General features: G+C 43.5%; 3 protein-coding genes and 1 non-coding gene across 5 annotated transcripts; 2 read left to right on the top strand and 2 right to left on the bottom strand.

Annotated features, from left to right (window-relative positions):
• Positions 1 to 11909: 11909 nt before the first annotated feature.
• Positions 11910 to 17634, bottom strand: RPL21 (ribosomal protein L21). Its single transcript, XM_075851668.1, has 6 exons — positions 17610 to 17634; positions 15889 to 15967; positions 14352 to 14413; positions 12958 to 13070; positions 12222 to 12372; positions 11910 to 12038 (listed from the first exon to the last, which is right to left on the bottom strand). The coding sequence occupies exons 2-6, from the start codon at positions 15953 to 15955 to the stop codon at positions 11949 to 11951; spliced, it is 483 nt and encodes a 160-aa protein (XP_075707783.1). The 5' UTR covers positions 15956 to 15967; positions 17610 to 17634; the 3' UTR covers positions 11910 to 11948.
• Positions 12796 to 12930, bottom strand: LOC142747834 (small nucleolar RNA SNORA27). Its single transcript, XR_012882069.1, has one exon. It is a non-coding gene; the product is annotated as a small nucleolar RNA SNORA27 (small nucleolar RNA).
• A 24561-nt stretch (positions 17635 to 42195) lies between the features above and the next one.
• On the top strand, positions 42196 to 52310 carry MTIF3 (mitochondrial translational initiation factor 3). 2 transcript variants are annotated; one of them, XM_075850014.1, is made up of 5 exons: positions 42196 to 42310; positions 46124 to 46168; positions 47833 to 48324; positions 49222 to 49376; positions 51861 to 52310. In XM_075850014.1, exons 3-5 carry the CDS (start codon positions 47841 to 47843, stop codon positions 52062 to 52064), a joined length of 843 nt encoding a protein of 280 aa, XP_075706129.1. In that variant the 5' UTR covers positions 42196 to 42310; positions 46124 to 46168; positions 47833 to 47840; the 3' UTR covers positions 52065 to 52310. The 2 variants fall into 2 exon arrangements, with proteins under 2 accessions (XP_075706129.1, XP_075706130.1); XM_075850015.1 differs by lacking the exon at positions 42196 to 42310 and adding an exon at positions 42317 to 42456.
• A 13147-nt stretch (positions 52311 to 65457) lies between these two features.
• USP12 (ubiquitin specific peptidase 12) lies at positions 65458 to 132322 on the top strand. The gene is made up of 9 exons (XM_075851667.1): positions 65458 to 65561; positions 102624 to 102704; positions 114258 to 114471; positions 117368 to 117597; positions 121038 to 121114; positions 122274 to 122357; positions 127090 to 127287; positions 128783 to 128861; positions 131409 to 132322. Exons 1-9 carry the CDS (start codon positions 65514 to 65516, stop codon positions 131508 to 131510), a joined length of 1113 nt encoding a protein of 370 aa, XP_075707782.1. The 5' UTR covers positions 65458 to 65513; the 3' UTR covers positions 131511 to 132322.
• Positions 132323 to 144179: the final 11857 nt, after the last annotated feature.

Raw genomic sequence — 144179 nt, 5'->3', positions numbered from 1 at the left:
GTATTAAAAATGTATTTCTGCAGAAAAATATGAAATTTGTAAATTTCACCTCTACTTTGCTTTAATTCCTGTGAAATGTTTAAAGGGTTAAGACATTTTCTAAATGCTGTTTTGAATACTTTGAGGGGTGAAGTTTTTAAAATGGGGTGACTTTTTTGGGGTTTCTAATATATAAGGCCCTCAAAACCACTTCACAACTGAACTGGCCCCTGTAAAAATAGCCTTTTGAAATTTTCTTGAAAATGTGAGAAATTGCTGCTAAAGTTCTAAGCCTTGTGAGGTCATAGAAAAATAAAAGGATGTTCAAAAAACGATGCCAATCTAAAGTAGACATATGGGGGATGTTAATTAGCAACAATTTTGTGTATTATAACTGCCTGTCTTACAAGCAGATACATTTAAATTGAGAAAAATGCTAATTTTTGTAATTTTTCGCTAAATTTTGGTGTTTTTCACAATTAAATACTGAACATATCGAGCAAATTTTGCCAGTAACATAAAGTCCAATGTGTCACGAGAAAACAATCTCAGAATCGCTTGGATAGGTGAAAGCATTCCGGAGTTATTACCACATAAAGTGACACATGTCAGATTTGAAAAATGAGGCTCTGTCAGGAAGGTCAAAAGTGGCTAAAGAGGGAAGGGGTTAAACAGAATTGCAGCACGTCTTTCCGTAATGTGCCTTGAAGCTGTTTTATATAAATATGGCTCTTATCATAGAGTGAGACCTACCACCTGGTGGCAGCAGAGAGCACACAGGACAGGCTTTCAAGGGGAAAGTTATACTAAATGATCCAGGTGAATACATGAGAACTGGCATTGACGTAGAATAAGACCGGGGCCAGAAAAAAGAACAGGTCACGACCAGGTATTTGAAAAAATACAAACAGTCTTTATTAAAGTCAATTAGACACACAGAAAAAAACAACATATAACAGTTATACATAATAAAATACCATAGACCCTCAAACAGAAACGGAATCCGAACATGAAAGCAGAGTGGCCCCCCCAGATGTACAAATGGTCCAATACCTCCTATACATGGTTAAAGTGCATACATATATATTACTGAGCAGGTGCTAGGCATGGTACGCCCTGCACAGATGGACACAGAAGTACAGTATAAAAAGTATATGTAAAGTGCAGTCCTAAGTATACATAACATGCAAGGCAATATAATATACCTACACCTAAGTAGCAGGAGATGAAAATAGGAGACCAGGACCGGGAGAGGGGACCTCTGCTTAACCCTGACGAAGCACCAGCGAAACGCGCGTCGGGTTAAGCAGAGGTCCCCTCTCCCGGTCTCCTATTTTCATCTCCTGCTACGTAGGTGTAGGTATATTATATTACATAGTTCGTACGGTTGAAAAAAGACACGTCCATCAAGTTCAACCAAGGGACGGGAAAGGGGAAGTAAACATTTCTACACATAGGAGCTAAGATTTTTTTTGTTCTAGGAAATTATCTAACCCTTTTTTAAAGCCATCTACTGTCCCTGCTGTGGCGGCTCCTGCGGTGACTATTCCATAGATTCACAGTTCTCACAGTAAAGAAGGCTTGTCGACTCTGCAGCTTGAACCTTTCTTTCTCCAGACGGAGGGAGTGCCCCTTTTTTGTTGAGGGGGTTTTACATGGAACAGGATTTCACCATATTTTTTGTATGTGCCATTAATATATTTATATAAGTTAATCATGTCCCCCCTTAGTCGTCTTTTTTCAAGGCTAAATAGGTTTAATTCTTTCAATCTTTCCTCATAACTTAAATTCTCCATGCCCCTTATTAGCTTCGTTGCTCTTTGTATTTTTTCCAACTCCAGGGCCTTGCATGTTATGTATACTTAGGACTGCACTTTACATATACTTTTTATACTGTACTTCTGTGTCCATCTGTGCAGGGCGTACCATGCCTAGCACCTGCTCAGTAATATATATGTATGCACTTTAGCCATGTATAGGAGGTATTGGACCATTTGTACATTTGGGGGGCAACTCTGCTTACATGTTCGGATTCAGTTTCTGTTCGAGGGTCTATGGTATTTTATTATGTATAATGTTTTTTTCTGTGTGTCTAATTGACTTTACTAAAGACTGTTTGTATTTTTTCAAATACCTGGTCGTGACTTGTTCTTTTTTCTGGTTTTGTTAAAATTAGTCACTAGGACCACTTGTACCACTTGGGGTATTGTTCGGTTTGTGAGAATAAGACCGGGGCTAGACAGACTTCTCAAGTGAGAGATAAATTGCTGTCTGTAGAAATGCATTAACCTACAGCTACTTATCAGACTACAAAAAGTGGCTGAGACGTCACGATCCATTCAATCTCTTCAGTCAAGCGGTTTGTTTTTTTAAATAGCTACATGGAGATTTTAGAGTGATTTACACTACACAATGCATTTCTATGGACAGCGATTTTTTTTTTGTAGTGAAATAAATAGCCCTAGCCTAAAGCATTTCTATGGACTGCAATTTATCACTCACTACAAAAATCTAGGTCTAGACCCAGCCATCAAATTAAATGCATCTGTAAGGCCTTATTCAAACGAACGGTTGCAGTTGCGCACGTCATCAGTGTTGGCTGCGTGATTTTCACGCATATGCCATCCTTATGACACGCGGTTTTGATGATTAGAAAAAGAAATGACGTGCTTTTATTTTTTCCTTCATTTCTTTATCGACGGTGTGCTGCGCGTTATTTTCATGCACCCATTGAATTCAATGGGTGCGCGATGCGCGAAAAATACCCAAATATAGGACATGTCGTGAGTTTTACGCAGCGGATTCACGCTGTGTGAAAATCACGGACTGTCTGAACGGCCCCATTGACTAACATAGCTCCGTGCGACACACGTGATTTTCACGCGCGTATCACGGACGTTAAACACGTTCGTGTGGATAAGGCCTAAGGCTTTGTTCACATCTGCATTGAGTAGACTACACTATTGCTTCCAGCAAAACGACGGGTCCGGTGCACAACAGAGACGAACGGAAACCATGGGCACCGGGTCCGTCACCTTTGAAATCAATGATTATGGAAACGGAAACCTCTAGTTTCCATCGGTGTCAGTTCAGGGTCCCTTTGACTGAAAACTCCTACGCAACATCAGAACGGGTCCCCAACGCAGATGTGAATAAAGCCTAATAGACGTGCGTGCTCCACATGAGCCTATGTTAAGAGCCCACCACTGGTCGAGTCCCAGAGACTTCAGTATAACACTTCATTGCACCCAAGTTTGGTTTCATCCCAATGTGCCGCACAGACCTCCAGTAATCCGTCCTGCTGATCTCAGAAAAGATGGAAGCTGTTATTGAATTACACACCCATTTTGCATTATAAATTAACACTACTTTTATTTTTTTTTAACCTGGAGGTCTACATATAAACAAGGAAACCCTGTGTACAAAAAAAAAAATTCTGAAACCGACAAAAACTTTAGGGTTGTGGAATACTGTTCAGTGGTTCTGATGCAGCATACAATAACTCCCCAATGATACAGTATTTAGAAGTATGGAACCTCTCCCATTTCCATTGTTGCCAAGCTTCTTGCCCCTTAGGGCTTATTCACACAAACAAGTGCAAATTTGGATGCGAAAAACTGCAGTTTTTCGTGTCAGAGTTGCTCTTGTGCAGGTCCCGTTTTCACAGATCCCTCGTAGACTTGAGTATCGAGGGATCCGTGAAAATGGAATAGGACATGTTCTATTTTAATGGACTGTGTGAAGGGTCCGTTGGAAAACAACCGTGTGAGTGGCCCCATTGAAATACATATCAATATACGCACTCCAAAACGCATTGGTACTAAGGGCTAGGTCAAGATCAAGGGCCGACCTCCCATATATAATCAGATAGGCAACTCTATTTGAATATTGAAACCACAGAGAAAAAAGAGCTTATAGCCAAAAAATTATGTTTAAACATTGAAATTTTATTACTTAACATATACATAAATACATTTATATAAAATACAATATATAAAAAAGGACAAGACTCTAGAAAAAAGTTTCAGGGAGCAAACATCGAGGGTATCAATATGGAAAAATTGGTTTGGCTATATTATCCATTAACACAGAATCTTTCAAAAGTAGAAAAATACCTCTTGTGGGGCAAGATCACATTACAAATAGCCCATATAAACAGAGGTATTGTATAGAAATCTAGATACCGAGTATTGCATCAGGATCAACTACCAAAAATTTGTTACTGAAAGAGGTGTTGGATAAGGCTTACCCATATAAAGTAGCAGTAATGGTACGATGTGTGCTCCAGCACAAAAGCCCCAACGCGCGTTTCGCTATGGTATTGCTTCCCCAGGGGGAGATGTGTAACTGTGTCCTGGGGCCCTTTTATATTGTGTAGCGCAACAAGAAATCGCCGATGATTATCGGCGCATGTCCAGGACCACAGCTGGAAGCGAGGGCTGCCCCACTTCCGCCTCCACATGCTGGAGCGCACATTCGGATACCCGACACGTCGCGGGATTTCCGAGCATGCGCAGTGCATCTAGAGAGACGGAGCAGGGACAGCATCGCGAATCAGGCCGGATCCGGGCATGCGCACTCATCGAAATGACAGGATCAGTGTAAGTGGAGTGATGTAAAATGTATTGTATCATATGTGTTTGTCAATAGCCCTTCCCTATCCTTTATTACAGACAGTAAAGACATGTCGTCATGTGTTACATTATGAGTTAAAACTTCAACGAGGAAAATATAAAATGGTGATTAAGTGACAGTATGAAACACAGGGATAGTGTATTATTAGCAAGCATAGTGAGATGACAGGTATATGAATAACTATACTCAGAATACATATACAAAGTGAAAATGTGTATGGATAAATATTTATCACTGTGTGTAAAGTTAATATGGACAGGAAAAATATTGCTGTGCTCAATATTTATTTTACATATAAAGAATATTAAGTGCTGCATAAACGGGCTGATCACTAAAGTTAATGATAATTTATAACATATCGAAAACCGAAAGCAAATATAAAAACAAGTGCATGAAAAAATAAAAATAAAAATTAAGACAATAGGAAGTACTATTGATAAAAAAGTGATCGTATTATATAATGAATTAATATAGTCTATGGCAGAACAAAATAAGTCCAGCGTAAGTCAGTGCATCGGTCCAACAAGAAGTGTTAAGTATTGACAAGTATACATGTATTACACCGAATCCATAAAAAATATATATATAAAAAATATATAACAGATGATATATATGACAATGACAGTTCAAGTTAATGTCACACAGAGTTATAATTGACAGGAGACCATTATACAGGGTTTGAGATGTATACCAGCCACACAAAGTAATGAGAGTTAAAATAGTAGATATTAGGGGATCATCCAGATCCTCACATATTCAAGAATGTAAGGGGAGCATGTCTAAAGCGGTTATAGTCAACACAAAACCGATACATAGGATTCAGAACATATATCCACCACTTATAGTAATAAAAGTTGAATATGGAGAATATGGAGAATACCAGGACATCTTCAGGGCTATCACATAATCATACACCGTCTTCTTGTCATGGTTATACAGACAGGATCAGGCTAAACAATACTATGAGGAAAATCATCAAGATAAGGCGTCACTCCATTACACCATCATGTCATGTAATGCAATAGGTAGGCATTCTTGTTATTCAGGTCTTCTAGATAAAGAAGGGGGATTGAGGGCATCAATCACAGTCTTCGGGCAAAGAGACACAGGAGCAATTTTAGAAACCTAAATTAAAAGCAGAAAGTTAGAAGATAGTACAAAAACAAAATTAAAAAGATTTAAAACTAAATAGAGGCAGAGACTATAGAAATGGGGCGAAGCTCAGGTTTTCATTAAGGCCATGGGGTTTCATGGATCCGATCATTACGATCCATTTACATTCCCTTTGGGACAGAATTTTCATCACGTTGCCCCCTCTGATGCCACAGTGTATTTTGTCAATGCCGCGTATCAACAGAGTTTTGGGGTTGCAATCATGGTACTTTTTAAAGTGCCTAGGTAAAGTTTTTAGACTCAACAGATCATCGATTTCAGCTGCTTTCGCAAAATCCCGTACATGCTCTCTAGTCCGGGTTCTTAGTTCCCTGGATGTGAGTCCAATGTAGATTTTCTGACAGCCGCATGTGGCGTAATACACCACATGTGTACTGCTGAACGAGATATATTCCCTGATCTCAAATTCTTTGTGTCCATCAGCTGACACAAAATTAGTCGCTCGACAAATGTTACTGCAAGCCCTGCAGTCGCCACAGGGATAGCAACCCTTTTTAGGTCCACGGGAACCAAATGGGCAAATCTGACGCGGAATATAGTGACTTGTGACCAAGAAGTCCCTCAAATTCCTAGCCCTCTTTGCCGTCATCATTGGCCTTTCGGGTATGGTCCGGGCTAGTGCTGGCTCGGATCTTAAGATTGGCCAGTGTTTATCCAGTATTGCCCTCATCGGACTCCATTGTCTGTTGTATGTGGAGATAAATCTAATTTGGGGATCACTGGGTTGGTAACATTTGGATCTCAAGAGCTCATTTCGTGGTGTTTTCCTTGCTCTCCCGTATCCTGTTTTAATCACTATTGCTGTACCCTCTTTCCCTAAATCTAATTTTTAGATCATTAGATTGGTTTTCAAACAGGGTATTGGATGAGCAAATCCGCCTAATCCTAAGAAATTGTCCAACCGGGATGGCCCTAATGGTGGATGGAGTGTGGGCCGATGAAGCATGCAGCAAAGAATTAACTGCCGTAGGTTTACGGTATACATCAGTGTGCAGAAAACCCGAGTCATCGGTGAATATTTGCATGTCCAAGAATTCAATCCTCTGTTGATGGTATTTATAGGTTAACTTGATGTTATATGGATTTATGTTCAATTGCTGCATGAAATTCATCAGCCCAGACTCCGATCCTTGCCAGATAAAGAAAATATCATCTATGTAGCGTAACCATAGATGCACATGGTCCGCGGCACAGGCGCCATCCCCATGGAAAATCTGTCTCTCCCAAAAGCCAAGAAACAGATTCGCATAGGATGGCGCACATGCCGCGCCCATGGCCGTGCCTTGTTGTTGTAAGTAGTAACAGTCCCTGAACACAAAAAAGTTGTGTCCAAGGATGAATTTTAGCAATTCCAAAATCAGATCACATAAAAGACCATCCCGGTTGCCAGTCCCAAGGAAGAAGCGGACCGCTTCTATTCCATCATGGTGTCTGATATTTGTATAGAGTGACTCCACATCAGCTGAGACTAAATACATATCTGATTCCACCTGGATCCCATTGATCCTACACAGGACGTCCGTCGTGTCCTTAACAAAAGAAGGTAAATCATTTACCAAAGATTTAAGATAGTAATCAATAAATTTACAGACCGGATCACATAATCCGTCAATCCCAGACACGATCGGACGCCCCGGGGGGTCAATGGGATCTTTGTGTATTTTTGGCAAAAGATAGTGTAGGGACCTATGGATCCACGGTCATCAGACCATCATAGATCTTTTTTGGAATAACACCACGCTCTAGAGCCAAATCAAGGATTGTCTGTAGTTCACGTGAGAAGCGAAGTAAAGGGCTTGAAGATAATTTCAAATAGGTCTGTCTGTCACGCAATTGTCGAAATACCTCTTTTTGATATTTAACCGTTGGCCAGATTACTATATTTCCCCCTTTGTCAGCGGCTTTAAAGAAAACATCATCCCAAGTTTGTAGTTCTCTAAGGGCATTTCTTTCATCTCTCGATAAGTTGTCGTCTGTCCTAGTCGTGGACAGTTTCTTAAAATCGTCCACAACCATTTTAGTAAAGATCTATCTGTGGACAGAGTGACAAAGGGGGAAATCTAGTAGATCTAGGCACAACTAAAAATGGAAACGTACCTGATGATTCTGTAATTTGTTCACACAAGAGGTCTTCCAATGCTTTTAGAGCTTCTTTTTCTAGTTCACTGGTAAACTCAGCAGATGTAGTGCTATGGAGTTTTTTAAGAACCAGTTTTCTCGAAAAAAGGTGCAGATCTTTCAAGGCTGTAAAGAAGTTAAAGAGGCTCTGTCACCAGATTTTGCAGCCCCTATCTGCTATTGCAGCAGATCGGCGCTGCAATGTAGATTACAGTAACGTTTTTATTTTTAAAAAACGAGCATTTTTGGCCAAGTTATGACCATTTTCGTATTTATGCAAATGAGGCTTGCAAAAGTACAACTGGGCGTGTTGAAAAGTAAAAGTACAACTGGGCGTGTGTTATGTGCGTACATCAGGGCGTGTTTACTACTTTTACTAGCTGGGCGCTCTGACGAGAAGTATCATCCACTTCTCTTCACAACGCCCAGCTTCTGGCAGTGCAGATCTGTGACGTCACTCACAGGTCCTGCATCGTGTCGGCACCAGAGGCTACAGTTGATTCTGCAGCAGCATCAGCATTTGCAGGTAAGTAGCTACATGGACTTACCTGCAAACGTCGATGCTGCTGCAGAATCATCTGTAGCCTCTGGTGCCGGTGTGTCCCCGCTCGTCTGACACGATGCAGGACCTGTGAGTGACGTCACAGCGTGATCTCTGGAGAACACGGCTGTGTCTGCACTGCCAGAAAATGGGCGTTGTGAAGAGAAGTGGATGATACTTCTCATCAGAACGCCCAGCTAGTAAAAGTAGTAAACACGCCCCGATGTACGCACATAATACACGCCCACTTGTACTTTTGCAAGCCTCATTTGCATAAATACGAAAATGGTCATAACTTGGCCAAAAATGCTCGTTTTTTAAAAATAAAAACGTTACTGTAATCTACATTGCAGCGCCGATCTGCTGCAATAGCAGATAGGGGTTGCAAAATCTGGTGACAGAGCCTCTTTAAAAGCATTGGTTGGTGAGAATGTCAGACCTTTCCCCAGAACATTACGTTGGGCATCAGAGAGGACATGTGTAGAACGATTAATTACCTCCAGGTTACTCCTTGATTTTCGCGATGCTGTCCCCGCTCCGTCTCTCTAGATGCACTGCGCATGCTCGGAAATCCCGCGACGCGTCGGGTATCCGAATGTGCGCTCCAGCATGTGGAGGCGGAAGTGGGGCAGCCCTCGCTTCCGGCTGTGGTCCTGGACATGCGCCGATAATCATCGGCGATTTCTTGTTGCGCTACAAAATATAAAAGGGCCCCTTGACACAGGACAGTTACACATCTCCCCCTGAGGAAGCAATACCATAGCGAAACGCACGTTGGGGCTTTTGTGCTGGAGCACACATCGTACCATTACTGCTACTTTATATGGGTAAGCCTTATCCAACACCTCTTTCAGTAACAAATTTTTGGTAGTTGATCCTGATGCAATACTCGGTATCTAGATTTCTATACAATACCTCTGTTTATATGGGCTATTTGTAATGTGATCTTGCCCCACAAGAGGTATTTTTCTACTTTTGAAAGATTCTGTGTTAATGGATAATATAGCCAAACCAATTTTTTGCATATTGATACCCTCGATGTTTGCTCCCTGAAACTTTTTTCTAGAGTCTTGTCCTTTTTTATATATTGTATTTTATATAAATGTATATGTTAAATAATAAAATTTCAATGTTTAAACATAATTTTTTGGCTATAAGCTCTTTTTTCTCTGTGGTTTCACCATTGAAATACATGCATCTGTGCGACGGCCGTTGGTTTAACGGCTGTCACATGGACGCACACGTTCGTGTGAATAAGCCCTTACTAATAAAACTATAAATGCAGCATTTAAATCCGCTATATATATATATATATATATATATATATAAAAACCACATGCAGATTAGCACATGTCATGACCCCAGAAAAGGTAACCTGCTGCCATACCTGCATTGCCCCTGAATCCAGCACTATTTGATGTTGCTAGATGCTTTCTTGCAACCGTAATAAACAGTTGCGCAAAGTTTTTGTAAAATTGATTACTGGGTGGTTTCCATTGCCCAGCGTCAACAGGATGTGTACCTAAACTGCTGGGTCATCAAATAACCAGCGCAGGAATAAGGGGCAAGGCAGCAATACAGGTGTGGTGGCAGATGACCTTTTCTGGGGACACGGCAGGTCCTCTCTAATCAACATGCCAATAAAGACAAGTTCAGCAAGTCCCAGCTATGGCCCACGGCAGTACTACAGCTCCATGCACTAGCTGTGTATTTAAAGAGGCTCTGTCACCAGATTTTGCAACCCCTATCTGCTATTGCAGCAGATCGGTGCTGCAATGTAGATTACAGTAACGTTTTTATTTTTAAAAAACGAGCATTTTTGGCCAAGTTATGACCATTTTTGTAGTTATGCAAATGAGGCTTACAAAAGTCCAAGTGGGCGTGTATTATGTGCGTACATCGGGGCGTTTTTAATACTTTTACTAGCTGGGCGTTCTGATGAGAAGTATCATCCACTTCTCTTCAGAACGCCCAGCTTCTGCCAGATCACGCTGTGACGTCACTCACAGGTCCTGCATCGTGTCAGACGAGCGAGGACACATCGGCACCAGAGGCTTCAGTTGATTCTGCAGCAGCATCGGCGTTAGCAGGTAAGTCGATGTAGCTACTTACCTGCAAACGCCAATGCTGCTGCAGAATCAACTGTAGCCTCTGGTGCCGATGTGTCCTCGCTCGTCTGACACGATGCAGGACCTGTGAGTGACGTCACAGATCTGCACTGCCAGAAGCTGGGCGTTCTGAAGAGAAGTGGATGATACTTCTCATCAGAACGCCCAGCTAGTAAAAGTATTAAAAACGCCCCGATGTACGCACATAATACACACCCACTTGGACTTTTGCAAGCCTCATTTGCATAACTACAAAAATGGTCATAACTCGGCCAAAAATGCTTGTCTTTTAAAAATAAAAACGTTACTGTAATCTACATTGCAGCGCCTGTCTGCTGCAATAGCAGATAGGGGTTGCAAAATCTGGTGACAGAGCCTCTTTAAAGCCAAAAATGGGATTAGATCCGGTCAATAGCCCTAAATATGCTGCTCAAGACCAACGTGTACTTCTAATCTCTGACCTGTAGAGTCTTGAGTAACTAGAAGTGGTCTTTGGTTTAGAGTCCAGGCTTGAGACCTCTACTAGCTTTGTCCTAGCCAATGGTAGAGAGCACACAGTTTGCTATGTTTTACTTATCCAAACGGTCCTCCTTTCCTGCACTCCGCACATAATGCAGATCTCGCTTCTGCGTTTCACACAACTCCCCCGCTTCCTGGTATAAATGTAGGAGGAATCAAATAATGGAGCAGAGTTCTACATATTATATGCAGTGAATGCATGGAGGGGGCTGACAGTAGGTGGTCTGGTGTAGCGTCAGCCAAGTAAATTAAATGCGTTCTTAGAATAGGAACACACTAGGCGTAAATACTAGGGATTTCCAGCAACGGATTCAGAAAAACGCATATAAGTTGACCTGCGGCGCCGTTTTATCAGCTGGGGCATGTCAATTAATGCTGCTCATGTTGCGGGTTTTCCCATTTAATTTAATGGGGTGCTTAAATTTGCAACAAAGTGGTGTGCGTTGCGGCAGAATCACAGCAATTCCGCTGCAATAATTGCAAGGAAAAAAAATACAAGTTACTTACCTGGAGTGCACTGCTCCAATCACAGGCTACAGCGGTCACATGGCCTGTGATGTCATCCCAGGAGGCCGGAGTACACACGGCAGAGGGTAAGCATGAACGTTTATCCGCAGCTGGAATTCTGCCCCGACAGCTTTCCCTGTGGCGTTCAGGGCACATACAATGTGCAGCTTGATGCAGTGTATCCGCCCTGACCTGAACACGCTGTGTATGTTCCTACACTTAAGGTGAATGACGGTGTTGGCATTTACAGGAATTCAAGTTAGTCTCCTTCCTCTCCAACTATTTTACACCCCTTGAGGTCCAATTACACAACAAAGAATCAGACAAACTTTGGCTTCCAAAAAGAAGTAGGTTTTAATTGGGACACATTATGCCATAAACTCATAGGGAATTGGCTCAAGGAGCTCCGGTTCCTTTCCATAAGTGCGGACAAAGTGAGCTTCTCTTGGTTGGGCTGGCTGTAAAGACAAAACAAAACATTGTTACCTATTTGTACCGGTAGGAAGCCTCAAGTCACTAGTGATTGTAGATGCCCTCAGAACCGGTGAAATCATTTACTCATATTTACCATTAAAGTAAATAGTTCGGAGGAAAATCATCACTGAGCATCTAGAAGTCCAGACAAATGAGCAGAAACCTACCTGACGCTTCAGTTCCACCCAGACGCCCTTCTCCTTCGCTTCCTTTTTCCTCTTCTCGTTCTCCTTGACACGCTGAAGGAAACTGTCTCTGCTCTTGGAGTGGCGAATATGCTCCACACGGACGTTGATTCTTTTGGCAAGGATCTTACCCCTTTAAAAAAAAAAAAAAATTTTTTATTGCTTCCTGAACAAACATCTTAAGTTAGCTCAACCTAACTCATCCCATACAAACAACTAAGTCAGTAGATCTGGAATAATAAGTTGCAACTGTAAAGGGGTTTTCTGGGACTGCAGCGAATTGCTGGCCTCAGCGGTCATGTGATCCCGTTCGGCCCATTTTTAAGAGTCCCATGTAACTCGTTTAACAGGATGGGTCATTAATACCAATCGCCATAAATCTACTTTGGGATTGGTGCTATTCTCTTCATAACCCACCAGACCCGACTATTCACAGCCCAACAGTCAGGAGACTGAGGATTCTGTAATGTTCACACCACATCCTAAACATTTTATTGGTATTAGATTCCCAATAGAAAGTAAAGCTTGTGTCATAACTCCGCATGCAGTTTGCACATATTGTCTCCTCTGACAGGATACAAGCAAGATACAGGAGGATTTTGCTTGGGTTTTAAGAGGATGTCTCATGTGGCCCTGGCGAATGACCAATTCAGATATTCACAAATCTAACTGGTAAAGTGAAAGGGCTCTGAACACACATCTCATAATCACCACTTACTTGATCTGCTTGTTCACAATTATACCCACAGCATGCTGTGTAACATTGTAGATCCGGCCGGTCTTGCCATGGTAACATTTATGTGGCATGCCTTTTTGTACGGTGCCCATACCCTGCAAAGAACAAGTGTACCCAGAGGTGAAGTGAGAGGTTCGTTCCTTCCAGAAAACCTCTTCATTATAGCATTACTACTAATAGGTCTGCTGTAAAAGTCAAACTCATTGCTGAGCCCCAGTAACAATAGTAGGTTTGTAGAGTTAGAATTATTGTAGGCAAACAGTATACAAGTGGAGCAGCGGCTCAGAAACCAGCACTGGAAAGCAAAGTCTGCTGGAATCGGATGGCTTTTAGGGGTGACACCAACCCTGTGTGTCGCAAGGCTAAGACTTGTCCAGTGTAAACGCAAAAAGCCTATTCGTTGCATGAGAAGTAATCAAACGTCCCAATAGACTCAATACTTCACAGTTCAAGATCTTTGCTTGCTGTCATTCAATAGGAACTTTCATGAAGTACTGCAAGGGCATAAAAATCTGTCCTGACACAGGTGCACAGTGCTCCAATATCCATCCTGTAACCTGCACCTGCGTATCCATCCCACAGTCAGGACAGATCTATATCCACTGGCAGTAAACCATTAAGGTTCATTTTGAACAAGTAGAGAACTAGATAACCAGCAAGTATTCACGCCGAGTCTATTGAAAAGTGGTATAACGACACTATACAGAGACCATTTGAGGCTTTATGTAAATTTCTAACATACTTTGTTACACTGACATCATTTAAGATCTCTTCTTTCAGTGAATGTAAATTACATGTTCTATTCGGAGGGTGAAAACCATTCCAGAAAACAAGCACCTGTGAGCAGCACATTATCAGTACAGGCTTCGGTCCTGCAGATTTACATGAAAAGGTTTCCATTCACTGACAGTAAACCGATAAAGACCTTGCCATTGAAAGAAAGTGGTAGACCTCCACAACTTCTCATTACACAATTCAGGTTCTACGTAAATTAAGCCAGGATATAGAGGTGATATCAAGTAGTCACATCAGGTGAGTTTACGATGGCGAGAATACGAATTTAAATCTTCACAATGACGCAGTTTGTGCTCTCAGAACCGGTGAAATGATTGACTCACATTTACTTAGAAAGTAAATAGTTAGGAGAAAGGTCATCATAGAGCACGAGCATTGCTACAACAGCCTCGAAAGACCACCGGAATCTCATTTCTGACACTGGAGTAGAGAAGAGAAAACCACTCTGGCCCGCACCGCAGTCCAGACGACGTAACGGGAAAATCCAATCACCTGCACTCAGGCGACTAAAGCCAATCCCATGTCTACTCGTGTGGCAAGTCTACAGTTTGGTGGCTGATCAGCTTTATATTTGCCCTTACCTTGATGTCCACAATGTCGCCCTTCTTGTAGATGCGCATGTATGTTGACAACGGAACAACTCCTGGAAGGGAGAAGTAAAATATACAATTAAAAACTATACAAATATACGACAATTAGATCCAGAAGCTGAAAATCTTTACACACCAAATACTACAATTGTTTCCAGTCTAGTTAATTCTCTGATCTAAATACAACAGCAGCGCAAATCCGTCCCGTGCTGATACGGTTACAATGTGTTGTACTTCATGTAGGCGCCAGCTCTTTGTACGTTTAAATTTATATGTAAAAATGCAGAAGAAAGCAATTATGCGGCAGCTTTGATTTATGGCATACACCAATTATAACATTTTTGCTATAAATTTAGGCCCCGTTCACATCTGAGTCAGGGCATTCCGTTCTGCTCTGTCAGAGAAGCAGAAGGGAATGCTGCACAACACGACTAATGTGTTGTCGGCTTTCCGTCGGGGGGGGGGGGGGGTCTGGTTTTAGCGGAAACAATAGCGCACCATGCTGCCCTATTGTTTCCAGTAATCTCTGCTGGGTCTGCAGCGGAGCCTACAATACAGGTGTGAATATCTCCTGGTTGTACAGGTTATGATACCAAACATGTCAGATCGTTTAATGTTTTGGGACTTCAGTATTCGATAGTTTGTGTTTCTTTATCATCCCATATGAGGATTTTTTTTTTTAAATTGTAGCTAAACGTTTGACAAGCTTCGCTAGAACGAAGCAACTGAAGCGCTTTGTGTCGGTCCGGCTTTTTCCATAAATGTATCGGTGTACGGACTCAATAGAAAGTCTATGAGTCCGTACTCAGATACATCGGCTTTGCGGAAAAAGCTGAACAGACGCAAAGCGGCTGAGTGCTCACGCGAACACGTCAGCTGCTTCGTTCTAGCGATTGGTGGGGGTCTCAGTGCTCGGACCACCACCAATCCAAACTTCTGACATGTCACTATGACATCTCAGAAGTTTGTCAAACCTTCAGCTACACTTTAATTATAACGTACTGGCATGTATCTGTATGCCAGCACATTAATCTGGGTACTAATAGTGCACAGGAAGTTAGAGCATAACCAACACCCAAGAATGTGATCAGACCGCCCTGGGGTCCTCCAGAAGTGTTAAACAGCAGAAGTCAGAGGACCCTCTGATCAGCGCAGGCTGGAGCTGTGTTACAGCCGTTGCCCCACTCCTTATTGCATGGGTACGTTATGTATTAGGCACAGAACTTTATTCGGACTAAGCGTTACATAAGACGGACGCCACTTGTGCTCTCAGAACCGGTGAAATGATTGACTCACATTCACTTAGAAAGTAAATAGTTAGGAGAAAGGTCATCATAGAGCACAAGCATTGCTACAATAGTGAAGGAGGACGCGGACTATATAAAGGACGTGGGGAAATCAGAATCTTGTAAAGTAGAGCAAATTGTTCTGCCATGCTCCTACAATCCAAACACTGATGATCCCACGACAACTCTTATTATAGCCATAAAAACAACTCTGCATGGTGTGGTGTGAACAGGGGTCTTACCATGTTTCCTGAAGGGTCTGGAGAACATATAACGGGTTCCACGCCTTTTTCCTCGTGTGTTAGTCATTTTTGCACCTTACTGCAGAATAAAGACGAGGTTTGTTACAGCAGATCGAAACCAGAACGTACTGGACTTACCAATAGAGACAAAGCACCGACCACGGATTAAAAACACCCACGGCGCAGGCCTCTGGAACATTGTCACAACAGCAACCCCCTACCATATGCCTTATAGGACATATTAAAGGGGTTATGCAGGGACCAAGAATTATTAGCAGTGTAGTCCCTGATGTATGTGGGGACCCTCGCTAATATACATTCCGGTCCTGCGTCGCACTGATTCGGAGATTAATAGATTTTTAGAGCGCTGGCACAGTCTTCATGACAACACGACTCTTAATCATGTGACCGACCCCGCTGTACGCCATGTAATCGCCTTACTACTGCTCCAGCTTATACACACAGTACAGCGGGGCAGTCATGACGAAGAGTCGTGTCGTCATGAAGGAAGAATGTGCCACTAGACTACCCGTCCCCCGATAGATCTATGAAAATCTCCGGAATGTATATTAGCGAGTAGCCACATACTGCAACGAGTACACTGCGAATAGCTTTTGGCCTCCGCATAACATTACAGACAAGGGGTCTCTACTCAGTAGCCCCCCTATTCAGAGCCACTAACAAAGTCTGTCTCAAGCAGCCACTGCAAGGAAATCATTTTAGAAGATTACATAGCAAGAGCCTGAACAGCGTGTAAGGGCCCATTCACACAAACAACATCCGTGCGCTGCGCATGGTAATCACGAGCAGCATGAAGACCCATTGATTTCAATGGGGCCGTTCACACACGCAGGAGTTTTCACGCAGCGAGAATCTCACTCACTGCATGTCCTACATTCGTGCGCTCGTTGCAGTCAACGGGTGCGTGAAAACCACGCAACGCACACTGATGCATAGCCATGCGCGGAGAACGATTTGCAGATCAATTCAATTGAATTATTATTATTTTTTTTTAAAGTGCATGAAAAACGCATGCTACTCGCAAAGCACACCGATGCAGAACGCTACACACACGGACCAGAGTCACGCACGTGAATCTGACGCGCTCGTGTGAATGTAGCCTAAACACAGATGTGATGATGAACAAATTACAGGTAATCTGTGGAGACAGGAGGATTCATAGGACGGGATAAGTCATTGTATAAAGGCTAGTGAAGAACCTACATATGTAGCAGAGCCGAGCACGCATTCAGCTCGCCATTTTAAGGGGTAGTTGGTTTTTAGCTGAACCCGTACACAGCGCCCTGTTCACAGGATTTCAACACGCCATTTTCCATTAGGAAATACAGCAATAAGCGTTTTGCTTTGACATAACTAAATCCTAGCGAGACGATTCCATGTGCGCCAAAGGTCAGCCGTCCTTTTAATGTCAAGTTTACTCACAAACAAACCCAGCTCTGCTACATCAGTACGGGAGTCTCCAGTATTACATAGCACGACACCGGAACAAGCACCCCCAACCGGCCGCATCACACCAGGCCACAGCGTTCACCAGTTATCGGATCTTTCTCGCAAACTGCGCACCCCCTGTCCCCAGAGAATTCCACCTCCGGCTCCCCATGTGCTCCCCCGTCACACAGCAGCCAGTATTACACCCAAAACACCGCGGATTGTGGCGAATGCCCCTGTTAACCCGGGAGCCCGAGCTCTCATGCGGCTACCTGCAAGATGGCGGGTCCAGCGGAAAGAGCGAGCTCAAGGCCCCGCTTCTCCGTACGTCTCCCCACTAGGCCTGTCTAACTCAGTGCCTGACCGGAAATTGATGACCGTCCGGGACCCGATGAGCTCGCACGAAATGAACTCTAAACGTGTCGAGGATAGGTGAATATATAAATACACATGTACACGGCTGAACACAATTTATAGCAAATTATAGACAGGCAATAACTTGGTCAACTGTTTTAGGACTGATTTAAAGCGGATTATATCCCCGCCCCTGTGTCATGACGTCATTGGCCATACATTAATGTTGTTGGTGAATTGGTCCCTGATGCATTTGTCAACCAGACCTCCCAACTTTCAAGTATCACAGAGGGACAACCAGATTTTTTTTTCTTTTAAAGAGGCGTTGTCACCAGATTATAAATGCCCTCTCCCTTATGTAATGTGATCGGCGCTGTAATGTAGATAACAGCAGTGGTTTTTATTTAGAAAAACGATCATTTTTGACCTAGTTATGACCTATTTTAGATTTATGCTAATAACTTTCTTAAAGAGGCTCTGTCACCAGAGTCTCAAATCCCTATCTCCTATTGCATGTGATCGGGGCTGCAATGTAGAGAACAGTAACGTTTTTTTTTAAAAACGTTCATTTTTGGCCAAGTTATGAGCGATTTTATATATATATATATATATATGCAAATTAGCTTTGAAATGGACAACTGGGCGTGTTTTTTTTCGTATGTCCAACTGGGCATGTATTGTGTTTTTAACTGGGCTTGTTTACTTGTTTTACTAACTGGCCATTGTGAATAGAAGTGTATGATGCTGACGAATCAGTGACCAATTATCACGGACACTGGGTTTGTGGACCCACTAGGCCGCTCCGCCGTAGCGGGGAGGCAGCTGACCAGGTCACAGTCTATGTGAAAGTAAGATAGCAGACAGTAATGCTTAGGTACCTGAAATAGTCCGGACGGTGACTGTGGCTTCAGCATGGATGGAGGCAGGTGCGGAAAGTGGCGCCAGACGTGGCGGGCAGTATCCGATGAGCAGATGGCACTTGACGTGGCAGATGGCACTTGAACACGGGTAGGCACAGGAACAATGCGGAATACAGGAACGGTAACAGGGCACGGGTAACAGCTGGAACGGGAGACACTAAGGGACCATTTGCGAGACAGACAGGGAAAGACTAACAACGCTCAGGCAAGGATCAGAAGGGCTGGGGCATTCTTATAGGGCAGGAAATCATGTGGGTTAATGAACATTGATTTCATGTGCGCGCGCTGGCCCTTTAAGAGCGGAAGTCCCTACGTGACCCGGCCGGACGGAGCGGAAGTGAGCGCTGGCATCTCCTAGAAGGGAGACGGAGGCCAGCGCTCACAGATCCATGGCTGCGGGCGTCGGGAGGTGAGTGAACCCGACGGCCCGCGGCCATGGGCGCTACAGTATCCCCCCTCTTACGCCCCCTCTTCTTGGGACCAGAGTGAGAGAGGAACTTTTTAATAAGAGTAGGGGCGCTGAGGTTCTCTTCTGGCTCCCAGGACCTCTCCTCAGGACCAAACCCTCTCCAGTCCACCAGATAGAAAGTCCTTCCTCCAACCCTCTTGCGGTCCAGGATCTCCTTTACCTCGAATACATCAGAAGGACCGCTGGAAGCAACTGTGGAACTAGAGGTCTTGCTGTAGCGGTTCAGGACCACTGGTTTCAGGAGGGACACATGGAAGGAGTTAGGGATTCTGAGGGTAGGGGGCAGCCGCAGCTTATAGGAAACAGGGTTAATTTGTTGCAGGATCTCGAAGGGACCAAGGAACCTGGGAGCAAACTTGTATGAAGGCACCCTCAAGCGAATGTTTCGAGAGGACAGCCAGACTTTAGTCCCAGGAAGATACTGAGGCGGCTCTCTTCTTTTGGTATCTGCCTTACGCTTCATGCGATCTACCGCCTGCAAAATAGAGGACCGGGTCTGTTGCCAGATTTGCAGGAAGTCCCCATATGCAGAGTCAGCAGCGGGTACCTGAGATGAAGTCTGGAAGAGGAACTCTGGGATGTTGACTGTACACGATGTGAAACGGAGTGGAGGTGGTGGACTCACTTGTGTGGTTATTATAAGAAAACTCCGCCCATGGTAGAAGCTGTACCCAGTTATCGTGGTGTGAAGAGATGAAGTGGCGGAGATAATTTTCCATGATCTGGTTGATCCTCTCAACTTGCCCATTGGACTGGGGGTGATAGGCAGAGGAAAAGTCCAAACTCACATCCAGGAGTTTACAGAGGGCTCTCCAGAACTTGGAGGTAAACTGAACCCCCCGGTCGGACACAATGTGAAGAGGCAAGCCATGCAAGCGGAAGATGTGCTGAATGAAGAAGCTTGCCAGTCGAGGAGCAGAGGGTAGGCCGGTCAGCGGGATAAAATGTGCCATCTTAGAGAACCGGTCCACCACCACCCAGATGGTGTTGCATCCTGCTGAGAGAGGAAGGTCCGTGACGAAGTTCATAGCGATGTGCTGCCAGGGGGCACTGGGTACTGGCAGTGGTTGAAGCAGGCCGGCAGGCTTGCTGTGAGCCACCTTGTTAGAGGCACACACCGTGCAAGCAGAGACAAAGTCCAGAACATCCTTAGGTAGCGTGGGCCACCAGAAGTGACGAGCGATCAGGTCTTGGGTCTTACGGACACCGGCGTGCCCAGCTAGTTTAGAACTGTGTCCCCAGCGGAGAATTCTTTTTCTGTCTGCCAACCGAACAAAAGTTCTCCCTGGAGGGATATTTCTAAGCTGCAGAGGATTGGCGGTGACAACGCAGGATGGGTCTATGATCGTCTGAAGGGACTCCACCGTGTCTTTCGTTTCGAATGATCTGGACAGGGCATCGGCCCTCACGTTCTTGTCAGCGGGACGGTAGTGGAGCAGAAATTGGAAACGGGTGAAGAACAGTGACCACCTGGCTTGACGAGGATTCAGTCTTTGAGTGGACTGAAGGTAAGTGAGATTCTTGTGGTCGGTGAAGATCAGAATGGGGTGAGCAGCGCCCTCCAGAAGATGTCTCCACTCCTCCAGGGCCAATTTGATAGCCAGTAGCTCCCGATCTCCAATGGAATAATTGCGCTCAGCAGAGGAAAACAGTCTTGAGTAGTAGCCACACACTACTGCCTTTCCTTTGGAGCTCCTCTGGAACAGAAGTGCGCCTGCACCAACAGAGGAAGCGTCCACTTCCAGTGAGAACTGCCGAGATATGTCAGGGTGATGGAGGATCGAAGCAGAAGTGAAGGCTTTCTTGAGGCTAATGAATGCGGACTCTGCCTCCGGATTCCACACCTTGGCGTTCACACCCTTCTTGGTAAGGGTAGAGATGGGGCCGTCAGAGAAGAAAAGTTCGGAATAAACTGCCGGTAGAAATTGGCGAAACCAAGGAACCGCTGTATGGCCCTTAGGCCTTGAGGACGTGGCCATTCCAGGACAGACTTTAACTTCTCAGGGTCCATCTTAAGGCCTTGATCCGAGATGACATAGCCCAGGAAGGGCAGATACCTCTTTTCAAAGGTGCATTTCTCTAACTTGGCATACAAGCGATTCTCTCTTAGTCGCAGAAGAACTTGACGAACGTGCCTCCGATGGGTCATCAGATCTGGGGAGAAGATCAGAATATCATCGAGATAAACTACAACACCTGTATAGAGGAGATCTCAGAAGATGTCATTAACGAACTCCTGAAATACTGCGGGAGCGTTACACAGTCCGAAGGGCATCACTCGGTATTCGTAGTGTCCATCGCGGGTGTTAAATGCCGTCTTCCATTCGTCACCCCGGCGAATCCGGATTAGATTATAGGCCCCTCGCAGATCTAGCTTGGAAAAAATTTTGGCTCCTCGTATGCGATTAAACAGCTCGGAAATGAGTGGCAACGGGTACTTGTTATTGACCGTGATCTGATTGAGACCACGGTAATCAATGCAGGGTCGGAGAGATTCATCTTTCTTTTTAACGAAGAAGAATCCTGCCCCGGCCGGGGAGGAAGATTTTCGAATAAAACCACTCTCCAAGTTCTCCTTGATATAGGCTGACATCGATAAAGTCTCTGGCAAGGAGAGAGGATATACTCGTCCACGGGGAAGAGAAGCATTGGGAACCAGTTCAATGGGACAGTCATAATTCCGATGTGGAGGCAACGTCTCAGCCTCTCGTTTGCAGAAGACAATCCGCAAAACTGGCATACTGAGAAGGTAGATCGGAGAGTGACTGCGGCAGAGGGGGCACAACAGGACGGACTTGTGACAGGCAATGGCTATGGCATCTGGAACCCCATTGAAGAACTTCTCCAGAACTCCAGTCGAGTGTCGGGGCGTGTAGACGGAGCCATGGCAGACCCAGCAGGATAGGATTGATAGCCTTGGGTAGTACCAGGAAGGAGATCTGTTCTGAGTGAAGAGCTCCGACCCGTAATGTCACCGGCTCAGTGATGAGCATGATTGGATCAGGCAGCGGTAGACCATTCACAGAGGCAACTGCCAGGGGTCTCTCCAGACGGACTGTGGGTAGTTGAAACCGATCCACTAGATCTTGGTGGATAAAATTAGCAGCCGCTCCAGAGTCAAGATAGGCGGAGGAAGGATGTGATGCCTGTCCGGTGACGATGGCCACAGGTATCGATAATTTGGAAGAGGTTTTAACGTTTGGAGACGTTCCACCTAGAGTTGCCTCTCCAACCAACCCTAGGTACTGGAGTTTCCCGGTTTCTGTGGGCATTGACGCACAAAATGACCCTTGAGGCCGCAATACATGCAAAGTCCAGAGGAGCGTCTGCGCTGCTTCTCCTGTTCAGATAACCGGACTCTGTCTACCTGCATGGGTTCCTCAGGTAGCGCACTAGGAGTGGACAATTGTGGTCTCTGGGCAGGGGGTGCTGGTCTGTGGGCCCGGCTCTCCTGACGAACCTCTTGAGAGCGCTCCCGGATTCTCATATCAACCCGGGTGGCTAACAGGGTGAGGGCATCCAAGGTAGAAGGAAGGTCGCGGGCTGCCAGTTCGTCCTTGATGTGAGAGGACAGTCCCTGCCAGAAGGTCGCCACCAGTGCCTCATTGTTCCATGCCAGCTCGGCTGCTAGGGTACGGAAGGAGATCGAATACTCCCCTACTGTGGAGCCTTCTTGCTTGAGGGTCAACAGAGTGGCTGCGGTAGAGGATGTTCGACCCGGCTCCTCGAACACGGCACAAAAGGACTGCAGGAACAAGGCTAGGTCCGCGGATACAGGTCCTTGTTGCTCCAAGATGGGGTTTGCCCATGCGAGGGCCTTGCCAGCGAGGAGGGAGATAATGAACGCTACTTTAGCCTCCTCGGAGGGGAAGAGATGAGGTCGTAGCCTAAAATGCACCGTGCATTGATTGAGAAATCCTCTGCATGCTCTGGGGTCACCGTCATAGCGAGGAGGAAGAGGCAGGGGAACTGAGGATCCGGAACAAACAGGGGGAGCAACAGGCAGTGGCACGGCAACAGCTTCTGGAGGAAGAACCGGGAGTGGAACAGCGAGTAGATCCAGGCGGACCAGAATAGAATTCACCGCCTCAAGGAGTTGTTCCTGACGAGTGCGTAGGTCATGCATCTCTGTCTGAATCTTCTGTACTGGGGTCTTGGGCTGGCCAGCGGGTTCCAGGGCCTGAGCGTACTGTCACGGACACTGGGTTTGTGGACCCACTAGGCCGCTCCGCCGTAGCGGGGAGGCAGCTGACCAGGTCACAGTCTATGTGAAAGTAAGATAGCAGACAGTAATGCTTAGGTACCTGAAATAGTCCGGACAGTGACTGTGGCTTCAGCATGGATGGAGGCAGGTGCGGAAAGTGGCGCCAGACGTGGCGGGCAGTATCCGATGAGCAGATGGCACTTGACGTGGCAGATGGCACTTGACGTGGCAGATGGCACTTGACGTGGCAGATGGCACTTGAACACGGGTAGGCACAGGAACAATGCGGAATACAGGAACGGTAACAGGGCACGGGTAACAGCTGGAACGGGAGACACTAAGGGACCATTTGCGAGACAGACAGGGAAAGACTAACAACGCTCAGGCAAGGATCAGAAGAGCTGGGGCATTCTTATAGGGCAGGAAATCATGTGGGTTAATGAACATTGACTTCATGTGCGCGCGCTGGCCCTTTAGGAGCGGGCGCGAGCGTGCGCGCGCACCCTACGGGACCCGGACAGAGCGGAAGTGAGCGCTGGCATCTCCTAGGAGGGAGACGGAGGCCAGCGCTCACAGATCCATGGCTGCGGGCGTCGGGAGGTGAGTGAACCCGACGGCCCGCGGCCATGGGCGCTACACCAATCAGCATCATGCACTCCTCTCCATTCATTTACACAGCACATAGTGTTCTTACTAGAACGATGTGCAGCCACATACACAAGTGTCCTGATAATGAATACACATGACCTCCAGCCTGGACGTCGTGTGTATTCACAATCCTGACACTTCTGAATCTTTTCTGTGAGATTCCAGCAAGCCACGCGTAATCTCGCGAGATTACAAGGTAAACGAGATTTCCTTTGCTGGAAATCTCACAGAAAAGATTCAGAAGTGTCAGGATTCTGAGTACACATGACGTCCAGGCTGGAGGTCATGTGTATTCATTATCAGGACACTTGTGTATGTGGCTGCACAGCGTTCTAGTAATAACACTATGTGCTGTGTAAATGAATGGAGAGGAGTGTATGATGCTGACTGGTCACTGATTGGTCAGCGTCATACACGTAAACACGCCCAGTTAAAAAGACAATACACGTCCAGTTGGACATACGAAAAAAAACACGCCCAGTTGTCCATTTCAAAGCTCATTTGCATATATATAAAATAGCTCATAACTTGGCCAAAAATTAACGTTTTTTTAAAAAAAAAACACGTTACTGTTATCTACATTGCAGCGCCGATCACATGCAATAGGAGATAGGGATTTGAGAATCTGTTGACAGAGCCTCTTTAATGGACAACTGGGCATGTTTTACTTTTTGACCAAGTGGGCGTTGTGGAGAGAAGTGTATGACGCTGACCAATCAGTGACCAATCAGCGCTGATCACATTATGTAGGAGATAGGGCACTTATAATGTGCTAACAGAGCCTCTTTAAGCCACGCTTCTAATCCCACCCAATCCCCGCCCATACACACCCGATTCAGGCCACCAGTATAATACCAAATAGCTGCCCCTACACAGTATAATGCCCCCATAGTTGCCACCATACAGCATAATGCCCCATAGATGCATCCATACATTATAAAGCCAACACAGATGTCCCCATACAGTATAATGCCCACACATATTTTCCGATGCAGTATATTGCCCATACAGATGCCCCATGCAGTATAATGCCCAAACAAATTCCCCTATACAGCATAATGCCCCCATAGCTGCCCCATACAGTATAATGCCCCCTTAGCTGCCCCTAGTGCCAGTGCCCTTGTAGATAGTGACATAGTGCCCATGTACATAGCGCCACAGTGTCCACTGTAGATAGTGCCCCTATATAGTGCCACAGTGTCCATGTAGATAGTGCTACACCCCCATGAAGATAGCGCCGCCACTCCCCCCTGTAGATAACACCATTGGGACTCCCTCTAGGAGCGAAATCCCCAGCCAGAGCATGGGCCGGGGATTCCGCTCCTAGAGGGAAGCCCTGATGTCATTGTCTATATATGGAGAGTGACATCAGCAGCTACACCTTGAGCGGAATCCCCGTTGCCGACTCCGGCCGGGGATTCCGATCCTGGAGGAGCCACTGATGTCAATGTCCATATATGGACAGTGACCTCAGGGGTTTCCTCTAGGAGCGGAATCCCCGGCCAGATCATCGGCAACGGGGATTCCGCTCAAGTAGTAGCCACTAATTCTGAAGCAGGGAACCATCAGCTCCCTGCTTCAGAATTAGTTCAGAGCCCAGGGAGCTCCTCCGCTCGCCGAGGACTCCCCGGGCACAGCGCTACTTTAAGTGCTGTTTTCGGGGAAGCCCTTGACGGTACTGTCCATATAAGGACAGTGACGTCAGTGGCTATTCCTTGAGCAGAATCCCCGTTGCCGACTCTGGCCGGGGATTCTGCTCCAGGAGGAGCCACTGACGTCACTGTCCTTATATGGGAAGTAACGTCAAGGCGCTTTCCCAAGCACACGCTTAAAGTAGCGCTGTGCCCGGGGAGTACTTGGCGAGCGGAGGAGTTCCCTCTGCTCCTTCGCTATTAGCTAATTTTCAAGCAGGGAGCTGATGGTTCCCGGCTTCAGAATTAGTTTGACAGCGGGACATACCCCAGACCGCCTGGGGCAGCGGGACACCGCCTGGAATCCGGGACTGTCCCGCCGAATCCGGGACGGTTGGGAGGTATGGTCAAATATTATAATAGTTATTACAACTTTATATAACGCTGACATATTCTGCAGTGCTATACAGAAAGAAAGCACCTGGTCTCTGACATTAGTGGAACACATTACTTTAAAGGGTTGTCTCACGAAAACATTTATCACCTATCCACAGTCACTCTATGGGCCTGACAGATAGCGGAGAGCTGTACTCTGCTAATTTCATCAGTCCCATAGAGAATGAATGGAGGGTTAGGGACCGCCACTCCATTCAAATGGGGACGTGGGACCCTCGTGATTGGTGGGAATCTCAGTGGTCGGAAATTTAGCGATCATTTATTTTTCACCTATACTGTGGATAGGTGATGAATGTTTTTCGTGGGACAACCCCTTTAAAGGAGTATAAGGTTATGTTCACACGGGCAAATTATAGGCATGTAATACGCCTCAAAATACATTTGCAATACGTCTAAAATTAAGGCTGGATTCACACGAGTATGTTACGTCCGTAAAGGACGGACCATATTTCGGCCGCAAGTCCTGGACCGAACACACTGCAGGGAGCCGGGCTCCTAGCATCATAGTTATGTACGACGCTAGGAGTCCCTGCCTCGCTGCAGGACAACTGTCCCGTACTGTAATCATGTTTTCAGTACGGGACAGTAGTTCCACGGAGAGGCAGGGACTCCTAGCGTCGTACATAACTATGATGCTAGGAGCCCGGCTCCCTGCAGTGTGTTCGGTCCAGGACTTGCGACCGAAATATGTTCCGTCCTTTACGGACCGAACATGCTCGTGTGAACCCAGCCTTACCAGGCGTTTTTTTGTCAGATTTGACAAGCGTTTTTATAGTGTTGCTTCAAAGCGTTTTTGGCAAAATCCATTGAAATAGTTAAAAATATGCCTCAAAAAACCCCTCAAGAAGTGACATGCCACTTCTTTTTATAAGGCATATTTCTACACGGCGTTTTTTTATTCAGCAGGGTAAAAATATTCCTTGTTTAAACTACAAGGCGTATTTCCCATTGAATTCAACGGGAGCGGTTTCTAGGCATATTTCAAGTGTATTTTGAGGCATATTGCGAGGTGTATTACGCGCTAAAATATGTCTGCAATTTGACCGTGTCAACACTGCCTTACCGTTTTCGCAAAAAAACCTTATTCTTTGTACAATTAAATTTATGTATTAATTCCCCTCGGTTTTTAAGATCTTTGCTTGCAGTCATTCAATAGGAATCTTCATGGTTTGCTTCCAGGGGATAAAAAAATCTGTCCTGGTCATGTGATGGACACACAGGTGCTCGGCTCGTTAGGCATACCTCCCAACCGTCCCGGATTCAGCGGGACAGTCCCGGATCAGGGCTTCTTTCTAGGTGCTACCTCCAGGTGCGTTTTTTTTTTGCGGCAAATTTCTTGCAGTTTCCTGCAGTTTTGCTACGTATTTTCCGCAACAAAATACGCAACGTGTGCATGCAGCCTAACACCCATACGGCCCGCGATTCTACTGAATTCAATTTAGATTTCCATAAAAAACCCTATGGTGATCGGTTCAGTAGAAATGTGGTGTGGTCCAATCTTGCGTCCGTAATACGAATTCTAAAATAGGTTCATGAAAGGGTTATCTGAATGGAGCTTAGCAGCAATACTACACACAACCTGTGGGCAGGGGTGGCACCATTTTTGAAAGAAAGCAGCCATGTTTTTCTATTACTGAACAAACCCTGTAACATTGATGGCGTATCCCTAGGTAGATCAACACCGATCACAAAAACAATCATGAACTTTTTTTTTAGACACAATGACACTCTAGTCAGGAAAGGAACAATCTTTATTGTTGTCCAAGGCAGTGGTTTCAGAATGGTCTCCCCCACGGTCCCTAAAGTTCAGCAACGTAGTTGTTGGATCGAAAATCATTCCGTTACTTTGGACCCTGTTACCTAACCAATCCCTAGTTTTCTTTTTTTACAGGTAAACACTGATCAGTAAAAAGAAGATTATTTAACCCCTTAATGACCAGCCTATTTTGGACCTTAATGACCAAGCTATTTTTTACGTTTTTCAATCGTCGCATTCCAAGAGCTATAACGTTTTTATTTTTGCATCGACATAGATGTATAAGGTCTTGTTTTTTGTGGGACGAGTTGTATTTTTAAATAGCACCATTTTGGGGGACATATTATTTATTGATTAACTTTTATTAACTTTTTTTTGGGGGGGGAATAGAAAAAAATCTGAAATTTCGCCACTCTTTTTTGCGTCCTAAATCTACGCCGTTTACCGTGTGGTATAAATAACACAATAAGTTTATTCAGTGGGTTGTTACGATTGCAACGATACCAAATTTGTATAGTTTTTGTATGTTTTACTACTTTTACACAGTAAAAACGCTTTTTTTTCTAAATTATTTGTTTTTGTGTCTCCATATTTGAAGAGCCGTAACGTTTTTATTTTTTCGCCGATGCGGTTGTATGAGGGCTTTCTTTTTGCGGGACGACTTGTAGTTTTTATTGGTACCATTTTGGAGTAGATGCGACTTTTTGATCACTTTTTATCACATTTTTTTAAAGTCAGTATTCACAGAAAACAGCAATTTTTCCATAGTTTTTTATTAATTTTTTTACGGCGTTCACCGTGCGGGTTAAATAATGTAATAGATTTATAGTCGGGGTCGTTACGGACACGGCGATACCAAATATGTGTAACTTTTTAACTTTATTTTGTTTTTTTTAATAGTAAAGCAGTTTGTAAGGGGAAAAAGTGGGTTTTTCATTTTTTTTTCAATTTTTTTTTTAAATTAACTTTATTAAACTTTTTTTTCACTTTTTTACTAGTCCCACTAGGGGACTATAATATGCGATTCTCCGATCGCATTTATAATACACTGCAATACTTCTGTATTGCAGTGTATTACTGCCTGGCCGTTTAACACGGACAGGCATCTGCTAGGTCATGCCTGCGGCATGATCTAGCAGGCATTCACTCCAGGCAGACCTGGGGGCCTTTATTAGACCCCCGGCTGCCATTAGAGACACAGACACTCGGCGATCGTATCGCCGGGTGTCGGTGGGGGAGAGAGGGAGCTCCCTCCCTCTCTCCAAAACCACTCAGATGCGGTGCTCGCTATTGAGCACCGCATCTAATGGGTTAAACGTGTGAGATCGATACTAATATCGATCTCACACGGTAGAGCAGGGACGCTCCCAGCCCTCAGCTGCCTCTAGCAGCCGAGAGCAGGGAGATCTGACAGTTCCCTGCTCTGTTTACTTATTCCGATGCCGCGACGTAAAAAGTCTATGGCATCGGAATAAGGCCCGTTAGTGACCGACGTAGAAACACGATGGGCCGGTCACTAACGGGTTAAACATCCATAAATTGCGCCCTCCTGCTCCCACCCCTTGCTTTTGTCTATGTGCGGTGTCTGGTATTGCAGCTCAGCATGATTGTCTTGGCTAATGTCAGATACAGCTAATGAACAAGAGACTCCTTGTCTCAAAAACTATGTCGCAGTGGTGATCCACCCGCCGATCACACATTTTCTTCAGTCAGTGATACCATAGACCACTGTATATGAGAGCTAAGATCAGGGGCGTAACTAGGAAACACTGGGCCCCATAGCAAATATTTGACTGAGCCCCCCTTCCCTGGGTGCCACACAACCCCCCCCCTTGTACATAATGCCTCCCTGCAGATTGTGCCATACAGAACCGCCTGTACACAGGACCAAACAGCCCCCCCTGTGGATAGTACCATACAGCGCCCCCTGTAGACAGTGCCATACAGCCCCCCTGTAGATAGTGCCATACAGCCCCCCTGTAGATAGTGCCATACAGCCCCCTGTAGACAGTGCCATACAGCCCCCCTGCAGACAGTGCCATACAGTCCCCCCTGTAGACAGTGCCATACAGCCCCCCCTGTAGACAGTGCCATACAGCCCCCGCCCATAGACAGTGCTAGGTGATGGCACATACACCCCCTGTAGATTATGCCACACCCCCCCTGTGGTGTTATAGGTAAGAGAATCAAAAGTAGGTTACTAGGAGGTAATTTCATAACTCCCTCTGACACAGAAGATACATCTGATTTGCATAGGAAATGCAGATCTTTGGCCATCAAAGGATGTCCACTGTCTGACAAATGTTTAATTGGCTCTTTCCTCACCAAGGTGCGAGATGTGCTGATTAAGGATTTGTCACTAGGGCTGACCAAACATCTAAAGCTATGCAAATGGATGCCTGTGGTGTGTCTGTCTGTGGACCAGGAGAAACATGGGAGAATGGCATGGTGTTCAAAGAAAGTATGATACATCAAGGCAAACCCCGTCATAATTTATATTTGTAATGACCCACATAGCTAGTTATGATCAGGGAAAATAGCCCTCATATATATGTCAAATTCAGATCCCTACCCTCAGAGGAACTACCGGGGATTGGCTATTGGCTAAAAACATGGGCCTATTATAGTGGTGTTTGATATGCCCTGGTTGGTAAATGTCTGCACAGGTGAATGCAGGTAATATTATATTTCTAGGGGATTCCTGCAAGGACACATGATCACTTTTATGTTTCTCTATAGAAATACAACTGTGTAATGGGAGGAGTACCCTTCATTATCATATGAACAGCCTCCTCTCAGTGACATCACCAGCCAGTGAACTGGAGGGAAAAAACTGGGTTTAAAATGCCATGAGAAGTGAGGGTCAGTGTCAGTCGTTGGGGATCCATATCTCGGTTGGAGTGACTGCCCATATTTTCAGCTGTCCCCACAGCCAGGATATCGCCGCTGTACATCAGTAAGGTTTTGTTCTGTTTCTTTTATCCCTTTTATTTTCATAAACTGTTTGATTGCATTGTAACTGTATGTATATTTTTTATCTTTTATTCTGACAACTATTGTATGTATTGCACTGCACTATTGTGTATTAAATCTGAAATATTTATAAGTCTCTTCCTTGTAGTCTTACAGAACTTAATCTTCCGAAGGTGAGGAACGTTACCTGTATTTTATGTTCAATTTAGATAACCTGTGTTATAGGAACTGGTGTTAAGGGAACATAGAGACTTAGGCCCCTATTGCCTAGATAAGTATAGGTGGTGGTAGCATACTGTGGTCTAAATTATTGGGGTGTTGGAAACTACGGGAGTAATTTAGCATAATCCTGTCATCTAGAGTAGGTGGGCGTGGATTTATGAGGTAAATTAATAAACTCAGTAGTGTAGTTCACCCCTGTGACGTGACCAGAGATCGGTGATCGTCACAGATTGGTGGCAGCGGTGGGATAGTGTTATTGTCATTTACACTGTTAAAGACGTTAAGTGTTTTGTTTAAGAAATTAACCTTTACACTTAAGGGCTGGAGTATCCTTGAAAAGAATACAACAGTCCACAAGGAAGAACTCAGTGCATACTATTTGTCAGCTAACATACACACGTGCAAAACAGTTTCCCTTCCCCTTCTTGTTTTTTTTCTTTTCTTTCTTTTATTTTGAAAAACCGCTGATAAGATGGCAGAGGTGTATAGAAATAAGAGGAAAGATGAACTGCTAGTCCTCTGTGAGGAGAGAAGGCTGGACGGAACGAACAAAAGTAAAGTGGATCTGATCCTAGCGTTGGTGGCAGATGATACACAGCTCCACCATTCCGAGGGAACAGAGCAGGAAACTTCAGCCTCAGAGGAACGGACAGGAGACTCAAGTCAGGAACTGGCTGGGCATGGCAGTACCAGCAGTACCAGGTCTCAAAACGGTATGGAGTCTTCTCTTTCTCTAATCCTCCAGCAGATTGGCAACTGTGATCCGAATATGCGGATGCAACTGGTGATGCAAGAGCGCCAAGCAGAGCGAGAAGCTGCACAACGCCAAGCAGAGTTTGCACAACGCCAAGCAGAGTTTGCACAACGCCAAGCAGAGTTTGCAGAACGTCAAGCGGAGCGAGAAGAACGCCAGGCAGAGCGGGAGTACCAGCTCAAGTTGACCCAAATGCAGCTGCCAAGTGCTTCATCCTCACCTCAGAGTGAGTCCACAGGCACAATCAACCTTAAACCCCGTCTAGAGCGTTTCCCTGTCATGGAGAAAGACGGCGATCTGGATGTTTATTTGAAAGGTTTTGAAAAGGTCTGCAGACAATTCCAACTGCCACCTGCAGACTGGGCTAAGTATCTGACTCCAGGGCTGAAAGGCAAAGCTCTGGAGGTGTTTGCAGCCCTGCCCACAACTATCGATCAAGATTATGGGGCTATTAAAAAGGCCTTAATCCAACGATTTAACCTCACCCCAGAGGTATACAGGAAGCGATTTCGGGCTTTGCAGCGCGCGGGTACTTACAGTTACTCAGACCTGGCCGATGGACTAAAGAACCACTTCAGGCAGTGGACGCAGGGATTAGCTGTCAACACTTTTGAAGATTTGGAGGATCTGATGATCATGGACCAGTTTCTCCACACCTGTCCTATGGAAGTACGACAGTTTATTTTGGACCGTGAGCCCAAGACCCTGGATAAAGCTGCCCAGATAGCGGATGTATATGCCGCCAACAGAGCGCCAGAGGCGCGAAAGCCTGCTGTTCCAGGCTGGAAAGGGGGAAAGCCCCCTCTTAACACTTTTGCCCCTACTCGCAGATCACCAGGAGGTGTTGCCCCTGCCCCACTTCCCAGGCCTGCTGTTGATAATCGCAGGTGTTTTGGATGCAACCAAGTGGGGCATATCAGCACTGCTTGCCCAGAGAAGAGGAAAACTACCCCTTTGCCCAAACCATCTATTTTGTCCCCAGCAGTTTTGTTTGTGGGTGGGAGGGAGAGGGCATCTTGTGACAATTTACAAGCGGTCACTGTGGGCAAGACGGTTACCATGGGACTGAGGGACACTGGTGCCGAAATGACTCTTGTCCACCCAGAGCTTGTTTCTTCAGAAGACATTATCCCAGGAAAAACTCTAACTGTTTCTGGAGTTGGTGGTCTGATCCCGGCCTTACCCATGGCACGAGTTTACCTGGATTGGGGGGCGGGAAGAGGGATGATGGATGTGGGAGTGACGGATAAAATCCCCACTAATGTGTTACTAGGAACCGATCTGGGACGTTTAGTCTCCAGATATATTTCTTCAGACCATGAGGAGGACTCTAGCGTACTTGCTGCCCCATGTGTGTCACCGCAGGTAGTATATGATAATCATGAAACTGTCAATACTATGGAATGTGATGACCCTGTGTCCAGCAATGTTATAGAATTACATAATGTTACTGTACTTAGTGATAACCTAGACTCATCTAACAATGCATTGGATATAGACTGTATAACTAGCAATGATGTAGGATGTGGGGATTGTATAGCGTCAGATAATGATTTGTGTGTAGATTTAGTAGCGGGAAACGTCATAAACATGCATGAAATCCCTGTCACATGCACACACACACCAGTACACCAAGACGGGGAGAATGTTGTGTCCATTTCTCCTGTAACACGCAGTCAGGGTGCCTGTAACACAAACCTGTGTCTGGGTTCTGGGCCCCCTACTGTGTCTGCTGCAGAGGAAGTGGGGACAGCTGACAGCCCGCAGCCAGCGGCAGAAGTTAGTCAGAATGTGTTGCTATCAGCCAGTACAGACGCAGAATGTCAGTTGTTTCAGACGGCCCTACGCACTGACGATAGTCTGCAGAAGCTGCGACAGCTGGCTGATCGGACCCCAGAGGAGGGGGACACTGAAAAAATAACCTGGGACCAGGGGAGACTGTATAGACAAAGTATTTCCACTGACCCCCAGCAGGATGTATTAAAAGACAGGCAACTAGTGGTGCCACGTCAGTTCAGGGAACAACTCCTGCGGGTGGCTCATGAGATACCACTAGCTGGTCACCTAGGGATAAGTAAGACTAAGAGTCGTTTAAAACACAATTTTTACTGGCCTGGCCTGGGGAATGATGTGACAGATTACTGCCGTTCCTGTATTGTGTGCCAAAGGATGGGGAAGTCGGGACCTGTGCACCGGGCCCCCCTCATTCCTTTGCCCATAATTGATGAGCCTTTTCGACGGATTGCTGTGGATCTGGTAGGGCCCTTGGCCATACCCAGCAGTTCTGGAAAGCGCTTTATCCTGACGGTAGTGGATTATGCCACACGTTACCCAGAAGCCATAGCATTATCCTCCATCAGGGCTGATAAGGTAGCAGACGCCCTTCTGACCATATTTTCCCGTGTAGGATTTCCCAGGGAGATGCTCACAGATCAGGGAACCCAGTTTATGTCAAATTTGATGCAGTGCCTCTGTAAGAAAATACAGGTGCAACACCTGGTGGCCAGCCCTTACCATCCTCAGACTAATGGTCTGTGTGAAAGGTTTAACGGGACCCTCAAGCAGATGCTACGAATGCTTGTGGCGTCCCAAGGGCGAGACTGGGAGCGTTCTCTCCCGCACCTGCTATTTGCTTACAGAGAGGTACCGCAGGCATCAACCGGTTTCTCACCCTTTGAGCTCCTGTATGGAAGGAGGGTACGGGGACCCCTAGATCTCATGAAAGAAGCATGGGAGGGAGAATTGGTTACACCAGAGGTCTCTGTGATAGATTATGTCTTGAAATTCAGAGAGAGGATGCAGGAACTGACAGGCCTAGTACATGAGAACATGGTGCAGGCACAGGCAAGTCAGAAGAGGTGGTATGATAGGAATGCCCGAGAGAGAGTGTATGCGGTGGGTCAGAAGGTATGGGTACTGGTCCCTATGACCCAAAACAAACTCCAGGCGGCATGGGAAGGCCCATATCCAATTCATCAACGCCTCAACGATGTGGACTACGTAGTCACGATCGATCATGTTCGCAAGAAACACAAAGTTTTTCATGTGAATATGATCAAGGCGCATTATGACCGGGATATGTGCGCTCTGCCAGTCTGCAGTTTGCCAGAGGAGGGAGAAAGTGAAACACTGCTGGATTTAGTGGCTTCCGCAAAGGAGATAGGATCCATTGAGGATGCCGTAGTCAATTCACAGCTGTCTGAGGGTCAGAAGTTCCAGCTGCAGGAGGTACTTAACCCCTTCCTTGCCACTTTTACAGGGAGACCTGGGAGAACTCCGCTAGCAACTCACCATGTAGACACGGGGCATCACCAACCTGTTAGGCAAGCAGCTTATAGAGTTTCCCTAGAAGTGAGGGCTGACATGAAGAAAGAAATAGAGGAAATGTTAGGGCTGGGCGTGATCCAGGAGTCTCAAAGTGCCTGGGCATCACCTGTAGTGCTTGTCCCCAAAAAGGACAAGACAACACGATTTTGCGTGGACTACAGGAAGTTGAATACCATCACTGTGTTTGATGCGTATCCAATGCCCCGCATAGATGAGCTTTTGGATCAGCTAGCCGGTGCCCGGTACCTAACAATTATGGATTTAAGTCGGGGGTATTGGCAAATCCCTATGTCCGTGGAAGCGCAGGAGAGGTCCGCTTTCATCACCCCCTTTGGACTATATGAGTCCAAGGTAATGCCCTTTGGTATGAAAAATGCTCCTGCCACATTCCAGCGCTTGGTGAACAAGCTGTTAGAGAAGTTTGAAGGGTTTGCTGTCGCTTACCTGGATGACATTGCTGTATTCAGTCAGACCTGGGAGGATCACCTGACCCACCTGTCACAGGTGCTCAGGCGTATCCAGGATGCAGGACTGACCATCAAGCCTGGAAAGTGTCAAATCGGCATGACCGAAGTGCAGTACCTCGGGCACAAGGTGGGTGGAGGGACACTAAAGCCAGAGCCAGGAAAGGTTGATGCAATTTCTGCCTGGCCCACTCCTAAGACCAAAAAACAGGTTATGTCCTTTTTGGGGACCGCAGGATACTATAGAAAGTTTGTTCCTAACTATAGTTCCCTAGCAAAACCTTTGACAGACCTCACAAAGAAGAAACAGCCTCAAATAGTTAATTGGACTGCCGACTGCGAGAGTTCTCTGTCAGCTTTAAAAGCTGCCCTTGCTAGCTCCCCAGTCTTGCAAAGCCCGGATTTCACTCGTAAGTTTGTGGTGCAGACTGACGCCAGCGCCTATGGGCTAGGCGCAGTGCTCAGCCAGGTAAATCCAGAAGGGCATGAACATCCAATAATGTATTTGAGCAGAAAGCTTCTACCGAGGGAGGTTGCGTATGCCACTGTAGAGAAGGAATGTTTGGCCATTGTATGGGCCTTGCAGAAATTACAGGCATACCTCTATGGGCGCAGATTTACCGTAGTGACCGACCACAACCCACTTAGTTGGTTGCACAGGGTAGCAGGTGATAACGAGAAGCTGCTGAGATGGAGTTTAGCCTTGCAACAATATGATTTCACTATCCAGCACAAAAAGGGCAGTGAGCATGGCAACGCAGATGGGTTATCGCGCCAGGGGGAAGCTGCAGAGATCGGCTTGGGATATTGATGGCTATATCAATGATCCCATGCCATGTCTTAAGGGGGGAGGTGTGGTGTTATAGGTAAGAGAATCAAAAGTAGGTTACTAGGAGGTAATTTCATAACTCCCTCTGACACAGAAGATACATCTGATTTGCATAGGAAATGCAGATCTTTGGCCATCAAAGGATGTCCACTGTCTGACAAATGTTTAATTGGCTCTTTCCTCACCAAGGTGCGAGATGTGCTGATTAAGGATTTGTCACTAGGGCTGACCAAACATCTAAAGCTATGCAAATGGATGCCTGTGGTGTGTCTGTCTGTGGACCAGGAGAAACATGGGAGAATGGCATGGTGTTCAAAGAAAGTATGATACATCAAGGCAAACCCCGTCATAATTTATATTTGTAATGACCCACATAGCTAGTTATGATCAGGGAAAATAGCCCTCATATATATGTCAAATTCAGATCCCTACCCTCAGAGGAACTACCGGGGATTGGCTATTGGCTAAAAACATGGGCCTATTATAGTGGTGTTTGATATGCCCTGGTTGGTAAATGTCTGCACAGGTGAATGCAGGTAATATTATATTTCTAGGGGATTCCTGCAAGGACACATGACCACTTATATGTTTCTCTATAGAAATACAACTGTGTAATGGGAGGAGTACCCTTCATTATCATATGAACAGCCTCCTCTCAGTGACATCACCAGCCAGTGAACTGGAGGGAAAAAACTGGGTTTAAAATGCCATGAGAAGTGAGGGTCAGTGTCAGTCGTTGGGGATCCATATCTCGGTTGGAGTGACTGCCCATATTTTCAGCTGTCCCCACAGCCAGGATATCGCCGCTGTACATCAGTAAGGTTTTGTTCTGTTTCTTTTATCCCTTTTATTTTCATAAACTGTTTGATTGCATTGTAACTGTATGTATATTTTTTATCTTTTATTCTGACAACTATTGTATGTATTGCACTGCACTATTGTGTATTAAATCTGAAATATTTATAAGTCTCTTCCTTGTAGTCTTACAGAACTTAATCTTCCGAAGGTGAGGAACGTTACCTGTATTTTATGTTCAATTTAGATAACCTGTGTTATAGGAACTGGTGTTAAGGGAACATAGAGACTTAGGCCCCTATTGCCTAGATAAGTATAGGTGGTGGTAGCATACTGTGGTCTAAATTATTGGGGTGTTGGAAACTACGGGAGTAATTTAGCATAATCCTGTCATCTAGAGTAGGTGGGCGTGGATTTATGAGGTAAATTAATAAACTCAGTAGTGTAGTTCACCCCTGTGACGTGACCTGAGATCGGCGATCGTCACACCCCCTGTAGATGATGCCCCATACCCCCCCTGTACATGATGCCCCATACCCCCCCTGTACATGATGCCACATACAGCCCCCGTGTAGATAGTGCAACACACCTCCCTGTAGATAGTACCACATACTCCCCCTGTAGATAGTGCCACATACCCCTCCTCTATATATTGCCACATACTCCCCCTCTATATAGTGCCACATACTCCCCCTGTATATAGTGCCCCATACCCCTCCTCTATATATTGCCACATACTCCCCCTGTATATAGTGCCACATACTCCCCCTGTATATAGTGCCACATACTCCCCCTGTAGATAGTGCCACATACTCCCCCTGTAGATAGTGCCACATACTCTCCCTGTAGATAGTCATTGTGGCTCTCTCTATGAACGGAATCCCCGACCAGGCATCGGCAATGCTCCCTTATATGGATAGTGAAGTCATGGGCTACTCCTGGAGTGCCGGTGTAACGTCTATGGCCGGGGGTCGTCGTTCAGACTTACCCCTTGACGGCCCCGGCCATGGACATCTCTCTTCACGGCGTCAGCTCCCTCCAGGGAGACGCCAGCACTCACTTCCGGGTCCTCGGACTGATTCCCGCAGGGCGTGCGCGCCCGCGCGTGCACGGCCTTAAAGGGCCAGTACGCGTCCAGCTGTCACCCATCAATTATTAGCCCAAATGGCTGCTGAACTATAAAAAGGGGCTCTGCCCACTGGTTCCTTGCCTGAGCATTGTTGTATACCTAAGTTTGTCTTGCAAATGGTCTCCCAGTGTTTTCCAGTTCCCAGTGTTCCTGCTGCCTGTACCCTGTATCCCGTGCTATCGTATCTACAGTGAAAGTCAAGTCGTGTCTTCTGCTGCATCCACGGTGCCACCTGCTGTGAAAGTCAAGTTGTGCTTCCGCTACTGTCTACATTGCCTCAGGTACCCGTTCTGAACTATAGACATTGTTTTGTACCTTGTTGGCCAGCTGCTACCCCGCTACGCGGTACGGCCCGGTGGGTCCACACCCCGCATCGTGACAGCCGGAATCCCCGGCTAAAGATTTGCGGACGCCCTGGCTGGGAATTCTGCTCATAGAAAGAGCACTGACTTCACTGTCCATATAAGGGATATATGCAGACGCAGATACAATTGAATATAGCAGTTGCCGGGACAAGCCCCGAGACAGTCTCTGTAAATTCGGGACAGTTCCGGAAAATTCGGGACAGTTGGCAAGTATGCTATAGCAGAGTAGGGAGATAACTCTCTGCTCTGCCGTAGTGTATAAAAGTATTTGCGTCCTAAGGACGCAAATACTATTGAATTTGGCTCTGCTACCACTGCAGCTGCTATAGCGGCTGCTAGTGCCACTACCGGGCATGTGGGGGCCATGTTGACGGGCGGCACGAGCCCCCTCATGCTGCTACAGCGGTAGTTACGCCACTGGATAAGATGTAAAAATACACCACCATCATCACAAAATGTTTTGGGAACCCCAGAATTGCCTTTATGGAAAACCATATTGCAGTATGGCATGTTAGGCTATGGACACACTGCGGTTTAGCCTTAAATTTAGCGAATACATTGGGAAAGCTCCTGACGTATGCAATAAACGTGTCCATAGGGCTCCATCAGCCCGACAGGGGCCAGAAGAGTGTCCTTCTTGCCTCCGTTTGGCTGGTTTACGTTGGTATACCTTTTTTGGTGGATGGAAAAGTGTAGATTACGTTTTTCCATCCAGAGGTATCCTGCAAAAAACGTATACCACGCATTATACTTTTTTACTTTAACATGGGAGTCTATGGGTGACGGATGCCACTGTTAGGCATCTGTCACAGCCTACATTTAAAGAGGCTCTGTCACCAGATTATAAGTGCCCTGTCTCCTACATAATGTGATCAGCGCTGTAATGTAGATAATAGCAGTGGTTTTTATTTTGAAAAACGATCATTTTTGAGCAAGTTATGAGCTAGTTTAGATTTATGCTAATGAGTTTCTCAATGGACAACTGGGCGTGTTTTTACTTTTTACCAACTGGGTGTTGTACAGAGGAGTGTATGAGGCTGACCAATCAGTGACCAATCAGTCACCAATCAGTGTCCTGCACTTCTCATTGTTCCAGCCCAGCATGATCCACAGCACAGCGCAGAGGCGTAGCTAGGTTCTCCAGCACCCGGGGCAAATATTCAGTTTGGCGCCCCCCCCCCCCCCCAACCTCTTTCCCGACATCTCCTTCCCCCTCGCCGTGTTTGTTTTCTCTACCAATCGACGTGTCATTGCTTTTTATGTAACACATTTGTACATCTGACAAGCAATATGGTTCTATACACAACACCAGAACCAAGCTCAGTACATAAATACAACACCAGCACAAATACAGCTCAATTTAGTGCAACCCCTGCCGTATAGGTGTGTACAGCGTAAAACTACAGCTCCCAGCATGACCCGAACAATGGTAAAGATATGCTGGGAGATGCTGTTTCACAAAAAATAGATCATATCATAATCATATCACCCATCATCTCGCTGCAGATCATACAGTGACTACATTACTGATTAGAGGCAGGATGAACATTTACATTAAGTGACTCACCGGTGACGTCTCAGATTCTAGTTCTTTTTCTCCATCCGGTCCAGACCTCTATGATGACTTCTCCCGGGGACAGACCATTTCTGCAGTTTGCCGCTCAGATGTCTTCAGCTTCTCACTTTACCAACATTTCTGCACCTATAAATAAATATAAAGTTATCATTATACCACATACTATGCCCCTAAATATAATAGCGCCATACACTGCACCTCTAATTATAATAGCACCATACACTGTGTCCCACACACACACTGTGCCCCCTGTAGATAGTGCCCCCATATAGCCCACCCCTGTATATAGTGTCCCACAAATAACTCCCCCTATAGTGCTCTACAGATAGCCCACCCCTGTATATAGCCCCCTGTAGATATAGCCCAGCCCTGTATATAGTTCTCCACGTATAGCCCAACCCTGTATATAGCCCCCTGTAGATATAGCCTACCCCTGTATATAGTGCTCCACAGATAGCCCAACCATGTATGTAGCCCCCCCTGTAGATATAGCCCAACCCTGTATATAGTGCTCCACATATAGTCCACCCCTGTATATAGTGTTTCACAGATAGCCCACCCCTGTATATAGCCCCCTTGTACATATAGTCCACCCCTGTATATAGTGCTCCACTAGATAGTCCACTCCTGTATAGTATACTATACAGCTCCCCCTGTAGCTATAGCCCACCCCTGTATATGGTGCTCCATAGATAGCCCACCCCAGTATATAGCCCCCCTGTAGATAGACACCCCCACGTAGATAAAGTCCCCCCATAGACAAAGTCCCCCCCGTGTAGACAAAGTCCCCCCGTAGATAAAGTCCCCCCGTGTAGATAAAGTCCCCCGTAGATAAAGTACCCCCATAGATAAAGTCCCCCCGTAGATAAATGCCCCCCACCGTGTAGATAAAGTCCCTCCGTAGCTAAAGTCCCCCCGTAGATAAATGCCCCCCGTAGATAAAGTCCACACACTTCTATTACAATAAAAAAAAAAAAAAAACTATTCAAACTCACCTTATTCCCGCTCCCACGCCGTCCGGCAGCCATGGAGACCTGCTCTCTTCTGCGCAGGTCTCCAGGGGGTTGAACGCAGCGTCTATGAAAGGTGCTGATTGGCTGGGCAGGATGACTTTCCCTGCCAGTCAGTCAGCGCCTTTCATCGACGGAAGCGTCACTGGTACAAAAGGTACCAGTCGCTTCATTCGTGGAAAGGCGCTGAATGGCCGGGCACGGAACGTGCCCGGTCATTCATTGCTTCTAATTGTACCTGTGTCCTATAGACACAGGTACAATTATAGTGCAGGATGAGGTGGCGCTGGCGCCCCCCTCTAAGCTGCGCCCGGGGCACATGCCCCACCTGCCCCCCCTAGCTAAGCCCCTGGCACAGTGTGATCGTTTTTCAAAATAAAAAACACTGCTGTTATCTACATTACAGCGACAATCAGATTATGTAGGAGATAGGGCACTTATAATCTGGTGACAGAGCCTCTTTAACGTATACGTTCAGAGCTTTTCCCGGCTTATACGTCATACGTAGGCTAAAAATGTGACGTGTACAGACCCTAAAACACGTTATTTTAATGACACTGCGAAACAGGAGAGGGCATGCTAAAAAAAAACTGACTCACACGTTAAAATGCGTTTGTTGCCAATTTGCCACATTTTGAACCTCGCTGTTATGGGTAGGCATTGGCCACTGTTATTGGGGCACTTTGCCTAGTCCTTATGGGGTCACTTTGTATGGCATTTGGAGAGACATTGTGATAGAACTATAACTGGCACTTATGGGGGCACTGTGTGAAACTTTTCTGGAACTAGCAATTATAAGAAATCTTTGGCTGGGGTAATGGCACAATAGGGGCATTGCAGACATAATTGCTGGGTGCCGCTAGAGAAGCTATAGTTATATAAGGTATAAGATACCGGAGAGGCCGCACAATACTAGCAGTGTCTGTCCCTTTAAGAATGACGCTGCGCACTCTGAACCTGAATGGAGAAGGGGGTGTGTACAAGTCATGTGACCTTCATCGTCCCTGGTTAACCCCTAGCTGGCTGTGTGACAGCTCTGCCTGTGTTTTGCTGCTGATGCGCGGTCCCGGGAGCGGTGCGGGACAGGCCTGGTAGGTGTCGGGTCCGGGTCCGGGTCCGGGTCCGGGTCCATGCTGCGTGTTTACACCCTAGTGACAGCTCTGGAACAGGCTCCCCGCCCATACGTCTACTGGAGGCCGCGGATGAACTAAGGCCTACTCCTGCTTCCTATAGACGTGTATGTGTGTTATATATAACTGTGCTCTTCCACGGGAGGTGGTGGCTCTACAGCTGCAGTAGTGACTGATGTGTCCTGTGTAATGATACAATGTATCACATGTGCTATATGTTGTGTGTAGTGAATACTGTATATATATGTACACACTATGACGATCCTTCCAGCCTGGCCTTCTAATGTTACTGCAATATCAAAGGGGATTGCACCAGTGTATGTCGTCCTTTATATATCCTCGGTATAATATATGGGGGACAAGAACGGAGTCCCCTCAATACCTAAAATAAAGGGGCAGCAGTGCTCGTCTCCTCCATTGATTGCGATGCAGATACGTGTCATTCAGGGGCGGATTGTATGGGGTCACTGAGCAGAAACAGTATATGGGACCCTCGTCCTCCGAGACCACAGCATGGCGCACCCACGGCCTCATGCACACGACCGTAGCCATGTGCACAGGCGTGATTTTCGAGTCGGACAGCCGTGGAGTGTCACCCGCGGGCCGTGCACATGGCCGCGTGCATTATTTTCTCTGAGCATGGACCGTAAAACATGGCCGTAATAAGACATGTCCGTTCTTTTTGCGGTCCAGGCTTCTGGGCCATGCACGGACCGTGGAAACCACAGTCGTGTGCATGGGCCCATAGAAATGAATGGGGCCGCAATTCACCCGCAGACTTGCGGGTGAATTACTGTTGCAAAAACACGTTCGTGTGCATGAGGCCTTTATGTCTCTCTGAGGCCAATATCACTCGGCAGTATTTAGGATCAGCGTTTGTTAGCCAATACCAGTAGTGGATTTATTGCTGTATATTCACCCGATGTGGACAAATCCCTGTTTATTGCTGCGATTTCTGTGAAATTGTAGCAAACCTGCAGCATTTTGCTGTGATTTTGCAGTAATTGCGGCATGAAGGGTGCGTTTACATAAGTAGTTTTTGGCCATGCGGTAAAAAATGCATAAAAAGTCACAACAGAACTGCATGCGGTTTTCGCCAGTGTGATTTTTACAGGTGATAAAAAATGCACAGATGCAAACTGAGGTAAAACCACGTGAGTTTTTTTGCTGCAATCTTTGAAGTTTTTACCGCGCAGCCAAAAATGACTCATTGTTCACATTTGCGTCAGGGCTCCGTTTTGGCGTTCCGTCGGAGCTTCCCATCAGAACGCCGTCCTGACAGAAACAAACGGAAACCACTGATTTCAATGGTGACGGATCCGGTGCCAATGGCTTCCGTTTGTTTCAGTCCGAGCTCCGACGGACCCTGACGCAGATGTGAACGATGTCTTACTTGTTAGCCGACGTACAAGATAAACGTAGTGCCTTAACCGCACTGTGTGAATATACTCTACCACAAAAGAGGTGTAAATCTTTCCATTCTATTTTTCTCCCTGTGTTTGTGCCTCTCCTGGTTTTGGACTCCAAATACTGATGAAAAATACAGAAGTGTGGCTGGGTTCACATGTTGGATGCACTGTAACACGATTTGCCGTGGTTTTGCAATGCGGTTATTGGCCACTGGAACACACACAGCAGAATCAGGATGAATATACTGCGTAAAACTACACAGCGTATCCGCCCAGGTAGCCGCAGGGAATTCCGCCCGAAAAAATTCACCAAATTGTGGTGCAGGTTTTTTGGGCGGCATGTCTGTTGTGGAAATAATGCAGCAATAAAAATAAAATAAAAAAAAGTTTATACCTACCCAGCCATAGTCATGGCGACGCGTCTTTCTTCTGTGCATAGTCCGGCCTCCTGGGATGACGCTATAGTCCATGTGACACTTGCAGCATTTGATAGGCTGCAGCAGTCACATGGGATGAAGCATCATCCCAGGAGGCCGGGCTGTGCTCAGAAGAGAGAATTGCATCGCTAGGACTACGGCAGGGGGGTAAGTATAAACGTTTTTATTAATTTCAAATTAAAAATACTTTTTAATCACAGAAGAGCAGTGATTCCAGGATTAAAAAAACTCACGCGGGTCCATTTATGACGGATATTTTCCGCTGTGTGTGGTGGAGATTTGTTCAAATCTCATCCACAATTCTGCTACTGCATTATGCTGCAAATTTTCTGCAATGAATTCCATTCCAAATTCCGCTATTGTTTCCAGCAGAATGATAGATGCCATGACGAAAACACGACGGATCCCATTAAAGTCAGTGGGTTCCGTCAGGCGCTGCTGGTGTAAGTAATGCAACGGAACCGGCACTTCTGGTATTTTCGTTCTGCTCCTCTGACGAAGCAGAGAAACGGAAACTGAATGCAGATGTGAACAAGCCCTTATTCTAGTGATTGTGACATGTCCAAAGATATATTTTTTAAATAATATCTTGACATTTACTGCATATGAAAACATTAAAGTTATAGGGGGTCCGTGGGCTGGGGACCCCCAACGATACCTGAAATAAGGGGACCCCAGCTTTTTGGTAATGCCTCTAGACCTCTTCATGGATTATCAATGATTTCTATAACATGGGATCTCCAATTTAGTTGGAAAAGTAATTTATGAGGAAGGAGTGTTAAATGTAATAAAAATATTAGTATCGCATATTTTCTTTCATCTGTCACATCCACCTTTTCTGGAACATAATTCTCATAAATGACGCAGAATGTCTTCCACCCCAAGCCACAAACATTGTGCTGCGTTCACACTGGCGATTCTGTTGCCATCTGGGGTTCCAGTATTTTTTAAGCCAAGAATAGTGCAGTCTTGCCTTTAAAAATACTGGAAATCTGGTGGAGTCTGTCAGGATTCATCGGGATATAATCCGGCATAGTGTTTATGTCCCTGCTATAAATGGAAGCCATGACGCTAATGTGAACAGAGCCTTCATTTTTCTAGTCACACTTTTGACCACTGCCCTTCTATGAGCTCATTCACACTAAGAAAAGGATTGTGTGAAGGCCCTTTTACACCTCCTGCACACGACCAAGTTCGGGCCGTGAAAAACGGTCCGTGTGTCGGACGCATTTCCCGGCCCAACTGCGGTACAGGTGAACGGGACTCCTGGCATCATAGACATTTTATGATGATGTGTCATTTTGTTCAGTATGGAACAGCAGCTCCGCAGGGAGGCAGAGACTCCTAGCATCATAAAATGTCTATGATGCCAGGAGTCCCGTTCACCTGTACCGCAGTTGGGCCGGGAAATGCGTCCGGCACACGGACCGTTTTTCACGGCCCGAACTTGGTCGTGTGCAGGAGGTGTTACACTGGGCAATAATCGGGCAAACGAGTGTTCATAGAATGCTCCTTCCCGATAATTGCCCTGTGTAAACCGTTCATCGGCTGATCGCATCGTTTTAAATGCGTAAACTTTTATCGTTGTCGGCAGCACATCCCCCTGTGTAAACAGGGAATTTTGCTGCTCACACGATAGGATTGTATGGGACGAGCGATCGGAGTCACGAGCTGTCTCGTTGATCGGCGCTCGTTTACACTGTCCACGTCGGACCGTGTAAGATTACCTATACACCAGGTCAGTTTATTTACATATATGTTTACATTTCTCCTTATGCTATATGGTGCATAATATCATTATAATATCTCTACATCCGGCTGGGGATGGCCAGACTAAGAAATCTAAAAAAAAAAACTCGTTTAGAAGCAGCGTTGTTGTATGTTGAAATTGACCTAGATGTGAAATTATTTACGTGTTTTCCCAACAGGATTTGCGAAGAATAATGAGCTGACTGTGCACATCTAGCAATACGGTAAGTAATAGAATCCATTCTTTCTATATGTGCAGCGTGTTGATCTGGCCCAGGTAATAAACTTACGTTCACACCAGCGTCATGGCTTCTGATTATCATGACGGATTCATTTAGTCACGACACATTGACTTTAATAAAATCTGTCTGCATTACGTGGGGGTGGCCTACATTTTGACAGCTGCATGCTGCACTATTCTTGCCATTAAAAGTGACGGAAGCTCTGAATAGTAGTGTGAACAGGGCCTTAAACTGGCCGTACACATTAGATGTATGTCAGCCGAACCCGACGATTTCGCCAGGACAGGCCAACCATGTAATGTGTATGGCGTAGTCTCAACTCTACCCTGACGGCAGATGTCGGGGGAGAGATGTGGCGGGCATGTCTAATTTTAATATGCCCGATCCTTTTGTTTGTTTGGCGAAAAGCCGCCGCCAGAGTAGTCCGGTAGTGGCTTTTTGACTTCTCCCTGTTGAAAACACATGCCCGATCGAGCCGAGCTTGCATGTGTATCGGGGAGTCTGGAGGAATAGCTGTGGGCCAGGACGGTTGTTCGGCCGACAGCTATCTCAAGTGTGTGGTCAGTCTAAGAAATACATTGTATCACATGCGTCTTTTATAACCATTATACTAAATAAAGACACAACACTATGGCGGAGATTTATCAATAAAGGTGCAAAGAAAAATTGTAGCAGTTGCCCATAACTTAACCACGCCAACACAACCAACACGACTTTACCTTTGCCCTGATTTTGATAAACCTATTTGGAATAAAATGGCTGCAGTTTGTATTATGGGTTACACAATAACCAATTCACATTTGACTGAGCAGAAATAAACATCGTAGCAAAATTGACCATGTATAAACCTCTCCATCCAGCACAAGCTATCCCTCTAATAAAATCTCTGCAATGAATTTACGAGGGCAGGGGGCGCTGCTGAGCTCTTCTCCCTTCAAGAGGGCAAAAACCTTCTCTCCAGTCGTAATATATATAACCATATAACAGCTCCTCCAATCCGCTATGATCAGCCTCTTTTTAAGATAGATATGCCAAAAAATAAGATCATATATTCACCGTCCCGACCATACTAACATTACCACTGCGGCCATGGAGTGGTTGTCCCATCATGACAACCCCTGTCCAGATACTCTATTAAGACATATGGATGTCATAGAAGGGGATTCAGGCTATCCCTGTATTACATCTGAATGGCTGCCATGTAATATTGCATTTATCTGGCTGGCTGAAGCTTCTCCTGGCAAAATCATCTGTTTGGAGCTGGACCCCATGGCAGGTCCCATATTACTGGAGTTGTCTGTGATTAGACAAGCCCCTTAAACATTACCATGCAATAGTAATAAGATGTTGGGAGGCAGTGATGCCACGTAGGGGCATTTTGTTCACTTGGGTGTTGGAGATGCCTTTATTCATTGTTTCCACTAGTGACCTGCAGTATTATGAATGCAGCTCTTGAGTATAATACAGGCATCTAACACAGAACCAGTGTAGGCTAAATAGTGTAATGTACTGTATGTAATCAGCCTTTTATGCAGAATAGAATATAAACTGTAAAATGGTGATAAAAGGTGTTCCAAAAATTGTGATTGATTTTTGGGCAGTTTGGTGGGATAACTGGAACAATTGTTTTGATCTTTCTCCCTTAGTCTGCAGAATGTCTGGACTTCACTTAAAGAAACTGTTTTGCCAAGCTGCAAATAATGGCAGGTGTTATTTTGGAAGACACTTTGGCCTCTGTCATAGATCATTTAGGACGACAAGTTATCTGCCATGGAATACTATTGGCTGGATGAGAAAAGAACTGCTGGCAGTAGATGTAAAACCGTACAGTACAGCTGAAGAGGATGTCGCTAAAAAGCCAAATATTACAAAAAAAGTCAACATCAATGCCAGGAAGGTGATTGGGCATGTTGGCCGGATAATCCCCTATAAAATTATCCAGGTGTTAAGTAAAGATGGGGAGGACATGGGGAAGATGCTGAGGAGAGATGTGATCCGCATCATGGAGAAAGAGAACCTGAAATTGGTATCTGTCTCGCAAAACGCAGATCCTCCGGTGTACAAGCTGCTAACTGGTAAAGAGCTTCATGAAGAGCAACTGAAACTGCGAGAGCAGCACAAACAGAGCACCAGCCCCGGTACATGTTCTCTATCACCTATAAGGGTATATTCACACATGGCAGATTTGTTTACAGCAGCCTGTATTCTCTCAATGTAGGCTCAGGCGTGAAAAACACATGCCACTTGCAAAGCACACTGATGCATAACGCAACGCACACAGACAGATTTTACGCGCTTAAATCTGTCACGCTCATGAGAATGTAGCCTTAAAGGGGTTCTCCGGTTTAGACAAAACCCACTTGTTAAAAGGGTCCATTGACAATAAGCTGATCACCAGCGATCAGATGTAACCTGTGGGGAAAGCTGGCAGTAAGTGTTACATTTCTCTGCAGCGCCACCAGAGGGGAAATTAAGTATTACACAATGCCCATTCATATTAGTGGGAACTCTGTGTAATACAGGACAGGACAGGTCTTCTAGAGTAGGAGACGCTCTTTGTAACTGCTCCACTCTGGTCAAGAGGTAAGGATCCCCCTTTCTAAACTGGACAATCCCTTTAACAGCAGCTTGTCTTTCTGACTACTAAGAGGATACAGGCTGTTGTAAACATCGTCTATTCTGCGCATGTTTGGCTCCTGCTTGCAAAGTGATTATTTCTGATATGGCATATAGGAATTTCTGTTTTATACATCGTTTTATGATGTTCTATATCCCTAGAATGTCTGCATTAGCAACAGGCAATCTGATCTTCGTCAACCATTGTGTTTTCTTTGCACTTGTTTTTCTAAATGATCCCGATCCTGCGGTGTCATGGCCCATACAGGCCGATCCGATTCCTCCGTTCGCATTTTTTTTTACAGTTTTAAAGCAAAAGTCTTTATTACAATAAAACCTTTTCTACAGAATTACTCTAAACACATTTCTTTGTGCTACGTATAGTCGTGGTTATAATATAAGTGTATTTCATTGCGCAGGTCCCGTCCAGATCAAGGAGATGTCATTTCTTGCCAGCATTTCACAACATGATTTAGATGTGAAAAGAAAACAGCTGATTCACTGGATCGAGAAAAAGCATCATATAAGGATTACTGTTCTGAACAGTCGCATTGCAGCTGGACCAGACAAGCTGGTAAGTGGAGCCGCAGTCATTAAAGTCCCCACCTAATAAAAAATGTTTGTTAAAAAATAAATTATAATGAAGCCGGCCATTTAGCTTGCTGCGATTCCAAATTGAAACCCTAAAATGATGTCATTAGGGTACATTGCGGCTGCCCGTACGTTTCCCCTACAGAGATGAATGAATGGCCAACCTTGTAGTAAGTAGCTGGGACTTGTCCTCCAGAGTAGGAACTGTTAGGGTGAAATCACACGTGGCAGGTTTGTTGTAGAAATTTCCATCCATACATCTGAATGGGGCTGTTTCTGCAATATGTGAATTTTTTTTCCGCAGGCCCCATTCATATGTATGCATGGTATAGTCACAAAAATGTTAGCAAAAATCTGCCACGTGTGAATTCAGCCTTAGTGGTTCTCTGCTCTGGCTAATAGAGGGGGCACCTTTATGACTTCCATAAGCCCTCTTATTCAAACAACCCCTTTAACATGCTGGATCCGTTGTTCTCGTGAGTGATAAGCGGTGCCCAAGGTGTCTCACCGCCACGAATCCTCATCTCTCTATGTGATGAACATGCATGTCTCGCTTATATGAGTGTGTGTTTATGGAGGAGTCCGGGACGATGGCTGCCCGGTGTCTAAAGTGAATAGTCCGCTTTTGGCACTGCAGTCTGTTGGAACTATTACGGTGGATTTGGATGTGACAGATTTTGTTGCAGAAATTTCACTGATTGAAAATCAGTTCCATTCAATGGAATGAGGTTGTTTCTGCAGCAGGTCTATGGATTTCACATGAATGGTACTGATTTTTCAGTCGCAGAAATTTCTACAACAAAATCTGCCGCATGTGACTGTCGCCTTAGGGTACAATCCAAAACGGTGGCTACGCTGCGTAAAAGGGAGTTCCGGACAAAAAACGTCACAAAAATGTGGTGCAGTTTTTTGGGCAGAGTCTCCGCTGCGGAAAACAGTGAAAGGTAAAAAAAAAAGCCAATACTTACCCCCAGGTGTTGTCATGCCGTTGCGTCCCTCTGTTCCCCATGCAGCCCGGCCTCCTGAAATGACGCTGCAGTCCATGTGACCGCTGCAGCAGTCACGTGGGATGAGATGTCATTTCAGGAGGCCGGCATGCACGGTGAACAGAGGAACACGTCACTATGACAACACCTGGGGGTAAGTATTAACTATTTTATTAATTTGAAGAAAAAAAAAAGGATTTGCGGTTTTTGCAGTGCTTTTCCACTGCAAGAATCGCAACGTTTGCTATTTGTTGCGGGTTTTACCTCCCCATTGTAACCAATCCGCGGCATGTTAATTCATGCTGCGGATTGAAAAAAATGCACCGCAGGTCAATTTATGAACGGTTTCCGAGCAGATTTTTTATGCAGTGTGTGTGGATCAAATTTGTTCAAATCTCATCCACTCCGCTGCTGCTGTAATTCGCTGCAGATTTTCTGAAATAAAATCTGTTGCAGAAAATCCACAGCTACATAATCTGCCCTGTGTAGACATATCCTTAAAGTACATGGAAAACAGGTTTGTGAGGTGATATCTTTTATTGGGTAGTTATTATTTGACCACAGGAACGGGCTGCAGTGGAGCCAAATGTCAATATTGTCTGAAGAATATGGTTCCGACATAGATAAGATCCAGCGTCAGAATTTGACATTTTCCTAAAGCTGCCCATACACATTAGACCAAAGTTGGCCAAACCCCCTTATTTTGGCAGGATAGGCCAATGTGTTTGGGGGCTTCCTGGCTTTTGCCCGACGGCAGATGTTAAGGGTGGGTAGAAGGGCTGGGCACATTAAATGTGAACACGTGTTCGGCCAATGACTGTAATGTTCATGTTTAGCTTGAAGCTACATGCACACATTGCAGAATTGAATGCGAAAAATCTGCCTAAAAAAATGCAGATAAGCAGGTAAAATCCGCACTTTTATTATTTACTTTTTTTTATGTGTTTTTAGGTGCGGATTTTACATTTCGATCCGGAAATAGTTGCAGATTTTATGATTTTGGTGCATTTTTTTTCTATAAACTTGTCCGATACAATTCTGAGACGGAAACGCAAGATAAATTGATATGCTATTGAAATTAAAACCTGTGTCACAGGTCAATTTACGCGCGGAAAAATTCTACAACGTGTAGATGAGATTTGAAATCTCATTTACTTTACTGGTACTGTATTATGTTGCGGATTTGCCACAGAAAAATCTGTGTGGCAAATCGGACCGTTATACGCATGGTGTGCATGTGGCCTTAGAGTTCTATTAGTAGATTCTATTGTTTCCATTGGTAACTACCAAACATGCACCGTGTAATAATTCGATAACTGCCGGCTGGACAACATTTCACCGATTATCCTCTGTCTGTTGACGACTGAAGAAAGAGAAGACGGTGTGCTCTAGTTCGCTATAAAGGGAAAGCCTTCGCTATTTTGACAAACAGATAAACTTCTCCAGTGACTGGTGATTTTCTATTTTTAATTCTTCCTCAGGCAGTTCTGCAGCAAATGATAGAAAGTATGGTGGATTGTGCTACGTGCATGGTGCAACCGAAGGAAAGGAAAGATGGCCGAGCCATGATTTGTGTCCTGCGGCCATTGTCTGAGAAGGAACTGCAGAAATGCAAAATAGAACCAACAACGGAGAAGCAGAATGAAAAGACCGAAACAAGTGACAACCAGGGACCAATCCCGTAAAGGGCATAACTAACGGACTTGTTCTAGACTCACATGCAGCTATTAAAGAGAGAGATACTTTTCATTATAATGTTGTTTCATTGAAAAGTGGTTTAGTTAGGGTTTTACATTTTATAAGCCCCACACAGGGATTGTTTGTGCCCAGGGACCCGCTGATGAATGGGAAGGTGCTGGAGAATGTTCCTTGAACCGCTTCTATGGAAAATCCCCTTGAATAACCAATATAAACGCTGGTCGTGGCTTTTACGTGGTGGTTTTTTTAATAATTCTTCATTGAAAAGATAGCAGTGGTGATGGTGTTGGGTCCCGGCTCAGGTATCCCCTCCAGTGTTATCAAGTAAGATATAGCTGCATGACATGTCAGACGACGGATCTTCTATGGGAATAACATTTCAGTTGGCCATACACATGAGATGTCTGTTTTGGCTGACCGCTATCTCTCCTCGACCCCTACATAAACATTCGGGGTCAGATCTATGGGGGAACACGCCATAGAAGCAGGCCATGCTGTTTCTATTGGCGTCTTAGAGAGTGGGCTCAGTCCTGCTTGGTTCTATTCACTTTGCTTCTGTGGTAACAACCTGTGCGGGACTCCCCCCCTCTACAGTGGAACTGCATTGTTGGCAAACAAAGGGGGTAGAGAATGGGGTCAAAGGTCATGGAAAGGGTGTGGATGGGGAAAGAAAATAAATGAGCACCTTAAAGATGTTTTCCGGGACAAATTCACTATTCTGGAACTAATCCAACTAATTCTAGCAGTGCACTTTGTAATATAATTACACTTCATAAAGTGCCTGCAGCGCTCCATCACCCGGCTGTACACGTGATGCCTTCACTTTGAAAATTCAGACTACCGTCTTGCTCCCGTACATCTTCTTTCGGCGGTTCAATGTACGGCACGTCATAGCTGAGGTCACTGTACACAGGAGGAAGGAGCAGATCAGATCCTCAGAATTATCCCATGAGCATATTTGGTTCAGACGAATCAAGTGTTCACCACGCATGCTCAGGAACTTGCTATCGCTGCGTCATTTGTCCCTTACTCTGCTTTAGCTGAATGCCCAATTGTGAATCCCAACCAATCAGATAGTCTAAAAGTTATTAATTGTACGGGGAGGATTTTTAGCTGCCTGAGATGCCAGCGCTATGAAGCATGGAAATTGTAGGCTTGGGGGGGGGGGGGGGGGGGATATGAAATGGTTACAGCACACGGACGGTGAGGCAAAGAACCGAAAAATATATGTTTTACACTATTAGGACATAATACCCATCAGACACCACATTAAAAAAAAAAACTGTAAGCCCTTTTAACGGCCTGGCCAATTTTGATCTTGGGTAGTCCTCTGTTTTATGTTTGCTATTCAGATCAGATATTGGTTGAAATATTAAACAGGACAATAAATAGGAAATATTGTGCCAGTGCATTATCGTATATGTAAAAGCTGCGATTGTGGGGTTTACCACTAACTGAGGACATTTTTTTTTTCGTTGTTTTTAGTATCATATATTTTTTTAGCATCATATGCCTTGTGAAGATAGTTTGAATATGTTACATACGGATTTAACACTTTGAATTGTAATGGGCATGATGCAGATTTGAAAGTGTGGTGATTTTTTTTTTTTTTTATGCAACATGTGAATGGGGTTATATACAGTGAAGGAAATAAGTATTTGATCCCTTGCTGATTTTGAAAGTTTGCCCACTGTCAAAGACATGAACAGTCTAGAATTTTTAGGGTAGGTTAATTTTACCAGTGAGAGATAGATTATATTTAAAAAAAAAAAGAAAATCACATTGTCAAAATTATATATATTTATTTGCATTGTGCACAGAGAAATAAGTATTTGATCCCTTTGGCAAACAAGACTTAATACTTGGTGGCAAAACCCTTGTTGGCAAGCACAGCAGTCAGATGTTTTTTGTAGTTGATGATGAGGTTTGCACACATTTTAGATGGAATTTTGGCCCACTCCTCTTTGCAGATCATCTGTAAATCATTAAGATTTCGAGGCTGTCGCTTGGCAACTCGGATCTTCAGCTCCCTCCATAAGTTTTCGATGGGATTAAGGTCTGGAAACTGGTTAGGCCACTCCATGACCTTAATGTGCTTCTTTTTGAGCCACTCCTTTGTTGCCTTGGCTGTATGTTTTGGGTCATTGTCGTGCTGGAAGACCCAGCCACGAGCCATTTTTAATGTCCTGGTGGAGGGAAGGAGGTTGTCACTCAGGATTTGACGGTACATGGCTCCATCCATTCTCCCATTGATGCGGTGAAGTAGTCCTGTGCCCTTAGCAGAGAAACACCCCCAAAACATAATGTTTCCACCTCCATGCTTGACAGTGGGGACGGTGTTCTTTGGGTCATAGGCAGCATTTCTCTTCCTCCAAACACGGAGAGTTGAGTTAATGCCAAAGAGCTCAATTTTAGTCTCCTCTGACCACAGCACCTTCTCCCAATCACTCTCAGAATCATCCAGATGTTCATTTGCAAACTTCAGACGGGCCTGTACATGTGCCTTCTTGAGCAGGGGGACCTTGTGGGCACTGCAGGATTTTAATCCATTACGGCATAATGTGTTACCAATGGTTTTCTTGGTGACTGTGGTCCCAGCTGCCTTGAGATCATTAACAACTTCCCACCCCCCCCCCCCCCCGTGTAGTTTTCGGCTGAGCTCTCACCTTCCTCAGGATCAAGGATACCCTACGAGGTGAGATTTTGCATGGAGCCCCAGATCGATGTCGATTGACAGTCATTTTGTATGTCTTCCATTTTCTTACTATTGCACCAACAGTTGTCTCCTTCTAACCCAACATCTTACTTATGGTTTTGTAGCCCATTCCAGCCTTGTGCAGGTCTATGATCTTGTCCCTGACATCCTTAGGGTATGTTCACACGTAGTCAACCAAAACGTCTGAAAATCCAGAGCTGTTTTCAAGGGAAAACAGACCCTGCTTTTCAGACGTTTTTTACCAACTCGCATTTTTACCAACTCATTTTTTTACCAACTCGTTTTTGGAGCTGTTTTCATTGGAGTCTATGAGAAAACAGCTCCAAAAACGTCTGAAAGAAGTGTCCTGCACTTCTTTTGACGAGGCTGTATTTTTACGAGTCGTCGTTTGACAGCTGTCAAACGACGACGCGTAAATAACAGGTCGTCTGCACAGTACGTCGGCAAACCCATTCAAATGAATGGGCAGATGTTTGCCGACGTATTGTAGCCATATTTTCAGACATAAAACGAGGCATAATACGCCTCGTATACGTCTGAAATTTGGCCGTGTGAACATACCCTTAGAAAGCTCTTTGGTCTTGCCCATGTTGTAGAGGTTAGAGTCAGACTGATTAATTGAGTCTGTGGACAGGAGTCTTTTATACAGGTGACCATGTAAGACAGCTGTGTTTAATGCAGGCACCAAGTTGATTTGGAGCGTGTAACTGGTCTGGAGGAGGCTGAACTCTTAATGGTTGGCAGGGGATCAAATACTTATTTCTCTGTGCACAATGCAAATAAATATATATAATTTTGACAATGTGATTTTTTTTTTATTTTTTTTTGTTTTTTTTTTTTTTATATAATCTATCTCTCACTGGTAAAATTAACCTAGCCTAAAAATTCTAGACTGTTCATGACTTTGACAGTGGGCAAACTTACAAAATCAGCAAGGGATCAAATAATTATTTCCTTCACTGTAACTCCTGTGTACATGAATTGTACAATACTCTGTTGTGGTCCCCCCCCCCCCTTACATATTGTGTGAACATTGCCATTGACTATAATAGACAACAATGCAGCCAATCAGAGAGAGGTGTGACTAGCCGAAAGAAGATGAAGGATCGGTCATGAGGAAATCTAATATGCACGATCCTAGTTTCCAATTATATTGGGTCATAGATATGACTAATTCCTCTGACTAGTCCAGGCAATTTTGGTGGGATCCATAGGCAATATAATGTCTATGACCTACTGTTTTTTTTTTTTTGCATAGATGAGAAAACTGTCGACCGGTCTTTTGCCACCTTTTAGAACCAAATTTTCCTTATTGCAGTGTTTGTATAAATGGCTAGCGCCATTGTACTCCCCTCATTGCTACGTTTCGGCCACTGCCGAGAAAATGTAAGCAGTGCGGTTTCAAGGGAATTTTGCTGACAGGGTGAACATGAAAAAAGTATTCCCCTTCCATGAAATCTAGGGGACAAGCAGAAAAAAGCGCAACGCGCGCCACAACGATTTTTGCTTTGTTTAGACACGTCCTTAAATATGTAAGTAACACCGTCAACATAAAAAAGGAAAATTAAAGTGGTTTACAGAAAGGGTAAGTTCACACGCCCTATTTACGGACGTATTTCAGGCGTTTTACGCCTCGAATTACGCCCGAAAAAACGGCTCCAAACCGTCTGCAAACATCTGCCCATTGAATTCAATGGGTCTTACGATGTTCTGTGCAGACGGACTTTTTTTTACGCGCCGCTGTCATAAGACGGAGCGCAAAAAGACACCCGCCTCAAAGAAGTGTATGTCACTTCTTGGGACGTAATTGGAGCCGTTTTTCATTGACTCCAATAAAAACTAGCTCCAATTACGTCCGTAAAAGATGCCGGGGAAAACGTCTGAAATTCAGGAGCTGCTTTCGCCTGAAAACCGCTCCGTAATTTCAGACGTAATTGGCGTTGCCGTGTGAACATACCCAAACACCCAATCACCGAGTCATACATAACTATTATATCCAGTGACTCACAGGTGACATGTTTTCTTCTCTATCTCTCCTAGATCTCAGATCAGACCCCTAAATTAATTTAGATACCAAACCAGACCCCTAAACTAATTTAGACCCCAAACCCTAGACCCCTACATTTATTCAGACCCCAGACCAGACACCTACATTTTTTCAGACCCCAAAATCAATTCACATCCCAGACCCCTAAGGCCCTATTCCTACGACAGGGATTTTCGGCTGTGTGACGGCCATTTTTTTGAACGGGCGTCATACGGCCGTAGTAGGGACAGTAGACCACAAATGGGGGTATTTACACGTCCAATTTTTTTTGATGGCCTGCTAAACCGGGCTGCCAAAAAATGGAGCATGCCCTATTTTGGGCCATTCTCCCGGCTGTGCGGCTCCCATAGAAGTCTTTGGGGTCGTGTAAAGCATGGCTGTCACTTGGATGTGATCCGAGTGATGGCCATGCTTTTTGCCACTCGTTCTTCTCCTCCTCACAGTGCGAAGTGCATGTGAGATGGAGATTTTTTTGCTCCCTGTAGTAGCGGAATCCCTAATCCCCGGGCACAGCGTTGCCGAAGCTGTGGCCGAGGATTCAGCTCCAGGAGAAGTCCCTGACTTCACTGTCCATATATGGACACTGACGTAAGGGACTTCTCCTGGAGTGGTCCCCTACTCCTGAAGCGGAAACCCCAGCCGCAGTGGCCGACGCTGTGGCCAGTGATTCCGCTCCAGGAGAAGTCCCTGATGTCACTGTCCATATCAGGGACTTTTGAAGCGGTCCCCTACAGTAGCACTATCTACAGGAAAGGGGGGGTTTCATCTACAGGGATGCTATGTACAAGGGGTCTGTGTGGCACCACCTACAGCCGGTCTGTGTGGCACTATCTACAGGGGGACTGTGGCAGTATCTACAGGGGGCAGTGTGGCATTGTCTACAGAGGACAGTGTGGCAGTATCTACAGGGGGCAGTGTGACATTATCTACAGGGGGCTGTATGGCATCTGTATGTCTGTCTAAGTGTCATACTGTCAAAGTGTCCTGGCAGTTATACATGGCACAGATCTAACATCCATCTCTCTTCTCTTCATACAGGTATATAATCCATTTCATTCCTGCATGTACTTCATCTCTGCTGTAGCTGCATTTCAAAAAGCTGCAACTTTTATTTTATGGTACTCTGCTTTTCTGTCTTCCTATATAGTCTAATGTTATCTCTAACTTTTGTCAAAGTGTTTGATCGTCGTTAAGTTTTAGGGTATGTTCACACGCACTAATTACGGACGTAATTCGGGCGTTTTTGCCCCGAATTACGTCCGAAAAATGCGCCTCGATAGCGTTGACAAACATCTGCCCATTGAAAGCAATGGGCTGACGTTTGTCTGTTCACACGAGGTGTATATTTACGCGCCGCTGTCAAATGACGGCGCGTAAATAGACGCCCGCGTCAAAGAAGTGACCTGTCACTTCTTGGGGCGTAAATGGAGCCGTTATTCATTGACTCCAATGAATAGCAGCGGCAATTACGTCCGTAACTGACGCGGCGTTCAAGCGCCTGCACATGCCGTTACGGCTGAAATTACGGGGATGTTTCCTCCTGAAAACATCCCCGTAATTTCAGCCGTTACGGACGCTGCCGTGTGAACATACCCTTATGATCATCCAGACCTGCTAGTTTGTTTGTTTATCTCTGCAGAGCTTTTCACCTCATGTGTCTAGTTGATTTGATTAATAGCTGAACGAGCTTAATTAGGCCTAGATCTGAGCATCTACTCCACTATAAATTTAGATGTAGCATATGGGGAAGGCACTCGTGCAGGGGGGCACGACGTCAGAAGTCATCTCTGTGTAAGTGTCATACTGTCAAAGTGTCCTGGCAGTTATACATGGCAGTTGCATAGGGTCAGTGACAGGTACGCTGCATTACCAAACAATCTAGCACACATTCTAATTATTAGATTTCAAACTCTATCTGCTTACAAACAAACATGTTCGCTACCGCGCTCATCATTATAGCTGCTCTTGGTTTACAATCCTATCGCCCATTTAGCCCTTGCCAAAAAACAGTCCACATCAGTCCCTCTCTCCTTGCCTCGCCCATGTACAGCTCCCATTATTCACTTTGCTGAATCAACTTAACCCATCCCATCCCACTGCCCAACATAAAAAACGCTCTCATAAATCACAGAACCATCTGCTGTCTCTCTCCATTCTCCTGCTACTAGCTGCAGGGGACATCTCTCCCAACCCTGGGCCTCCCTTTTCTTCTGCCAAGCTCAACCACTTACCCGTCACCCATAGAAACCCTGCAAATCTTCTTACCATTCCTTGTACGTCTTCTCCTGTCTCTTTTAACTGTGCTCTCTGGAGCTCTCGGTCCGAGGGCAACAAACTCCCCTTTATTCATGACTTATTCCTTTCTAACTCTCTCAACCTCCTGGCTCTTACAGAAACATGGCTACACCTGTCTGACACTGCTTCCCCTGCTGCTCTATCTTATGGTGGTCTCCAGTTCTCTCATGCCCCCAGACCTGAGAACAGGCAGGGTGGAGGAGTAGGTATACTTCTTTCCCCACACTGCACTTTCCAGGTCATTCCCCCGGTCCCCTCACTCACATTTCCCTCTTTTGAAGTCCACACCCTCAGACTCTTTCACCCTTTCTCCCTCCGAGTGGCAGTTGTCTACCGCCCCCCGGGCTCACCCCGCCAATTCCTGGATCATTTTGCTGCCTGGCTTCCACAATTTCTATCCTCTGAAACACCCACTCTCATCATGGGTGACTTCAACATCCCCAATGATAACTCAATCTCCCCATCTGCCTCCCAGTTTCTATCTTTAACCTCCTCCCTAGGTCTGTCACAACTTACTAACTCTCCTACACATGAAGACGGGCATTCGCTTGACCTGGTCTTCTTCCGGCTCTGCTCAGTTTCTGACTTTATTAACTCTCCTCTCCCGCTTTCTGACCACAATCTTCTCTCCTTTACTATCAAATATTCTCTGCCTCCTCAGGTCATCCCTACGTATCAGACATACAGAAATCTACAGGCCATTAACACTCAGAAACTCATAGACCGTCTACAGTCCTCAGTGTCCCCTATCTCTTCCCTCTCCTGTCCCAATCTGGCTGCCAAACTTTACAATAACACTCTCAAGAATGCATTGGATGAAGCAGCCCCCCCTACACTCCAAACCACCCGACAAAGACGACGACAACCCTGGCACACGCCTCAATCCCGCTTTCTTCAGCGGTGCTTGAGATGTGCCGAACGACTGTGGAGAAAATCGCATTTGGCTGCAGACTTCCTCCATTACAAATTTATGCTCAAAATTTACAACTCTGCCCTTCACTGCGCCAAACAAGTCTATTTCACCTCTCTCATCTCCACACTATCTAATAATCCAAAACGCCTCTTTGATACTTTTCACTCCCTCCTTAGTCCTAAAGTGCAGAAGCCAATCACAGATCTCTGTGCTGAAGACCTGGCCAATTATTTAAAAGTTAAAATTGACAACATCCGGCATGATATTATCTCCCAGTCCCCTAGTAACATCGATCCCCTTCCCTCCCGCACTCCCTCTTCTTCACTCTCAGCATTTGACCCAATAACTGAAGAAGTCTCGAGGCTCCTCTCTTCTTCTCGTCCTACTACCTGCCCTAGTGATCCTGTCCCCTCACACCTCCTCCAGTCCCTCTCCCCAGCTGTCACTGGTCACCTGACTAAAATATTTAACCTCTCTCTTTCCTCTGGTATCTTTCCCTCCGCTTTTAAACATGCCATTATACACCCATTACTGAAAAAACCAACTCTTGACCCATCCAGCGCTGCTAACTACCGGCCAGTCTCTAATCTGCCCTTCATCTCCAAACTCCTGGAACGCTTGGTCTACTCTCGCCTTATCCGCTATCTCTCTGCTAACTCCATTCTTGACCCCTTACAATCTGGTTTCCGCACTCAACACTCCACAGAAACTGCCCTTACTAAAGTCTCAAATGATCTCTTGGCGGCTAAATCGGACGGTAAATCCTCTCTCCTGATTCTTCTGGATCTCTCTGCTGCCTTTGACACTGTAGACCACAAACTCCTGCTTAACATGCTCCACTCTATTGGCCTCAAGGACGCGGCTCTCTCTTGGTTTTCCTCCTATCTCTCTGACTGCTCATTCAGTGTGTCATTTGCTGGTTCCACCTCTTCTCATCTTCCCCTTGCTATCGGGGTTCCTCAGGGATCAGTCCTAGGTCCGCTTCTCTTTTCTCTCTACACAGCCCCTATTGGACAAACCATCAGCAGATTTGGCTTCCAGTACCATCTCTACGCTGATGACACCCAATTATATGTCTCTTCCCGTGACAACACCCCTGCTCTAATACAGAACACCAGTGATTGTCTGTCCGCTGTCTCTAACATCATGTCCTCTCTCTATCTGAAACTGAATCTTTCTAAAACTGAGCTCCTTGTGTTCCCACCATCTACTAACCTCCCTAAACCTGATGTCTCCATCTCTGTGTGTGGCACTATCATCACTCCTAAGCAGCATGCCCGCTGTCTCTGGGTTATTTTTGACTCCGATCTTTCCTTTACTCCTCACATACAATCACTTTCACGCTCCTGTCATTTTCACCTCAAAAACATCTCCAGAATCCGCTCTTTTCTTACGGAGGAAACCGCCAAAACTCTCATTGTTGCTCTGATTCACTCTCGTCTTGACTACTGTAACTCATTACTAGTCGGTCTTCCCCTCACCAATCTATCCTCAATGCAGCAGCCAGGCTCATCTTTATGACCAACCGCTACACCAACGCGTCTACCCTGTGCCAGTCACTGCACTGGTTGCCCATCCCCTTCCGAATAAAATTCAAACTTATTACTCTCACCCACAAAGCTCTCCACAGTGCTGCACCTCCTTACATCTCTTCCCTCATCTCTGTCTACCACCCTACTCGGGCTCTACGTTCTGCCAATGACCTTAGATTAAAATCCTCCATAATCCGAACCTCCCACTCCCGTCTCCAGGATTTCTCTCGTGCTGCACCCGTCCTCTGGAATGTGCTACCACAGACAATCAGATTAATTCCCAATATTCACAGTTTTAAACGTGCCCTGAAAACACATCTATTTAGACAGGCCTATAACATTCCCTAATCTGACTCCTTTCCATGGCCCTCCTTTTAGATTAGTCATCAGAATAAGATTCCCTCACACTCCTTCTCTTCATGTCCTTCATACACGGATACTGGCTGGTGACCGGATCATGCAGCTTTGTGTACCACCCCATGTGTATAAAAAATGGCCGGACCATTGTACAGAACAAACACTATTACACTTTGTGTCTCCCTTATTTCCTCATAGATTGTAAGCTCTTGCAAGCAGGGTCCTCACTCCCCAGGTTTGAATTGTAAATGAACTTTGTCACTATGTCATGTCTGATATTGTTTGTTTCATGGTCCCTCTAAATTGTAAAGTGCTGCGTAATATGTTGGCGCTATATAAATAAAGATTATTATTATTTATCTACAGAGGACAGTGTCTGGCATCTACAGAGGGGCTGTGGCAGTATCTACAGGGAGCTGTGTGACATTATCTACAGAGGACAGTGTGTGGCAAATAATTGACAACTGAAATTCATCCTCTTTTAAAACGGACAGGGAAAAAAAACGGATGCAAAACGGGTCAAAATCGGCAGTTAAAAACTGAAACACGGCTTGGAATGGAAACGAATGCGGAAAACGGACGTTTTTATCGGCCAACACTTGGACCCTGTCGTGTGAATAGACCCTAAATAAATTCAGGTCCCAGAATAGAAACCTAAATGAATTAAGACCCCATACCCCTAAATAAATTCAGACCCCAGATCTGACACTAAATAAAGACTCCTAAATTAATTCAGAACCCAGACAAGCCCCCTAAATCAGACCCTAAATTTATTCAGACCCCAGACCAGACACCTCTTAATTCAGACCACAGACCAGCTCCTAAATTAATCATACCCCAAATCAGACCCCTAAATTAATCCAGACACCAGACCGGTAAATTAATCAGACCCCAGACCTGACCCCTAAATTAATCAGACCGCAGACCTGACCCCTAAATTAATCAGACCGCAGACTAGAATCCTAAATGAACGACCCTTTTACACAGGCCAATTATCAGGTAAATGATCGTTCATGTGAACGCTCGTTCCTGATCATTGCCCTGTCTAAACAGGGCAACGATCAGCTGATTGTAACATTTATGCTGCAAGAAATATTATTGTTGTCGGCAGCGTATCTCCCTGGGTATTGGCTGCCGTCATGATAGAAATGTATGAGGACGATCAGTAACTATTGTTCGTCCCTGTACATAGCACCTTGTAAAAAGAGCAAACGAGCGCCGATCAATGAGATGTCTTGTTGATCGGCGCTCGTTTATGCGGCCCATGTCAGGTCGGGTACGAAGATCCTAATACAGACCTCACACCAGATCCCCACATTTATTTAAAATCCACATCAGATAAAAAGAAAAATACTCAGTCCTCAGACCAGACCATATACTTACCCTGCTTGCCGCCGCACACTACGTCCTAATGCTGGACTTGTCACTGCTTTTCAGTTGTCTTCCAGTCAAGAACCGGCAGCTGAACAGCAGTAGAAAAGTGCTGGGAGTGCTCTCGCTGCACCCCACGTAGTCGACTACGGTATTGATTCCGTCAAAACGACGGAACCCTTGCACAACTGAGACAAACGGAAACCATTCTAATATGGCCACACATAATTGGTTATCTTACCATTAGTGAATGGAACTAAGACGCAGCTGCCAGTCTTAATGCGCCAGTACACACAGCGCATCTCTCAGCTCCCATCACGTTTTTCAATGAAGACAGCGGTCCCTTAGAAATTCTATCATCCAATGTGATCATGATACGCATGCGTCAAAAACGACCTCTGATTGGCTAATGGCCATCTCATCGTACAGGCCGATCTCAGTGTCAGTCTAACACTGTGAAGGCTTGTCCCCTTCCACAATTTCCATTGGCCACTCACCGGGGATGACACACCGCGGTAGGTGTGTCCCCCAACTATATCAGGAAGAGGAATCTGCGCGCGCGAGTAATAGCCCTAAAATTATCCCCTGAGGACGCTGCTGCTGCTGCAGCGAAACATGTCGGGGGGGCTAGCGCTTTTTTAATCATTGCCGGTCTTATAAATGAACTTCTACTGTGTGACATTAGAGGCTGTTCGAGCAGTCTGCAGCTGCCGCCCATGCCTGCCACACTTCACTCCTGAGATCCAATACACACCAGATCTCAAATGTTAGATTAACCGACCTTGACAATTTTAATTCATCTACTATTGTACAATTATTACTCTATCTGCTATAACCTGTTTCTAAACAAAATAATAAAAGTTATATTTTAATTAATACAACATTTCTATAGCAGCTGGGAAATTGGGGACTTCTTTGTGCTCCGCACATTTATCTGTTTGTCTAAACGGAAACCATTGGCACCGGATCCGTCACCATTGAAATCAGTGGTTTCAGTCAGAGTCCCGTTCTGAGGGAAAGCTCCGTCAGAGCGGGACCCTGACTGAGATGTGAACGAAGCCTTATCACAGACATTGGTGGCTTATTGACAGGTATTTGACCACTGTGAGTGCTGCCAATTACTAGAACGAAGTGGCAGCGGCACTAGGAAAGCACATTGTCTCGTGGCTATAAATCTCTGATTTCTGGGACTGTCACCGATGCTTAGAATTCGGGAGATAAGGCCTTTTTATAAACCGTGCCACTCCTGACCTAGCACTGGGGTGACACAGACGACCCATTCCCGTGGAAACACAACTGAAAATCTGTTCCATATATCTAAATGTGGTGGTTTCTGCAGCATGTGCATGGCTTTTTGCAAACCCCATTCAGATGTATGGAACAGTTGCAGCAATTCTGTTGCGTGTGAATATACATATATACGAGCAATAGGCTCCTTATGGGGGCATCCCCGGCTTAGGTTAGGTTCACATCACATTTGGGCATTATGATACAGTGCACTTTTTTTTTTTTTTTAAAAGCATAACATTGTATGGTATTCGCTAATACGCTTTTTTAATACAGTTGAGGCAAATATATATGCCAAAGGGACACTTATTAGTCGTATAGGTCAGGGGTCATTTCCCGGCTATGTTCACATCTACGTGGCGGGGGTTACGTCGCGTAGCGTGTCAAATGTGATGAGAAAAAGGCACTATTTTTCCAGTCAAAACGATAGATACCTTGGCAGAACTTATTGTAAGTCAAAGGGTTTAGTTGGGCGCTGGGCGCTGGGCGGTATGCATCATACATACACGAAAGCCACGACGCAAATGTGAACAGGGTCTTAGCTAAATGTAGAGAGAACGTGGTAATGGTTGTGAATATTTCGGCACGGTGTATTCTGGTTTGTACCTATCTTGGATTTCCAGGTATTGGAGGGTATGGGCACCTGGGATAGATTATATGGACTGGTATATATAGATATATATATATATAGATATAGATATATATATATATAACAGGTAATAGTGATGATAAATGACTACATTCCCCACTCTCTATGACCATGCAGCGGGCCTGCCCCACATACACATGTACTACTACCCCCTCCCTCTCTTCCGAGTGTCGCGCCCGCGCCCTAATTCATCGTGCCCGCGGGTGTCGGGAGTGCGCGGCTCCGGCCTGTCTGCTGGCGGTGATAAGGGTGAAGATGGCGCCGGGCGGATGGAAATCCTAATGACAGTCTCCAGGATCGCTTCTATCTGTACCATGGTAGGTGACCGAGAACTGGCAGCTGCATCTGAGGGGAAAGGGCTGAGTGCAGAGGGGGAGCGCGCCATCTGGAGGAGAGGACGGGGTGCAGGCTGCGGGCCGGTGTGGATTCTCTGCGGTAAGGGGCAGTACGAGAGGCCGGGGATGCGGTGCGGCCTTTGGATGGCAGGGTCTGTGGAGGATAACTCCTGCTGAGCACACTGCCCTGTGACCCACCATGCCTGGCACAGCACACTTCAACTACAGGTAGTCCGCTGCAGGTGCCCACCTGTACACAGGAAGCGACAGTCGTATGCGTTTTATTACGGCACCTGTAATTGTCACCCAGGTCACAGGAGCAGCGGGGTAAAGTGCACGTCCCCCTAAAAACACATGATCTGCGACGTAAAAGTCCTTGACATGTCCTCTGTCATCTGCACCTGGGAAAGCTGGGTGACAAATAACAGGACTGCTCTTGCAGCTTCTAAAGTGGTAGCATCCAACTTTCCTAGAGCCCTGAAAGGCAAGCCTGCCTATGTATGTACTGCGAGCAGATGATGAGTAGGTAAGGTTACCACTCTGGACTCTGGTGAAGTTGGGTGACTACTGGATTTCATATATGTTGGTTGACACCCAGCTTTTCCAGACCCCGGCAGAGATTACAGTAGTACTTGATGTTGCCCTGGCGTAAGAATGGTGCAAACTTTACCGTGCGCCCTTATATAAAACAGCGCTAGCCTCTTTTTTGTCGTTAGGGGCGTGGTTTGTTAGTCATGTGATGTATTTCTCAAGCAGTGCGTCCGTATTATCCGCAAAAAAATGTTGCACGCCATTGACAGGTCACAGGTATAATATTTGCTTCACATATGACACTGTCGGTACAATATATATGTTCTCTATGATTGTGTCCTGGAGGATTTTTTTTTAGAAATATTCCTCCTCCGTCTCTTGTTATTTGCTACTTTTGCAGCGTCATTTGGCATTAACCCGTTGTGGTAATTGAGATACTAAGTTGCACTGAGTTTTTGTTGCAATACCTATAATATGGGAGAATGAATTCTATAGTGTCGATTACTGTGCGCGTCCGCTCGCTACGGAAAGCGATCCAGTAAGGGTAAGGTCACGCATAGCGGCCGTGAGGTTTTCTGGGTAAAACTGCTGTTTTACGTGTGATCAGCAGTAAATTTGTATGTCTGTGGGTGGATGTGTCTGGCTACGATGCACTGCTGCTTAGCTTTTGCACGCACCCATGACCTTTTTATATGGCCGAAAAACACGGAACCGCACACGGATGGCTTCTGTGTATCGTCCGTATTTTTAATAGACCAATGAATACCATAGCTGAGTCTGATCCACAAAAATGCACTGGAATAGGACCTGTTCTATAAATTGCGGAACTGACAAACCCATCCGCAAAAAAAACTGCTGTGTGCATGGCCCCATAGAAACGAATGGGTCAGTGTGCTATCCATGAAAAAAAACGGATAGCACACTGAAATATTTCACTGAAGTGTGCATGAGCCCTAAAGGGGTTTTTATCTTAAAGGGGTACTCTGGAATTAGACAGTTAGCCACATATCGAGACCAGGGTCCCCCTCTCCACTAATCTGTCCTGGGATCTGCAGCCAGCGGCCGCCGCACCATGCAACACAGGGGTCGGGTCAACACTCCGGCCTTTAACGTCTATCAGATATTTGTCATTTACTGTGGATATGCCATAAATGTCTAAATTGGGAATAATCATTTAATCAGAATATAATGAAACGTTCTGTAACTTTCTAATATACTTTGTTCCAATTCCTCGCCATCTTCCATAACTTTGCTTGCTGGCAGTAAATTGATCGTTCTTGTTTACATCCAGGGGCTGAGAACCGCGAGTACTTCGCACAGCTGAGAGGTAGATACAAGTGTTTCCAATGTAGGCGATCCTCAATTTGCTACCTGCATCAGGGAAAGATCTGTTTTAATCCAAGATATTCTTCCGTCTATGGCCAGTTTAAAGGAGTCGTCCCTGGAGGATGATTTGATTACAGGGTGTCCTAGTGCTGGGACCCCCCAGCGATCATCTGTGATCTGTGGTGGAACCTGGGAGCAAGTGTTCAATTCCCTGCAGCGCCGCCATCATACCACAAATGATGTCTTCCACTGTTCTCATTAATATCAATGGGCTGTCCATGTAATGCGGGTCCTCCAGAACGAGACCCGCTCTTATAACACTTCAAGAAGTGAATTGTCATTTTTTTTTAAGCATCTTTTTGTTTGTCACTTTAATTTAGCAGCGTTAAAATCCCTCGTATAAACTATACAGTGTATTTCTAATTGAAATCCATGGAAAGCTGTGTGCAGGGTGCAAGCGAATTTCATGTATATTTTGCTGCATAATACGAGCATTTTATGTGCTGGAGTAAGCCTGAAAATATCCTGTGTGAACATAGCCTTAGGCCCCATGCACATAGCCATAATCCCAGTCCGTGAATACGGCTACGGATGGCCGCGGACAGTCGTCCGTATTTTCTGGCCCTGCTGCCATTATAAAGTATGGGAGCAGGGACCATAAAAATAAATAAATAGGATGTACTAGTTTTTACGGAAGCTTTCTACAGCTCGGACACCTTCCCGTAAATATACAGGAAGGTGTCCATCGACCATGGAAAAGAATGGTTCCGTAATTACAGTCCATAGTTACGAATAAAATCTACGGTCAAGTGCATGAGGCCTTAGGCCTTTTTACATGGCAGTATTTTGCCTTTGGATAGTATGGGAGCACGGTCCGTAAAAAGCAGAAAATATGACACGTCCCATCTTTTGCGGAGCCTTTCTACGGCACGGACACATTCCTGTAAATATACGGGAAGGTGTCCAACGGCCATAGAAATGAATGAATCCGTAATTACGGATGAAATCTACGGTTGTGTGCATGGGGCCTCAGTATTTTTAGAGACTCTGTCACCACATTATAAGTGCCCTATCTCCTACATAAGGAGATCGGCGCTGTAATGTAGGTGACAGTAATGCTTTTTATTTAGAAAAACGATCTATTTTTACTACTTTATTAGCGATTTTTAGCTTTATTCTAATGAGTTTCTTAATGCCCAAGTGGGCGTGTTTTACTTTCGACCAAGTGGGCGTTGTACAGAGGAGTGTATGACGCTGACCAATCAGTGACCAATCAGCGTCATACACTTCTCTCCATTCATTTACACTGCACTAGCGATATAGTTATATCACTATCTGCAGCCTCATAACCACACTATAACGTTACTACAGTGTCCTGATAATGAATATACATCACTACCAGCCTGGACGTGATGTTTATTCAGAATCCTGACACGTCTGAATCTTTTCTGTGAGATTCCAGCAAGGCAAGCATAATCTCGTTTGAAATGACAAGTTACATCGTAATCTCACGAGATGATGTTTGCTTTGCTGGAATCTCACAGAAAAGATTCAGAAGGGTCAGGATTCTGAATAAACATCACGTCCAGGCTGGTAGTGATGTATATTCATTATCAGGACACTACAGTAATGTTAGTCTTTGTGTATGAGGCTGCACATAGTGATATAACTTTATCGCTAGTGCAGTGTAAATGAATGGAGAGAAGTGCATGACGCTGATTGGTCTAAAGTAAAACACGCCCACTTGGGCATTAAGAAACTCATTAGCATAAAGCTAAAAATCGCTCATAAAGTGGTTTAAAATAGATAGTTTTTCTAAATAAAAAGCATTACTGTCACCTACTTTACAGCGCCGATCTCCTTATATAGGAGATAGGGCACTTATAATGTGGTGACAGAGCCTCTTTAAGTCAAAACCAGGAGTGGAGCATAAACAGAATGGAAAGATTTGTACCACTTCTGTGCTTTGGCTTACAAATACTGCAGTGTGAATGAGGCCTTAGGCCCTGTTCACATCTGCATCCGGCCATTCTGTTCTTATTTGTCAGAGAAGCAGAATAAGGGAATTACGGAAGCAACAGTTCAGTTGCATCAGGGACACCACCGACGGAAGACATTGACTTTAATGGGTTTTGTCGTGGTGTCCGTGGTTTTACTGGAAACAATAACGCATCATACTACGCTAGCTATTGTTTCCAGTAATTTCGGAGGCCCCTAACGGAGTGCCCAACGCGAGATCACGCTGTAAATGACAGCTTACAGCATGATCTCGCGAGATCACGCTTGCGGTCATTAAGTCCCACACAAACCTTAACGAAGTGTTGGCATTGTGAATAGACATTGCGTCCTGGCTGGAAGCAATGTCTATTCACTCTCAAGACACTTCAGTAACGTTAATGTGTGAGTTAAGTGACAGCACATCGTGATCTTGCGTTGTTCACGATGTGCTGCGTACATGAATGGAGAGAAGTGTATGAAACGGATTGGTCAGCGTCATACACTTCTCTTTAAAATGCCCACTTGGTCAAAAGCTAAAAAACGCCCAGTTGGGCATTAAGAAAGTCATTAGCATAAATCTAAAATAGGTCATAACTTGGTCAAAATTGATCGTTTTTTTTCTAAATAAAAACCACTGTTGTTCTCTACATTACAGCGCTGATCACATTATGTAGGAGACAGGGCACTTATAATCTGGTGACAGTCTCTTTAAACAGGTGTAACATGTTTTTAATGTGTTTCACCTGTACACTACTAGAACGTGTAAACCCTACCTTAAAGGATATGCCATAAATGTCTGATAGAAACCTGGACCCCCATCTATCTCTAGAACAAGACCCTTTATCCTATTTTCTGACAACGTGGCCGGGTTTTCCGGAAACAGCCCAGCGCGTCTTTCTACGTTTTTTCCAGGATTCCCATATAAGAATGCGCTTTGCGGAAACAGCGAGTTGTCCCGGAATTTGGGTTCTCCGAAAACAGCATAGATAAACACGCTCTACTGTTTCCGGATAACCCGGCCACCTCGTCAGACAGTGGCGGTAGTCCAGCGCCAGTAGCTAGGGGTCAGATGGCCCTGTTTTTGAGATGGGACCGGCATCTGTCGGTCATTTCTGGCATGTACTGTGTATATGCCATAAGTGAGTTTTAGAAAGGAATTTCCTGTAAATATAGCGTAATTATTGTATTAAAAATGCTGTAATGTTCTAATATTTCTGCTGCATATTGGCATTAGGCACCAAAATACCATTGTGAATACTATAGAAAAATGGCAAGTTCTCTTTTTTTTAAGTTGGCCATAAACATAAGACCGATGTGTCAATGGGGCTGTGAGATCAGCAGGACTGAGTGGGTTAAATCCACCTATTAGTGCCTGTTCACATCAGTATCGGCCTTCCGTTCATGGGTTTCGTTAGACCTTTCCGTTAGAGGAACCCATGAATGCCCATAGATTCATGTTTACAAAAAAACAAAATAATGCCTGTGCGTGGAATAGCAGCAGTTTTTGGATTTTTTAAAAATATTTTAAATGCGGTTTTAACCTTTGGTGGCAAGTAACCTCATCTCCACGTCGACCTACAGTGCGGACTATAAAATCTGCAACATGTCAACATAACTTTCCGAAATCTGCACCTAAAAACGCAATATTAAGTGCTGATTTTACCTGTGGAATTCTGTGTTTTGATGCAACATATGCATATGTAGCCTTAGGCCTTATTCACACGAGCGTATTTCATGTCTGTGTTACGCGCGTTAAAACAACGGATGTCACACGACCTATGCAATTCAATGGGGCCATTCAGCATATGTCCACTGCGTGAAACTCTCTGCATGTCCTATTGTGCGTTTTTTGCGCATCCCTCACCCATTTAAGTCAATGGGTGCATGAAAAAAACGGACATCGAAACTGACGTCATCCGTGTGCTGTCTGTGTTTTACACACACCGGTTGCTAAAGAAGTGATAAAGAAAAAATAAAACACCTTGTTTTTTTTGTTGACGTAAAAAACGTGTGACAAACGGATGACATACGCAGGTAAAAAAACACACACCTTACGGATGCCACGCGGAAAAATGCTGCGTTTTTTACGCGTGCCAAATGGACATGTTCGTGTGAATAAGGCCTTAGGCCCTGTTCACACAGAGTTTTTTTGACGAGTTTTGGCGTGGAAACCGCTCCGCAAAACTCGTCAAAAACCGCCCGAAAATGCCTCCCACTGATTTCAATGGGAGGCGGACAAGTTTTTTTTACCGCGAGCAAAAAAACCGCGTCGCGGTAATAAGAAGCGACATGACCTATCTTGAGGTGGTTTCTGCCTCCAAAACCCCATTTCAATCAGTCAGAAACAGGAAAAAAACGCCTTGAGTGTTTTGACGAGTTTTTGTCAAACCACTGTGCAAAAAACGTCTGGAGCAGTTTTTGCAGGAGGAATTTTCCTCCTGCAAAAAACTCTGTGTGAACACAGCCCTAAATGTGTCCATTTACCCTTTGAGGTGCAGTTAGTCATAGTTTTTTCCCACCATTTGGTGAGTTTTTCAATGCGGTTGCGTTAATAAATGTAACCGCGACAGAAAACGCACCAAAATCCTTGTAAAGACGCATGCGTTTTTCGGATGCGTTCCTAACCGCACCTCAATGCGTGAATGGACTCCCTTGGACTGAGGCCGGAGCATGTGAGCAGGGAGGGGAAACGTCAGACACCGGACCTCCAGTATAGATGATGCAGTGGAAGTCGGTGTAATAGTCTATATATATATATATATATAATCTCACTATTCTATTCAGGATTTATTTCAGGTTGCATCTACATGTGTATTTGCATACGGGACATGATTTTCCATGTGATTTTATTACTGGAAGGGCTCTCGGGTGTTTTGTCCTCCTGAGATATGAGTAAGTACTGCCGCCAGCATCACCCATCCCCCGCAGGGCTGCCAGACGCCGCCTTCTTTTTTCTCGGCCAAAAATTAGACAGCCAAAATCTTATTGACAAATTGCAAAACCAAAAATAAATCCTAACCGTTCTAAGGCTATGTTCACACAGAGTATTTTTGACGCGGAAACGGTGCCTCAAAACTCGCCAAAAACAGCCCGAAAATGCCTCCCGTTTATTTCAATGGGAGGCGGGGGCGGTTTTCTCCCGCGAGCGGTAAAACCGCCACGCGGGAGAAAGTGCATGTCGCTTCTATCTTCGGACGTTTACGCCTCTGACCTCCCATTGATTTCGCCGTGCAGGGAGAGGAAAATATGCCTCAAACTTCCAAACGGAATTTTGAGGCAGAAATTCCACCTGCAAGAAACTCTGTGTGAACATAGCCTAAGGCTGGGTTCACATTGTCCGTTTTTGTTGCTTTTTCAAATACCGTCAAAAGAAACGGATCTGAAAACGTATCCCTTTTTTTAAATATTTCAACTGTAATCTGGTTTTGAATTGAAAGATTACAGGCCTAGGGTAAATTCACAAGTAGCGTAAATACTGCGGATTTCGTTCTGGAAAATCTGCAACATAATACAGTAGCAGCAGAGTGGGTAAGATTTAAACAAATCTCATGCACATGCTGTGTAAATGATGAGCAGAAAAAAAATGTGGTGCGTGTTTTTTTTTTTTTTTTTAACCCCTTAAGGACGCAGCCTAGTTTGGGCCTTAAGGCTCAGAGCCCATTTTTCAAATCTGACATATTTCACTTTATGTGGTAATAACGTCGGAATGCTTAAACCTATCCAAGCGATTCTGAGATTGTTTTCTCGTGACACTTTGGGCTTCATGTTCGTGGTAAAATTTGGTCGATATATTCAGTCTTTATTTGTGAAAAATTGCAAAATTTAGAGAAAATTTACAAAAAATAGCATTTTTCAGAATTTAAATGCATCTGCTTGAAAAACAGACGGTTATACCACCCAAAATAGTTACTAGTTCACATTTCCCATATGTCTACTTTAGATTGACATCGTTTTTTGAACATTATTTTATTTTTCTTGGACGTTACAAGGTTTAGAACATAAACAGCAATTTCTCATATTCTTAAGAAAATTTCAAAAGCCTTTTTTTGAAGGTGCCAGTTCAGTTCTGAAGTGGATTTGAGGGGCCTATGTATTAGAAACCCCCATAAAACACCCCATTTTAAAAACTAGACCCCTCAAAGTATTCAAAACAGCATATAGAAAGTTTTTTAACCCTTCAGGCATTTCACAGGAATTAAAGCAAATTGGAAATGAAATTTGCAAATTTCATTTTTTCTGCTGAATTTCAATTTTATTAAATTTTTTTTTAGTAACAGAGAAGGTTTTACCAGAGAAACACTACTAAATATGTATTGTCCAGATTCTGCAGTTTTTAGAAATGTCCCACATGTGGCCCTACTGCGCTCGTGGACTAAAACACAAGCCCTAGAAGCAAAGAAGCACCTAGTGCATTTTGAGGCCTCTTTTTTATTAGAATATATTTTAGGCAGCATGCCAGGTTTGAAGAGGCGTTGAGGTATCAAAACAATGGAAACCCACCAGAAGTGACCCCATTTTGGAAATTACACCCCTCAAGGAATTCATTTATGGTTTTTGTTATCATTTTGACCGCACAGTTTTTTCACAGCACCTATTTGAATTGGGCTGTGAAATGAAAAAAATGATATTTTTTCCAATAAAATGTCATTTTTGATCAAATTTTCTTATTTTCACAGGGAACAACATACCCCATTTTGTTGCCCAATTTGTCCTTAGTGCGGCAATACCCCATTTGTGGTGATAAACTGCCGTTTGGGCCCATGGGAGGGCTCAGAAGGAAAGGAGCGCTATGTGTTTGTTGGAGTCCAGATTTTGCTGGATTGGTTTTCGGGTGCCATGTCGCATTTGCAGAGCCCCAGAGGTATCAAAGCAATGGAAACCCACCAGAAGTGACCCCATTTTGGAAACTACACCCCTCAAGGAATTCATTTATGGTTTTTGTTATCATTTTGACCGCACAGGTTTTTCACAGCACCTATTTGAATTGGGCTGTGAAATGAAAAAAATTATATTTTTTCCAATAAGATGTCATTTTTGATCAAAATTTCTTATTTTCACAAGGAACAACATACCCCATTTTGTTGCCAAATTTGTCCTTAGTGCGGCAATACCCCATTTGTGGTGATAAACTGCCCTTTGGGCCCATGGGAGGGCTCAGAAGGAAAGGACCACCATTTGGCCTACTGGAGCTTTTCTGGTGCTAAGTCATGTGTGCAGAAGCCCCTGAGGTACCAGTACAGTTGAAACCCCCGAGAAGTGACCCCATTTTAAAAACTACACCCCTTAAGACATTCATCTAGAGGTGTAGTGAGCCTTTTGACCCCACAGGTACTGTGTAAAAGATAATGCGCAGCAGATGGTGCAGTGTGAGATTTGCAATTTTATATATGTATATGCCATTTCAGTGTCCAATATAGTGTGCCCAGCATGCGCCACGGGAGATATACACCCCTTAAATTGTAATGTGGGTTCTCCTGGGTACGACAATACCCTACATGTGGCTGTTATCAGCTGCCTGGGCATACGGCAGGGCTCAGAAGGGAAAGATGAGGGGGGTAAGCTGTGCGGAGTGCATCAGGGTAAATTAAAAATCAAGGGATGTATGATACATTTTAAAACAATCTTTTATACAGAGCCCTGGTTTTTCGGGACACGTGTCACATTGGTATATTGTGTTCTTCCTTATCCCCCTCTTATAGCAGACTCTGCACCTCTTTTGACTCTTTCCCTTTCCACCGGTTTGGGGACCTTCTCCTGGAAAGTGTTGCCCTGGTACGATGCGTGTGGCCTCGCTTCCAGAAGTACTGGGTGCCCCCCCTTCCTGGTCCCTAAAGATTAGATCTTGAAATTCCAGGAAAGTTCCCCTCTGGCCTGCACATCGACGTAGCACATACGCATTGTACAAAGCCATCTGTATGATGTGCCCGGCCAGCTTCTTATACCACACCGCATGGCGCTGTAGGGCTTCAGGACTTGATTTGACAAGTCCATCCCTCCCATGTACCTATTGTACTCCAGGATGCAGTCTGGTTTGGGGGTGGCCTTTCCTTCATATATCCTAAACCTGTAGGTATACCCTGATGCACTCTCGCACAGCTTATACATCTTCACGCCATACCTTGCCCTCTTACCTGGCAGGTACTGGCGGAATTGAACCCTCCCTTTAAAATGTACCAGGGACTCATCAATAGAAAAACACTTCTCGGGGGTGTATGCTTGGGAAAACCGGGCACTGGAACGGTCTAATAGGGGTCTCCGTTTATACAAACGGTCAAAACTGGGGTCATCTCGGGGTGGGCACGGCTCATTATCAGTATAATGTAAGAAGCGAAGTATTGCCTCATTTATTTATTTTTTAGGTTCCAGTTCATTTCTGAAGTTGCTTTGAGGGGCCCATATATTAGAAACCCCTATCAAACACCCCATTTTAGAAACTAGACCCCTCAAAGTATTCACAACAGCATTTAGAAAGTTTATGAACCCTTTAGGTGTTTCACAGAAATTTAGAGCAAAGTAGAGGTGAAATTTACTCTTTTTATACCATTTTTTTTATAACACAAAAGGATTTATCAGAGAAACACAAATTAATACGTATTGTCCAGATTCTGCAGTTTAGAGAAATATCCCACATGTGGCCCTCGGGCAGTAATGGACTGAAGCGCCGGCCTCCGAAGCAAAGGAGCACCTAGCGGATTTTGAGCCCTCTTTTTTATTAGGCACCATGTCCGGTTTGAAGAGGTCTTGTGGTGCCAAAACATTGGAAACCCCCCAAAAGTGACCCCAATTTGGAAACTAGACCCCTTGAGGAATCCATTGCAGTTTTCATGGGGTGCATGCGGCTTTTTGATCAGTTTTTATTCCATTTTTAGGTGGCGTGGTGACTAATAAACAGCAATTCTACTATTGTTTTTGTATACTTTTTTTTTTACAGCGTTCACCGTGCGCTATAAATGACATATTCACTTTATTCTGCGGGATGATACGATTACGGCGATACCAGATGTTTATAGTTTTTTTTGATGTCTTATGGCGTTTGCACAATAAAATACGTTTTGTAAACAATCATTCACTTTCTGTGTTACCTTATTCTAAGAGCCATAACGTTTTTATTTTTCAATCAATAAAGGCGTGCGAGGACTTTTTTTTTGCGTAACGAACTGTATTTTCGATCAGTACCATTTTTAGGTACATGCGACTTTTTGATCTCTTTTTATTCCATTTTTTGGGAGGTGAAGTGACCAAACAATTGTGATTGTGGTACGGTTTATTAATATTTTTTTTTACGGCGTTCACCGTGCGGGATAAATAACAAAATAATTTTGTAGTTCAGGCCGTTACGGACGCGGCGATACCAATTATGTATAGTTTATTTGTTTGTTTATATATTTTTATTAATAATAAAGGACTGATAAGGGAAAAAGTGGGACTTTTACTTTTATTACTTTTAGAACTTTTATTTTCTTATTTTTACACATCTTTTTTTAACTTTTTTTTAACTTTATTACTTTGTCCCACTAGGGGACTTGAGGGCAGGAGGCCCTGATCGCTATTCTAATACACTGCACTACATGCGTAGTGCAGTGTATTAGAACTGTCAGCTACTCACTGACAGCAAGCATAGTGGGTCCTGACGTTGTCAGGACCCACTAGGCTTCCGTCTATGGCATAGCCGGACGCCATTGTTTGGTGTCCGGTTGCCATAGTCACCATCGCCGGCCGCTATCGCGTAGCAGGCCGGCGATGGCAGCTTAACCCCTAAAAAGCCGCGATCTCTATAGAACGCGGCTTTTAAGGGGTTAATCAGCGGGGACACAGCGATCGGTCCCCGCTGTAGGAGCTGTGACAGCTGCTGTACGAGACAGCAGCTGTCACAGCTCCTGTATGTGTCGGGAGGACGGCCGAAACGGCCGTTACTCCCGAGACGTACTATTACGGCATGGAGCGCGAACGATACAGCTGCCATGACGTAATAGTACGTCAAGGAGCGGGAAGGGGTTAATCCTCAGCATTTCAATTGTATTTGCGCATTCTCTGCTTTTGTATTGCGGAGGGGGGTCTTACCCAAAATTCTGTGCTTCTTCGTCCAGGCCGGCCTCCCGGGATGACATTTCATCCCATGTTAACGATGCAGCCAATAACGTCATTCCAGGGCTGCAGGACGTTGGAGGGTCGTTTTTATGTTTTGCTACTTTTGCGCAATAAAAGCACCTTTTGTACTAAAATTTTGTTTTTACATCGATGCTATGTAAGAGCCATAACTTTTTTTTTTTTTTTTTTCCTTCAATGCCGCCATATTTTTATTGCAGGACGAGCTTCTGGCAGTGCACAGACACAGCGTGTTCTCGAGAGATCACGCTGTGACGTCACTCACTTACTGCCCCGGGTCCTGCATCGTGTCTGCCACATCGGCACCAGAGGCTACAGCAGCATCGGCGTTTGCAGGTAAGTCGATGTAGCTACTTACCTGCAAACGCTGATGCTGCTGCAGAATCAACTGTAGCCTCTGGTGCCGATGTGTCCTCGCTGGTCCGACACGATGCAGGAAGTGAGTGACGTCACAGCGTGATCTCTGGCGAACACGGCTGTGTCTGCACTGCCAGAAGCTGGGCGTTGTGAAGAGAAGTGGATGATACTTCTCGTCAGAACGCCCAGCTAGTAAAAGTAGTAAAAACGCCCCGATGTACGCACATAATACACGCCCACTTGGACTTTTACTGTAAACACGCCCACTTGGACTTTTGCAAGCCTCATTTGCATAAATACAAAAATGGTCATAACTTGGCCAAAAATGTTCGTTTTTTTAAAAATAAAAACGTTACTGTAATCTACATTGCAGCGCCGATCTGCTACAATAGCAGATAGGGGCTGCAAAATCTGGTGACAGAGCCTCTTTAAATAACATGTTAAAGAGACTCTGTCACCACATTATAAGTGCCCTATCTCCTATATAATGAGATCGGTGCTGTAATGTAGGTGGCAGTAATGCTTTTTATTTAGAAAAACGATCTATTTTTACCACTTTATGAGCGATTTTTTTTTTAGATTTATGCTAATGAGCTTTCTTAATGCCCAACTGGGCGTGTTTTTACTTTCGACCAAGTGGGTGTTGTACAGGGGAGTGTATGACGCTGACCAATCAGTGACCAATCAGCCTCATACACTTCTCATTATTCCAGCCCAGCTTCTTTCACTGCACAATCACACTGTGCTGTGGATCATGCTGGGCTGGAACAATGAGAAGTGTATGACACTGATTGGTCACTGATTGGTCAGCGTCATACACTCCTCTGTACAACGCCCACTTGGTCATTAAACTCATTAGCAGAAATCTAAATTTGTTCATAACTTGCTCAAAAATGATCGTTTTTCAAAATAAAAACCACTGTTATCTACATTAGGAGATAGGGCACTTATAATGTGGTGACCGAGCCTCTTTAACTTCATTGTTCGGGCCGTTATGATTGTGACGATACCGTATTTGTCTTTTTTTCTCAAAAAAATATTTTTAATGCACTTTACAAAATAAAATAGCTCTTTATGGGAATAAAATAAATTAATAAATAATATATATATATATTTTTTTTTTTACTGTTCGCTTTTATATATTTTTTTCAAATTCATTTTTTTTTTAGTTCCTCCAGGGGACTTCACAATGTGATCTTTTGATCGCTGGTATAATGCTTTGGTATATTTCGTATATTAAACCATTATTGCCTGTCATTGAAAGGCCTCATGAACACGAACAGGTTTTTGCGGCCGTATACTTTCCGCAATTGTGGAGTAGCCGTTGCGTATAGTCTAAAACACATGTAAACCTATGGGTCAATGCACACGACCGTGGTTTTCATGGTCCGTGTATTGCCCGGACCTAAAATAAAATAGGATATATCGTTATATGGTCCAAACTCATTGAAATCAATGTGTGCACGGTCCGTTAATTGCAGATGAAACTCCGCGGCCGTCCATGCCATAATCATGGACCGTGCACACTGCTGCGGCCTTGTGCATGAGGCCTAAAACTGACCTTTTTGTTAGGTCCCTGGCTGCCATGGCAACCCATCAGTGACCCGCAATTGTATTTGCCTGCCGTTGATGGGTGACAGAGGGAGCCCTCTCCCTCTTTAAACCATTTAGATGCCGGAGTTAATAGTGACTATGGTATCTAAGGGGTTAAACGGTCACGATCGAAGGGAAAAAAAAATCTTGGGAAAAAAAATAAATCATTTTTTCTTCCTAATCTCTGACAACTCCTTTAAAACACCGGTTATAATGGTGACTGGCATATGGTAAGACCATCACTATGCCTGGTTGACCATGTCAATACAGACATATGGGTGAATTCACACACCAGATTTTGTTGCAGAAATTTCTGCGACTGAAAATCTGTTCCATTTATCTGGAGCCTGCAGAGAATTCCGGTCGAAACACCACAGCAAATTGTGGTGCGTTTTTTTTGGCCCGAATGTCCGCTGCGGAAAACTGTACGTGAAAGAAGGTGTTACTTACCCATACTTATGGTGGCGTGTCCTCCAGCCAGGCTGTGATTGGCTGCAGCAGTCACATGGGGTGACATGTAATCCTTGGAGGCAATTCAATGGGGACATACAGTGTTTTTCACGCAGCGTGTGTCCACAGCATGAAACTCACGACATGTCCTATACTTGTGCGTTTTTTGCGCAACACGCACCCATTAAAGTCAATGGGTGCGTGAAAATCAGGGACGGCACACGGACGTACATCCGTGTGCCATGCGTTTGTCACGCAACAGTTGCCAAAGAAATGATGAGGAAAATAAAAACACCTTCAGTTTATTTTGTTGACGTAAAAAAACGCGTGAAATGCGGATGATATACGCGTGTGAAAAACGCTGATACACTGTACACGGAAGTCATACGGAAATGCAATGCAAGAAAAACACGTGTTTTTTATGCGCGCAAAACTGACACGTTCATGTGAATAAGGCCTAAGGCTACAACGACAGTTTGTATTCTGCAGGGCAAATAAATAACTGATACGTGTCTCCTCCGCGTCCATTCTGTATGTCCGTGGCTTTCACGTCACCATAAGCGAATGGGCGAGACAGAGTCTCAAACATAAAGACAGGAATGGGACCTGCTCTGAATGTTGTGACTCGGTCCCAAGGCCCCAGACAGATCCAGGAGAAACTGTATAGTTTGCATGGGGCCATAGGAATAAATGGGTCAGTGTTCTAGCCGTAAAAAATGGGTAGCACACTGACTAAAACAATGGCCGTGTTCACGTAGCCGAAGATATTTCTGGGAATCTTTAGTATGAATAAAATTGCGACCCATAAATTGACTAGAAAGTTTAGGTCCTCCTAACACCAGGACATGTATATAGTGCGTTTCACTGAACGCTGCCTCCACTTCCCATAGGTGTCGGGGACCTTTTATGATCAGTAGCCGTTTTGTTCAGCCTTTATTCACACCTCGTTCTTCTTAGGTCTGCAGTTTTTCTTGGCCATGCATCTGGCGTTTTACAATGGAAAGTGTCTGAATATTTATGAACTGGTTACACACAAAATTCAAGGTGGGGGGGGGGGGGCAGTTTTGAGTTTTGTCATACTTTTAAACTGGTCATAGAACTATAATCAATTTATGTCGGCAAAAAAATCTTCGGACTAGGGGTTCATTCAGATGTTGAGGTGCGATAAAAACTGCACCCGAAAACTGCATGCGGTTTTATCATGATCTGATGCGTTTTTCAATGCGGTTGAGTTTTTATTGCAAACGCATAGAAAAGCGTACCAAATCACGGTACAAACACATACAGATATTGGATGCAGTTTTAACAACACCTTTACTGCAGCCTCTGAATGGACCCCAAGTCTGGGTTCACACACACTTTTTTTGCAGGCAGAAAATCTGCCTCAAAATTCCGTTTGGAATTTTGAGGCAGATTTTGCTCTGCCTGCACGCCGATATTCGTGGCATTTTTCACCCGCGGCCATTGATTGCCGCTGTGAAAAAACGCTGCAAAATACGCTTTCTCTGCCTCCCATGGATATCAGCGCTGCTTTCCGTGAAGAAAATATAACCGCTTATCTCCCTGGTACTTGATGACACCGGAGCAGTCTCGTAATGCATTTCTACTTGTTTACTACTGCGATGTCCGTGCCCGTTTGAAACCCTGCCTTTTCCTCTACCCTGTCTTGCATTGTTTGGTTTTGTGCTCAGACATCGGCAGGTTGGAGCAGCTACAGCTTCACTGGATAATTATTCACCTTAGGGCCTGTTTACATCAGCGTTGCTCTTCCACAGTCGACTGCGCTATTGATTCCGTCAAAACAACGGTGACAAACAGAAAACTTTAGCAACGTTTCCGTCACCATTGAGATCAATGGTGAGGGAAACAGAAGCTAAGGTTTCAGGTTGCCTTTCCGTTGAGGGGTTAAACCGACGGAAACCTCTGACGGAACCCCTCAACTGAAGGGCAACGCTGATGTGAACAGGGCCTTACAAGCGCTTTACAGAGTTGTGCCTGGAGGTTGCACAACTTTTTTTGGTAAGCCTTGCGTTATCATTTTTATCTATTGGATCGCCTTTAATTTCCGACACTATTCTGCGCTTTTCAGGGTTTTTAAAAAAAAATCTATGCTAATATCAGCAGGAGACATAACAATAATGGCATGTTCACACACAGCAGACATTTCTGATATGTGACAGGTGTGACAAAATCTGCATGTGTACCATAGATTTTGGTACAGGTTTGCCTGTGGAGTTGCATACCGTTCCGCCTCACTGCAAGTGCAGTCAACCGATTATGACACAGTTTACAGCAGCTTGTATTCTGTGAATGGAGATAAGGTGCCTATTGACATGTTAGAACAGCTCCTCTCCGGCCTCTGTTCACAGGATATAAGCCGCACCATGTTCCTCCTGTTGTAAAGTCGCTCTCAAGCTCCATTATCTGCATTGCTCAAAGGGGTTGTCCGGGCACGGGGTGTTTATTTTTCACACTGATGACCAATCTACAGGATAGATTATTAGTACAAGAACGGTGGGGGTTCGACACTGATCAGCTGCTTTGGCTGCCTACGGGCATGGGAGTTTTGTGCCGAAAGCAGGTGGCTCTGGTCACAGTATAGCGGCCGTCCTGCGGTACTGCTTCAATTCAAGTGAATAGGAGCAGAGTTGCAGTTCTGCAGCACGGCCGCTATGCAGTAGTCGGAGCCTTCTGCTTCCGGCACTGAACACTGCATAACATCCGATCCCCGGACTCAGCCGGAACAGCTGAACCCCCACGATCATATACTGATGACCTATCCGGTTGATAAGTCATCAGCATGAAAAACCGCCTTGTGGCCAGACAACTGCTTTAAGGTGGCCATCAACGTTCGCTAAATGTCTGCTAAAATCGGGCAAACAAGCTTTCATATGTGCACTCGTTCCCGATCAGCAAAGGCTCGTTCTTTGGCTGATCGTATCGTTTATGCAGCACAAAATATTCTCATTGTCGGCACCACATCTCTCTGTGTAAACAAGGAGACGTGCTACCGACATGATAGAAATGTATGGGGACGTGCGATCGGAGTAACACGCAAAGCACTGATGTTAAAAAGCAACACCGACAGATTTCCGTGCATTTTTTTTACGCTCGTGTGAATGTACAGCCTGTAAAGGGAGTGATACCTATAATAACACCATTGAGGTTATTGCGGATAATGCAATTCCCTCATGTAATGTGTGAAGTGGTTCCAATATGGGGTTTCCGCAGTAGATCTTGTAGTTTTTTTGGTTGAAATATAAATAAGTCTGTACATCACATGTAACTCTAAGCCCTTACACTGCTGGAAACCTTGATCAGCCGCCATCCGGCCCGGCGAGCTCTGCTGTCACACATAATAGATAGCTGGAAACAGAACCAGCAGTGCCCGGCCTGACTGAAGTAGGGCACAGTTGATGGTCTTGAATTCTCTCACACTGACAAATTCAGATGGAATCAGTGAAGTCATGTGCAAGCAAAATAACGATTGTACATCTCGCCGCGTCTCAGCCAGCTCGCAATGTCCCAGCGGCTGGATTATGTACGTTTTTGCATTGTGATGTCACTTATTTTAGTGGTGGTGGTGGTAGTAGTGAGGTTATTAAGCTCTGCAGGTTACATACAGTCCCGGCATGTGCCATAGCAGGAGGATTTTGTTGCTAGATCAAATAATTGTATTGTATTTTAGGATTGTATACGTAACCAACACTACATTGCTATTTTAATTATGGCTTTTGCACACGGCCTTGTTATAGATCGACTATACAGCGCCCATAAGAATCTGTGTGTGTGTGTGTGTGTGTGTGTGTGTGTGTGTGTTTAACAGGTGAGAAATTATTTTACATATGCCATAGTAAAGAACAGTTTAGCTTTTAGTGGTTCTGTCTGATATCAATTCCATCTATCTAGTGTTTTCTTCCATTAAACCGATTTTTAAAATTGATGGCCATCAATATTAGATCGGTGGGGGTCCGACTGACAAAATCCCTGCCGATCAGCTGATTAGAGGAGCCGTGTGGCTTGTACGAGTGCCGCAGCCTCTTTATTGTTTACATAGTTTTGGTTTTAATTTGGACTTGCACACCAATAAATTTATAGTAACTGCAAGATATTGCACCACCGTCCCATACAAAGAAAACCATATAAACAGTGTAGAGGCTGCGGTGCTCATATGAGCCCCTTCAAATAGCTGGTCGGCTGAGAGTAGGACCTCCACTGTTCTAATATTTATGTACTCTACATTGTGCCGTTCCTCTGTTATTCCCCCTAGAAGTTTATAAACCAATTGACAAGTGGGTGTCGTTGTGGATCTAGTGTTTCTGGACTTTGCAAAAGCATTTGACACTGTCCCTCATAGACGTCTAATGGGTAAATTAAGGTCTATAGGTTTAAAAAGTATCGTTTGTTATCGTTTGGGTGTCCACTTGGCAAATTAGTTTATTTATTTTTTATTGTTGGTTTAAATAACAAAATATTCCAAATGTTAAGAGGTAACATTGTATTAACCAAAATATTATGTATTACGGTCACTATCCAAAAAGTTAATGCTGGAAAATCAAATCACCCCCTAAAACCCTGGAATCTATCGCGAGGGTAGAGAAAGAAAATGTTTATTAATTAATTATATTTGAAATAAATGCATAATAACATTTTAAACCAGCCCAAAGGTCTTTTTCTGTTTGGAGGATAGTTCCATTATCCATCTGTATCAGCTCTTATAAAAAAAAAAAAAAAAAAAAGTTCCCCTTCTTTACTTAAGCAGAACGGTGGCTCAGTGGTTAGCACTGTAGCCTTGCAGCGCTGTGGTCCTGGGTTCAAATCCAACCAAGGACAACATATGCATGGAGTTTGTATGTTCTCCCTGTGTTTGCGTGGGTTTCCTCCGGGTACTCCGGTTTCCTCCCATACCCCAAAAACATACCAATAGGAGTTAAGATTGTGAGCGCTGCGTAATATGTTGGCGCTATATAAGTAACTGAAATAAATAAATAATACTTAGCGTCAAGTAATATGATCTTTCTAAAAGCATCCCTCTATTCACCTTATGGTGCCATTCCAATTCCCGTGGGAAATCTTTTGAGATCCATTTATAAATGATAACCAATCTTGCCAGAAACAAAATCTTTCTAATTATTTTGCTAAAACAGTCTTTCAAAAGACCGGAGATGCCAAAAATAAATAGCATCAGCTCGATTTGAACCTCTTTTCGAATTAATTTAGAAATAGATTCTGCTACTCCACTCCAGTATCTATGTAGCTTGGGACAAGCCAAATCAAGTGGATGAGGTCGGCTAGATGTATACCACATTTCTGACAATTATAGTTATTCCTTAACTTCATAACCTTTTAAGAGCTTTGATGAAAGTCTGGTTGATCATAAAACAAATCAGTGATCGTGATTCAATGCTGTTTCTCCGATATGTTTATGTTTATAAACTAACCCCCAATCGATCATAAGCCCAAGATCCTTATCCCGTTTTCCTTGTGATTTAATATGATTTCTTTCATCCCCTAAAAGGATTTTTTTTATATAGTGAGGTCAAAAGTCCTTTCTTACTTTTTAAACATTCATGTCCATCTGTATTCACAGCGTGATCTTGCGGGATTACGCTGTGCTGTGTCAGGAAGTCCCACAGAAACTTTACCGAAGTGTCGGTAGTGTGAATGGACATCGCGTCCTGGCTGGAGGTGATGTCTATTCACTCTCAAGACACTTCGGTAAAGTTACTGTGGGAGTATGTGAGAGCACACTGTGCTGTGAATACAGATTGACATGAATGGAGTGAAGTGTATGACGCTGATTGGTCAGCGTCATACACTCCTCTTCACAACGCCCAGTTGTCTATTAAGAAACTCCTTAGCATAAATCTTACATTGTTCATAACTTGCTCAAAAATGATTTTTTCAAAATAAAAACCACTGCTGTTATCTACATTACAGCGACGATCACATTGTCGGATAGAGAGCATTTATAATGTGGTGACAGAGCCCCTTTAAGTTAAAGATAGTGTACCTCTTTAGTTTTGCAGCGTCCCCCCTAATGTTCTATGACATTGCAGCATATCCACATGTATTTATGGACAGTCACCAGATGTATTAGTGGTACGTCTTCCCGCAGGAGCAATCTTATTAGTCGTTTCTGCGTAGGTAAAATATAGGGCGCCATGAAGGGGCTCCAGACCAAAGTGATCAGAGTTAGAATTCCCTATTGTTACTCTCGCCAAATCATGGACCGCCCCTGCTTTAAGCTTCTGCTAGTGAGAATTTCTTAGAGCATTATTAATTAAATTCCCTAACATATAAGCTTTATATTATCCTTATTTCCTTCCAATCTACTAGGCCGTTACTTTGCTTTGATTTTAACTATGTGAAGATCTTGGGGGTCCTCCAGTCCTGCTTCTCCTCAGTCACAAGACCCCACCGCCTGAACTGACTGGTGAGGACAGGGAGGATCATCAGAATGAGAGGCGCATGAGCTTTTGGGATGCGGTGACCTGTCATCCTTTTGATTGTTAGTGATCTAACTTCACAGGCATTACAATAAAAAGTGAATAAGAACAAACCATTAATAAGTTCTGCGTACATCCCAAGATAGAATAGACAAAATAATGTAGGCTTGAAGAGCCAATCGGACCAGTCCAGGAGCCACTAACTTTTATTTAAGGGGCCAACAAAAAGCACATTTATTGACAGCCATAGAGAATACAAAAAGTTAGTGCCAGTAGAAAAATGTGGCCTCCTAGTACTTCCCCAGCCATTGATGGCCATATTTCCTGCTGAATGTCCATCATATTCAGCATTGCATGTCCAGGAATATCACATAGACATCCCAATCTTTATATTTTAAGTTGTGATCCTAATCTGTCCAGTTATGTTTTTGGTTTTTTTAACATTTGGATTGTCCATCCCAAATTTAAGGCGCATTTACATAAGGGCCTGCTCACATCAGTCGGGTTTCCGTTCATCCATTCAGTCCGAGGAAAAGATGAATGGAATCCATAGCTTCCATTTGCATTTCTGTTGATTTCAAAGGTAATGCTTCCTTGCAGTTGGTTTCCATTCCGTAAAGTTTTTGTTTCTTTAAAGGAAACCATATTGTAGGCGACTACGCTATCGTTTCTGTGAGAAAAATGGAAACTTTATGGAACGGAAACAAACGGCAACCAACTGCAACGGAAGCATTACCATTTAAATCAATGATCATGCAAACGGAAGCTATGGATTCCATTTGGCTTTCCATTCTTCTGTTCCTTTGACGGAGTGGATGAACGGAAACCCCAAGCGAAACCAGACGCTGATGTGAACATCCCCGAAGTCTTTTTGGGCGCGCAGCAATTTCACCACTCTTTTCGCTGGGTTGCAATATGGTTTTTAACAGATGAAACTTGTAAAATAAATGTTTCACCCCAAAGAAACGCATTGTAAAACGGCATACGTTTTTGCCATGATTTTTAACACGTGGCCAAAATAATTGAATATACCCAGGGTTCAAGTCTTGTCCAGAATAGCTGCAATAATGAATTCCTAGGCATATCTGCCATTATGGGAAAACTACTATTTACCGTCAGATGTTTCACGTTGTTATGGCGACGGGTTTTTTGTGTCGCACACATCTGCATGTTTTGCTCAAATCTCTTAATAGACATATCTGGGTCTCGGCAAGATTAAACCCCTGTCAAGATTAAAAAAAGGAAACGGACCCTTTTTTATGCTGGTTAATCCCATGAGCTTAAGTTGAATCATAACCATCAAAGCTGTCAGCATGTATATAACCCGGGCCCATCAACACTTCCGAATAATCAGTCTTTTACCCCACCTGTCCCTTGTGGGATCACCTGCTCCGTCTTCCTCCCAAGCGTTAGGATTTACAGGAATTCCTCTTGAATTGTTTATCCATTTTGTGTTTTCTTTTTCATTTATGGCTTTTTCCTTCTATCCTTATGTTTGTATGTGTTTTTTAGCCTCTGTTCTCTTTCCCTATGTGAACAAAACGCTGTAAGTTAAAATTAGACCAGATCGGAAACCAAAGCTAATTTTAGTATTTTTGGTTCCGCATCTACTTGACAGTGTAAGGCTGTGTTCACACAGAGTTTTTTGCAGGAGGAAAATCGACCTCAAAATTCCGTTTTTCGCCCGCGGCCATTGAGCGCCACAAAATACACTTTCTCTGCCTCCCATTGATATCAATGGGAGGTCAGAGGAGTAGACGCCCGAAGATGGGGCATGTCCCTTTTTCCCGCGAGCCGGTTTTTCTGCTCGTGGGAAAAAACGCCTCCGCCTCCCTTTGAAATCAATGGGAGGCATTTTCGTTTTTTGGAGCGATTTCTCCGTGTGAACTGGCCCTAAAAATTTTTAGTCTGAGTTATTTTATATTACTTTAAACTATTATATTCCTGTGTGTTTATTTGGAAGAATGTGTATCTGGTTCGGCAGCCGTGTTTGTTGGCATTATTCTGTGATGTACAGGCTCATCTTGGCGCAGTCGTTTTCTCTTTCACGAGACCGCATTACTCAGGGGGGTTGCCTTCGCTTTGCCCCAATCAGCCGCCTGGGACTTTCACCTAATTAGTTGAGAGCACATATGTCTTTGTAGCGCCACTCCCTGTTTCTTTGTAGTAATTGTCTCTTTCCTCCTGAGCATTGTTTAACTAGTTCCTTCTAGACAAGCCGTGCCTGGAAAGACCAGTCACTACAGGGCTGAATATGGGAGTCAGGACTAGGTAAAACCCAAGAGAAGGGGGCTAGGTCGCATTGGTCGCATCGTGACATTGCAAACAATGCTTGTGAATATGGTTGCATTACTACACGCGAAGGAATGCGGCACCACAAACCACACACCAATCTACATCTGCTGGATTGATGATCGCAAATGCATGCACCTTTTCCAGAATAGACTAAGTAACATGCAACTCTTGTAACATGTTAGTGATATTTTTTTTTTTTGCATTTTTGAATGTCGTAAATTCTATACGCTTGCGTCTCGCAATGAAATCGGACTCAAACTTTTATGTCATGCAACTTGTATGCGATTTGATCTCGAAAGTCGCTGTGTACCCCCAGCCTGATAAGGGTCGGTTAGAACATAGCCGTTTTAGATCCTCAGTAGGACCCTTTATTTTATTCCACATTTCCCATATGTATATGATAAAGGTTGTCGATAGAAACTGCTTTAGTTGGGCACCTGTCAAGAGAGCACCTGCCTTCTCCGAGGGGTCACATAAAGTAGATGTTTATGGCGTATCCACAGGTTATTCTATAAATGAATGATAAATGCGGGTCCCTGCTCTGGCACGTGCACCTATATAGAGAACGGGGGTTTGGCTGCAGATTTCAGGTGGGGACTAGTGGAGAGTGGGCTGCACATGGGTGTGGCTCTCTCTCCATTCTGTTCAATGGGAGTTACAGATGCATCCAAGCAAACACTGCAACCAGCTAATTATGATCGCATCTACGTTTATGAACTAAGGGCCTGTTCACATCACCGTTCATTTCCGTTCCGGGGGAGGGTTCCGTCGGGTGAACCCCGCAACGGAAAGTGAAACGGAAGCTGTGCTGTCAGTCACCATTGATCTCAATGGTGACGGAAACATTGCTAATGCTTTCCGTTCGTCACCATTCCGGCTGGTTTCCGGTTTTCCGACCGAATCAATAACGTAGTCGACTACGCTATTGATTCCGTTGGAAAACCGGAAACCAGCCGAAATGGTGACGAACGGAAAGCATTAGCGATGTTTCCGTCACCATTGAGATCAATGGTGACTGAAACGGAAGCTGTGCTGTCACTTTCACTTTCCGTTGCGGGGTTCACCCGACGGAACCCCGGAACGGAAATGAACGGTGATGTGAACAGATATGGACATTGCCACAGCAAGAGCGAGGAGAGAGAGTGTTCGATTGAAGTCTTTTCACTCGAACTGGCATGGGGGCGTGTCACTGCTACGGACAGTGTAAGAGCTGTGGAGAGGAAAGCGCGCGCTCTCATCTCTTCAGCTGTTGTGAGAGATCAGTCTTGTACTTTGTCTGCCGAACTGGCAAGGGGTCGTGTCACTGCTACGGACAGTGTAAGAGCTGGGGAGCGCTTACACTGTCCGTAGCAGAGACACGCCCCCTTGCCAGTTTGGCAGACAATACAAGACTGATCTCTCGCAAGAGCTAAAGAGATGAGAGCGCGCATGCGCGCTCTCCTCTCCGCAACACTTGCACTGTCCGTAGCAGTGACACGCCCCCATGCCAGTTCAGCAGAAGACTAATCTTGAAAGCTTGAGAGTGAAAGCGCGTGCGCGTGCGCACACTCTCTCTCCTCGCTCTTGCTGTAACACTGTCGATATCTGATTGGACAGTGTCACAGCCATAGTAATACGCCCCCTTGCCAGTACACACCCCGTTGACTGTTCAGGGGGGTTATTTACCGATATCGAAATAACGGAGGGAGGTAAAAAATTTTTTTTTTTTTTAATGTGCCCCAGGGTTTGTGCACCCCTTCCCATTACATGCTGCACATGTATGGGGAGCTGAAAGGTTCTCTTTAAGGCCAAAACTAGGCTGCGTCCTTAAGGGGTTAAGTTCAAGGGGGCGGTCAAAAGCTGCAACAAATCTTGCGGATTGTCCTGAGGATTAGTTGCCCATCTACTTAAAGTGTACACACACACACACACACACACACACACACACACACACACACACACACACACACACACACACTTACTTTATTTCATAGCTATCTAAAAACAGGGGTACAATCACCACTGTGAAAAGCCCAACCGTGTATTTAAAAACTTATTAAACAAATACTCCAAGTCCAAATTCATTTGTGAACCCTTTGTGACTAGGTATATAAACAGAGATATCAAATATGGAATCAGCGTTTAAACATTGGTGTAACAGTGGTTTAGACCCTAGTACACACCGGAGCCTGCGTTAACCGCACCTAAATCTCCTGATGTTAAGATATACAACAATGCCACTGCCCCTTACGCAAAATTCCCTCACTTCACCCGACCCTACGCGTTTCTATACTTATCATCAGGGGTCTGTAGCTTGGTCAGTCTGGCCAGGATACCAGCGATATTTCTTCAGCAGCAGATATTCTACTGCACAACACGGAAGCATGCACGCATAGATGTCAGCGGCATGCTTCACTCTGGGACTCTGAGTCACTATGAACTGAATACTCCTCCCCCTGGCTTTGGCGGCATACTTGAAACCAGCCAATCACACTAGCCCACCACATTCGTGACGCTCAACCATGTGACCCCCGGCCGTCAGCTGACATACCCGGAAGCAACACTGTAAACACCACAGAACGTGCAGACTAAATGGGAGGCTGTAGAAGTATCTACTTGCCGCACAGAGCCTCATGCTATTCAAGAATGGAGTATAACAATATTAGATAGGATACATGTTGCGGATCAGCTCAGGACCGCAATTGGACTACCACGATAGGAGCACCTACCCTGAAAATACATATTGTATGAATGAAAAACCGATATTAATGTCAACCACACTTAGGACATTTGAAACCACCTGGACTTATTTACCATGCCTGTTACTATTGGATGATATACTGCAAGTAACTGTGCTTGGACTAGGATTAAATTGCCATACCCCTACCTAGAGGACCGACAAGACCCTGTAACTTTATCTGAATTGTATATCAAATAAAACAGGTAGAATTTGTTTGCTCGTTTAAACCTTCAGGCTGCACGCAAGCCATTCTGTAAATCCATTGGGCCTCTTTACGCAGAATGAGGTTATCCCAATCCCCTCCCCGTTTAGGAGGACGTACCAATTCAATTGCCTGAAATTTCAAACATTCTGCCCTGCCTTGATGTTTTGATATGGACGTATCTCTTGAATTTGTAACATCTCCAACATGTTCCCTAATCCGGCGCCGAAACTGCCGCATCGTTTTGCCCACATAATTCAGTAGGCATGGACATGTAATTAAATAGACCACACCAGCCGTTTTGCAGTTCACTAAATCTCGGATGTCATACTCGACCTTGGTGGTGACACTTTTGAATTTTTTCCCACTTTGGATAAAGTCACAGGCTCTACAACTACCACATCTATGTGTGCCCGGTATCTGCCTATCCAACCAAGTACCTTTTTGTATTATAGGGTCAAAACAACTCTGGATCACCTTATCCCTAATATTTTTGCCTCTACGGAACGTGACTGAAGGCCATTGTGTTATCTGATCCGCCAAGTCCGCATCGGCTCCTAGGATACGCCAGTACCTCTTAAGTATTTCCATGATCTCAGATTGTTTGGAGTCAAAAGTACCTATGAGCCTCGTGACCTTTTCCTCTTTTCGTTGTCTAGGGACTAAAAGACTCTGCCTATCCGCATCCCTTGCTCCCTCATAGGCCCGTCTAATTACTCCCTTGGGGAAGCCTCTCTCCTTCAATCTGTTTGTGAGGTCATGTGCCTGTAACTCAAAATCGTCCATTGAACTACAATTCCAGCGTACGCTCATGAATTGGCCTCTGGGGATCCCTTGAGGGGATAAGGGGGACAACTGTTCCATTGAAGGAAACTATTGGTTGCTGTCTCCTTGCGGTGTACTTTAGTACGTATTGCGCCTTCCTTAGTTTTAATTATCTTAAGATCTAAAAAAGATAATTCCTGATCACTGATTTCACATGTGAACCTGAGCCCTAGATCATTTACATTAAGGACTGCTACAAAGTTATTGAATTCCTCCACTGTGGAATTCCAAAGCAACAACACGTCATCAATATATCTAATCCAGATACCTATTGATGAAGTCCACCTGACAAATTTATCCCCAAAGACCACTGTCTCCTCCCACCAGCCAAAAAACAAGTTTGCATAAGTGGGAGCAGTGGGACTCCTCATTGCTGTACCACGTTGCTGATGAAAGATGCGGTCTTCAAAGATAAAAACATTCCTTTCTAACACAAAGTGTAGTAATTGTAAAACAAGCTGGTTATGAGCCACATATTGAGTGCCCCTAGATTTTAAAAAATATTCCACTGCTTCACAGCCAAGTCTATGTGGAATGGAGGAATACAAAGCCTCCACATCCAAACTCGCCAGAAATGTATTTTGTTCCAATGTGATACCCTCAATTTTTTTTAAAAACATCCAGTATCACGTACATATGATGTGAGACCTAGCACAAACGGACGCAGCACCTGGTCTATATATGTACTCACATTCTGGGTTAGATTGTTAATACCTAATACAATGGGTCTACCACGTAGGGGAGGGTACCCTTTATGGATTTTTGGCAGGCTATAAAAGCATGCCATAATAGGAAATTGTGGAAATAAAAAGTTGAATTCATTAGCACTGATCAAAGACCTGCTCTTTGCATCCCGCAGGATACCTAAAAGCTCCTTCTTGAACACTGCTGTGGGGTTATCTTTTAGAATGGTGTAACAGTCAGGATTGAGCAAGATGTCCTCACACATTTTCTTATAGTCTTCTCGACTCATAACCACAATGTTCCCACCCTTATCGGATGCTTTTAGAATGATATTTAGTCTTTTTTCCAAAGTGGTAAGAGCTTCACGTTCAGACCAAGACAGATTGTTATCAACGCCCCTCATATCCTGACTCAAAGCTTTAATCTCTTCACCCACCAAGTCTACGAACAGATCTACGTTGGTAAAATCTCCCACTGGCGGCAACTTCCTACTTCTAGTTTTCAAATTCGTAAAAGGACCCAGTCCTGGAGCTCTACTCGATTCCTCAAGTAACCCTTCCAAGGCTTCTAGGCCTTCAAAATCAGATTCCTCTAGACCCATTTCCAGACATTTTTTCCTGTTGTGATGTTTAAAAAATTTAATCCATTTTAATTTACGAGCAAACAAATTCAAATCCTTGATCCAGGTAAATGAATCAAATTTTACTGTGGGGACAAATGAAAGTCCCTTCTCTAAAAGCATGATCTCAGATGAACTCAAATTGTATTCAGATAAATTAATTATTTGTAACTTATCCGTTCCTATTCCCTTTATAAATCCTTTTGTCCCCTCAGCATGTAGCGGGAAATGGGGGGATTGTTGGATAAAAAAAATTTACTGCCACTGTTGGAAGAAGCTCTAGCCCAGCCTCTATTCCTACCTCTGGCACCTCCCCTGTATTTCTGTCTACCACCACCAGTCCCAGAGAATGGGCCTACTCTTTCAGAGTCTGTTTCACTCTCAGATCTAGAAGGGTCAGATTCTCTTTGCCCCTTCTAGTTGCCCATCTACTTAAAGTGTACACACACACACACACACACGCACACGCACACGCACACGCACACGCACACACACACCAATAAAATGAAGGCTGTACGGCGCTCCTGTAGCCACACGTCTCTACTCCCCCTGACTGTGTTCTGTGCAGCCGACCACTCACGGGCTGCTGCATTCTCATTTGATGAGATGTCCTCACAGAAGGTCGGCTGCACAGAGACCAGCCGAGGGAGCAGGTACGTGTCGCTACAGGAGCGCCAGAGAAGTGGAGTATATTACTTCTTTTTTTTTTTCCTTAAATACTACGTCTGCCCTAAAAATTTGCTCTAAATTGTAGGATTTAGTGCAGACTTTTGAGAGGAGTACCTGGGTTGGATTTGATGCAGGACTTTTCACAGCAAATTTGATCCATATTCAAGGTTCCTTATAGTCTAATATTTTCATGACGTCTTGAAAAAGATGACAGCGAAACGCGCGTCGGGGTGTTTTAGTGTGGTTGGTTTGTGGTATAGGGGATCAGCATGCAAGACATGGGTTGGTATTGGAAATTTGGCCTTGGGTTAGGGTCTCTTATCTGTATCCTCCTGTTTGGGCTTATATATTCTATCATAAGTTGTTCTTGGAGTATCTATACAACTGTGTCATTGGCAATATATTTATGCTTTACTATGCTCTATTTGAACACTATGTACCTTTACTATATGTATTCTATATTCCCTTACCACCACATTATTATGTGTAATTTTAGGTCTTTTGACCTAATTTGTTTTTGATGTCGCTTTTTTTAGGCTTGGATTTATATAGGTATTGATAATGTCATGTGTCCCTTAGACAGCGGTCCCCATTATCTGGGGGAGTCTCTGCTTTCCACACAGGTTGTCATACTATAATCCACACTTCTCACAGTGGGTGACTTTATTCTCTGTGAGCGGTGAAGATCTGTATATAGGAACCGTTCCCATGTGGGAGCACTTACCTTACACTATATACAGATCCTTCCTGCGGAGATGTTCTGCGATAATGGAACTGGGATACGAATCCTACAAGAATATCCCACTTTAGCAATCTACATCCTATTACTTTAGTTCTGAGAATCTGGGGACAATTGAACATTAAGTTAATCGGGTAAAATTGATGTTTTCTATTGTCTAACGTTTTTATTCACAAGAAAAATGACATTAAAAGGAGTTTAACCCTATGTTTCTCCACACTTGTCTACTGTAAATATTCAAATCTAGCGCGGCTCTTTATTATAGTGCTTTACGCCTGTAAGTCAGTTTTTATAACGCACTGTAGTACATTTCCATTACTTGCCTTCTCTCTCCAATAGTCATTACATATTAGGGGAGAGAAGGCAAGCAATGGAACTGTACTGCAGTGCACCCATAAATACGAAAACTTCGTTCACATCTGCGTCGGGGGTTCAGTTTGTGGGTTCTGTCAGACGTTTCCGTCAGGGAAATCCACGAACAGAAACCATAGCTTTCAGTTTGCATTACCGTTGATTTCAATAGTAACGCTTCCGTTGCTATTGGTTTACGTTTGTCCTTAAATTTTTTGGGCAGAATCAATAGCGCAGTCAACTACGCTATTGATTCAGCCAAAAAAAACAAACCGGAAACCTTACGGAACTTAGACAAACTGAAACGTTACTATTGAAATCAATGGTAATTCAAACTGAAAGCTATGGTTTCCGTTTGTGTGTTCCTCTGACGGAAAAGTCTGACAGAACCCACGAAACAGAACCCCCGACGCAGATGTGAACAAAGCGCATGATCTTCTGGCACAGCCAAAGGGTTCTGTGTCAACAATATTGGTAATCGAACTCCACACACATGCTCCAAAATTGGTATTGGGGGAGCAGATATAACCAGGAAAGGGCTGGATGGACGGGCTGAGGGTGCACAGGGTTTTTGGTGATCCCCCTCTGTCATGTGATCGGACCAAGGTTACCGGTTCTGATGCAGACGGGGTTCATGTGACTATAAATCTGTCCATAACAAGACAGTGCACTCAGGACAAGCCCTGCCCTCATGCCGTAGTTTTGTGGTTCTGTCTGCAGTGATGGCGGTGGGTGGCTCTGACACCCGCCTCCCCCGTCGGGTCATCTCAGGACAGAAGGGGTGTCCGGATTGGAGACACAGCGCCGCACCTGTCCTCAGATTGTCTGGTATTGCAGTTCACCTCCATTGAAGTGAATAGGACAGAGCTGTAATACCACACTCCACCTGAGGACAGGTGCGGCGCCATGTTTTCCTGGACGACCCCTTCAAGACTTTTCCTGTGTGTGTGTGTGTGTAGCAGAGCGGCGTGTGCACGGGCGCCGCTGATACTTCATAGCCGCTTATCAGCTGTTTTGAAGTATCAGCGGCGAGCATCCCCCCAAACACGCAAAATCAAGTATAATCAAGCGGTTTTTTATGTGTTTTTTTGGGCACGTAAAATGTGCAAAAAAAACACGTGTCAAATACACGCTGTGTGAACCTGTCAACTGAAAAGTCATTCACTTCACTTTTATCATTCTAAGGGTATGTTCACACGCAATGTTTTCAGCTGAAAAATCGGAAGAAGAACGGCACGTAAAAAGACGCCCGCCAAAATGTAGTGCACATCACTTCTTGGGACGTTTTTGGAGCCGCTTTTCATTGACTATAGAAAAACAGCTTCAAAAACGGCCGTAAAAACCGCGAGTTTGATTAAAAAATGGCTGAAAATCGGGAGCTGGTTTCCCTTTGTTTAGTAAGCGTGTGAACATACCCTTAGGCCTCATGCACACGACCGTATTTTTTGCCACCCGTAAATACGGGTCCGGTGTCCCACGTATTCGACTCGTTTTGCACCAGCATTTACGGGCCCGTGCCTGTAAATACAGGTCCGGTGTCACCCGTATTCCACCCGTATTTACAGGCACGTTTTTGGCTGCAAAATTACACTGCACTAATCGGCAGTCCTTCTCTCTATCCGTGCAGGATAGAGAGAAGGGACAGCCCTTTCTGTAATAAAAGTTAAAGAAATTCATACTTACCGGCCGTTGTCTTGGTGACGCTTCCCTCTCTTCACATCCAGCCCGACATCCCTGGATGACGCGGCAGTCCATGTGACCGCTGCAGCCTGTGATTGTCCTGTGATTGGCTGCAGAGGTCACATGGGCTGAAAGGTCATCCAGGGAAGTCGGGCCAGATGTCGAGAGGGACGTGTCACCAAGGCAACGGCCGGGAGACTGGACTGGAGGAAGCAGGAAGTTCTCGGTAAGTATGAACGTCTTTTATTTTACAGGTTGCTGTATATTCTGATCGGAATTCACTGTCCAGGGTGCTGAAAGAGTTACTGCCGATCAGTTAACTCTTTCAGCACTCTGGACAGTGAGTATTTACCGACGTCGCCTAGCAACGCTGCCGTAACGACGGGTGCACACACGTAGCCACCCGTCATTACGGGAGCTCCATAGACTTCTATGGGCTGCCCGTGCCGTTATTACGGCCTGAAATAGGACATGTTCTATCTTTTTCAACGGCACGGGCACCTTCCCGTAAGAAAACGGGAAGGTACCCGTGGCCAATAGAAGTATATGAGCCCGTTATTACGGGTCGTAATTACGACCCGTAATAACGGGTGTTTTTACGGTCGTGTGCGTGAGGCCTTAGCCTTTTGGCGTGTCCTATAACTTCTGCCAGCTGCAGAATCACACCCAAAATGGCTGCCGGACACTGCTTAGCAATTTGAAGACACCTACCTGGCTTGTAGGAGGGGGGGGGGTGAGATTCCCTCCCACATTTACGGCAGCTGTGAGTCGGGTTTTCTTTGCCTTATTCACCTTGCTGTAATTCTGGGATGTGCTCCCCCTGGTGGCCAACATAGGAAACACGTCAAATAATTATTACATTTTTAATACTTTCCACCATATGGAAGAAAAAAAAGTACAGCAAAAAAACGTAAAAAATATAATAGAAATAAGTAACGACACTTAAAAAAAAAAAAAAAAAAAAGTTTCATTCACGACACATTCCCTTTAATAATCTAGTTGCTCTTCTATATCCTTTTTACAATGTGAAGCCCAAAGCTGAATCCCATATTCAAGATGTAGTTTCACGAGGGATTTATAGAGGGGGTAATAGTATACTGGGATCACAGGCTTTTATCATTTATTTTTTTTGTTCACTCTAAAACCTTATTCGCTTTTGCAGCTGCTGCTTGACATAAAGGGGCAAATTTACGAAGACTGGCGTTGCATACACCAGTCTTAGGCCTCATGCACATGGCCGTGCCTGTAATCACGGTCCGTGATTATGGGCACTGGCGGCTGCAGACAGCCAGTTGCATTTTCGGCTCTTGCTCCCATATAAAGTATGGGCGCACGGTCCGTTGAAAAGCAGAAAATAGGACATGTCCTATGTTTTGCGGAGGTTTTCTATGGCCCGGACACCTTCCGCAAATATATATGGCTAAGCGTCTGTGGTCAATAGAAATTAATGGGTCCGTAATTGCGGACCGTAATTACGGTCCACTATTACAAACTAAATTTACGGTCGTGTGCTTGGGTCCTTAGACTGAAGCCTGTAGGAGTAAGATGCAACAGCTTTATTAAGACCAATTTTTAGACCCCCTATAGGCTACATCCAGTAGTTCAAAAATATTGGCACGTCCTTCCGCCCACATTTTTGGACCGTACTCCCACGCAAAGTATGATAGCATGGCTCGTAAAATGCAAAAGAACGGATATGTTCCATAATTTTCGGAACATTTCTAGCGATACGGAAAGGTGTCCGTGGCCAATAGAACTAAATGGGTCTGTAATTGCGGACCATATTACCGTCTGCAATTACGGATAATTTTTACAGTGGTGTGCATTGGGCCTTACTGCTGGTGTATTGAAACTTAACTTTTATCGAATATATAGTTGTTCAAAATATCTTGGAGAACTAACCACAGATCTTCTGTGGATGTAGTCTTCCTCAAATCCTTCTGTCTCCTCTTGTAATCCCAGACCGATTTGATGTTGAGATCAGGGCTCTGTGGGGGCCATATCATCACTTCCAGGGCTCCTTGTTCTTCTTTAAGCTGAATAGTTCCTAATTATGACAATTATCTGTCAGAATTAATGGTGTCCTAAATGCTGAGAAATACAGGCCAAGTCCCCAACTCCATTTGCTGAATTGCAGCCCCAAACTTGCAAGGAATATCCACCATATTTCACTGCTGCCTGCAGACTCATTATTGTAGCGCTCTCCAGCCCTTCGGCGGGTCTTGCCATGGTGGTGGACCTGTGACATGAAATTGTCTTCCACAACCTCCCCTTTGTAGCAGAGTTTGGCTGTTCCTCAAACAATTTTAAGCCTCCTACACAGCTGTTACTGTTAATGACTGTGTTTCAACCTACATATGAAAATGATGATAGTTGTCACCTGTCTGGTATTAATCAAGATCACGATTAATTGAACATGTAACCTTAATTCAAATTATTTAGGCCACACCCCTTTTTGCATAACACGCTGTTTAATTAATAATTATCCCCTGGGTCTGCTGTATACTACAATATATATTATACCACCTGACACTACCCCCACACAGTATACTGCCCCTGAAGTTGCCTCCACACAGTATAAAGCCTCTATAGCTGCCCCCATAACTGCCCTCTACACAGTATAATGCCCCCATAACTGACTTCCATACCGTATAATGCCCCTATAGCTGCCCTCACACAGTATAAAGTCTGCCATAGCTGCCCACACGCTGTATAATGCCCCCAATAGTGTCTGAAAAAAATATATATACATACTCTCCTAACCTCGTTCCAAAGACGAGTGGAGGAGAACCCCCTGCTCCTCTTGTCTGTGCAGCTTGGCGCAGACAGGTGCGATGATGTCACTGCCTCGCGTCCAGCGATACATAGTGAATGGTAGAACAGGAACCTTATGGTCCCCCGCTCCTTACGGTCCCCTGCTTTACCATTGGGTACAACTGTATCTGCGTCCTGAAGATTCAGTTAGTTTAAACTGGGAGAAAATAATTGATAAAACCGAAATTTGTAAGATGATGTAGATTAATTGCTCTGTATCTCGATTAATTTTCGATTAATTGCCCAGCCTTACTATAATCCTACGCAATCCATGACTTTGCCTTCAGAACAGCATCAATTCTTCTAGGTACACTTGCAAAGGATGGTCACACTAAATATTGATTTGATTTTAGTTTCCTCCTCTGTTCATTCACTTTGCATTTTGTTAATTGATAAAAATATTAACACTTCTATTTTTGAAAGCATTTTTCCACAACTTACCAAAACTTTTGCAAAGTACTGAATACAAAATGGCTAATACAATTATACCGCGGTCTTTTAATCAAAATCGGCATTGAATAACTACAGTATATATGATAGGTGTATATATTTTAAGCAGTTAACGAAAAGTTATGTTTCACTACACCAGCAGATAATGGGGGATTCCATGTTTTTGGACTACTGACGTAGAGTTCAGGTTTAATTTCCGACCATTTCTGGTGTTAATTATAGTAAAGTTGTTGTGCCACCGATGGATCCACCCCTTCCTCTAACATGAAAATGTCCTAAATTATTTAGCAAATATGGCATTCGCCATAATTTTAATTTTTTGTTTTAACGCCAATTAACTGTCGTAAAGCCGTTCATAAATTCCTCCCATAGTATATGGGAAAGGTTTAAACTTTATTTACATATACCTGGACGGCTCCTTTCATTCTTTGCTTGGTTGTTGTTTTCTTGGTGACTTTGCAGCGTTATAGTCTGGTTTATGGCGTGGTAACTTGTAAACATACAGATAGTAATTAAGTCGTTTCCACTGGGATCTCATTACTTCAGTGTGTGAGGTTGTTCTCCTGATAACGTCTTGTTGATTTAATGAATCCTGTTCAATCCACTGTATTATGTCCCCATAGTATATAATGTGAATACGATTGGGGTGTTAGGTGTGTATTATGCAATAATTAAAGTGGCGTTCAGAGGGTGTAAACCCACCCTGACCTAGCCCTGTGTATATGGCCTCATGCACACAACCTTTGCCACTGATCAGGCCACAAACTAAGGATCTTTGTGTCCGTATTTTTGGTCCCTAATGCCTGAGTTGCTTCTGCAACCGTTTTCTCTGTCTGTATATTACGGCTGTGTGTCCGTGTGTCATCTGTATTTCACAGTCCGCACCCAAAGGAAGGTCATGTGATCATCGTAGGCTTCTGTGTGCTGTCTGTTATTTTTGTGGATCCGTAGACTCCATTCGTGGCATGGATCTGCGAGAAACTACAGGGATAGGACATGTTCTATAATTTACGGAACAGATATGAAAAAAACACTGGTGTGTGCATGGCCCCATAGTAATGAATGGGTTCGTGTACTATCTGCAGAAAGTGCGCATAGCACACTGAAGAGAAACACGGTTGTGTATGGCTCCAAGGTCCTTAAAAAGCATGTCTGGACAGTCTACTTTGAGCCAAAAACAGCAGCAGCTCTATCTGTCCCTTACCTACACTGATACATTGTAACAAACTCCCAGCTGCGAGCAAGAGAACCAGGTCAGAGCAAGTTTTCAAAATGTTTCCATTCACTGACCGCAAGCATAATCTTGGTGAAAATTGTAACATTTAAACACAAAATATATGAGAGCGTTGTATAATGTTTTTTTTATTATACAATGAATTAGACTATACAACTACTTTTTTCAGCTTTCACATTTGCAGTTTGATCTCTTCTCCTTGTAAAACCTGCTGAGTCCCTGACAATCCCTTCTAGTCCTTGATTTACAGCATGGTAGAACAGATTGTCTCCCATCATCCGCTGTGTTCTCCAGCGAGTCCAGTATTTGGAAAATTCTAGGGCGAGTAAGGTCTGTAAATTCTCTGACATAGAAACTTAATCCTCAGCTGCTTTTCCAAAAAAAACATGTTGCACTTCTCATTTACTGGCCACAGCATGAGCCGACTGGTACTAGGGAGCGGCTTGCTCGGCCATATTTGCGGTCTATGTCTAGACGGCTCAGCAGTTCACAACAGCAAGAGTTCAGAAGAATCGTCCGGAGCCGTTTTCATTGGTGACGGGTTTTTGTGCTGGAATCATTTTTATCTCATGCCAGAGAAGAGCTCTTAACATTTTTACAATGAGAGCGTTCCCAGCTCGCCAGCGTCGCCGCCTCGCAGCGGGGAAAGCATCAAATGATGTTTTAGCGCTGGCTTTGAAATTGTCTCCTTGCTGAGATCTGGGCGATTACGCTGATGATCTTTACCAAGACTCCCTGCGGAAACGAGAGTCCTGCTGCTTTATGGAAAGTGTTCATTAAATGTCTTTGATGTTGTACAACAAGTCCCAGCAGTCCTCCAATGTGAATAAAAAAAAAATGTTCGCTTTTTATACTCCTTGCCTTTTGTTGGTAGTTCTATCCTCTGCATTGCGTAAGTACAAGTGATATATCTATACGGATGTCTAACGGCGCGTCCTTTCTCTCCTCTTTAGGGCGCCAATGCCTCGGCTTTAGAGAAAGAGATTGGTCCGGAACAGTTTCCAGTAAATGAGCACTATTTTGGTTTGGTAAATGTAAGTAACCGCTATTTATGTATTGACCTCTAAATACCCATTCTACGCTTTAAAAATTGCGATGTCTCTTTGTTTAAGTTTTTCTCTAAAATAAAAAATTCAACGGGGTGGTGAAGATGGGGTACCGTGCAAGAGAATACGATTTTTAATAATCATAGTGGCCGATCTTTTCCAATTTACCCCCTACTAAAGTGGAATAATGTGACATAAAGGAGTATAAAAACTTCGACCACTTTAAACATGTTTTTTTTTTTTTCATATAATAACTAAAATGCGAAAAGTTTTCATTTTTGTAAATGTCTAGATTAGTAAATACTTCATAAAATAACAGTGCTGGAGCTTCTTTTCTGTCCGATATGGGCCCTGTAAACAAGCGCCAATCGACAAAACCGCTAGTTGATTGGCTCTTCTGTCACGAGGAGCAATGATTGGTTATGTATGGGGACGAGCGCTCGTTACTATGATGTCTTGTCCCTCATACATTTCCATCATGTCAGCCGCCCAGCTCCCGGTTTACACAGGGGGATGTGCTGCCGCAATGATAATTTAATGTTACATGTTTCCCCGTTCATCAGCTGATCGTTGTACTGCTTACACAGGGCAGTGATCGGGAATGAGCGTTCATATGAATGCTAGTTTGCCTGATAATTGGCCCGTTTAAAAGGGCCTTAAGCACTGATTGGACATTGTCTGATTGTAGGGACACGCCCTATTCACAAGGGAAATGGAAACTTCAAGTTGTCAATTTATACATACAGTGAAGGAAATAAGTATTTGATCCCTTGCTGATTTTGTAAGCTTGCCCACTGTCAAAGACATGAACAGTCTAGAATTTTTAGGCTAGGTTAATTTTACCAGTGAGAGATAGATTATATAAAAAAAAAAAGAAGAAAATCACATAGTCGAAATTATATATATTTATTTGCATTGTGCACAGAGAAATAAGTATTTGATCCCCTGCCAACCATTAAGAGTTCAGCCTCCTCCAGACCAGTTACACGCTCCAAATCAACTTGGTGCCTGCATTAAAGACAGCTGTCTTACATGGTCACCTGTATAAAAGACTCCTGTCCACAGACTCAATTAATCAGTCTGACTCTAACCTCTACAACATGGGCAAGACCAAAGAGCTTTCTAGGGATGTCAGGGACAAGATCATAGACCTGCACAAGGCTGGAATGGGCTACAAAACCATAAGTAAGACGCTGGGTGAGAAGGAGACAACTGTTGGTGCAATAGTAAGAAAATGGAAGACATACAAAATGACTGTCAATCGACATCGATCTGGGGCTCCATGCAAAATCTCACCTCGTGGGGTATCCTTGATCCTGAGGAAGGTGAGAGCTCAGCCGAAAACTACACGGGGGGAACTTGTTAATGATCTCAAGGCAGCTGGGACCAAAGTCACTAAGAAAACCATTGGTAACACATTACGCCGTAATGGATTAAAATCCTGCAGTGCCCGCAAGGTCCCCCTGCTCAAGAAGGCACATGTACAGGCCCGTCTGAAGTTTGCAAATGAACATCTGGATGATTCTGAGAGTGATTGGGAGAAGGTGCTGTGGTCAGATGAGACTAAAATTGAGCTCTTTGGCATTAACTCAACTCGCCGTGTTTGGAGGAAGAGAAATGCTGCCAATGACCCAAAGAACACCGTCCCCACTGTCAAGCATGGAGGTGGAAACATTATGTTTTGGAGGTGTTTCTCTGCTAAGGGCACAGGACTACTTCATCGCATCAATGGGAGAATGGATGGAGCCATGTACCGTCAAATCCTGAGTGACAACCTCCTTCCCTCCACCAGGACATTAAAAATGGCTCGTGGCTGGGTCTTCCAGCACGACAATGACCCCAAACATACAGCCAAGGCAACAAAGGAGTGGCTCAAAAAGAAGCACATTAAGGTCATGGAGTGGCCTAGCCAGTCTCCAGACCTTAATCCCATCGAAAACTTATGGAGGGAGCTGAAGATCCGAGTTGCCAAGCGACAGCCTCGAAATCTTAATGATTTACAGATGATCTGCAAAGAGGAGTGGGCCAAAATTCCATCTAACATGTGTGCAAACCTCATCATCAACTACAAAAAACGTCTGACTGCTGTGCTTGCCAACAAGGGTTTTGCCACCAAGTATTAAGTCTTGTTTGCCAAAGGGATCAAATACTTATTTCTCTGTGCACAATGCAAATAAATATATATAATTTTGACAATGTGATTTTCTGTTTTTTTTTAATATAATCTATCTCTCACTGGTAAAATTAACCTAGCCTAAAAATTCTAGACTGTTCATGTCTTTGACAGTGGGCAAACTTACAAAATCAGCAAGTACTTATTTCCTTCACTGTACATTTCCAGGAGGAATAACAAAGGGGAGGCCAAATGCACAGTTCTAAGAAAAGGTGCTCCAGATTTGATGCTCTCTAATATAAAAAAAAGAATATATTTAACTTTTTTTTTAAATATGGAAGAAAAAAATGTAAAAAAAACACATTCACATTTTTTTTTTTACGTCTGGTGCATGCCCCTGGGTAAACACACCTGAAGACATACTTGGTAACTTCTGCCGACTTCAGCGATACCAGATATGTGCATATTTCTTACACACTGGACGCAAGGTGGAGCTTACGATGAATGGTGCGCACACTAACTTTTATAGAGCAATTTTCCAAAGCTGGTTTGCTGACACCATACAACCATTACAGACGTTGTGAAGTGCCAAAACACTGTTAAAGGAGTTGTCCAGTCCCAAGAAATTGATGGCCTATCCTTAGGATAGGCCATCAATATCTGATCGGTCGGGGTCCGACTCCCAGCACCCCAACCAATCTGCCGTATTGAAGGGGCTGCAGCGCTTGTACGAGCGCTGCTTCCCCTTCATTTCCATTACTGTTCCCACTGTGAATCCCTGACACACTTGTAGCGGCAGTACACACTGAGTAGTCTCTGGATGAAGCTCCGTCTAGTCACAGCTGTATCACGGAGTTAAATGCCACCGGAGAGCGACAAACCTGCTAACTCTGCAGGACGTTCTGGAACGTCCTTGCAGAGTTAATTGCGGGCCGCCCAGATGTTTGTTTTATAGGCGGTCTGCAAATGGTTAACGCATATGGACTATAATACTAATATAGCTGCAATAATAATAAATCAGACCGACTAGGATACTAATATAATAATTTATTTGTATTAGTCAGTATGATTTATTTTTTCTGCTATATTAGTATTATAGTTGTTATGATTTATTATTATTTTTTGCTGCTATCTTAGTATTCTAGTCGGTATGATTTATTATTATTTTTGCTGCTATATTAGTATTATAGTCGGTATGATTTATTATTCTTTTTGCTGCTATATTAGTATTATAGTCGTTATGATTTGTTGTTGTTTTTGCTGCTATATTAGTATTCTAGTCGTTATGATTTGTTGTTGTTTTTGCTGCTATATTAGTATTCTAGTCGTTATGATTTATTATTCTTTTTGCTGCTATATTAGTATTATAGTCGTTATGATTTATTCTTTTTGCTGCTATATTAGTATTATAGTCGTTATGATTTGTTGTTGTTTTTGCTGCTATATTCGTATTATAGCCGGTATGATTTGTTATTATTTTGGCATTCTAATAGTCAGGATTATTTCCTTGGCTGTAGATGGTTTATGATCTACACTCTGGCTGTAAAGCTTGAATAGTCCGGAGACCCCTGCAGATATAAATACTCTCCAAAAATAGTAAACTTCCCAGAAATAGGAGCAAAATCTGTCTGCTGTCTTTCCGAATTTTCATCTGAAAATAAAAGCCTTCTATAATCACATTGCTGGAATATATAACACGAGTGATGGCAGAGTTCCCAGGTAATAAACGTTATTTCTCTAAATTCCACCGGAATGCAGCTGCTGCCGTGCTGGAAAGAAGTTTTGCTTTTTTTAGGTTTATAAAAGGAATGCTACTTGGAAAGCTTGACCGCTTGATGTCGGCTGATATTGGCACTGCTGTTCAAAGCGAAATCTCAGTCCCCTCAGGTCTATTTAATATAAAGAATATACAGTGAAATTCCTTTAATCCAGAATTTGATAATCCGCCACTTGTTCCCAGCACAAGGCCAATAGACCAGGAGAACCAATAGGCTATCTGCCCTTACAAGTAAGATGTATATACGTCTCTCTGAGCGGTTGATATGGAGTATTTAATAATTTTGCAGATATCAGATATTTTTGATGACAGATTAAAGGAATTTTACTGTATTAAGAAAAAATTTGTTCTTAAAATATCAGGTCTCTCTAACCCAGTGCTGATCTTCCGCTTAGCACTAAAGATTTAAGCGGGCAGACAGATTCCTTTAAATGATGTCTTGTTCCTCCTGCCTGTCCCCTATATCCCATATGAGGAAGTGGTTATTTTCATGGGCATGATTACTAGTATAATCATTGTTAGCTGTTGCCATGATATGTAAGGAAATATTTTTTTTAACGACTATGTACACCTTTTTAAAATCTTTTATTTTTTTTTATAAAAATGTGTACGTATGTATGTTTGGTGCAACTTTCAAAATACTTTTTATTAAAAAATTTGTTTTACTTTTGAGATACAGCTGCTTTGTATCCTGTATACAGAGCAGCTGTATCATGCGCGAAGACCTGAATCCGTCAGGTCAGTGGCACACATGGGTTCAGTGTCAGCGTGCCCTGGGTGTCTCTGACATACAGTATCCACCTCTTATCAATCACATGTAAGCTCAGAACTTAGATGTGATCGAAAGCAGCTCGAACCTGCGTGGACCTGATGACACTGAACCAGTCAGTCCCGCTGACCTGACGGATGGATTCAGGTCTTGGCGCATGATACAGATGCTCTGTATACAGGATATAAAGCAGCTGTATCTCAAAAAGTTACAATTCTTTTTAATGAAGTGTTTCAAAAGTTGCACCTTTTAACACACTGAGATAGATGGATAGATATAACCGTTGTGGACAAGATTGATTGTTGGTACCCTTCCGTTAAAGAAAGTAAAACCCACAATGGTCACTGAAATAGCTTGAAACGGACAAAAGTAATAATACATTTTAATTTACTGAAAATCAACTAATGTAAATCAGACATTGCTTTTGAATTGTGGTTCAACCCAAAATTTTAAAAAATGAATGAAACTGGCCTGGACAAAAATGATGGTCCCCTTAACTTTAATATTGTGCTGCACAACCTTTTGAGGCAATCACTGCTAACAAACGATTTCTGTAACTCTCAATGAGACTCCTGCATCTGTCCGCAGGTATTTCGGCCACTCCTCGTGAGGACACTGCTCCAGCGGTCTCAGGTGTGAAGGTGCCTTCTCCAGACTGCAGGTTTCAGCTCCTTCCACAGATGTTCAATAGGATTTAGAGCAGGGCTCATAGAGGCCACCTCAGAATAGTCCAATGTTTTGCTCATAGCCATTCTTGGATGTTTTTAGCTGTGTGTTTTGGGACATTATCCTGTTGGAGAACCCATGACCATCGACTGAGACCAAGCTTTCTGACACTGGGCGGCACATTTGACTGTTTAGTTTATGTAGAAGCTACTGTTATATCTTCCATTCTCATCACTTCAGTGGCAGAACAAACTGGCTTTATTTGTAATCATCTTTATCCTCAAATACATTCAATTGAAATCGCAATTGCTGCTCTTTTTTTCTTTTTAGGCTGTGTTTTTTTTTTTTTTTTTTTTTTAAGAAGGTCACCTCGCATACTAGTTTGACATTTGTGATAGGAGTATGATGGAATGATTGTTAGTCGGTGCTAAATATCCATTTGAGGCTGGCTTCACACTTGTCGTTTTCAATGCGATTTTTTTTTTTTTTTTTTAATTTTTCTTTTATTTATTTTTTTGCTAAAGCTAGGAGTGAATGCCAGAAGGAAGGTGTAAAGGAAAGGCTTGTAGTTCCCTTTCTTTGTTTCCACTCCTGGCTTTGGCTTAAATGCTTTGTACACCTTCTGTAAACTATACACACGCACACGTGTCTGTGTTATCTGCCCTCCCTGAACAGTGGGATGCTTTCCCTGTCTCCACACTCTGATCTACCGTGTACATCCTCTTCCCCCTCCCTGCTGATATCTGTCACTGAGAGCAGTGCGGATGAGTCCACTCTGACATTAGCAGTGTGCTGTCGGATCTATGTCAGAATCTGCTGCACCCTGAGCTATGTACAGGAGCTGCACAGACTACAGCAGAAAAATTTCAGTGCAAAGATGTCTATATCCTTTTAAAAAATAAAAGCTGCAAATATGTGAATCTCTCCTAACTTGTCTCATGCAGACTCTGACCCACGCAGTATTTTATACTTATGTTTAAGTCGCCTCCTTGATGAAGTTTGTAAACTAGCAAAACAGAAGAAAACATTAGTGTTTGAGTTTTTACCAAAACTTCTATTTATCTGTCCAAACATTGATTCCTGCCATAGCCAAATATTTTAAAGAGCACCTGCCACCGTTTAGAGGGGCTTGGTACTAATGGTGATCGATGGCATATCTCTAGCCTATAGGAAAGCGATTTGGGTTGCTTCTGTTTTCAGCTCACATGCGATGGCATGCAGCTTTGTGAAAGTCGGGCTTGGTCTGATGCGAACTAGATTGTTTCTGTTCACTCACTGCAAAATATATTAAGTGTCATTATAAAATGATTAAAGGGAAATGCAATTGACATTTTATAGTATTGTACAGCTTAAGGCCCCATGCACATGAATGTAAAAACGCCCGTAATTACGGCACGTTTTTACGGGCCCATAGACTTCTGTTGGCCACGGGTACCTCCCCCTATGCTTACGGGAAGGTGCCCGTGCCATTGAAAAATATAGAACATGTCCTATTTCAGGCCGTAATTACGGCACGGGCAGGCCCATAGAAGTCTATGGGGCTCCCGTAATTACGGGTGACTACGTGTGTTCACCCGTAATTACGGGAGCGTTGCTAGGAGACGTCAGTAAATGGCCACTGTCCAGAGTGCTGAAAGAGTTAAACGATCGTCAGTAACTGTTTCAGCATCCTGGACAGTGGCTACCGATCAGAATATAGAGCAACCTGTAAAAAAAAAAAAAAGACGTTCATACTTACCCAGTACTCCCTGCTTCTTCCTCCACTCCGGCCTCCTGGGATGACGTTTCATCCCATGTGACCGCTGCAGCCAATCAGGCCAATCACAGGCTGCAGCAGTCACATGGATTGCCGTATCATCCAGGGAGGTCGGACTGGATGTCAAGAGAGGGACGCGTCACCAAGACAACGGCCGGGTAAGTATGAATTTCTTTTACTTTTTCTGCGGAAAGGGCTGTCCCTTCTCTCTATTCTGCACTGATAGAAAGAAGGGGCTGCCGATTACTGCAGTGTAATTTTGCAGCGAAAACGTGCCCTTAAATACGGGTGGAATACGGGTGACCAAGGACCGGTATTTACGCCAGTATTTACGGGAGGACAAAAATAAGTTTGTATGCATGAGGCCTAAATCGGCATAAAAAGTTAGTGGGCCTTTCAACTCATTCATGCCGGACTATTTGAGGGCAGCATAATCTAGCTGCAGGTCCTCTGGGCAGGCGGTGTGTGTTAGCAGTAGTCGTCTTCAGCTGGCAGCTTGCTCTGCCCACCAGTTTCCGATGGCTTTCCTGTAACCCAATCTAATAGGGAAAATGCTGTCAATCAGAGGCTGGAGGATAGAGGAAGATCCCAGTTCAGGAATCTTGTAAAAGGCTGTGCGTATGCTGCCTATAAATTGCTGATTTCCTGATGAAACTTCAATGGATTTCAACCATTGTATTGTAACAGGTGATATCTGTGACATAATCTGCATGTAAATTCCTGGTAACTCAGAGATCTGTGCCCTTAAAGGGAATGTGTCGCTAGAATTTTTTTCCAGTTGAACAGTTAGTATATGAGTGATTACACATTGTTTTAATTTTTTATAAGTCAGGAAATATTATAAATTAGATTCTAATTTATAACATTTCCATGTGCTGGTCACTAGAGGGAGCAATTCCCAAAATTGCAGCATTGGCAATGTGGTAAAGCAACCTCATTGCTTTATGCTGCAAATTTGGGGTAGACACACACTCTAGTGTCCTCACACAATCCCCCCTCCCTTATTCTGGCTAGTGCCAGGAGAAGGAGGGGGTTGAATTTTCAAACCTCCTACACAGTGTGCCGCCATTTTCTGAGCGAATGTACAGTGTTGGAGGATTAGATACAGTGCTCAGCAGACAGTATCACACGAACATAATACACACATCACATACACAAACATAACTTGCCTGCTCCTGCCGCCTCCGCTCCTATACCTTGCGTCTTCGCTGCGGACCGGAAAATCGTCATCTTACTGTCCGGCCGCGGCCTCCGGTCCACATGAAAATGGCGCCGGATTTCGCTCTGCCGAAGACCTTCCTTTTGGTCTGTGTGGGAGCGGCGCATGCGCCGTTCCCACACAGACAGCGTACGCTATAGTGAATGGAACGGCTCCCATTAACATTTTCTATGGGGATGTATGTGTCGTTAATCGACACATACAGAGATGAAAAAAAAAATGGCAGCCCCATCGAGAAGTAAAAGTAAGGAAAAAGTACAACACAAGAACACAAATACAATTTATTTTAATAACTTACTAAAAACCATATTATATATATAAAAAAAAATTGGTACACCTTCCCTTTAAAGGGAAAGTGTCATGATTTTTATTTTTTATTATATTGCTTTTAATAAAATATAAACAAAAATTGTATTTATTAGTGTTGTCACGTTCTAATTTTTACTGTGTTCAAACTTTTACTTCTCTATAGGGGCTGCCATTTTTTTCCCATCTCTGTATGTGTCGATTAACGACACATACAGAGATGGAATACGGCACACACATCCCCATAGAGAATGCGAATGGGAGCCGTTCCATTCTCCGTAGAGTACGCTGTCTGTGTGGGAACGGCGCATGCGCAGCTCCCACACAGACCAAAATGAAGCTCGTTCGCAGAGCGAAATCCGGCGCCATTTTCATGTGGACCGGTAGCCGCTGACTGATAGTAAGATGACGTCTTCCGGCCGCGGCTTCCGGTCATTTGTTCAGGCGCAAGGAATAGGAGCGTAGACCAGCGGCGGCATGTTTTTTATGTTCGTGTATATGATGTGTGTATTATGTTCGTGTTATACTGTCTGCTGAGCCCTGTATCTAATCCTACACTGTGCAGTCGCCCAGAAAATGGCGGCACACCGTGTAGGAGGTTCGAAGATTCAAACCCTTCCTTCTCCTAGCACTAGCCAGAATAAGGGAGGGGGGATTGTGTGAGGACACTAGAGGAGAGTGTGTCTACCCCAAATTTGCAGCATAAATCAATGAGGTTGCTTTACCACAGTGACCATGCTGCAATTTTGGGAACAGCTCCCTCTAGTGGCCAGAACATGGAAATTTTATAAATTGGATTCTAATTAAAACAATGTGTAATCACTCAAATACGAATTGTTTAACTGAAAAAAAAAATATATATATTTCTAGCGACACATTCCCTTTAAGATGGCCATACAACCTTCAATAACTGTTCAATCGACAGCTATTTCTTTCAGACCTCCCCATACACATGCACGCTTGGTTTGGCCGAGCGTACATGTGTTCTCAATAGGGGGAGGGGAATAAGCCACAGCCAGACACCTCACAAGCGCATGGAGGAGGGCAAGTAATAAGTTGGGAGGGGATGTAGAGCAGGGGTCTCAAACTCGGCCGGGTAAGTGGGCCACATATAGAAAAAATGGGAAGTTGATGGGCCGCATTGCTTTCAAATTTGATACAATATAAAATGATTGTTAATCAATTAGTTATTTTAACTACTATAACGATATATTACTATAATAATACTACATTACTATAATTATACCGCTAGGTTTAAAATTTGAGCGCATTCTCCACGTGCTTATTTCAACAATCCAGTTTAAGTGTCGCTAATTGCAGTCCGGCGGCTCAGTTGGAAGCGTTTGGCAGACACACATATCAAGATTAGGCAGCCCCTTTTTAGATGCTGCCACAGTGCCATGTGTAGATGCTGCCACAGTGCCCTGTGTAGATGCTGCCACAGTGCCCTGTGTAGATGCTGCCACAGTGCCCTGTGTAGATGCTGCCGCAGTGCCCTGTGTAGATGCTGCCGCAGTGCCCTGTGTAGATGCTGCCGCAGTGCCCTGTGTAGATGCTGCCGCAGTGCCCTGTGTAGATGCTGCCACGTGTAAGCATGGTTCTACCACTTCAAGCTTATGTTGCTGCAGAGATGTACCGGGTGAGTACCATAGCATTAGGACGTTTCTAAATTAAGAGCTTTCGAGCACGCACGTGCAAGAATGTATGTTCTGATTCAAGTTTGGTAGTTTTGAAACTTGTAGAATCTAAGGATTTGCCATGGTTTGTGTATGGGGAAACTAAAAACAGTCAGGCTAAGGCCGAATTTAGACGACCGTGGTATGTCAGTGTGACGCTTGTTAAAATAACGGCCGTCATGCGGACGCATATTTTTCATTGGGGCCGTTCACACAGCCGTTGTTTTAACGGACCGTGTGAAGGGTCCATTGAAGAATAGAACATGTCCTATTTTCTTCAGTTTTCACGGATCCCTTGATTTAGACTCATGTCTGAGGGATCCGTGAAAACGGGACCCGCTCGGGTGCAACTCGGACGTGAAAAGCAGCAGTATTTCACGTCTGTGATGCTGGTCTTTCCCTGGCGGCGGTTATAACTGGTTGATGAGTTCAGACGTCTTTCTGGACTTACCATCAATTGGCATAAGTCGGCATTACTCCCGATTTGATCACTTAGCCGGGCCTCTGGTAAATGTGGGGACCTTGGTCCAATGTGTTGATCAGATGCGTTATTTGGGTATAGAGGTTACTAGGCAGTTGTCTGACTTTAAAGACCAAAACCTAACTCCTCTTATACAAAAGTGTAAACGAAAGATTGGTGCTGGGTGCGAACGGTCTCTTTCTGTCATAGGCCGCATCAACCTTCTTTTTTGTTTTTCATGCATTCACTTAGCGATTGTGTGTGGACTTATTTATTTGCACAAACTTTGAGTCCGTTGTAAAACCGCAAGAGAGGTTAGTGACCCTGGTCTTATGTATATGCCCCCCCTATGAGGTCAGCTGTTACTTCTCATGTCTAACAAAAAAATTGCATGTAAGCTGTTGTCTGATACTACAAATTTTGAGACCTACCAAGGAACTAAAAATCCAGGGATTACTTAAAATGTGTAGTTTTGATAAAAGCAGAATTGCACTTTTAAACTTTATTTACAGACGTCTGGACTACCCCTTTAGGTGTTGCAATACGGCGCTATCGGCACCTACGCCAGCGCTCACATGGTCTGTGAATTCAGCTGGCATCAATGTCTCGCCAGTTGCTCCTACTAACATGAAGCCTGAATGTTGGATCCTAGACGCAAAACATTCCCCAATGAGCTTTACACGTTAAATTGATTTCCTGATCCTTATCAATTGACTATCCTTTCCGCCGCTATGTGGAATTTGCATATTCGCGATCTACGTGTTGGTAACTTCTGTGTTTTTCTCTTTTACGTCCTTAGTTCGGGAATACCTGCTACTGCAACTCTGTCCTACAGGCACTTTATTTTTGCCGCCCTTTTCGAGAAAAAGTTCTTGCCTACAAAAGCCAACCCAGAAAGAAGGAGAATCTTCTTACTTGCTTAGCCGACCTCTTCCACAGTATAGCCACACAAAAGAAAAAAGTTGGGGTCATTCCTCCAAAGAAGTTCATTACCCGGTTACGGAAAGAAAATGGTAACTATTACTTCTCCTCCTCTTGTATATGCCATATAGAAACTAAAAGAAGATTGGAATAATTTTGTGTGATTTATATTACCACCTCCGCGACTGCTGTACGTGTATGGCTGCTGTATGCTATCATAATATAGCCTGGGCTCAAGATATGAGGCCGCACCATACGCGGCAGGTTTTGGTTGTTTCATACATTTGACTCCCGTCTGCAACGGCTGTGATCGGAGATAATTCTGATCCCGGCCGTTTAACCCCTCAGATGTCGCAGTCAATAAGGACTGCAGCATCTAAGTGTTTAGACGGAGGGAGTGTCCTCACCCGGTTCCCTTATTTGGCCTGCCTGTGACGATTGTCTGTTAAGTCTGAACTATAAAAATATCACGTTCTTTAACCCCCATGGGGATAGTTGTGGGGAAATAAGAAAAAAAATAATGCCAGAATTGTTTTTTGGTCACTTGCTTTCCCAAAAAATTTAATAAAAAGTGATCAAAAAGTCCTATATATCCCAAAATGGTACCAATAAAACATACAGTTCATCCCGCAAAAAACAAGTGCCCATACAGCGGCATAAATTTGGTATTGCTGGAATCGTACTGAAGCCCAGAATAAAGTTAACAAAGTTTACCGCAAAAGCAACACCGTAAAGACAAAACCAAAATAACTTGTGCAACTGCGTTCCTCACAAAAAATATTATTGAAAGTTTCTCTGTACATCATATGGTGTCATTAAAAAATACAATTCAATCGGTCAGGGCCACGTTTTTCCTGCTGACTGTCTGCTCACATGAGATTGCTGTCGGCCGATTGCATGTTTGGCCGTCAGCCGTTTCTTTCGATTCCACCATATCCATTCTCAGTCGAGTGTGCTTGTTTATTTCAATGAGCAGAGGGGAGTAAGGCTCTCCTAGGCGCTGCTTATCTCCTGCAGGAACAAAGGATTGGATATGTTGAAATCCAACATGCCCGATCCTTCTTTCCCTCAAAATCCCTGCGATCATTTGCGGACTTTTTTTTTTCTTCTAGGATTATCAGAATCTACTGAATGTAACATCTAATTGTCACACTGCCACCTTTCCTTAGTTACATCGAAAACAGAAATATCAAGAATGTTACAATAAGGTCATACAATTGGTAACACTCGCCCCTGTAAATGCTTATTATGCCGTTGTAAGCGGAATTTATTTCATGTTTTTTTGCTGAAGCTACAACTGGGTGATGATTATCTCTGTAATTTTAGCTTTCGGTGCTTTTGTGTTGTGCACATATGTTCACCTCCATAGAGGGTCAGCGAACATTGCAGTCCCCATTGTTAATCATATAAGATATTCTCTGCTGCATCCAGATCGCTATTGAGTTAGGATTAAAAATAACTATATTTAGAGTTAAAATGTCCAAATCTCCATCTCAATGCTGTGGTTGGTAAGAACTCAAGAACTCATGGGTGCCATGCTGCCACATATTACGTCAGAGCTGGACAACGTGCAGATTATGATCAATGTCTTCATCTCCAGGCTCTAATGTGCTTTTTATTAGTTCTTCTCAGATTTCTGTTGCTTTTTGGCAGAATAAATGCAGTAGTCAATGTAGTAAAAAAAACAAACCATAAATGTCAGATAGATGTGGGTCCCACGTCTGGGACCCGCATCTATCTCTAGAACGGGGTTCCCTAAACCCCGTTCTACCTTCCTCGGCTCTTGCTTCCTGCCGGCCACTTCCTGATTATGTGGTCGGGAGTTACGTAAACAGCGTAGCTGAGCTATGCTATTTCCCTAATGCCAATAGGCGTGAATGGCAGTTATGGAAGCCGCGTAGCATGCGAGCTACAGTGTTTCCGTAACGGTCATTCACTTCTATGGAAACACCTAGCTCAGGGAGCTACGCTGTTTTCGTAACTACCGACCATATAATCAGAAAGTGGCTGGGTTGAAGGGACCCCTTTAGAGATAGGTGCGTGTACCAGAGGTGGGGCCCGCATCTGACATTTCTGACATATCCTGTGGATATGTCAAATGTGTCTCATGGGAGGAAAACCCCTGTTTAAGGTCCTGGCAGTCAGTGGAGTTAGAAAAAAACAAAAAACAGATTAAGGATGAATTCTTCATAAATGATCCTGTAAAAACAGAAGCCGTGACGCCAGTTTAAACCGAGCTACATATTGTGATGAGAGAATTGTAGGATCCTCATTCCAAGGTAGTAGTCGAAAGGGATTGTCAGAGATTATATAATAGGAAAAAGTTTAAAAAAAAAATATTCCTCAGCACATCCACATGTTGAATGTAAACAGCTTTATGTGGTCATAAATGTAAAAGTCCCAAAAGGACACACAGGGTGTGTTACCGCTTACGCGTTTTGAACGAAGTGTTCTTACTCATGTAAGAGCACTTCATTCTAAACGCGTAAGCGGTAACACACCCTGTGTGTCCTTTTGAACTTCTACATTTATGACCAAATAAGTTATTTTTTACATTAAACATGTGGATATGCTGAGGAATATATTTTTTACTTTTTCCAAAAATACTGATTCTCTTGCCTGCCTGAAAGCCCCCCCCCCCTCTTCCGATTGCACTCCATTGAGGAACCACAGATCCCAGGATGAAATGTTGGGTGAGCACACCTGTGCCTTTTTCTGCTGTCTTTTTCTCATATAATAGGGTCTGCTTTTTTTTTTTTTTTTTACTTATTTATTTTTTATTTCATGGGCTTTGTCTGGTATTGCAACTAAGCCCCTTCAAGAAAATGAGCCTGAGCAGCAATACCAAGTACTACCCAAAGACAGGAGAAGTGCCTCTCCTAGAAATAAATCCGACTGCTTTTCCGCGTTTCAGACAACCCCTTTAATATTGCTCCTATTGTCGGCACTTTGAGAATTGCTGCAGCACCAGTCTGTTTTGTTTTCCAGAGCTTTTTGACAACTACATGCAACAAGATGCTCACGAATTTTTGAACTACCTGCTCAACACGATAGCCGATATATTGCAAGAAGAGAGAAAGCAGGAGAAGCAAAATGGTCGGATACCCAACGGAAACATCGATAATGAGAACAACAACAGCACACCAGACCCCACCTGGGTACACGAGATCTTTCAGGGAACGTTAACTAATGAAACCAGATGTCTTACGTGTGAGACGGTGAGATTTGTTTTATTAAATAGCAATGAATGAAAAACACGGAAAGCAAACTTTGTTAGTTTCAGGAACTTGCAGAAAGTTTTGCAGACTGACACAGTCTTACCGAAATCTGGCCCAGAAAATGGGTGACCTCCTGACAAGGGTGTAACTATCCGGCATAGCAATTGTTATGGAGCCCGGCTTCTTTACATGGCCAAAGGTGAAGTAACTGGCCTCCCTAGCTTGTATTGACCAAGGGCCGAGCAGCAGGTGATGTTGCCCAGCAGCGGAGGTATTGTGTCTCGTATAATACTGCTGCCGGATAAGAAGAGGAAGTGGAGAGGCTCCGGATACTGTGATCTCTATAATATAAATATCATTATTATTCCGTTTCAATTTCCTCACTTTCGACTGATGGTGGTCACGGCAGGGTGTAGCCCCCTTCCAACATTTTCTATAGGGCTCCATAGATAATTGTTATGCCCTTGTCTCCCAAGCCTCTCTATTTCATCTGTGGACCATCTGAGGGGCTAGGCTGACTAAAAAGGTCGCAGACTTGTCCTCACATATTGCCAGGCTTTGCCAAAATCCTGTCCTGATCACGTCCAGCTGACACAAGTGCACGGATTGTTACAAGAGACCGTGTTGATGCACTTAAAAGGGGTCTCCGGCATCTTTTATCGATGGCCATCAATATCAGATTGATGGGGGTCCGACTACTGGCACCCCCACGATCAACGGATCGGGCTGACGCGTTTCTTCACCTCCTTATCTCAGTTTAGTCATAGCGCTATGCCCGGAATTACAGTCTCTGTCCAATTCAAGTGAATGTGACTAAACTGTATTCCCAGTCACAGTGTATGGCGCAGTGTCTGGTAAACGCTGAAGACTAACGCTGCGACCCCTTCAGTCAGCTGATCGATGTGGGTGCCTGGAGTCGGACCCCCCACTGATCTAATATTGTTGTGTATCCTATGGATAGGCCATCAATGAAAAATGCCCATAGAACCCTTTTAACAGGTTTTCAGTGTCTGGATGTAAAAAAAAAAAAATTTCTATCACTGACAGCAAGCACAGATTTTGAAGAATGAGAGTTAAAACACAAAGTATATTAGAAAGCTGCAGAACTTTTTAGTATACGATGGTCACATTTTATTTGCATTCATCTTTGGCTGGAATGAGCACCGTCCGCTACTCTAGATGCCTTCTGTTGTTCACACCATGTGCGATCTTTCCATTTATCTTTTGCTATGACGTATTATATGGAGAGTGAAGAGGGAGTGCAAACATCAGTGGCCTCTTGAAAATCCAGCTACAATTTACCTCAACGTGTAGATTTGCCATTAACGGTCGTTCGCAGAACCTTGTCGGACATATTTACGTCAGACTTCATAGCCTACAATTTCCTGGCTTCAAATTTTACTCCCATTTCAAACATTGGCAATAAATCCACGGCCATGCAGCCATGTGAATTGTAAATCCATTCTACACATTGGTTTTTCCGAATATAAAATTGGGTATATTGGTTCAACGTCATTAGACAAGTTACTTTACTTTCCCATTGTATATTTTATATTATATGTAATGTGCACCAATCATGGTGCTCCAGGAGTTAAAGGGGTTTTCCCATAATCCATTATTTATCACCTATCCACCGGATAGGTGATAAATATCTGATCGGTGGGGGGTGTGACCGCTGGTACCCCCTCAATCACAAAAAAGGTGCTTACCGTGCCGTTCCTTGGAGCCCCATAGAAATGGAGCGGTAGTGTGCATGCTGGACCACGGCTATGTTCCTTTCTATAGGGCTGCCGCTCCGTTATTTTCTGCAGCTCCATAGAATTGAATGGAGCAGTGGCTGAGCAAGGCAAAGATCATATAGCTGTCCAAGACCATACATGATGCAGCCACCTGGTTGAATGACAGGAGGTGTAGCGTGAGGTCTGTTAGCCGGTCTTCCTAATCCACATCATGTAGATGCCTCTTTTTAAGGTGCAACTCTCATGAAGAGTTGATATATGGCTGGGTTCACACGCTGCAATTTTTTTTTAAATGCTTTTTGTAGATAATCTTCCATGTCTCGCAATGGGAGTTAGTCAACTAAAACAAAGAAAACGCAAGCTAAAAACACACTGTGTGAACCCAGCCTAAAAATTTGTCTGCGATTAGAAAAGAGTTCTTTTTAAAAAAAACACAGCGCCACTCCTGACCTATGGCTGTGTCTGATATTTCAACATGGCCCTATTCAAGTGAAGCTGACCTTTCTGGAAAACAAATATTTTTTATAATCCCAGACAAACTCTTTGAAGATGTACCTGACGTTGTTCTATTCTCAACCTAGCTGGACATAGGCAAATTGTTTTCACTTCTCTACGAAGTATCAGTTGTGTTTTTTTCCCTCATTGAAAACTATTTATTGCTTATGGCACGCTTTTCTTACACAGTCAACCTCGCGTACAAGATGTAAAGTTGAACAATTTCCGTGGCAACCTATCAGATTGTAGTTCTTATATTTCCTGTGCAGTTTGGTAATCTGATTGGTTGCTATTGGGAATTGTTGCAATTATTCCTGCACTGGTTTTTGTACATGAGGCTTAGGCCCTGTTCACACAGAGTTTTTTGACGCGGAAACCGCGCCGCAAAACTCCTGAAAAACCGCCTGAAAATGGCTCCCATTGATTTCAATGGGAGTTGGACGAGTTTTTTTACCGCGAGTAAAAAAAACGCGTCGCGGTAAAAAGAAGCGTTATGACCCATGTTTAGGCGGTTTCCGCCTCCATCAGTCAGAGGAAAAAAACGCCTGGACGAGTGGTTTGACGAGTTTTTGTCAAACCACTGTGCAAAAACCGTCTGGAGCAGTTTTTGCAGGAGGAATTTTCCTCCTGCAAAAAACTCAGTGTGAACACAGCCTTATAATTCCACTAGGCTGGGAGAAGGTGGCGAATATCCGGTTGTCCACCTTTTTTTTTTTTTTTTTTTTTTCTTCTAGTTTCGGGGTTAGGACCCTCCCCATAAGCTCTGAATGACCGTAGGTGTCCAGTCACACATTTGCATTCTCCTTTACTAATGATGACCTCTTCAACAGGGGCTCTCTCTGTTATGTGACCCCGGTGATCAGCTTGACTCTTGGCGACTTGCATTGTGAACCAGAGTTGTCTGAACAGACAAATCCTCTAAGGAGCATCTGTCACAAACCCCCTTTTACCTTATGGCACTTTACAGATGCCCTAATAAAAACAAGCCTATTCCGGGTGCCAGCTTTGCCATTTGTGCATCTTGGTCGACTGATTGGGCGAGCAGGACCGTGTGCCCGCAACTAAGGCACCCACTTGCTTTATTATCTTGCACATCTCCTAAGTTATACGGTCTATTTCGGTGACTGACTGCTTTTTGTCTGGCTACTGAGCAGCTGTGTCCATTATTTGGTTATTGTTTGACTAATTCTTGTTTTTGGTCTGCAGATAAGCAGTAAAGATGAAGATTTTTTAGATCTTTCTGTAGATGTTGAACAAAATACATCAATCACACACTGTCTAAGGTAAGGTCATAAAGGGTTGTTCAGACTGCATTATTACTGGAGTAGGACTGAAGCCTACTGGCCCTCTTGTGTCCATCACGTGGACATGGCCAAGATCACTGAACTATATTGATCAGGACAACCTATTGCTGCTTATAATATAGTAAGGGAGATATCTTTATTTCCCTCCACTGGGGACCCAGATATCTCGTTGACGTAGCACCTCTATAAGTTCTTACGTGCTCTACGAGTAGTCCAGGATATCCCTGACCTCCTAAGGGCCTTTTCACATCTGTGTTAGTGTTTCGGGTGACTGCTCCATCAGAGGAGCAGAACAGTGAAAGTACTGGAAGCGCCGGTTCCGTTGTACGACAGACACCGGCTGTGGCATGGCTGTTGGGTTGCCATCGGGGTGTCACCCCGTGGTTTTGCCGGAAACGATAGCACAACCTTTTTACCGCTATTCAGGATTTTCCGCCGGATCTGTGATGGAAGCATCGAAAGGTGCCTCCAATGCAGATGTGAACAGGCCCGAAGTCTATTATGTGTGGAAAAAGTAAAAAAAAAAAACATTAACATCGTAATAAACATAACGATGCAAACAATGCATTAGTGTATACGTTTATTTTGAGTTCAGAACATTTTTTTGGGTTCGTTTGTGGGTACACACTGCTGATAAAATGTAGAAAAAAATAAAATAAAATGTGTATGTATGTGTATAATATATGTGTGTGTGTGTGTGTGTGTGTGTGTGTGTGTGTGTGTGTGTGTGTATCTATATATGTACGTGTATCTATATGTGTGTATGTATGTCTTTTTTATTTCAGTGTAAATAAAAACATTCCGTTACTATCCTGTACTCATCTTGTGTTGCAGCCTAGAGCTGCAGTTTGCAGAGCTGAATTCTCCCACTCTTCTTGCTGGCTCAATGTCTGCACAGATATTGTTCTGAGAAGTGATTTTACACAAGGCAATGTACCAACATAGCGAAGCAGTTAGATATATTTCTGTTGACAAGCTTTTGTTTTTTTTTTCCTGTGGCAGCTGGCAGAATTATGAATACAGCTCTGGGCTATAATACAAGCTGTGACCATTTAAAAAAAAAAAAAACAACAATGAAACCGTGTTATGTTTTCGGAGGGATTTATTCCTTTTAATTTTTATTTATTCTTCCAATTAGGGGTTTTAGCAACACAGAAACTCTTTGTAGTGAATACAAATATTACTGTGAAGAATGTCGCAGTAAACAGGAAGCACATAAAAGGTAATTTATTCCGTAATAGAGATTTCTTGACTGAATACAAAGACAAAATGAAATGTTATCCCAAGTCTGAAGTGTTATATTGTGGAACTGATTTTTGAGTATTTGTCAGGTGCTTGTCGCTGCATTTTTCTGTTTTTATATTTATTTTTATATCTATACATGAACATAGGGCTGGGCTTTTAATTTAAAAAAAAAATAACTCAAACCGAATTCGAGCACAATTAACAGATGTCCTCTTGTGCATTTCGGTTTGTTAGTTTTTTTTTGTTTTTTTTTTCTCCCCTGTTTCTGCATCTTTTATTACAGGGACATTATACTGTGGGGAGGGCAGTTATGGGGGCATTATACTGTGTGTGGGCAGTCAGGGGGTACATTATATACAGTAGCTTACAGCAGGCTCAGGGGATAAATATTTAATTTATTGGCGTAGTATGCAAATAGGGGGTGTGGCCTAAATAATCATTCGTATATTGAGGTTACATATTCAATTAATCGTGATTTTGATTTAGGCCATAATCACCCAGCCCTTCATGAACATGCAGTCATTTTACCAATTCAGAGTCACAGTAACAGTCCTCCGAATAGGATCCTGTCCGTGCTTTGTATACATATCTATATAGATGTATTCTGTGTTAACTCATGTTAGCATTTTATCAAGGATAATTTTGTTTTCTAGTTGAATTTGATGCGTTCTTCTTTTTCACATGAGATAGTGGAACCCTGGCAACGAGTCTAACAGCTGCTATCATTTATATTAGGTTGTCAAGTAACGTGTCCCTAGCAACCAGTCCGTCTCAGATTATGGAGGCCTTCAGTTCAAGTCTGAATTCTTCACTAGGGAAAGGAAAAGCACAAGGAGGCAGTAGACCATTTACTCTTTTCTTATAGACTTTTACTTAAAAGGTTTTCTCACCAAAAGAAGTGATGATCTATCGATAGGATATGACATCACTTCGTTATCAGTGGGGGTTCTGAATTTCTGGACCCCTCACCATCTTTTGAACAGAGTTTTCTCTACACAGCCGAAGGACAGGACCCGCACTGTGTAGAGAAACAGCTGAAGGGGCTTCTGTCTGGTTGTTCTCGGGATTGACTGCGTCCCAGAGTTTAGACCCCCACTGATCATGAAATTATGACCAATCCTAGCGATACGCCATCCCCTGCTAATATGAGAATACACCAAACTGAAGAAAAAGACATGAATTGCACATCAACTTTGTATACATGAATCTGTTGCTGCTAAACAAAACGTATTTACATGAGGTTCTTCATGCGGGTCTCTACTCTTGGGTATGGTATCGCATGGCAACCATTGCAGCTGCAACACAGCACCTGTAGGGGGAGCAGCGTAGGGGCCCAACAGCACCCATGTTGCCATGCCAAATCACCTTCACTCTGGGCCACGTCACCTCACAGGCTAAGCACAACAGCAACAAAGATCACCAGACAGCACCACAACCAAGTGAACTGATAAGAGCTCACCTTCTCATGTAGTCTAAGGCCTCATGCACACGAACGTAAAAACGCCCGTAATTCCGAGCCCATAGACTTCTATTGGCCATGGGTACCTTCCCATTTGCTTACGGGATGGTGCCCGTGCTGTTGAAAATTATGGAACATGCCCTATTTCGGGCCGTAATAACGGCACAGGCAGGCCCATAGAATTCTATTGGGCTCCCATAATTACGGGAGCGTTGCTAGGCGACGTCAGGGGATAGCCACTGTCCAGGGTTCTGAAAGAGTTAACTAATCGTCAGTAACTCTTTCAGCACCCGGGACAGTGACTACCGCTGGAGTTAATCGTATTAAAAGTTAGAGGCTCTGTCACCAGATTATCAAATCCCTATCTCCTATTGCATGTGATCGGCGCGGCAATGTAGAGAACAGTAACGTTTTTGTTTTTTTTTAAACTTTCATTTTTGGCCAAGTTATGAGCTATTTTATATATATATGCAAATGAGCTTTGAAATGGACAACTGGGCGTGTTTTTTCGTTATGTCCAACTGGGCGTGTATTGTGTTTTTAAGTGTGCGTGTTTACGTGTATGACGCTGACCAATCAGTGACCAGTCAGCATCATACACTCATCTCCATTGATTTACACAGCAGCGATCTGCAGCCACATACACAGACATTAACGTTAATCAAGTGTCCTGATAATGAATACACATGATCATCCGGCCTGAACGTCATGTGTATTCAGAATCCTGACACTTCTGACTCTTTTCTGTGAGATTCCAGCAAACCACACGTAATCTCGCGAGATTACGGAGGTAAACGAGATTTCGTTTCCCTTGCTGGAAATCTCAAAGAAAAGAGTCAGAAGTGTCAGGATTCTGAATACACATGACGTCCAGGCTGGATTTCATGTGTATTCATTATCAGGACACTTGATTAACGTTAATCTCTGTTTATGTGGCTGCACATCGCTGCTGTGTAAATGAATGGAGAGGAGTGTATGACGCTGACTGGTCACTGATTGGTCAGCGTCATACACGTAAACACGCCCAGTTAAAAACACAATCCACGCCCAGTTGGACATAATGAAAATACACGCCCAGTTGTCCATTTCAACGCTCATTTGCATATATATAAAATAGCTCATAACTTGGCCAAAAATGAAAGTTTTTAAAAAAACAAAAACGTTACTGTTTTCTACATTGCCGCGCCGATCAGAATCTGGTGACAGAGCCTCTTTAACTAACCTGCTTCTTCCTCCAGTCCGGCCTCCCGGGATGACGTTTCATCCCATGTGACCGCTGCAGCCAATCACAGGCCAATCACAGGCTGCAGTGGTCACATGGACTGCCGCGTCATCCAGGGAGGTCGGACTGGATGTCAAGAGAGGGACGCGTCACCAAGACGACGGTACGTATGAACTTCTTTTACTTTCAATCGCTGCGGAAACTCTGCCCGAAAGGTCTGCCCCTTCTCTCTTTCCAGCACTAATAGAGAGAAGGGGCTGCCGAAGAGTGCAGAGAAAACTGGTCCCTAAATACTGGTGGAATACGTGTGACAAAGGACCTGTATTTATGCCAGTATTTACGGGAGGAAAAAAATATATGTTCGTGTGCGTGAGGCCTCAGAGGGCAAACAAGTGGAAACCCGGCTACATGCACACATTGCGGAATTTGGTGCAGAAAATCGGCATCAAAACCGCAGGTGTGCACACGTAATCCCGCAGCTAAAACCGCACATAATGGTGCATTTTTTATTTGTTTTTAGGTGTGGTATTTACATTTTGATGCGGAAATCGGTGCGGTTTTATGCTGCGTATTTTGGTGCGTTTTTCTTTAAAACTAGTCCGATACAATTTGCAAGCGGAAACACACAAGATAAATTGCCATGCTGCCGATTTTAAAATACGTGCCGCAGGTGAATTTACATGCAGAAAAAAAGTCTACATGAGATTTCTTGAAATCTCATTTACTTTGCTGGTACTGTTTTATCCTGCGGATTTGCCACATGAAAATACGCGTAGCAAATCTGCACGTAATACACATCGTGTGCATTTGGCCTAATGTCTCCTGCTAATTAAGAGTACCTCCTTAAAGAGGCTCTGTCACCAGATTTTGCAACCCCTATCTGCTATTGCAGCAGATCGGCGCTGCAATGTAGATTACAGTAACGTTTTTATTTTTAAAAAACGAGCATTTTTGGCCAAGTTATGACCATTTTCGTATTTATGCAAATGAGGCTTGCAAAAGTACAACTGGGCGTGTTGAAAAGTAAAAGTACAACTGGGCGTCTATTATGTGCGTACATCGGGGCGTGTTTACTACTTTTACTAGCTGGGCGTTGTGTATAGAAGTATCATCCACTTCTCTTTAGAACGCCCAGCTTCTGGCAGTGCAGATCTGTGACGTCACTCACAGGTCCTGCATCGTGTCGGCCACATCGGCACCAGAGGCTACAGATGATTCTGCAGCAGCATCAGCATTTGCAGGTAAGTAGCTACATCGATTTACCTGCAAACGTCGATGCTGCTGCAGAATCATCTGTAGCCTCTGGTGTCGATGTGTCCTCGCTCGTCTGACACGATGCAGGACCTGTGAGTGACGACACAGCGTGATCTCTTGAGAACACGCTGTGTGTCTGCACTGCCAGAAGCTGGGCGGAGAAGTGGATGACACTTCTATACACAACGCCCAGCTAGTAAAAGTAGTAAACACGCCCCGATGTACGCACATAATACACGCCCAGTTGTACTTTTACTTTTCAACACGCCCAGTTGTACTTTTGCAAGCCTCATTTGCATAAATACGAAAATGGTCATAACTTGGCCAAAAATGCTCGTTTTTTAAAAATAAAAACGTTACTGTAATCTACATTGCAGCGCCGATCTGCTGCAATAGCAGATAGGGGCTGCAAAATCTGGTGACAGAGCCTCTTTAAGGTCGGATTCATACCCAGCGTTTTGTTGCACTTTTTTGTAATAGTGTTTTTTTAGGTCAAAAACTGAGATGTTATTTCATCATTTTATAGTGAACTATTAAAGTCTACATACATAGTGCTCGTACAAAATGATACGAAATAAGAAAAACGCTATAAAGACATGTTCACATTTAAAATAAACGTTAGCGCATTTACTGGCGTTTTTTTTCATGCCGTTTCAAAACACAAGACAAGGAGGCCTAAAGAGGACATTCTGACCAGCATCTCACCCGTAAACTGTTCGCATTCAGGTCACCAGTATCTTATTGAACTAAATATGTTCTATTTGCCAATTTCAGGATGAAAGTAAAAAAGCTGCCTATGATTTTAGCTCTTCACCTAAAGAGGTTCAAATACATGGACCAGCTGCATCGATACACAAAGCTCTCGTACCGCGTAGTCTTTCCTTTAGAGCTCCGACTTTTTAACACATCGGGAGATGCCACCAACCCAGACAGAATGTATGACCTTGTTGCTGTGGTTGTTCACTGTGGAAGGTAGGTTGACGTTCTGAATATCAAGATGTCCTAATGTCTTCAATCAAAAACAAATATCTCTTGTACGTCCCCAAACTCACACTGATTCTCCAGCAGGCTTTACATGGTTTGAAGAGTCTTTCATAACTTAAAAGGGGTTTTCCCATCTTGGATCTTTGTGGCATATCCGCAAGATATGCCATTTAAGTCCAATAGATGCGTGTCCCACGTTTGGGCCCCCTGACCCCTGTCCTACCTTCAGGCACTGAATTGCGAGCTGAATGGGTTTTCCAGAACGTTTTGCTATGATCTTCGGAAGTGAAGAAATGGCAAAATGCTCTCAACTGTTTCCGGATACCGCGCCACTTCGTGAGGTCAGTGGCTGGATCCCAGCGGTAGAAGGTAGGACGGGTGTTAGGGGGCCCAGTTCTAGAGATGGGTGCAGAACCCATAGGTGGGACAGGCATCTATCGGACATTTATTGCATATACACAGTATCGGACATTTATAGCATATCCTGTGTATATGCAATAAATGGCCGGGATAGGAATACCCCTTTAAGTGACACACATTCGTCCTAATGTTACTTCCAAAGATTGTAACTTCAGCCTCCTCAGACAAAGGTGTACATATACCATAGCACATGCCATAGTTGGTTGTACATACAGCGGTTGGTCCCATCCCCTCTACACCTGTACTGGACTCTCCTCTCCACACTATTAGCAAGCAAGGGGGTGAGGAATTGGCTCTAGGGTAATTTAAAGGACATTGTGGGGCAAACAAACATCATGCCCATCTATCCTGAGTGGCAGAATTCAGCACCATGATGCGGTGTCAATTTTGATCTTTGGACCCCCTTTTTTTTTTTTTTTTTTAAATGTAATCCACTTTCATCAGTACATAGTAATGTAATCTGCATTTTAGATGTCCACGTTTTGTCTTTTTATAAGTAATTGACATAAGGTTCAGTTCACACTTGAGTAGTTTGGTGCTGATTTTGACGCAGAAACCGCGTCTGAATCGGCACCAAAAAAAACAGCTGAATCCCCCCCCATTGATTTCAATGGGAGACAGAGGCTTTTTTTTTCCCCCGGGTGGCTATTGGCCGCTCACGCGAAACCGAACCGGCATGTCCTTTCTTGCCGCGGTTTCCACCTCTGACCTTCCATTGAAATCAATAGGAGGCAGCAAAAAGCTTGCGCTGCTTATTTCTGAGTATTTTCCGCTGCGTTTATGTTCCCCCAGTTATTGCATTTGCTTCAATGGCCGCGGGAGAAAAAAAGCGCAAAAATAAGTACAGGCAGTTCAAAATCTGCCTCAAAATTCCGGAAGATTTTTTTCTGTCTGCAACAAATTATATATATTTTTTTATTTTATTTTTTTCATTTTGCTTCTAAGGTAACTATGACATAAGACGCTACGGCGTGCTGGTTTAGTAATATATGCTTTAGTAATGTAGCAATGTTTTTTTTTTTTTGTTTCTTTTGTTCCATTAATTGTCTCTTCGTTTTCACAGTGGTCCAAACAGAGGACATTATATTGCAATAGTGAAGAGTCATGACTTTTGGCTGTTGTTTGATGATGACATTGTAGAGGTAAGCATTGTTCAACTTGATTCTTCATATTACTTTCCGATCATCAAATACGGAGAGGAGAGTTTCAGGAAAAATCGGAATAAATTTGTGACATTTCCCTGTCCTGATTAATTTGTGTGAGAATACACAACATTTACAGGAACCTATTCTCACTTATGTATAATGGAATTTTCTGTGACCCCCCCCCCCCCCCCCCCCATATCAGTAAGTCCTGAGCTAATAGAAGCGGGGGCTTTCCATTGGATTTCCCTTTTTATTCGCCAAAGTTAGAACGGCACTGAGCACGCGTCTCTGTTCTGCGTGATGCCAGCGTCCATTGAAATCAACAAGTGCCCATTGACTTCAATGGACACCACGTGATGCTTTTTGGAAATTTTCAAATTACCATTTACATTATGACCGTGAGAATAGGTGGTCCTGGAAAGGTCCTCAGCAGTGGGGACCCTCCTTGTTCAGAGGTGCTTCAATAGATACACCTCAATAATTACCCTGGGAAATCTAGAAATGCTAAACCCCAAATCTTACGTATTTGTGATCAGTGCACTAGACTTAATGTCTTTGTACACCTTTTGGAATCGTGTTTTTTTTTTATATATAAAAATGTCTATCAGTGTGTTTGGTGCAACTTTCTAAATACTTTTTATTAAAAATTATTTTTACTTTTTGAGATACAGCTGCTTTGTATAATGTATACAGAGGAGCTGTATCTAGCGCTGAATCCTGTATCCGTCAGGTCAGCTGTTCTGACTGGTTCAATGTCAGCAGGACCTGCATGTTTCTGACCATTCATAACTTAGATGTAATAGATAACAGGTGGATCCTGGGAGTCCGAGACACACAGGACCCGCTGACACTGAGCCCGTCCGTCCCGCTGACCTGTCGGATGCCGGCCTCAGATATGCTAGATATAGCTGCTCCGTGTACTTATTCAAAATAAGTTTTAATAAATATATAGGAAGTTACACCAAACACACTGATAGACATTTTTATCTAAGAAAAAAACAACTATTACACCCACAGATACTTGTTATATTGTGGGGACCCCATGGGCAGTATGAGAGTCTCTCTCTACTCCTCTTATTGATTACAGGACAGACATGCCTGTGCTTTGTATGGGGTCTTAGGAAACCAGTATGACCAATATCTACCATAGGGTCTGTCACCCCGCTTTCTCAGAATCCTGAATAATTTTCCTAGTTTTGCAGTGATCTCCTGCTCAGCTATCATTGCGTACCTAGGCATGTACTTTCATAGTGGGGAAGCTGTCAATCACTGTGTAGGTGGGGATTGTAGAGCTCACAGGCTTTGAGCCCTGACAGCATGACCGCTTTTTACAAGGAAGAACTGAATCAAATCATAGAAAATTATATATCACTGATCCCAGCGTCTCATACGCTATTTTATGCTGCCCTCAGATAGGAGAACATAAGACACCTGTCGGATCCTCTTTAAATTGGTTGTCCAACCATTAATTATCATTTTCATTTTATAGATCATAATTAACAGTATTTGCCATTTACATGCTGTTAAAGATAAGACGTTTACTTACATAGTATGGCGCCACCTGGTATTGAAAGTGTATCTAGGTCTCCACATAGTGATCCTCTGTTCACTGCAGAGCAGCCAATAGAAATAGCCTTCTGCCCTCCTGGTCAGGGAAGGAGCACAGCCTCCGCAGTAGCATGGCAGTATAACTGAGCAGACTCATTTGTTCATTGTTTTACAGCTGGTCAAAAAATAAGTCATCGATGGTGGATTTTAGGTTTGTTTTATTTTCTTTGGTTCCCCCCCCCCCCCCCCCCAAAACAAAATGGCTCAGGTTGTTTTTGCACCATTCCCCAAGAGTTAATAAATGCTAATCGATAAATTATATGTACCCTAAAATGGTGCCGTTGAAAAATGAAGCTCGTCCCGCATAGGATAAGCCCTCATACAGCTACATCGATGGAAAAATAAAAAAAAGTTATGGCTCTTGAATTAGGATGATGAAGAAACTAAAAGAAAATTGCTTGGTCCTGAAGACTCTAAATAGTCCGGTCCCTAAAGGATAACACGCACACGACCATTGTTTTCTCCAGTCTTCTGTCCTTTGTTTTTTTGTGGATAGCATGCGGAAACATTATTTCTATGGGGCCATGCACACATCCGTTTTTTTATTTGCGGATCCATGTGTTTGTTTTGCACTTTATACAACTTGTCCTGTTCTTGTCCGTGTCTGCGGTCCATCTCACACATTCTAGTGTATGCGTTTGTCTTGAGATAATCTAGCACTTATTTAATTTATTTATTTTTCTTTATTTTTCTTTTATTTGATAACCCAAAATGTTTAATAACTTGCTTCTTGTATCCCATGTAGTTTTATATTTTTGTTTTATATCATATTATAATATAGTGTGTATGTATATATATATATATATTTCTATTTTTTTTTAATTTCTTTTCACGTGCATATAAAAACAGGTTTGTTCTTTTTTTAGTTTATATTCCATCAGTTAAAAATTAGCTATTTAATGGTCTGTTTAATTCCTGTATTATCTGTTTCTTCAGAAAATTGATGCACAAGCTATAGAAGAATTCTACGGGTTAACATCAGACATCTCTAAGAACTCTGAGTCTGGGTATATTCTCTTCTACCAGTCTCGTGACTAGATGAGAACTGACAGTCGTACATTCTGCCTCATTTCTTCTTCTTTGTACAGTTGGAACAAGGAGAGAGCACTGATAACTAGATATGTGTGTGTCTATATGTATATATATATATGCACACACATATGGCTAGATATGTGTATAGGTTACATATATATGTATCTCAAACTACAGACGAGAAGAAAATACATTGAGTACTGGGAGCTCAGGGGGGCATTAGCGCAGTTTGCACACGCCGAAGCAAAGAACACGGATCACGAAAACAAAGAAACTCGTATCACGAGAATTGATTTATTTGCTCTCAGGAATCACGCTCTCCATACAATTCCATCACTACTACTGCTAAGTGAGAACAGAGATGCTCTTCCCCATTGGTGGATTGGACTTCCAGTCATTGATTGTTTGTCATCATTATATTTTAGTTAACTATACAATACTTAAGTGTTCCTGAAATCACAAACCGAAGCTTGTACCTTTCCACGCTGTCCATTCTCCACCACGTGCAAAAGCGAAAAAAAGTAAGCGAAAAATAAAAAAATATATATATTTATATATATTTGCGCCCAGCGACCACAATTGCCTTTCTTTAAAAGGACAGGAGTGATTAGCCAGAGGCAAGTTGTTGAATGCCTGGAGAAGCCTATAGTGTATGTCTAATGATAAGCTTAGGATCAGTAGTGGGTGTCTGAGACCCCAAAAGGGGGGGGGGGGGGTGCCAGACATATTGATTTATTTTCGCGCAAACTTTGACGTTATCTACTACAGTTCGATTCAAATTCTTACATTATATCTAAAAATATAGTCACAAAATTTTATGTAATTTTGTTGTTTCATTTATTGGTCAAAGGATGCCAGAGGAACGTAAAGGGTCTCAATGATTAAAAAAAAAAAATAGTGTACCGTATATACATATACACACAGGAAAATTCCTTCAAACCGGCATTAAAGAGGACCTGTCAGCTCTCCCGACATGTCTTTTAGTAAACGCTTGCAATCCCATTCAATCTTCTTCTTTTTTTTTTTTTTTAAGAACTGTGTTGTCATTCCCCTGTTATACCTCCTGGGAAGTTATTTGACCACTGGGTATTCCCATCCTCCATGTCAGTGGGGTGTGCCGCCACACACTATGATACTGTCCAATTACTTCTAACCATGTCAAAGTATAAGGCCACACCCTATTGACTAGGGGAATGGTAACGCCCAGTTGTCAATTTCTTCATACGTTTCAAGGAGGAATAACAAAGAAACCACACAATGCAGAGTTCTAGGACAAGGTGCTTCAGCTTTGTTTGATGGTGAATGCCAAATGTACTAACAGTCTTGTCAGTAGAGATGATGTGTCCTCTAACCGGATCAGATGGTCATACATTTGTTAGATATTGTGCATTATGAAAGTATATAAGACTTCTAAAGGGTGACGATCATCACACAAGTTTTTCTGTGTATGTGTAGATCTGTATGTGTGTGTGTATATACTGTATGTGACATATACACACACACACACACACACACACACACACACACACACACACACATATCTGCAACAGTCATACATGCAATGGGTTTGGAATTTCTTTCAGGGGTAAAGATGTGTAATAAATGGTGGAAAGATAATTCTCTGTTGATAACTGCTATGTTGTAGATGACACTAGTTAATGACTTAATTCAACATAGAAACGGCATCTCTCAATGGATTAAGTACCGAAGTGATCAGCCTTTATCACGTCCGCTGTTACTAGAATGGGCTCTGTTATACTTGCCATTGGATTTTAATACTGGGAAGGGCAGTTTACTTTTGGCTTCAGTGATGAAAGTCTGAGGGTCCTCTTGTACGGTCTGATGTGGGCCGTGTAAACGAGCGCCGATCAACGAGACCGCTCACAAGGAGCTACTTATGGGGACTAGCACTCGTTACTACGATCATACGTCCCTATACATTTCTATCATGCTGCGGTTGCTCGTTCATCGCCTGATCGTTGCACTGTTTACCCAGGGCAATGATCGGGAACGATCAAATCAATGCTCGTTTGCCCGATAATTGGCCTGGACTCCCCTGCAGTAACTGCAATCACTTATTATAGTTCGTATTCCATATCTTTGCATAATCTGTCGAATCCTCCTTTTGTGAATCCTCCTGTATTTTGTGGGTTGTGTACGTTTTAAGTGACCACCATTTCAAGGCAACAGGAAAAATATGAAGATTTTGAAATGCAACATTAAGGTGAATCTCCATTTTTTTAACACCATTTCCAAAAATTCTGCACCCATCGATTTCACTTGATATACTTTATATGGGTCAGAGCTTTGTTTTTTGTGGCACAGAGCTACAATTCCCCTGATTAAACATAATTTAGAAAAACAAATAAAATGCTCGCTCCCTGCAGCTGCCACTAGAGGGATCTCACTGCATACAGTGTTGTTGAATTTAATGTATAAACCGTATGCCGAAAACTATTAAGCTCCCTCTAGTGGTGGCTGCAAGGAGTCAGCAGTATATTTTTCAACGTAGGTCTATTTGGAAATCTGTAACAGAAAATTCAGAGCTTTGAGGCTAGTTCAGTCTTTCGGCACAGTTTTTGACTTGGAAACTGTGCCATAAAACGTCTGAAATCCGAAAAACCGCTCGTGGGAAAGAGAAGTGACATGCTGTTTCTTCCCTGGTTTCTGTCTCTGACCTGCCATTGAAATCAATAGGGGGCAGAGAAGGCGTTTTTCGCCATGTTTTATGGCCGTGGCCGAAAAAACACGGCAAAGAAAGGGCAGGCAGGTCAAAAGCAGCCTCAAAATTCCTGAAGGAATTTTGAGACCGATTTTTCTGCCTGCAAAATACTGTGGGGATCTACTCCATTGTAATTGGCACAGAATTGAGAAATTATTAAAAAGAAAAAATCAAGCAAGAGAGGAAAGGTGAAGGAACAAGAACGATTGTAGGTTCTGTTCGGTCTGTGCTGGGAGGGAATCTTTGGGGAGACTTTGTTTAGCAAGTGGGGGATTGAAGGTTCCAAAAACTCTTAGGCCTTATTCACACGAACTTTGAAATCGGCCGTGTGTCGAGCGTGTTTTTTTTTTGTTTTTTTTTTAATGGCTGTCACACGGCTGCATAAAAATCAATGTACTTCTGCCCGTTTTCACGCATCCCTCTATAGACTCCAAATCTATGAAGGATCTGTGAAAAAGGGTCCCGCATGGATGCAAATAGGCTGTGAATAAGTCCTTAGTCTGATCCTGGCGCAAGGTTAACATTTTCTTTGAAATCATGCCTAGTAAGCATGTTTATGCAGGCCGTTTTTTTCCATAGATTATTATTATTATTTTTTTCTTGGAACACGAAATGAATAGCTTGAAAAGTTTATATATTTTTTCCTTTAAAGTGTACCTATCTTTATAAAAATTTTTGCATAATGAATGAATAGTACATGTGATTACATTAAACTTTGTAATATATCCAACAAGGAGGAAAGTGGCATCTTCCTCACCTTCCAGGAGGCTGTAGTTCCCCTTTCACTGCCTGCAGACTTTCTGTAAATATTTTACAATCTTCCTCAATCACCAAAAAAAAAATCTATCTAGAGAAATGCTTGACGGGTAGGAGGGGGATGCAGCTGCAGTCTCTGCTTCAGTAGTTTAGTGAAACAACATAAGGAAAACGGGGTGTGTGGGGGTGATATGATTGGCCAACACATTATACCGCTCAGGTCACATGGCTAGAGAAAATACATGTATAAAAGCCAGCAAAGGGGAGAAGGAAGTTGAAATATGCAGATTAGACATGTTTTAGACTGCACGAAGTCTAATTTCCATCTCCAGCTGCCTGCGGGAGGATTGTGACTTTCTCTTTTGTAACGATATGTATTCTTTGAAGGGTTTGTCCAGAATTAGAATAAAATGTTTTGTGTTTTTTTTTTTTGTTTTTTTTACAGCGTCACTCGTGTCTTTAGGCTGTGTCTGGTATTGCAGCTCTGGAGCGGAGCTGTTCAAGTAAAAAGAAAGAGTCAAACTTTTTTTTCTCTTTTTTTTTTCTAATTCAGGACAAACTAGCTAATAAGGTGCAACTGAGACAGTACCATGTTTTTGTTTTTTTATTTTATTTTTCGTTGTGTTTATTCATGACCCTTCTGTATAGTCTGACCGTGTTTGAATGTAGCTTGCCTGGAAAAATGGGTGAATTTGCAGTTAAATCATTGTCCGTTGAGCTTTGATGTCCTGCTTTACCATTTCTTCTTTCCATAGTGTGGTAAGACTTTACACCATAGATTTTGAGGATTGTGTTGTAAATAGATCATGTTTTGGCCTGTTGGAGAATAGACCATATTTACTAAAGACAAATGATTCTACAATAAGGCCTCATGCACACGACCGTAGCCATGTGCACGGCCGTGATTTCCAGGTTGGCCGGCCACGGAGTGACAGCCGCGAGCCGCCCGCAAATCGTGGGCTGTGCAGATGGCCGCGGCCATTATTTTCAATGAGCCCAGACCGCAGAACACGGCCGTAATAAGGCATGCCCGTTCTTTCTGCGATCCAGGCTCCGGGGCCATGCACGGACCGTGAAAACCACGGTCGTGTGCATGACCCCATAGGAATGAATGGGGCTGCAATTCTCCCGTGGATTTTTGGGGGAATTGCGGCCGCAAAAGCACGTTCGTGTGCATGGGGCCTAAGATACGGTGGAGTCTGTTTGCTGTTAGTCTGTATAATGAGATAGTAAATAGAGATCACTGCTGCTAATCCTTATTATTCTGATAACATTAAACATGTATATTGGCTCAGGAACCGCTCTTCTATAGTTCTGGTCCAATGATTCCCATAAATGACATACAGCGTACAGCCCACGTAATGCTGAGAGTGGCATCTAGAAGCTCTGATCAGGCTGAGACAATCTCTCTTTACAAGTAGTGATATTACACAAGTAGTTCAAAGCATGAAGAAACCTTGGCTTTTCTACCGTCTAAGTTTTTTTCCCTAAAATGCTCTTGTTTTTGTTTAATTTTTAGATTTAAGGGCGAATTCCACTCCTCTTCTGACATGTCTTATAGACAAGGCACAAGAGCAAAGTCTGTGGGAGAAACCCATTTGGAAACTCAACATTTCCATCCCAATCTGATTCTAGAGTTCCATTGAAATAGTTGTAGAGGGTCCTAGGTCATTGGCCCCTCCAGTTATTTAAATGGTACAATGTCTTCAGGATGAACGTGTCCGAAGTTGATGGTGTAATGCTCCTTCAATTGAGGTTGTAACTATATGAAGCGTTTGTCATTGAGCTGTGCATAAGGCCTTGTACACATCTGTGTTGGTATTTCCGTTGCTCTGCTCCGTCAGAGGAGCGGGACAACAAAAAATACCGGCGACGCTGGTTCCGTTGTACGGCGGATACCATCACCCCCATCGGAGCCCATTGACTTTAAAGAGGCTCTGTGGCCACATTATAAGTGCCCTATCTCCTACATAAGGAGATCGGCGCTATAATGTAGGTGACAGCAGTGCTTTTTATTTAAAAAAACGATCTGTTTTCACCACTTTATTAGCGATTTTAGTTTTATGCTAATGAGTTGCTTTATGCCCAACTGGTTGTGTTTTTAATTTAGACCAAGTGGGCGTTGTACAAAGGAGTGTATGACGCTGACCAATCAGTGACCAATCAGTGTCATGCACTCCTCTCCATTCATTTACTCAGCGTATAGGGATCCTTTTAGATCGCTATGTGCGGTCTTATACTAACACATTAACAATACTGAAGTGTTTAGACAGTGAATAAACATTCCACGGGATGTCTATTCACAATCTCTGCACTTCGTTACTGTTTCTATGGGAGTTACAGCAGAGGAAGCATAATCTCGCGAGATTACGCTTCCTATGCTGTAACTACCACAGAAACCGTAACGAAGTGCAGAGATTGTGAATAGACATCCCGTGGAATGTTTATTCACTGTCTAAACACTTCAGTATTGTTAATGTGTTAGTATAAGACAGCACATAAGGATCTAGTAGGATCCCTATGCGCTGAGTAAATGAATGGAGAGAAGTGCATGATGCTGATTGGTCACTGATTGGTCCTGATAATGAATACAGTGTCCTGATAATGAATACACATGACCTCCAGCCTGGACGTCATGTGTATTCAGAATTCTGACACTTCTGAATCTTTTCTGTGAGATTCCAGCAAGCCACTCGTAATCTCGCGAGATTACGGAGGTAAACGAGATTTCGTTTCTATTGCTGGAAATCTCAAAGTAAAGAGTCAGAAGTGTCAGGATTCTGAATACACATGACGTCCCGGCTGGATTTCATGTGTATTCATTATCAGGACACTTGTGTATGTGGCTGCACATCGCTGCTGTGTAAATGAATGGAGAGGAGTGTATGACGCTGACTGGTCACTGATTGGTCAGCGTCATACACGTAAACACGCCCAGTTAAAAACACAATACACGCCCAGTTGGACATAACTGAAAAAAAAACGCCCAGTTGTCCATTTCAAAGCTCATTTGCATATATATATAAAATTGCTCATAACTTGGCCAAAAATGAACGTTTAAAAAAAAAAAAAATTCGTTACTGTTCTCTACATTGCAGCGCCGATCACATGCAATAGGAGATAGGGATTTGAGAATCTGGTGACAGAGCCTCTATAAATCATGCGTTATTGATGCGTTTTCTGGCGTGTAAAACGTGTCAAAAACGCGTTCAATACATGCTGTGTGAACAAGGCCTTAGGATCACACCAGATTGGACCTGCCGTTGTTTTCCGCTACTTTTCTTAGTAGAAAATGGTAAAAAAAAAATTTAGTCATTGAGTTGCTTTTGGCCAAAGTATGAAGCACCACCCACATTTTCTGGCGCTTTAATATAAGTTTTGCTGGGGATTTATAAAATTGGTATAAATTGATAAATATGCTCCAATGTTCTCTAATAAAGACGTACCTTTTTAACAGAACAAAAATGTAATGGATTTTGCAGTACAAAAAATTTTTTTTAGGCAGACCGTTCTGTGTCCAATTTATGGATCTACACTCAGTTTATTCCCATTCCAATCTACATGTTTGACATAATTTGCAGTGTTTTTTTTTTTTTTTTTGCTTATTTTTGTTTTTATGCTTATCTGGAAATCATTAGAATTTTTTTCTTCTAAGGCTTTGTTCACATGGCTTCTATTTTTTTCAATTGGATCCCTAAGAATCCTGACTGATGTCATTGATAGAAACATGACGAACCCCATTATAAGTCAAAGTTTCGCTGTTTTTGCCAGCTTCAAAAACCACCAGTTTTGCCATAGAGAACACTAGAACCCTGGCAGAACAATAAAAAATAAGTTTAACAGAGCTGAATTTTTTTTGAGCTGATTTATTGGATTGTCCAGGATTTTTATTTTTTTTTTGTTAAATTCAGAAACATTGCCACTTCATCTATGGGTTTTGTCTGGTATTGCTTCTCAACCCCATTTACTTGAATGGGTGATAAGCTGCAATACCAGACATAGCCTATGGACAAGGGTGGTGCTGTTTTTAGAAGAATTTTTTTTTTTATTTTTTTTATTAACCACAGAGAGCACCTTTAATTGAAATGTAGCTATTTTTTTTTATTGTGGCTGACCTGGTTTCAGAAGGCCTGCTCTACTGAATGGGTGTTGATTGAGTTATGCTTTTGTTTTTTTCAGAAACTGACATTTCTCAAAGTGTAATTTCAATTACAAGAATTAAAACCAAGGTTTTTTTTTCGTTTCTGATCATTTTTTAGTTAGTGAGTTATTTTAGTAGACTGTGGAATAAGCAATCAATGGATTATTTTATTTTTACTTTATATTTGTTGCCCATTTCATAAACGTGTATTTTATTTTACTCTGAGGTGATGGTTCTAAGTTTTTTTTTTTTTTTTGTTTTTTTTTTTTTTTGTTTTACTTCTAGTGCAGCTGAAAAAAAATATTGAATTATTAATATCCGAATTTAGCAATTTATAAAAAAAAAAAAGAAAAAAAATTCTATTAACCAAGCAAAATGACCAACATATGAAGCATTATAGAAATATTTTTTAGGGGTAGTCAAGACGGGAATTTTCTGTTGTAAATAGTGGAACTGATTGCTGTGTAACTATATAATTGTCAATTTAAACAGCAGTTCATTATTTTGTATATTGGGAAGAAAAATTTATTAAATATGTATGTTATTTGTTAACATACTAGATGTATTAAACAACCTATAAATTATAAAACGTTGCACTTTTGATACAGATTTATAGATGTTTGGCGGGTGTATTAAAGGGCTTGCTTGAAATAACCAGTTGTGTTGTTATGATTTCCTGTTCTAAAGAAATAAAAGTGTAAGCAACACAAGCTCTGGAATGTGTGTCCTTAATGTCGGGTTAAGCTTTGCTTATGAACCTTCAGACGACTTGTACATATCTGAAATCCTGCAACTTTTTCTAACCTTTCCCATGTAAATATTTGCATTTGTAGGATCTCTTTCTATAGTAGGGCCTGTTCACATCCGCTTTGGCTTTCCATTTATGGGTTCCGTTGCAGGTGTTTGTTTGGAGGAACCTATGAATGGAGAGACAAACAGAAACCAAAGCTTCTATTTGCGTTACCATTGATTTCAATGACAATGCGTCCATTTCAAATGGATTCCGTTTGTCTCTGTTCTGTAAGGTTTCCGTAATTCTAGGGGAAACAATAGCGTAGTCCACTGCAAAAAAACAAACCTTTGCTTATGAATCTAGTATCCGGTCCTACTAACATGGTAGCAAAGTCCCATTAAAAAGACCCATATTATAAATAGACACAAAGCCCAGTAAAATTTGGATTAACCCCTTAACGACCAAGGACGAAAATGAACGTCATGGTCGGCTGCTAGTTCCCGCACCATGACGTTCATTTTCGTCCGCATTTCAAACTGTCACTCTGTGTAAACACAGAGTGACAGACGCGCGCTGACAGCTGTCCTAGACAGCTGAGACATCAGTCTCGCCGGACAGCGGACTATCGCCACTGCTTTCGGCAGTTAACCCCTTAAGTGCGGCGACGGATTGCCGTCGCCGCATTTAAGTGGTTTGAAGCACATCAGCAGCCCCCACTAAATGATCGTGGGGGCTACCGATGCTTGTCACGGCAATCGGAGGTCAGATAATGACCTCCGGGTTGCCATGTACGGAAGCCTCGGAGGAACAGCCTCCGGCCGTTCCTCCTCTGCTTCCTGTCAGTGTGACAGTCACGTCACAATGACAGTTAGAGTACATTACACTACGTGTGTAGTGTAATGTACTCTAGCAGCGATCAAAGCTGCAAGTCTCGTAGTCCCCTAGTGGGACAAGTAAAAAAAGTAATAAAAAGTAATAAAAATGTTTTAAAAAAGTGTAAAAATAAAAGTTAGAAGTTCTATAAACACTAAATGCTTTTTTTCCTATAATAAGACTTTTATTATAGACCTAAAATGAACACGTTAAAAAAGTACACATATCTGGTATCACCGCGTTCGTAACGACCCCAACTATAAAACTATAATGTTATTTTCCCCGCACGATGAACACCCCCAAAAAAATCAATAAAAAACTACGACAGAATCACAATTTTTTTGGTCACCACCGCTCCCTAAATAAAGAATAAAAAGTGATCAAAAAGTCACATGTACCCGAAAATAGTACCAATAAAAACTTCTATCCGTCCCGCAAAAAACAAGCCCTTACACAGCTTTTTTGACTAAAAAATTATGGCTCTCAGAATATGGTGACACAGAAATTCTTTTTTTTATAAATAAGTCATTTTATTGCGCAAACGCTAAAAAAAAGGACCAAACCTATATACATATGGTATCGCCGTAATCGTACCAACCCGCAGAATAAAGTAAAAATGTCACCTATAGCGTACGGTGAGCGCCGCAAAAAGAAAACCTAAAAAACTGTGTCAGAATTCCTGTTTTTTGCTCAGGATTGCAAAAAAATTGAATAAAATGTGATCAAAAAAAATCGCATGAACCCCAAAATGGTACCAATGAAAACGACAGATTGTCCCGCAACAAATAAGCCCTCACGCAGCTCCGGTGGTGAAAAAATAAAGTTCTGGCTTTCAGAATATGGCGATGCTAAATGTGCAGAGTGTCCAAAAGCGGATAAGATCGGGCACCATTTATCAGTGCGACACCGGCCACATATCTGCGGATTATTATTTATTTACCCCATTATTATACCCTCTTATTATGCCCTGATGTTCTCCGCACAGATTACACATACCCCCACATTATAAACTGAAACACCAGCGAAACCCAAAACAAAAACTACCAAGCAAAATCTGCGCTCCTAAAGCAAAATGGCATCCCTCCCTTCTGAGCCTTGCAGCGTGCCCAAGCAGCAGTTTGCGGCCACACATATGGCGTCGCCATACCTGAGAGAACCCGCTTAACGTTTTATGAGGTATTTGTCTTCTGTGGCACAAACTGGGCACAACATATTATGCACTAAAATGGCGTATCGGTGGAAAATTGCAATTTTCACTTTGAACCATCCGCTGCGCATTAACCCCTTTGCGCACTATGACTTAATTGCCCGTCATGGTGCGGCGGTTGATGTATGGAGCCGCCTCACGTGCTGAGCCCGCTCCATACGCTGCGGGTGTCGGCTGTGTATTACAGCAGGCCCCCTCGGTACTAACGGACAGGTACAGCGATCGCTCTGTTACAGAAGCCTGTAAGAATAACAATACACTGCAATACATTAGTATTGCAGTATATTGTACCAGTGATCCAATGATCGCTGGATCAAGTCCCCTAAGGGGATTGATTAATAAAATGTGTAGAAGAATTATAGTTATTAGTAGTGAGAATTATTTTTTTTAAAGTTAAAAAAACAAAACACCTTTTCGCATTTTTCTTCTAAAGTAATTTAAAAAAATGAACAAAATTGGTATCGCTACGTCCGTAAAAGTCCGAACTATTACAATATACCAATATTTAATTTGCACAGTGAACACCTTAAAAAAATGTAATAATTGAAACCGCCAAAATCGCTATTTATTTTTTTTGTCACCTTCGCTCTAAAAAAAAAATGTAATACAACTTTTGAATCACTTTTTATGTACCAAAAAATGGTACCAAAAAAACTGCAGCTCCTCCCGCAAGAAATAAGCCCTCACACCACTCTATTGATGGAAAAATAAAAAAGTTATGGCTCTTGGAAAGCGGGGAGTGAAAATATGAAAGCAAAAAATGGATCAGTCCTGAAAGGGTTAATTCATTTCTAATGAAAAAAACTTTTGACCACATGTGGGGTATTTCCTTACTCGGGAGAAATTGCTTTATAAAAAATGGTTGTTTTTTTTTCCTCCTTTATCCCTTGTGAAAATGAGAAAATGCAACATTTTAGTGGAAAGAATGTTACTAATTTTCGCGCCCTAATTCCAATAAACTCTGCAAAAGACCCGTGGGGTGTAAATGCTCACTATGCCCCTAGAAAAATTCCTTGAAGGTTTTTCCAAAATGGGGTCACTTTTGGGGGGTTTCCACTGTTTTGGTCCCTCCAGTGCATTGCAAATGCGACATGGCACCGAAAACCATTCCAGCAAAATCATAAATCCAAATGGCGCTCCTTCCATTCTGAGCCCTGCTGTGGGTCCAAACAGCAGTTTATTACCACATATGGGGTATTGTCGTAATCGGGAGACATTGCTTTACAAATGTTTGGGTGCATTTTCTTCGTTATTCCTTGTAAATAATAAAAATTTCAGAAAGTTTCAGAAAAAAAGTACATTTTAATTTTTACAGACTAATTCCAATATATTTAGCGAAAAACCTGTGTGGTCAAAATGCTAACTATACCCCTAGATAAATACCTTAAGGGGTCTAGTTTTCGAAATGGGGTCGTTTATGGGGAGTTTCTATCGTTCTGGCAGCTCAAAGCTTCTCCAAATGTACAGTGGGGCCTAAAACATTTTCAAGCAAAATATGAGTCCTGAAAGCCTCCGGGTGCTCCCTTCATTTTGGGTCCTGCCGTGTGTCCAGGCAGCGTATTAGGGCCACAATGTTGGTATTTTTGAAAACAGGAGAAACAGGGTGATAGATTTTGTGGTGTGTTTCTTCATTCTCATGGTCGCTTTACAAAGAAATTGGTCTTCAAACTGATACTTTTATGAAAAAAAGTGAAATTATTTTTTTTTTCACCTGCTATGTATTAAATTTAGCAAAAAACTGTGGGGTCAAAATACTTACTATACCCCTAGATAAATACCTTAAGGGGTCTAGTTTTCTAAATGGGGTCATTTGTGGGGGTTTCCATCACTCTGAGACCTATGAGCCTCTGAAAACCTGGCTTGGTGCAGGAAAACAAAATGTACTTCAAAATTTATACAATTATTATTCAATTTGTAAGTCCTCTAAATTGCTGAAAATTTATTTTATTTTTTCAAAAGTGCTGCCAAAATAGAGTAAAGAGATAGAAATATATATTTAATTAAAAAAATTGTACAGTATGTGTGTACATATGTGACATATTGCAGTTAAAAATGGTAATTTTTACAAAATTTCTTCCATTTTTCTATTTTTTAATTAATTTCCACAAATCGTATCAGTCTACTTTTACCACTAAAATAAAGTACAACATGTGACGAAAAAACAATGTCAGAATTACTTGGATATTCAAAACTTTCAGAGTTATTCTCTGATAAAGTCAGACATACCAGATTTGACAAATCTG

Source organism: Rhinoderma darwinii, chromosome 2 (genome assembly GCF_050947455.1).
Source record: "Rhinoderma darwinii isolate aRhiDar2 chromosome 2, aRhiDar2.hap1, whole genome shotgun sequence".
Classification (NCBI taxonomy): Eukaryota; Metazoa; Chordata; class Amphibia; order Anura; family Rhinodermatidae; genus Rhinoderma; species Rhinoderma darwinii.
Note: the sequence above shows the minus strand (reverse complement) of the source record. Positions and strands in the feature narration are given on the sequence as shown.

What these genes read in the sequence shown, in the direction of transcription:
- USP12 (XM_075851667.1), top strand. Translation starts at nt 65,514, where the DNA reads ATGGAAATCCTAATGACAGTCTCCAGGATCGCTTCTATCTGTACCATG. An exon ending in GATGTCTTACGTGTGAGACG is followed by an intron (nt 117,598 to 121,037) that starts GTGAGATTTGTT and finishes TTTGGTCTGCAG; the next exon opens with ATAAGCAGTAAAGATGAAGA. An exon ending in AAACAGGAAGCACATAAAAG is followed by an intron (nt 122,358 to 127,089) that starts GTAATTTATTCC and finishes TGCCAATTTCAG; the next exon opens with GATGAAAGTAAAAAAGCTGC.
- MTIF3 (XM_075850014.1), top strand. Translation starts at nt 47,841, where the DNA reads ATGTCTGGACTTCACTTAAAGAAACTGTTTTGCCAAGCTGCAAATAAT. An exon ending in CAAACAGAGCACCAGCCCCG is followed by an intron (nt 48,325 to 49,221) that starts GTACATGTTCTC and finishes TTCATTGCGCAG; the next exon opens with GTCCCGTCCAGATCAAGGAG. An exon ending in CAGCTGGACCAGACAAGCTG is followed by an intron (nt 49,377 to 51,860) that starts GTAAGTGGAGCC and finishes ATTCTTCCTCAG; the next exon opens with GCAGTTCTGCAGCAAATGAT.
- RPL21 (XM_075851668.1), bottom strand. Translation starts at nt 15,955, where the DNA reads ATGACTAACACACGAGGAAAAAGGCGTGGAACCCGTTATATGTTCTCC. An exon ending in GCGACATTGTGGACATCAAG is followed by an intron (nt 13,071 to 14,351) that starts GTAAGGGCAAAT and finishes TGTTCTTTGCAG; the next exon opens with GGTATGGGCACCGTACAAAA. An exon ending in GGGTGGAACTGAAGCGTCAG is followed by an intron (nt 12,039 to 12,221) that starts GTAGGTTTCTGC and finishes TTGTCTTTACAG; the next exon opens with CCAGCCCAACCAAGAGAAGC.